Source organism: Theropithecus gelada, chromosome 2 (genome assembly GCF_003255815.1).
Source record: "Theropithecus gelada isolate Dixy chromosome 2, Tgel_1.0, whole genome shotgun sequence".
Classification (NCBI taxonomy): domain Eukaryota; kingdom Metazoa; phylum Chordata; class Mammalia; order Primates; family Cercopithecidae; genus Theropithecus; species Theropithecus gelada.
Window position 1 is genome coordinate 101,695,335 of NC_037669.1, and position 133,209 is coordinate 101,828,543.

Here is a 133,209-nt window from a genome sequence, read left to right on the forward strand (position 1 = left end):
AGGGAAGGATTGCAAAGGGGCACAAGAAACTATTGGAGGTAATGGGTATGTTCACTATCTTGATTGTAGTAACAATTTCATGGATGTACACATATGTCAAAATTTACCAAGTTGTACACTTTAAACATTACCCCATGTAAATTATGTCTCCATTTAAAAAAGAGTACTAATTACAATAGCTTTAATCCAAGCATCAGTGTTTCAGTTGTCTATGGAGATACAACAATCTATCCCAAAATTTAATGGGCTTTAAAAAATTACCTTCTAGGTCGGGCACAGTGGCTCACGCTTGTAATCCCAGCATTTTGGGAGGCCGAGGCTGATGGATCACCTGAGGTCAGGAGTTTGAGACTAGCCTGGCCAACATAGTGAAACCCCATCTCTACTAAAAATACCAAAAAATTAGCCAGACATGGTGGCGGGTGCCTGTAATCCCAGCTACTTGGAGGCTGAGGCAGGAGAATTGCTTGAATCTGGCAGACAGAGGTTGCAGTGAGCCAAGATCGCACCATTGCACTCCAGCCTGGGTGACACAGCGCGACTCTATCTAAAAACAAAAAACAAACAGAAAAAAACCCTTCTAATTTGGTCATAAGTTTGTGTGTTAGGAACCTGGGCAGGTTCAGCTGAGTGGTTCTTTTGCTGCATGTGGCATTAGCCAGGGTCATTCACTCAGCTGCATTCAGCTGTTGTTTAGGATGAGCTAGAACATCCAAGAATGCTTTACTCCCATCTTGGCATCTCATTGCTCTTTCACATGGACCATCTCTCTACCTATGGCAGTTCTGAGCTTCCTCACAGCATGGTGATCAGACTTTCTACATAATGTTTGACTTCCAAGAGAGTGCTTCAAAACATGAAGGGAGAATTCACCATGATAGGAAAGCCATTACACCTGCTACATGTTATTTTTTTATACTCATAAATCTAGTCACAGGTCACTGGAATACTGATAGAGAAAAGCCCAACATCTCTCTGTCTATGCTTGCCAGGAGAAACAGCCAAAACAGTAGGAAGATGATTTCTGCTTTAAACTGCTATTCAAATCTCATGCCAGCACATCTAATTGGTGGAATCTAAATTTAAATCCAGAACTCTATCTGCAAAGGAGTCTGGGAAATCTAGTTGCTAGCCTTCTGGCTTGGGTTCAGAAAGGTGCACTAGAAGGATGTTGAAGTTGAGGCTGAGTGTCCCATCCACTCAGCCTTAGAAGCATTAAACAGTTCAATTTTGCTTCTTAGTGTGATCCAACAGGTATAGACTAGGCACATGAGCCAGGAGGCAAATGGAGGGCCTCTCCCTGCTATCCACCCCCAGAGGCTTGACAACAACCATAGGAGAATGCATTTCTATTGGATATTTATCTGCCTGGGAGAAGCATCCCAGGTGGGGCCCTAAAAGGCATTACAGCTAATGTCTGCACCCTGGAAATGAATGAGAGCTATTCAGTAGAAACTTCCAAAAGAACAAACGGCAAGCCCTGTGTTCACCCTGTTCCCATGGAAAGGTCCATCAATAAGGATGTGGTCCCAAAGTTGGCCCAGGGCCCAAAGTTGGCCAACCTCCCTGGGAGTTGTGGCTGATTGGGCCCCCAACACTCCTTTCTCAGAATGGGAACCACAGGGATTCTGTTCTCCACAGCGCTCAGAAATTACAAGGCTGCCTCCATTTCACAGCTAAGTCCAGAGTAGCTCCACTCTTCCCCAGTGCACATTTAGGCGGACAGGTCCCCAGGCTCTCCCCAGGGACCCCAGCAACAGCCGCTGCCACTTACAGGCCCTGGGCAGGTCACTGCCGGTGCCCAGACCTGTCTCCCTTCATCAGAGCAGTGTGGGGGCTGGAATGGTTGACGTCTCCGCCCTGGCAGCCCGGATCTCCGTGCTGGTGAGAGTGGGAGGCAGCTCTTCTGTTCTCCTGTCAGCGTTCACTTGAGAAGCCTGCACTCCAGCCCCCTGCCTCTTATCTCTTTCAGAAGCCGATACACTTGCTGACAACAGGCAGCTTTTGTCAGCCACTGCCAGGTCTAAGCATTTTCTGGCCCGAAGCATTGACTTCCAGTTAAAAAAAAAAAAAAAAGAACCAAAGTCTCCTGAATTCTCTTGTCAGGTCTAACACCTTTGTTCATTCACTAATCTCAGGCAGCACGGGGTAGGCTAGGACACCCGGGACTCCTGTTAGCATTTGGCTGCAGAAGTGAAGGAGGTAGCCCCAGGCAGGGGAACCGCAGCAGGAGACGCTGAGTTGCTCCTTGTGTGCCTCCTTCATTCATTATGACTGCATTCTTGCTGAGTGGGGTGGGGCAACTGGAGGATTTCAGAATCCCACAATTTTGCCCCTAGAGATGGGGAAACTGAGGTCTGGGGCAGCCTCTCAGCTATCCTATGTAGTACTGGGACTTAAGTCAATGGTTCTGCTGACTCTGTATCCAACCCTCTTTCCAAATCCCTGATGTTTTTATTTTTAGAAATCTGGATGCTGGGGAAGGAACGGAACTGAGGGGGAGGCTCAGGAGTGCCCCCAGCGTGGGATCACTGGCTCCCTCGCTCATTGGCTCCCTCCCTCTTCTCTATCACCAAAGAGAGAGGGAAGAGTGCGTTAGGGAGAAAACGTCTGATCAACAAAACAAAACACAGTCTTTTGTTTCAAAGTCCAAACTCCTGTTTCTGGGCAACGAGAGCCCCTAGACCAGGCTTATGTACAGAGCAGCAGAGATGAAATACCTGAAATCCAGGGACTGTTCCAGAACGGCAGCTCTGATTACCATCTCTCTAAGAGCCAGAGATATCTCCTGTTTCTCCTCCACTCCACAGACACCCACACACTCACACATTCCTGAAGGAAGCACCACTTCCGCTCACAAAGGTAAAAATGCCTCCTTTCTTGTTTTTTTAAACCATTTATTTATTTATATTTTAATTTACATTCAGGGAAATTCATTCCTTTTGGTGTCCAGTTCTGTGAGTTTTGACAAATGCAGAGTCATGGAACCACCATCAAGGTCAAGATACAGAACACCCCATCACCCTAAAATGCTCCCTCCCTCACTCTGCCCCTCTGTCGTCAGCCTACACCTCCCTCCATCCCCAGCCCCCACGGCCACTGACGTTTTCTGTTCCTTTAATTTTACCTTCCCCAAAATGCCACATAAATGAATTCATAACATCTACAAAACCTTTTGAGGCTGGTTTCTTTCACCTAACACAACAAATTTAAGATGCATCCATGTTGTGTGTGTGTGTATCAATAAAAACACTTCTCAAATGTATAAAAATAAAACGCTGGTAGAAACCCAATGCCCAACCACAGTTCCCATCCAGTGAGAGTCTCCAGCTCTGAACACAGCTCACTAGCTCCTCTGTAACCAACATCACCCTCCCCTCCATCCTCAGCCCCATTCCTGTCCCTGTCTGCTTGCTCATTGCAGCATGCAGCTTGCCCAGAGCCTACCCACCTCCTTCTGAGCCTAGTTCGTGTGGTCACACTGGGTGCTCCACAATCCTCTTGGTGCTGCTTGGTCTAATCCAAGAGAGAAAATCGCAAATGCTGGCAGAGCCAGGCAGGTAATTTAATAAACATAATACAACACGGAATGGTGGGGATCAAAGAGACCCGGCGAGTGCATGTCACAGACAAAGATATTCACATTGCTATAAACTATTTGACACACTTTACCTACACACCAGTCTCTCTGCCCCCAAAAATACATCTGTGGGATGAATTCAGGCACCAGGATTCTGGATCTGCAGCCTCTAAATCTCTCACCCTGACCCTCTTACACAACTACACTACTGCCCTGATGTGAAATATGACAAAACAAAGGACAACCATCACACCTTTATGAAAGTGGCAGAACTCAGGGTGATCATATGTCCCCAGTGGAATGTAATGGAACATGGGGAAGCAGATCACCCCATGTGGACTTGAGAATATGCTTTGAATAGAATACGCTTTGAGCAGAGTCAGCTGCCAGAAAGGCCAGCTGAGTGAAAGGGATAATGCCCAGGAGACCCACCCCGGCCACAGCAGTCTGGTGCTTCTTACCCTACAAAGCTCAGACCCAGGAAGGCTGTGTGATGTACAGAATCAATGGTTGGCTCTTTTTCTTATGGCTTCCATATTGTGTGCACAAACAACACCCCCGACTCCACATATCCAACCAAGGGAAGAGAGCATGCTGCAGTGAGTTGCCCAGAGCCCCTCTTAGGATGGAGTTCCTCCATCTTGCTCCTCCTCCAGCTGCCAGGAGTGTGGCTGTAATCCTCTGTGCCCCTCTCTGGACATTGCCCTTGCCTCATGGGAGCTGCTCACCCAAGGTTATGGCCTCTGATCAGGAGCAGGCCACTGCCAATGACTGGTTGAAATGGAGGTAGACAAGCTTGCTCACACGACTCTGGCCTAACATTGGGACAACTCCAAGGGGTCATCCCGATTCCTGATCATCCCAGCTTCTAGGAGGCTTGGCTGAGGCTTTGGTTGCAACTGCATTAGAGTTCAACTTCCTCTGCCCAACCCTGCTTCTCTCACATCCTTACAAATATTGTTTCCAAGTGCACTCCCTAGAAACTTCCTGTGTGCAAATCTCCATTTTAGAGTCTGTTTTTAGGGTTTTTCGGGAACCCAATCGAAAGCAAAGGATGAATAGGCTTTAGATAGTATGACTGCCAAATTCAATCTGTAAAATATTTATTTTTAAAACATCTTCCCATATTATTTAATTTGCTCCTCTTAACAACTCAACTAGGTAAGTATAGAATTATCTCATTTTATATATGAGTAAAGTAAGACCCAGAAGCGTTGTGTGTTTAATACAAGGTCACATGGGTTATAAGTGAAGAAACCTATCTAGGCTTCTGGCCCTCCAAATCCTGCTCCCTAGTCACTACAATGGCCAGAGCTGATGGGTGAAGGACTGCATTTTGTAGCAAGGAGATGAGACAGGTGGACGCAGGAGCCGATGCCATGGACCATCATGCTTCACATAACCTGGGTTACTATGCACATTCCTACTCATCAGATTTTTATTTTCTCTCAACTTTCCAGCAGATGGCAGTCAAGTGTCTTGAGGAAGGGGCGACTCCTCCTCATTTGCAGATTTGCAAACTGGCATTATTTGAGTTACTGGGGCCACCGGTACAGGCAAGAGCATGTGTGTCTGACTTGGGCTGAGGCTACATGTAAGAGACAGCAGATGCTTCCCGCATGGGAATGGTCCCTCAGCTAAGAGCATTACCTTGTCCATTGTCTAGGTATAAAGGCAGGATCGGGTCACCAGCTCTTTGGCAGCAGGTCATGGCCTTGACCTTGAATACATTTATTTTTTCTCTGCCCCTTCTAAGATAGAGGGTCTCAACTGCTCAGGCCTTCAAAATAAAGCAAGAATGCTCATAACCCATGAGGGTAGTATCTGGTTACTACTTAAAACTACCTGGGGTAGAAACTGAAATGGAAGACTTTCTTCAAAATATAGTGGAAGATATCTATTGAAATGTCACTAAAATGACAGTGAAATAATTTTGTTTGTTTATTTGTTTGTTCTGAGACAGGGTCTCATTCTGTTACCCAGGCTGGAGTGCAGTGGTGCGATCTCGGCTCACTGCAACTTCTGCCTCCCAGATTCAAGTGATTGTCCTGCCTCAGCTTCCCGAGTAGCTGGGATTACAGGCATCTACCACCACATCCGGCTAATTTTTGTATTTTTAGTAGAGACGGGTTTCACCATGTTGGCCAGGTTGGTCTCGAACTCCTGACCTCAGGTGATCCGCCCGCCTCAGCATCCCAAAGTGCTGGGATTACAGGCATGAGCCACCGTCCCCAACCAACAGTGAAATCATTGTAAAAGGACAAAATGTACGGAAGAGGGGCCAACAGCGGATATGATGACAACTTCCTGGAAGTTTGAGCCGTAACTGCCAGTGTAGAGTGTGCCTGCAGAGGGAAAGCTGGCAAAAGAAAGCAAGGGGTAGCCACTCTCTTCAAAACCCTGGAAAGTTCTCAGGACTCCAGGCATTGGGTATCTTCAAAAATGGGGAGGAAGAGTGAGGTTAAAAACACGAGACCTGGTAAACAGTTTGTATTCAGAGCAATTGAGCTACCAGGCCCCTCCTCACCCAACACAATCTGGCTGCAGGCGGCAGAGAATCCTGTCTTATTTGTTTAAACAAAGAGTGAAAGAGATGGCTGGGCGCGGTGGCTCACGCCTGTAATCCCAGCACTTCAGGAGGTTGAGGCAGGCAGATCATGAGGTCAGGAGTTCGAGACCAGCCTGGCTAACATGGTGAAACCCTGTCTTTATTAAAAATCCAAAAATTAGCTGGGTGTGGTGACGTATGCTTGTAATTCCAGTTACTCAGGAGGCTGAGGCAGGAGAATCGCTTGAACCCTGGAGGTGGAGGTTGCAGTGAGCCAAGATCGCACCACTGCACTCCAGCCTGGGCAACAGAGCAAGACTCCATATCAAAAAAAAAAAAAAAAAAAGTGAAAGAGAAGTACAAAGGCATTAGTTCTATGGTTCACTGTTACCTGGGCCAATGTTTCTGCAAATCTCTCAGCCTTCCCTTCAAGGCTGAGAGAGGTTTTGTCAGCTCCAAGCATCACGTCCTCATTCAAGGTGGGGAGAATCAAGAAGAGGATGACAGTAGAGTCAGCAGCTCTTGTCCTCTTTTACCAGGAAAACAAATGCTCTCTCAGATGCTGCCCTTCCCCAGCAGAGGTTTGCTTCTGACCCTTGGCCCTCATCAAGTTACGTGGCCACCACTGGGTACTGGAAAAACTGGAAAGGCAAATATTCTTTGCCTCTTACAGCCTTCATGGGAGAGGCAGGCAAGGAGAAAGAGGGGTGGGGATGAATGTGGAGCAGGCAGAGTCTCTTGACAAGTGGGCAGTATAGATGGTAATGTTGGTGCCCAGTATCAGAGATGTTTTCTCTTGGGCTGGTCAGTGTCTCAATGTGAAATTTCCCAGCCCCCTGCCTAGTGGGAAGTGCACGTTAAGAGTCAGAGTTCCAGCACTCAGCAGAAGGAGGAAGCCAGGGTTCTCACTAGACTCCCTTACTTTCAGTAAGGCTCCTCGAGTCTGCCTCCACTGCGCCAGATGCCCCCCATCTAGAGCTCAGAGATAGCCATCTGTATGAGGGAGGACCAGCCTCTGCCGGGGAGCGCTGAGCAAGGCATTTCTGGGTCTGCTGGCCTTTGTGTGGCCTTTCCCCCAGGCCTCCTGTTCTCAGCCCCAACCTGCACCTCCACAGTCTAAGATGCCTCCTGGTCCTGACTGTTTATGGATCTGAGACCCCACTTGCTTCTTTGTCCACCTCCACTCCTGGAATTAGCAGAGTGAAGAAAACAGGAACACAAAACAGTTACTTACCTTCTTCAATCTCTCACGTTGAGGGGAATGGATTAATAAAGTGTCATGGATGCAGAATACAGAACATTCTGCAGCTATCACAGATACAACTCAAAAGCAGGGTGTTGAGGGAGAAACATAAGGAAAAGAAGGAAATCTAGAACAATACCCATTTATATAAATAAAAAGCACATACACACCAACGGCCATTAATCATAAAAAATGTGCTCAATTTCATTAGTCATCAGGGAAATGCCCATTAAACCCACTGAAGGGGATAAAATGAAAATGACAAAAGTATTAAGTGTTAAAGAATGCATACATTCACTGCTGGTGGAGTGAATATTGGTGGAACCACTATGGAAAACTGTCTGGCAACATCTGCTAAAAGTGAACAAACACTATCCTGTGACTCAGCAATTCCACTCCCAGATATGTACCTGACGGAAATGGGTACATATGTTCATCAAAATTTCTGTACTAGAATGTTCATAGGTGTGCTACTCACGAACCCCAAACTAGAAACTACCCAAATGCCCATCAGCAGTAGAATGGGTAAAGTCTTGTATATGCATACAATAGGATTCTGTACAGCAACAAGAATGAATGAACTACAACAAGCAGCAACATGTGACTCTCGTGAGCATAAAGCTGATCAAAAGAAGCCAGACACAAAAGAGCCTATTATACAACTCCACTTTAAATAAATATCAAAACCAGGCAAAACTAGCAAGGGGAATTTGATGTGACTGTAGTAGTTAACTCTGGGTGGGTGTAGTGGTGGTGATGGAAAGAGAGCACAAAGAGGTCTTCTGTGGTACTGATAACGTTTGGTTTCTGTGTTGTACTGGTCACACGGATGTGTTCAACAACAGAAAACCCTTTCAAGTGAACACTTAGGATTTGTGCACTTTTCCATTATGTAGGTTCAATAGAAGTAAAATATAAAAAGGAAAGCTTTGGGCTGTTAGAAGAGAAAACGCATATGCACAAACAACAATACTACCTGTTTTACAAGGATGTGCACATAAAGACCTACTTTAGCTCTTAGAGAGGTGCCTGTGTGGAGAAGGAGATGGAAGTGGAGTGATGATGGGGGAAGAAATAAAACAAAAACACAAGAGAGGAGTAACGATATGGTTAACCCAACTTTGAACCTGAGGCAAAGTAAAGGCAAACCTTGGGCGGAACTGAGGGGTGAATAAAGGAAATACTAGTTTTTAAAAACATTTATCTCTGACAGCCAATGACATGTTCCTCTTATTGCTTTAATTAAATAGGGTTAGCCAGGCACGGTGGCTCACGCCTGTAATCCCAGCACTTTGGGAGGCTGAGGTGGGCGAACCACGAGGTCAGGAGTTCGAGACCAGCCTGGCCAACATAGTGAAACCCCGTCTCTACTAAAAATACAAAAAATTAGCTGGGCATGGTGATAAGCACCTGTAATCCCAGAGACTCAGGAGGCTGAAGCAGGAGGATTGCTTGAACCTGGGAGGTGGAGGTTGCAGTGAGCCAAGATCACGCCACTGCATTTCGGCCCCGGAGACAGTGCAAGACTCCGTCTCATATAACAAAACAAAAAATTTAAATAGGGTCTGGCAAAGAGAAGGGAGTAGCCAAGATCTTGGCAAGGGCTCTTTGTAGGAAGTGCCTGTCTCCAGACACCTGTTGCCTTTCTCTGCACTCTGAGGCCTCTCTTGGACCACAAGGTGTGCTTTTATGGATGAAGTTCTACAGGGTCAGAGCTCTGGTTCCCCATCCCCTGGGTTTCTCTCCCCCTGTTTAAATTCAGGGTGCATATAGACTTACCAGGCTCAGCCCACCTCTCCTGCTGGCAACATCCAGTTGCCCAATACTAAACAGGAGACTGAAAACTCCACTTCTGCTACATATGGAAGGAGGAGAGGCAGGTCTCCAACCCTACCCCCAGCAGCTTCTATCCTAGCCTTGTCTCCTGCTTGACCCAATGTCAGTTTGCAAGTAGAATCTTCATTCTGAGGCCGAGAAGCCCGTGAGGGAAGTTCTTAGGGGAGGTAGGACCTTCCTGCTACTGTACTCTCCTGCCTGGTAGGTGTGACTCTGGGAAGGCGGTACCGCACGGGGGCTGAAACGTTGACATTGCCTGCACTTCCCCTTCTGGCCGATAGTGGGAGCTGCTAGCCAACCTGAGGCTCGTCAGGCGCTAAAGACTGGCAGCCGACCTGTGGTCCATCCGTCTGTACCCCAAACACCCCACTCAATTCAGGGCCGGAGAGGCCCGTGTCCTGAACTTTCCCGTAGACTGACTTTCTTACTGATCCGTTCCCGCAAGCAGAGCAGCCCCTCCGTATGTACCTAAGGTGTCCAACGAAGCCCCACACCCAGGTCGCAAACTGATACTGTCCCCCACCCACCTCGTTGCCCTCCCACCTCTCCAAGATCCCCATCATGGAGGAGCAGGTCCCAGCCTCTGGGCTCCCAAACCCAGCACCTCTGTGCCCACCCTGGCACCCATTTGGCTCTCTAAGAGCGGTTCTTGCTTCTGGGAGCCCTGAAAATGTGGCAGAAAAGTGTACCATCACTACCAATGACTGTAGTGATCTGTGGGCAAAAGCTGATGACCTGTTTTGTTTTGTTTGTGTTTTGTTTTTGTTGTTGTTGTTGTTGTTTTGAGAAGCAGCAAGATTTATTGTGAAGAGGGAAAGAACAAAGCTTCCACAGCGTGGAAGGGGACCCAAGAGGGTTGCCCTGATGGCCTGTTTTGTTTAAACAAGAAGTGTGTCCCCATAGGTCCTGGGCATGGGCGTGTGAGCAACTGTTTGTCAGCATATGTCTCCGTGTGTGTGTGCCTGTGACCATGTCTCTGAGTGAGAAACAGTTGGTGTGTGGGTATGTGACTCCAGGCACACATATACATACATATATGTGTGTATACATGTATATATGTGTGTGTGCGCTTGTGTGTGCGCGTGTGGGTGTCTCTGTGTTGGTTGCCTGCTTCCTTCTGGGTCTGGGTGTGTTTGGTTCTGTGAGCATGTGCGTCAGTGTGTTCAGGTAGGTGTGTACCGTTGTGCAGATTTCTGTGGCATCACTAAGTGTGTCTCCAGGAAAGTGTGGTTCGAGTGAGTGTGTGTGTCTCTGTGTCAGTGTGTCAGTGGATGTGTGTCTAAGTCATGTGGGTGTCTAAGTTTGTCAGAGTGTCTTCCTCAGTGTCAGTGTGTGTCAATGATGTGTCTGTCTGGGTCTGTGTGGGTGTGTGGGGGTGTGTATCTGTCTCAGGGTGCATGTGTGTGTCTGTGTCAGTGCAGGTATGCCTATGGCAGCGTGTGTCTGTCTCGGCATGAGTGTCAGTATACGCCCATGTCCACGTGGGTGGGTGGGTGTCTGATGTAGCCTTCCCAAGTCAGCAAGGTTGTGTGTGTGTGTGTGTGTGTGTGTGTGTGTGTGTGTACTCCGGCGTGTGCTGGTGTGTATGCCAGTGTTTGTTAATGTGTGCCTGTCCGCGTCCGCGTGGGTGGCCATCTGTGGCAAAGCGTCCCCGGGTCGGGGTGTGTGTACCCCCGCCTGTGTCTGTCTGTCCGCGGCCGCGTGGGCGGTTGTCTGTGGCTGTGCGCCCCCGGGTCAGTGTGGGAGTGTGCGCCCCGGCGGGAGCCGGTGTATCCCCCACCTCCGAGCGGGCGGAGCGCCACGTGCGGAGCCTCGGGCGCGTCGCTCTGGGGCGGAGCCAGCCCGGGGCCCCAAGCCCCAGGCCGAGCCCAGGCGGGGCCCGCCCCGACCCCGCCCCCGACCCCGCCCCCAACCCGAGCCCGCGCGCCGCCTGCCCAGCCCGGGAGCCCGAACGGAGCCGCGGAGCCGAGACGGCGGCGGCGCCCGTAGGATGCGGGGATCGCTCCCCCGGGGCCACTGAGCCTGCGCCCAGTGCCCCGAGCCCCGCGCCGAGCCGAGTCCGCGCCGAGCAGCAGCCGCCCACCCCGGGGCCGGGCCGGGGGACCAGCAGGTGAGCGAGCGCCCCCGCGCCCGGCAGCCCTGGCCCGGCCGGAGCCCCCTCCGCCTGCCGCCACCCAACTTTCCTCCCCGAGGGCCGAAGCCTCCAGCCCCAGCGTGCTCCTCCCCTGCCCGGGTCCACCCAGCCGCTCCCTCCCCGATCAGTGCCCCAGAGAAACGGAGGGGGAGAAGGGGCGCAGATCCGCCCGGCTGGAGGGGATCCCCGGGGGAGACGTCTCTAATCACCGTGCGCCCCCCTTCCCTTCCCTTTCCTTCCGGGTTTCCCGGTGCGCTGTCGAGGGCCGGGGGAGGGGGAGCTGCGGCCCCAGCTTCCCGGTCATCCCTGGCGCAGGCTCGGGGAGGGTCTGGGATTGGGACCCGGATTCCGGAGGCCGGAGACCCCAAGGTCAGAGCGGCGACTGGGCGCGCAGTGAATGTGGTTTCAGAGAGCGGGAGTTGCGGGGCTGACTGAGCAGGGCTGGATATGGGGGAGGAAGCCACGCACCCCCTTTTTCTGGGCCTAGGGGGAACCGTCCGCTGGGGCTGTCCTCTCTGTGGGACGAGATCTCTGCGCGCTTAGACCACATAGAGATCTCGGTGCCCTTTGACGCCCTAAAGGGGCCACATCTTCTCTATCTGATCTCTGTGCTTCTCGAAGGGGTAGAGATCTCTGTGCGCTGAGATTGGAGAGAGTTCTCTGCCCCCCTCTCTCTGAGCCGGACAGATCCACGCACCCTGATGGGAGGTGGCTCTTGACCTCTGTGTTATTTGATCGTCTTTGGTGGCGCCCTGGAAGAAAGTGGAGGTGTCAAGCCTTGTCCGAGACGCCAAGGGCTGGTGGGGGCCAGAGGTGTGGGGACTGTTAGTGGTGGTGATGAGGATGGGGGGAAATGATGTTGGGGACAAGTCGCTGGCTGTAGGCCTGACTTGCAAACACCTGTTGGAGAGCAGCGCACAGCCAGATCAGGACGCCATGGCTAAGATAGTGCAGGACTCACTCTTGTGCTCCTTAGTGCCTTCAGCCGAGTCCCGGGCCATGGGATCTATCTCCTCTTAATTAAGGTCCTGGGCCTATGTTCCATTCCCAGGCATCTGCTCACCTCCTGCTGAGACCCCAGGTGTGTCTCCCAGTGAGCCTAGGCAGTATCATCCCGACAGTCACACCACGTGACCGCCACCATGCCATGGCATCCGAAGCCCTCTCCCAAGTTCCCACCATCCTTCAGGATCTAGTGGGACCCTGAGCAGCAGAGGCCCCAGCTACTGGGGGCCCAGGCCCTTGCCACTGCCCTCAACTCCATTCGGTTAGAATTGGGCAGGTGCACATGAATTGATGGTAATGAGTGAGAGTTGGAATGAGGGTGGTCAGGCTGCTGTCGCAGGAGCATGGAGAGGGTGAAGTCAGGCGACAGACAGCCAGGGTGTGGAACACAGATTCTATGTTACAGTGTCCAACTCTGTGCTGAAAAGAGCCTCATTAAACTTTTAATCATGTCATCACCACCATATTGTACAAGTGGGGATACTGAGGCCCAGAGGAGCTCAAGGACTTATTCAAAGTCATCTAGAGAATCAGTGGATTGGGGGCACCACTCAGTGTGAAGATACCTTGAGATCCTAGAACTGAGCCAGGAGGATCTGGGCAGAAGGGGAACTGGCCCTGGGGTGCCAAGAGCCAGCATTCAGCCCAATGCGGCATGGGCAGCTGCTGGGCTCTAAGGTGCTCAGCCCCCTCTCTGTGTGTTGATCAAAGCTCCCCTGGAAAAATTCTAGGATTGACTCACTTAGCATGAAGATTGGGCTCGGAGGACTGGTGGGAAGCACCAAGACAGCTGGGGATGGGGGAACAGCGGAGGCTGGTGCCCAGGCAATCCAAAGAGAAGGGAGTCCTGAGGGCAGCCAGGGACAGTGCCAAATTGCAGTCTGTGTTCTGTTCAGAGGAGGCTGGCTTCTGCTCACTCTTGGGAAGGTTATTGGAAGGGTGTGCAGTGATAGAAGTGTGTCCCCAGAGCCCACTCACAGGAGAGGTGGTTACCTTTGACTGGGATAGTCAAGAGTCTTATTCTAACAAAAATAACCTTCCACACTGGGTTTTGAAGGGTGAATAGGAGTTTTCCAGGCAAAGACAATGTAGTCTAGCTGTTAGGACCAGTGTGTACAAAAGCACAGAAATGTGAAACAGCACAATTATTAGTTGAGTGATTCGTTGGGCCCCATGGTGTGAGGAAGAGAAGAGCGGAGTTAAAGCCAAGGTCACAGTCACGGGGGCCCTTGTGAGCTCTGCTCAGGAATTGGGAATTTATCCTCAGTAATGTTACTAAAAATAGCTAACATTCACTGAGTGCTTTCTGCAGGCCAGGCATGGCACTAAGCGCTTTATAAGGTTAATCTCACTGAATCCTTGCATCGACCCTAGAGATAGGGACCATCATAACGGCCATTTTGCAGATGGTGAAACTGGGGGTCCAGAAAGGTTAAATAGTTGCATACCATCACAGTTTCTAAGTAGCAGAACTTGGGTTTGAGCCCAAGTGTCAATATCTGCTGTGTACTCTACCACCTCCCCAGCTCAGACCACGGGTGCCATCTGAAGTCTTTCCATTGAAGGAGAGGTGACTGGCAGTTTACCACAGGTAATAGAACTTATGGTGTCCCATCTTCCTTCTCTGTCAAGTGACATGATGCTCTCCCATTCCCCACCTCCAATGTCTTACTAAGTGAGGTGTGCTGCCCCCTGGCGCACCATGAGAAGAAGAATGGGCAAGTTAAATTTGGGTTGGCAAACTTGATGAAGAGCAAAGGAGAAGTGACAGATGTTTCATGGTTCTGATTTGAACCTGGTGTACTTCCGGGAACAGATGCTGACATCCAGAAGGTAGTTGGAGGGAAGGGCCCAGGAAGGAAGTATGTTCAGGATGGAGATCTGGGCTGGAAATGGAAACTTGGAGTCTTCAGCAGAGGTTGGTCATTGGAGACATGGCACTGAATTAGATTGCCCAGCGAGAGTACAGACCTGGGGTTCTCAATCCTGGCGACATTAGCACTTGGAAAGCTTTAAATAAAAATACCTATGCTCAGGCTCTACCCCTAGACGTGCTAATTCATTTGGCCCTGGGATGGGGCCTGGGCATTAGGAGTTTTGAAAGCACTCAGGTGATTCTAACGTGGTGTAGAGAAGGAAGGGGGTTGAGTCAGGAGCCCAGAAACACTCCAACCATCAAAGCAGGAGAAGTCTGCAGAGAAGGCTGAGAAGGAGCAGCCAGAGAGGTAGGAGGAAAGCCAGGAGTAGGAGGTGCTGCAGAAGACAAGGAGAGTGCCCCGCTCGGGGGGGGAAGGGAAGTGCCCTGTTTCCTTCTGCTGAGAGACTGAAGGTGCATTCTCATAAGTTCATGAATAGATAGAAAAAGAATGAATAATTTAAAAAGAAGTGTCCATTAGATTGAGCCACGGTGAGGGTGCTGGTGACCTTGGTAGGAGAAACTCTACTCAGCGCCCGCAGAATGTATGCCCAGCACAGACAGGTTCTTGTTGAATGAATGAATGAGTGACTTGGTGGGAATGGAACCCAGTTTGGAGTGGGTTGAGAAGCGAGCTGGAGGTGAGGACGTGGAGACAGCATGTGTAGACAGCTCTTTCAAAGAGTTTGATGGTTGAAGAGGGAGGAGAGAGATAGAAGGGAGCTGGCGAGGGGTGGGATCAGGGAGGGCTGTCGGGAGAGCCTTGAGTGGACACTGTAGACATGCGTGTCCGTGCAGCACATCGCCATGCGGGAGGAAAGCCTTTCCCTCAGCCTCAGGTCTGTGAGTTAAGATTGTGCCAGTGAAGTGTGTAGTGGTTACTATTTGTTCATGGGGCAGTTGGGAAGGCCTGGGTAGGGGGAATAACTCTTTCTGTGAATCCCCGAGAGGGAGATTTTGATGGCAGGAACTGTGATTCCTGCTGTGGGTGACGGGCAAGAAGGGAAGGGAGCCCTTGCTCTGCAGAGAGAAGGGTGTTCCAGAAAGCCCTGTGTGGGGACAAGATGAGGTTGTCTAGGGCAGGTATCCAGGGTGATAGGATTAGGAGAAGGGAGCTGGAGGAAAAGCCCTGTGGCTAAATACATGAAGAAGGCAGAGAGAGGAAAAAGCAGGGCCAGTGGGTAGCCTGTGGACAGAGACTGGGCCCTGTGGGAAGCAGACCCACTACAGGGCTGGCCAGGGCTGCAGGGGAAGCCTGGGATGGGAGAGCCCCATGGCCTACTGCCAGCCCAGTCTGCCCTGATGCAGAGGTCTGAGGCAGAGTTCATGCCTTTGGGCCATGGAAGGTTCTAGAAGGTGGACAAGCTATAACAATTGCTCTCATGAAGTTTACATGCAAGTAGGGAGATAACATTAAACCAATCCATGCAGAAGATAATTTGAGATAGGCGCTAGTGCTATGAAGGAAATACAACAGGACAATGTGATGGAGAGACATGGGGGTGACTCTAGACTGGGTGGGCAGGGAAAGCCCCTTGAAGGAGGAGACTGAACTGAGACCTGAATAACATGAAAAGAACCAAGCCTGAGGAGATCTAGGGAAAGAATGTTACAGAGGGAACTGCAAGTGCAAAGGCCCTGAGACAGGGGCGAGCTCCGTGGGTTGGAGCAGAAGGAATGGGGTGGGGACGGAGAGGTTCTGTGCCTCTGTTTCTGAGCCGCCCCTTCAGACTGCCCATTCGGCTATACACAGCTTACACCACTTGCCTCAGGCTGGCAGCGGTTCCTAGGGATGAGACTATTTTTAGACACAACTCTCCTCTCCGTGGGCCTAGAACATACCGTGTCTTTTTAAGATGATCAATATGGAATGACGCTATTTATAGAGACCCCACATCAATTCTTGGAGCCTGGGACCCCCAGTGTGGGGAAAGTCCCAGGACCAGGCTTTGTGGAGGTAGGCACCACCCCTGGCACATCACTGGGGCCGTCTGACATCAATTCTTTAACACTTATCTTACCTTCTCCACCCTGCCTGCTGTCACCTGCCTTCCCTGAAGAACCACAGCCATGGGCTGGGGAGCTTGGTACCACAGCCTCCCCCTGCAACTTCATTTCCCCAAGGGGTACCTGGTGTGCCCCAGGCCCAACATAAAATTTAGTTGTGATTTTCGAAGCCAGAGTCTGATAGAACAGTTTCTCAACCTCTCTTGTCCATTCCTCACTCTGTTTACTATTCTGGAGGGGCAGAAAAGGACAGTGAAAATCCTTAGGACCTGCTAGGTTCGCCTCAGAGGGCCAGGGAGAGATCTGCCCAGGACAGGAAGAATGCAAGGTTGAACTTAGGGGCTGAGCTTCCCTGGTGGGAAGTCAGTGTGGCCCAGAGCAGCCAGGGGAAGCTGCCTGGAAGAGGTGGGACTGGAACCCCTCCACAGAGGATGCACAGAATTCGGAGAGGTGAGTGCTCAGATCATGTGGCTGGGCCTGTTGTTGAGAGAGAATGTCTATGCTCTGAGGCTTCAGTTCTTTCTCTCCTCTTCAGTTTCTTCTCCTGATTAAATCTCCTAGGGTGGCAGTGGAAAGTCATGTCCCCACAGAGCTATTAGCAGAGTGGAGGGATGGAGATGCTCTCAGCGTCCATGTGCACCCAGGAGGGTCCCTTGTCCACTCAGAACCCCCTGTCATCATCACCAAGGGCTTTCCCTGGCCTCCGAACAGCCCTGGGTGGCCGAGGCTGGTGCTGGCTGCCCCATAGGCTCAAGGTCACACGGGGATGTGGGCAGAGCTCAGACAGGACCTCACCCTTGCGCTTGCCCAGGGAGCCCCCGTGGTTTCTGGGAATGGATTTTGAACAGGAGAGAGGCTTCTCCTGGCACCAGGAGAATGGTAAATGCCGTTCTGGTGGGTATTGATTCCTCGAAGGCCTGTGCGAGGCAAGAGGCTGCTTTCAAAGAGATGGCAGAGCAGAGAGAGGTAATCTGGCTTCGGGCACCAAATCAGTTCCCAGGGTACTCAAGCCACATTAGCCATTCCCCTACACTCAGGCTAGGCTGGGAGGTACCCCAAATGATCTAAGATGGGGGAAAAAAATCAGACCATGGGTGGGACCAGCCCAGCCCAGCCCAATCAGTGCACCCTGCCTGGCCGTCAAAACCCCAGCCTCATCGACCTGGGCCAAGCGCAGGAAAGTGGCCCAGACAAGCCCCTCAGAGCCAAGGCGCCAGCCCTTGGTTGCCCAGCTCTGCTGCCTCTGGGCTTGCTCCTAGGAAGAACCCCAGCCCCGTGTTCATTCTCTACTGAGCCCAGGGCTCCAATCAAGGGACACCAGCGTGTGTGGAGTACAAGGAGACTGAGGGCCAGAGGCTACCCACCCCAGCCTCTGTTCCTCATGTTCTGCTCATAGACGTGATCGGAAGAAGACACAGAGCTCAGGCAGCCGTTTGCAGCGACAGCCCCACCACTGTGCTGGGTCAGATGCAGCACAGACTGCCAGTTCAATAAAGCGACAGCTAGTTGCCAACAAAACTGAAAACCCAAAGAAAGCCCCCACTTGCTTGCTGAGCCCAGGTGCCTATTAGATGTCTAATTGCTGAGCTTCTGTTTCAGGAAGTCTGAGGAAAAGAGAGAAAAAAATCTCCCTAAGGATCCCTGGAAGCCTACGGTCCCCAGAGATAGCTGGACTTCAGGTCCCTTCCAGTCCTCACCTTTTATGATCAAATTAAGGACATGTTCCCAGATGGGTGACTTGTATTCACAGTGCATTACACAGGGAGCTTAGCTCACACTCGCCAGCAAATAAAAAGTAAAAATCTCAAACATAGTGTTGAGCAAAAGCAGCCTGACACAAAAGAGCCCATAAGGTAGGATTCCATATGCATGAAGTGCTAGAACAGGCAAAACAAACCTAGGTGATAGAAATCAGAGCAGCTGACTGAAAGGAATAGTGGGAAACTTTCTGGGGTGAGGGGATGTTTACTGTCTTTTTGGAGTGGCACTTACACAGGTGTATGCGTTTGTCAAAACTCATCCAACTGTATACCCGAAGCATTTTCTTGTGTTTAAAGTATACCTCAGTATAAAAGAATATTAAGAAAAAAAGGTTGCACATTTGGCTATAATACATCATGGACACCTTTGTGGCATAAATTTAGTGTATTGGTTGATTGGCTTATTTCCCTCTGGACACTAAGAGACCCTAGAGGTGGGCCTCCCAGGTTTCCATCTCCCTTAGTGCACACAGTAGGTACCCCATAAATGCCTCAGTTGCCATGGCATCAATGCACAGTTCCTCTGTGAAGCTCTTTTTCAGCTCAAGTATTGAGAAAAATGAGTTGGAAGGAATTGAGCTAGAAAGAGACTTAGAATGCTGATTGCTGTCTCAGGCACCTGTGTGCCATGAGGGTGTTTCCTGGGCCACATGTGGGCACCTTTTGGCCTGATTATGTGTACCACGTGGCTGTACACAGAGATGGTCTGGCGTCTGGGGTGGGATGCCCTTGGTGACTGAGCTGGCTCTCCAGCTCTGGATCTCTGTGGTTTCAGGGTATTAGACCATCCAGGTCCCCACCCTGGAGACCCAGGGCCAGGGCAGTGCTGCCTTGGCTGACAGCGAAGTGCCACTCAGCATATTCTAGATCCCCTGTGGATGGACCTGGGCATGTGTAAAGGGACTGACAAAGAAGACTCGGGCCTGAGGGAGGGGGATGCCCTGTACCCTGTGGAGGGGGTACCTGAACGATCTGGGCCTTTTGCAGTTCCCCTGGCCTGACACTCAGACACTGAGGAACAGTCGAGGGGTTGAATAAGCTGCTGCCAAGCCCCCGACCCCCATCCTTACTGTGGGGAAGGGCTCTGAAGAAAAAATCAGGGCAGCCCGCCTTTCAGGGAAGAGAGTGGCTACCCCTAGGCCAGTTTGTCCTTGGGAGGTGGGCTAAATTCAGGGCTCAGGCTGAAGGGCCCACTCTTCCTCAGTTCTCACCTCTGGAGGAGACCTCATCTTAGGGACCCCCATTTCATTTCATCCCTGCCGGGGGAATCACTTCAGCAGAGCAACAGAGCTAAAGCGGGTAGGGTTTTCCTGTCAGCTGAATTAGCCTCGGTTTCAGCCTGGGTGTTGGAATAAATGAGATGCAAATGCATGTAAATGAGGGCATTCCCCGGCTTCAGGGTGGGTGTGTTCTCCTCCACCTCCGGGAGGGATGGGGATGATTCTGAAGGACTTAGCAAGATCGCTGGAGGCAGAGATTAAGAGTAGAGAAGGACAGGCTCCTCAGACTCCCAGCTCCCCCAGAACTGGGCTGCAGACTGGACAGGGTTAATGCCTATGCAGCCTCAAAGGAGCGGAGCCTGTGGGGAGCTGGTTAGCTGAGGCCCCGTGCAAGGATGGACCAATGTGCCTTTGATCTGGGAGCAAGGACCTGAAAGCACAGGCCACCAGCACCAGCTGGCACCCCTACCGAGCCTTTGTCCAAGCTGTTAGCCCGGGAGAGCCGAGACTGTGCAGATAATTGCCTGGGCGGGAGGGATGGTCTGAAACTTACTGTCGATCCCTCCTACTTACATCCCCCACCATCCCAACCTGTGGCTTGAGCCTCCACAACCACCCACAGCCACTGCCAGAAACCAGGATGGCCACTTTCTGGTCTGTGGAGGACAATGTTCTTTCAATTCTTCCCTACAGCCCCAGCCTCCCAGCTCCACCCCCACCCATCACTTATCTCCCCCAAAGACTAGCTTGAGGTTCAGCCCCAAAGCAGGTAGAAATCTTTTTTTTTTTTTTTTTTTTTGAGATGGAGTCTCGCTCTGTCACCCAAGCTGGAGTGCAGTGCAGTGGTGCAATCTTCGCTCACTGCAACCTCCGCCTGCCGGGTTCAAGCGATTCTCCTGCCTTAGCCTCCCGAATACCTGGGATTACAGGCACCTGTCACCACGCCCGGCTAATTTTTTGTATTTTTAGTAGAGACAGGATTTCACCATGTTGGCCAGGCTGGTCTCAAACTCCTGACCTCAGGTGATCCACCTGCCCTGGCCTCCCAAAGTGCTGGAATTACAGGTGTGAGCCACTGTGCCCGGCCTCAGGTAGAATTTTTTAAGGGCTTAGGGCCTGGTGGCTGGAACTTGATGTCAGTGCCATCCAATAGAAATATGAGTCACAAATGCAAGCCACATTTGCAATTTTAAATTTTCTAATAGCCATATTTTTAAACCAAAAAAAGTGAAATTAAACTTGAACACATTTTATTTAATCCAGTATAATACTATCAAATATTATCTGTTTAACCTGTAATCAGTATTAAAAATTATTAACGAAATAGTCAACATTCCTTATTGTACTAAGCCTGCAAAATGGATGTGACTTTACAATAGCACAACTCAGTCCACAGTAGCACTTGGTCGCCACATGCAGTGAATGAGTGGCTGCCCTGTTGTTGGATAGTGCTTGAGCTGGAGAGAAAAACTGCTAGGGAATTGGTTCTGCCAGGAAAACTGCTGACTCTTTGGGCATGGGCAGAAATCAGCTAGGTCTCCCTGGGAGCATCTGGGCTGCATAGAGGGAGAACCAGGCCCAGATGAGGCTGACAGGGCTGACTCTTAGCCTTGAAGTGGGGGTCACAGACCCAGTCCAGGCAGATGGGCGATAGGCAAGCCATGAGCCTTTATCCAACTCTCTGCACGCAGAGGTAGGAGGCAATGTGGTGCAATGGGTAGGCTTACAGGCCTGGCTTCAGACAGACTGAGACAACTTCATCCGTCCTAGAGTCAGATTTCCTGTCTGTAAAACGAGGCTAATAACCCCCGTCTTCCTAGGATTGTTGCAAGGATGAAGTAAGGTGATCCACCAACAGTACTAAGTGCAGTGCAGGGCACAGAATGAGCATGTGATGCTGCTGGGGCGGTCCTTAGTCCAGTGCCTGGGATTGGAAAAACTGAGGTCTAGAAAGGGCACTGAGTCACAACAGTGTGAGTGTGTATCCAGGCAATAGGAAGGTTAATCTCACACTCCCTCATTCTTTCATTCCTTCATTCACCAGTCCCTGCTTTGGGAGACCAGGACAAAAATCCAGGGGAGAGACAGGTATGCAAGTAAACTAATCCATCCTGTGCTGAGGTAGGGATGGGAATTCAAGTGTACTAGGAATACAGAGAGGAGGGAAAGAGCCCAGGCAGAGAGGGCTGGTGTGGGCAACAAGGAGGCCTTCTGAGGTGGATCTCTCGTAAGAATAATAATAACAACAATAACCACAGTCGCAACTAAATTCATTTGGCACTTTCTGTGTGCCAAGCATGTACAAATATCAATACATTTATGTTTCACAGCAGCCCTGTGAAATAGATATTATTATTAACCCCATTTTATGAATGGAAAAACTGAGGTAGAGAAACATCAATCAGTTCATCTGCCCAAAGACACAAGACAAATGCATGGCCAGGGCCCAGATTCACTGAGGTGAGCTGACTTCCAAGCACAGCCCCAACCACTTCCTTATCCCTAGGAACAGGAAATCTTCAAGAGGGTGAGGTAGGAGGCCAGAGGGGGAGGCAGAGGTGGATGCAAGGCCTGGTTCTGTGGCTCAGGGCATTTCCTCGTTGCCAATGTCAGCAAATCTGGGTGAATTTCCTTGCCAGCCACCACAGACTCTTTACTGATGACTCTTCCTCATCCCCCCATTATGCCTTGTTGATTTGGGATCCATCACTTTGGGAAGAAAAGTATTCTGTGTAGTCGTTTTTAGGACCGTGTACATAATGGGTGCTGATTAAATGTTCACTGAATCATTCAATTAATAAAATGAGTCTGTGAGGTGTTGATGGGTTGACATGTTCTCAAGGAAGAAATGCAGTTGCCTTACAAGCAGGGCTAGAAGTTCTGATGGGCGACTCCCGGCAAGGAAGCCTGGAGTGAGCGAGGTTCCTAGCTGTCGTCTCCCCATTTGGAGGCCCGTGGATGACTGGGGTGAAGTTACGACTTGTCAAGCTACATCTAGTCCCATTCTCCTGTCCCTGGTGTTGCCAGTCCAGGAGCACCCAGACTCGTCTTTGGAGGGTTTCCAGTCAGCCAGGGTAGAGAGCAGGGGCCCTGTGCTCGTTTGTGGAGTGTGATCAGAGTATGATCAGGGAGTCCTGACCTCCACCTTTGGGGAGTGAGCTCCTGTTTTGAGGGCATCCACACCCTTTTCCTGAGCCTCTTCTTTAGCACTGAGGGGCAGGCAGAAGGGGAGTGCCCTGTGGCCGGGCAAAGCTGCACTGTGTTCTGGGGTTGGTGAGACTGCAAACCCTAGGTGCTGGGTGCTCCAGCCCAAGGTCACCCCAGCTGCAGGGCAGGAGAGAGGAGCACAGAGTGGAGGAATCCCACAGAGATTTTCTAGGAAGCCTGGGAACCACTTCCACACAATGCTTTGCATAAATTTACGTGGCAAAGAATATTCTTTGCATGCTGTGTTCCAGAGGCTCCGATTCCAAGGAGACCAAAATGCCAGACGTGACTCAGGAGGTTGAAGTGTGCTTTCCTTTGGGATCAGGGAGGGGAGTGAATAGGGAGGGGCTGCAAGGAAAGGGAAGGCTCCCCAGGGTGACCAGCTACCCTGGTTTGTCCAGGACTGGGGGTGTCCCAAGGTGCAGAAATTTTACTGCCAAAATGAGGAAAGTCCCATGTAAACCGGGACAAGTAGTTCACCCCACATCCATCTCCCACCTCAAACAGTGCCTACAGCTGCACTCTACCTGCCTGGCTGTTGTGTCCATGTCATAGCAGTGGCACCATTGCTGATTGAGCACCAGCTGTGTGCCTTTGCATTCAGAAAACCCTCCTTCAGGAAAGCCAGTTGAGAAAACAGTGCAGGGGGGTCTAGTTTCTGGTGTGAACAGTGAATATTCTCCCTGTGCAGCATCTCTACCTTGAGGTGAATACACGTACTACAGGGCCTGTCAGTAACCAGCAGAGGCCAGGAAGGGGCCAGAGCTGGGTGAGGGGGCACACAGGAACGAATCAGTTTGGGTGAGTGGGCAGTCAGGAGAGGTGTCCTGGAGGAGGTGGACTGGAGAAGAGAGCAGGAGGTGACTCTGGCGTCACTCAGGGCACACAGAATGTTGGAGAATGTCTAAATCTAGGAGCAGGGGGCTGCATGTGTGGGATAGAAGGATAGAGGGAGGCACTGCCATGGTCCAAGCAGGGGCAAGGAGGCCTGTCCCAGGGCAGTGATGTTGGGTGAGGGTTGGAAGCTTGTGGCCAGTGCCAGAAGAAAGGGTGCCAGGAGGAGCCAGTCTGGAAAGGAAGATTCACAGTCTGCTCCCATCTTGTGCTCTCAGGAACCTTCCGGATGCAGGGAGGGATGCATCCAGTTCCAGAAGCTGATGAAGCTGGGGCAGGATGGAGTTGGGGGTGGGGCTCTAGAGTGAAGCCCAAAGGACAGGGAAGCCTGGCCCGGGAAGAGTGCATAGCCGGATGGAGCAGTCCCAGCCTGATGAGCTGCGGTAGGGCTGGTGCAGATGGCCAAGCTGATGCATATGGAGCAGCTGTCCTAGGGGGTGGAGAATCATGAGGTGCTGGCATCTAGGGGATGAGCGACTGTGGTCTTACAATCAAGCCAGGTCCAGCTTCCCCAAACGCTGGGGCTATGTGAGACCAAGACCAGGGGCCCCTGCTTACCTACTTTCCCCTGCAACCTTCCACAGCCAGGGGATGGGTTCTGAAATCTGCAGGCCTGACATCCTAGGCCTGAGAGGTGTGGCTGAACCTGAGCACAGAGCATCCTCAGACCACCCCTGAGCCCTCTTCACCCTGGCAGCACCGGAAACCCTGCAGCCAGGACTCAGCCAGGCTTGGCCACAGCAGGGCGTGGGCCCTGAGCTGCTAAAGGAAGGGCAGGGCTGGAGCCAGGTGCAGGTGGCTGGAGAACAAGGGAGAAAGCAGATCCCACCCACCCACCAGGAGCTGCCTGGGGGCCCCAGAGACAAAGGACACTCTTGGTAGGTTTACTTTGGAACATGAGGCTGCCCAGCTGCTACAGCAGAGAGCTTCATCTGGAATCTGGTTTCAGCAGCTCCCCTGGACAGACTATACCCCTCCCAGGCCAGGGACCCGAGGGGGTGGATGCTCTGCTGGAGGCCAGCCGGGATAGGATCTTCCTTAGGACCTAGGGTTTCTTCACCAGGCCTTGGATGGAGAAGATTGGAGAGGTTATGGAAGTGCTTGGACATAGGACATCTGCCTCTCTGGTCTTCGTCCATCCCACAGGGCCACTGCAAGACTCAGAACGGAATTTCTCAGGTCCAAAGGTGGGGCAGACTGGGGTCCCAATCCACACCCGGAAATGACACAAAGTCCAGGTAAGTCAGAGCCAGAGGCCAGGGTAGTGGCTGAAACCACTCACGATAAAGAGCGTTATAGAATCCCAGAAAGGACTTGGAGGCTCGCCTCATCCTTCTTTACAGATGAGAAGCTAAGGTGCAGAGGAGGGGACCCCATGGTCAGCATCTGAGCAAGGACCAAGCCAGGATCTTAACCTTCCTCTACCAGTTGAATGAAGCCCATCTCAGAAGCACATATTTTGAGACAAAAGAAAACACATAGGATTTAAAAGGAAACCACCTATATTGAAATACAGCTATCAGAACACAGAAACCAATTTTTGATAGATAGTATATGTCTTTATTCATGTTTTAAATAGTAAGATCTAGCAGCAAATCTAAGTGCTATAATTTTGAAGTCGTGATGAGTATTAATGTTATTTGAGAGGCCAGCAGCAACTGTAACACGACAGGGAAATATCTGCAGTTTCTTTTGGTCACAATTTCTGCTTTGTTGCCTACATTCACAACTGAAGGAAATGGTCAATTTGAATGAGAGGTTAATGAGAAGGAGATGTGATTTCTCCCCTAAATCTCTCCACCACCTCTTCACGGAGTTTGTTAAGAAGGGCCCCCTGAACTATTAATACATAGACAGGCAAAACTAATCTATGCCATTAGCAGCGAGGAGAGTGGTTCCCTGGGCAAAGGAGGGTGTTTAGTGACTGGAGGGCAGCCTAAGTCTGAGAGACTGGGAGCATTTTATCTCTTTTTCTGGGTGCTGGTTACCAGGTGTGTTCCGTTTGTGGAAATTCATCCATCTGTACACTTATGTGCACGTAACTGTGTGAATCCTTTGTTTAATACAAATTAAAAACACACCTTTACTGGAACAGACGTATGTGCAGGTGTCAGCTTGCACCCGCACAGGCGCACTCCCTCTCTCTCTCACACACAAACCCTTGCCAGTGTGTACCAGTGAGCCTTTGCAGATCCATGGGCGTGCATGTGTCCCCACAACCCTTGCAGGCATATGGACACAGATGGATACAGTGAGACAGAGAACACTATTTTTAGGAAGTCAGTCTAAGCAAAAGAGGTGGCTTCCCAATTTATGGAACTGATTGCTCATAGCGGGGAGGGTTGCCCTGTAAGAAGCTGCTGTCATCCAGACTTTTTTTTTTTATTTTTAAAATAAAAAGACGAATGAGTTTTATTGTTTCTGTAAAAATAATGCAAGCTCATTTTAAAGAATTCAAGCAGTGAAGACAAGTATAAAGAAAATAGTTTAAAATTAACCCAAATTTCCACAAGCTAAGAAAAAGAAGTCCTCACTCACATGCGTTGATGAGTGTTACGGATGTCTGTCTGTTCACGCAAAGATGGAAGGGAGACAGGGAAATGCTTTTATAGAGTGGAAACCTACTCCCTCACTTGCTATTTTTAACAAAGATGTTCCTTTAACTTTACTTGAATGAAACAAGAAAAAGACATAGAGTGGCTCTTCACGTGCGAGTCCTGGGACCTCTGTCCTGCCTCCCTTCACAAATTTCAATCCACACTTCCCCAGGGACCAGAGGCGCCCTTGTGAGGTCTGAGTGTGTTGTGTTCGCTCACCGTTTACCTGTCTCTTGGCCAGGTGCCTTCTTCACAGCAATCCAGGGCTCAGGGCTGCGGCCCCAAAGTCCAGGCCCTTTGGCGGCCATGTGCAGGGGTTGCTACGGCAGCAGCTCGTTGGGGTCATCATTGACGTGTTTTGCAGGAGTAAGATCAAGGCAAAGCTGACCCTCGCGAGGGAAAAGGATTTTGTTCTGGCAGAGATGTCCAACAGGTGTCCACCGTGCCCTCTTGAACGGGTGCCCACCATTCCCCGGTTTGGTGTGGTCATTAGCGATGCAGCCTGCCGGCTTGGTGTCACAGTCAGGAGCTGTTCTGACCACATCCTGTTTTGGTGGGGCAGTTGGGGCTGCATTCTTTTGCCTCGGTGTCATAGGCAGAGTGTGTTCACACCAGGTTCTGGATTGTTTGAGGCCACCAGGGGCCACATTCTCCCGGTTTGGCGTCACATGCATGTGCCGGCTGGATGTCCTTGCTGATGAGTGGTCACCGTTTTCCGGTTCTGCTGTCACTTGGGATCAGCATTCATTTGTTCTCATTTGGGAGGAGGGGAGCAAGGAGCAGTGTGAGGAGCCAGAGATACTCCATCAGCTCTTCCCTTTTTTTCTTTGTTTGCAATATGATTCAATTTATTGCTAGAATTTTATTTGGTTATTACAAAATCTGTAAGCATGTATGTATTTTTAAAAGGGATAGGGGAGATGGAAGGCAGAGTTACCTGAAGTTCAAGTTACCTAAAGTGCCAGGCTAATTTTAACCTTTCCAAGGAAGGGAAATAGCTCAGATGGGCAAGGGAGGCATTGCCCATTTTTTGAGCCAGATTGTTTCGGAAGGTTTCTGCACCCTGGGGATTTCCTTGGGAGCCTCTCCGCAGGGGCTCCACCACAGCTGTGTACACCAGGGTGCCAACATCTGGATGACAACTCCAAGCTGAGAAATGTCTCAAGTTATGACAGCTAAGAAACCAAAAGATGCAAGTGTTTCCTCTTGTGTGGAATGGGACAAAAAGAAGGTGCTTGGATGACACAGTCACTCTTGCCTGCTTGAATTCAGACATGCTTGTTAGGAGGGGAAAGAGGAGGTGACCCTGCTGCCTGTCCACATGTGTGCCCCGTAGCCTGGGGGGCTTTGGGTTTACCCACGCCAGTGTTGCCCAGGTGTGCCTGTGGAGTTGTTGGCATCCTGGGGTCTGGAGCCTCTCTGCAGATGGTGTCCCTCCCTCCATCAGCACAGCCACCCCCAGGAGGTCTGCCCACCCTGCCCTCTGTCCCTGGGCATAGCATCAGGCCCATTGTCTGTGTCTTCCAGCTTCCCCGCAGGCAACGTGAGGAGAGCCTGTGCCCAGAAGCAGGATGAGAAGATGGCAAACTTCCTATTACCTCGGGGCACCAGCAGCTTCCGCAGGTTCACACGGGAGTCCCTGGCAGCCATCGAGAAGCGCATGGCGGAGAAGCAAGCCCGCGGCTCAACCACTTTGCAGGAGAGCCGAGAGGGGCTGCCTGAGGAGGAGGCTCCCCGGCCCCAGCTGGACCTGCAGGCCTCCAAAAAGCTGCCAGATCTCTATGGCAATCCACCCCGAGAGCTCATCGGAGAGCCCCTGGAGGACCTGGACCCCTTCTATAGCACCCAAAAGGTGACTACCACCCACCTCCAGCCCTGCCTACCCTTCTGTGCAACTCCCTTGTCAATGGAGCAGAGAGGAAAGAGGGCCTGGCCTGCATATGGGGCTCTGTTTAGGGGGGCTCACCAGGCTTTGGGGGAATGAGTCACTGGGGATCTGTATTCCAACCACCTTAATTTTGGAATTCGGGAATAAAAGACAGGAATTATGCAGCCTGAGATGCTGGTTTGGTGTCATGAAGAAGAGAGGGTAGCCTCAGGGAAAACATGCCTCCTGTGACTACCTTCTTTGGGAATTACCTGTGGTTAGATTTTCACCCCTGAAGGACTCCTCCCCGTTGTGTGGTGTGTGTGTGAATTGGAGTCAAGCCCTGAGTTCTGGCCTGCGTTTGGGCCCTGCCTGAGTTTGGGCCACAAAGCATAGCACGTGGTCCCTTCTCCCTACTGGGGACAGCATGTAGTCCCCCCACCCACGAACTATGCATGGCTACACTGACTGGCTCAGGCCACAGCCACAGCAGCAGTTTCCTGAGCTTTGAGAGCTGGCAACGGGACCAGGAAGACCAGTGGAAAATCTAAGAGGGATGGAGAGGGCAGTGATCACTGGGGGATTTTTGGAGGAGGGTGGCGTGTGACATTCTGCCATTGTCCCTTCTGATCATAGGGAAGGGAAGTGGCTTTTGTCCACTAGGGCAGGGAGACTCAGGCTTCCTCCTAGCATGGCTCCGACCCAAGAGGTAACTGCCCCTGTCTGAATCCCCTGCCTGGCCTCCCTCCTCCAGATCTCAGGTCCGTTTGTGCCCCAGCCCTGCACCCTACCACATACAGAACTCCTGCAGAGGCTTGGTCTCCAAGCTGCCCACGCTTCTGGGCCTTACTTCCAGAGGAAGGTGGATTTGAATTTGGGGGAGGTCTTTTTCCCAGAAGGCTGAGTACAAGGAAGACAGTGGCCAGGCACAGTACTGCAGTCAGCACCAGGCTGAGGAAGCTCGTGGGGGTCAGACAGGGCTGGTGTGGCCAGTGCAAGAATGTGACTGCAAGGGTGTGTGACTGTGGTTTAAGACCAAGCGCCTGGGGATGAGCCTAGGGTGCATCTTTGGGTGTGCATGCGTGCATTGGATGTGTGAGTGGGTGTGTGTGTGAAGTAAAAGCCCACCCAGTCCACATAAACAGGTGGGGGAGGAGGCCTTGAACTTGGTCCTGCTCCCAAGCCCCCAACTGAACTTTCCCTTGGTACAAGTGACTCCAGTGAAGTCCAGGCAAGGTTGGGGCCACAGCTGGGGTCAGAGTGAGGCTGGAAGATGGGCTTAGTCAAGGTGGGCAGGCCTAGGTCATGGTTGGTGAGAGATGGAAGTAGGAATTGGGGTTGGGGTTAAGGCCACAGCTGGGAGTAAGTCAAGGTTATGGGGAGAGGATGAGTGGCAATTAGGCTGAAGTTAGCTGGGACAGGCAGGCTCCACGGCAGGTGGACCCGACTGAGGTTGAGGTCAAGACTGGGCTGGGCTTTTGGGGGCTGGTGGCAGCTGAGCATGTGAGGGGTCAGGGGCACCATCTCTTCTGGCCTTGGGTCTGGGAATGCTTGAACAGCGGCTCCAGGGATGATCCCGGCCTCTCACTTGCTGTTTCCACTTGCTGATCCCTGGCCACACTGCCAGCAGCCTCCCAAGGCAATGGAGGCACCACAGCAGAACTTTTGGTCCTAATCTATGTGGTCAGCTTATCTCTCCAGACCAGATTAGGTAGAACCTTGTCCCACCAGCTCATTCGGCAGGCCAGTGGACTCACTGCCTTGCCCATGGGTGGAGGTGAGGGAGGTCTCAGGGGAATGTCAGGTTGTGATATTCCCCTAGACCTCTGTGAGGCCACAGAGCTGTGACCACCACACACCGGGGCAGGTGGGGAGGCACCGCTGTCCTCAAGGGCTGCTTGGGCACCTGATGTGCACATGTCTCAGCATTCAGCTCTCATTGTCCGCTCCTGGGCCCCATTGTGCTGTGTAGAAAGGATCTTCCAGAAGCTCAGGGAGGGGTTGCATTGCTGTTCATGATCCCCTGGAGGGAGGCAGTAGGCTGTGTCCTGTGGGATGGGGCTGACATTTGTCCCAGACTCCAGGAGACAGGGTCCCAAGAAAAGCTCTCGGGGGACTGCTTCTGCATTTTCCTTTTCTCTTCTCCTCACCTGTAAGTCCTCCCTGCTGACCCAGCTCCCCTGTCACGTCCTCCCTCCCAGTGGGCCTGGTGGGGACCCCACACAGGCTGAGGAGGGGTCAGCTAAGGGAGAAGGGGAGGGAGGAGGCATCCCCAGGTCTGCTGAGCCTCTGCTGTGACAACAGCTGGGCAAGGACTGGAAAAGATCCCTTCTTTTTGTGACTATAATTTTGAAACTAAATCTCAACCAAACTGACATCCCCCTGAGACCTCCCTCACTTCCACCCGTGGGCAAGGCAGTGAGTCCACTGACCTGCCAAATGTGCTGGCAGCCACCCGTCCCCGTCTCCTCCCTCAGTCCCTCTCCTCCTCCTCCCACCCCACCCCTCAGCCACAGTCCAAGGGCTCTGAGCCAAAAGCTGCCCCCAAAAGCCTTTCTACACAAGGGCCTAATGCTACTGTCTGTCCCCAGACTTTCATCGTACTGAATAAAGGCAAGACCATCTTCCGGTTCAGTGCCACCAACGCCTTGTATGTCCTCAGTCCCTTCCACCCCATCCGGAGAGCGGCTGTGAAGATTCTGGTTCACTCATATCCTTTGCAGTTAATACCTGCTGAGTACCCCCTGGGGGCCCACACTGGGGATGTGCATGGGGTGCTGCCCCCAGCCCACCTGCATTCTAGTTTAGGAGAGTGGTGCTGATTCCCTGCTGGTCCTAAGACAAACACATGGTCGTGACCTGGGAGCTGGTTGGAAATGAAAAACCTCTGACCCTCCTCCAGACCTGCCAAGTCAGCATCTGCATTTGCATTTGATCCCCAGGGGATTCTTGGGCACGTGAAAGTTTGAGAAACCCTCTTCTGATTCTTCAGGAGAACATTCTAGAAGCTAAGCTACTGAGGATCCCAGAATAAATGGCATCTGTCAGGCTCTGATATTGGCTCCAAATGTCCCTTCCCACCATACCCCCTTGGGCCATCCTTCTCCCCACCCACTTGCAGGGACCTTCGAGCAGGTCACCAGAACTCAGCCAAGGAAAACTCATTTCCCAATAAAGAGGCCTCCAGTTTATTCACATGTGGGCATCTTTCGAGGGCGGCAACACTTGCTTTTTGATTAGGCGTTGACAAAATGTTTGCAGTTTCAGAGTATCACAGAGAACTCTGGTTAACATTAAATTATATAAACCACAGCTGAAAAAAGCTCCAGCCTGCAGAGGAGAGCCATTGGAGTGATGCAGCGTAATGAGGGACTTACTGGGCTTGGGCCTGAGAGGGGCGTCATTTGGGCAGCACACTGCATGGGGCGCCAGCACCTAATCACTCTGTTCTCTGGACTTCAGAGAAGGGGCCCCATAGATGGAGTCTTCCAGGAGGACAGTGCCAGCTGCAGAGTCAGAGGCATGAGTGTTTCACTGCGAGGGCCTGGGCAGGCCTCCCTTTGGCCAGTGGCAACCGGGGTGAGTGCACGCGTGCAGGTGGCCCTGCTGTTCATTTAAGTGATGCTGCTAGGCTCAGCAGTGCAACTGACTGTGGGTCTAGTGGGCTGGCCCCACAGAGCTCCTCAAGGTCCCCTTCAGCCCCCTCTCTGAATGGACTTCTTTGAGGCCAAGACAAAGACTTCACTCACTAACCTCCAGCCAAGGTAGGAGGCATCAGGATTACAGATACCTAATGAGGGACTAAGTAACTGGGACTGAGGCTAGCAGGTCAGGAGCTTTTCCTGTTGGGGCAGGGATGGGGGATGCTCCTCCTATGGCTCCACTTTCTTCCCACCTGTTCCCAGTGCCTGATCCTGACCCCAGGGGTTCATTGGAGGGGCATGCACAGCAAGTAGTGTCTGCATGCAGATGTGCAGTAAAATGCATGCTTGCTTCCAACCACTGTCTGCTCTCCTCCGGCCCACCCTTGCCTTCCTGGTGGGGTTCCTGAGACAACCCCACATGCAAACCATGGCTGTGGCATGAGCAAGGTGGGAGGCAGACTCTGTGGAGAGGGACCGTGTGTCGTGGGCAGCCTGCCATTCACAGCTGCATCTTATTCTGTGGGGCAAGTGTGGGCAAGTGTGTAGATTTCGTCTTGAGCCATCCTGAGTTTCCTGTAGGTGTCAGACTGTTTGCTGGACACGCTGGGGTATCGAGCCAAATAAGACCTGTCTGGGCCCTTGGCAATTTTATCATCCCCTAAAAGTAATAAGGCAGCATTGCAAATAGTTATCATTTCTGCCAGAGTGTGGTCACAGCCTGGTAAGAAGAACAGAGCAGCAGGAGGAGGAAAAGCCAGCTTTTCTTGCTCTGAGCCTGTCGCCGGCCTCACTCCAGGGGCGTGGCCTCTCTAAAAGCATCCTCCAGCTCTCACCTGGGGTTTCTCCTCCAGGTATCTAACCAACCCAGTACTGTTTGGCAGCCACAGAAGCCCTCAGGGATGTAGCAGAAGCTCCAGGGCTCCTGCAAGGGGCTGAGCTGGGTCTTGAGGGAAATAAAAGGTCAGGGAGGCAGGTGGGCAAGGGAGGGAGTGGGAGGCCCTCGAGTGCCCAGCCTGGCCAGAGTGTCCATTGAGCAATGGCTCTGAGGCTGTGAGGTGCTGCTTCCACCTGGAAAAACTGGCCCTGAGGGCTTGGAGCCAGCCTCCATCCCCCAGGACAGCTGCCCCAGGGAAGTGTCGAGCATCAGTGAGGACCTGTACTGGGTTCCCAGTGACTGCCTTGACACTGCTGCTGCCTGGGGATGGGAGCACATTGCTGGACCTCGACAGCGCCACTTGGTGGGCTCAGTGGGCACTGGGGGGAAGAAGAGGTCTAGATTTGTGGGGTTTGGGAGCAGCCCCTCTGCAACACTGTTGAGCCTTGACATTGAGTGTGGTGTGTGGACCAGTAGCATTAGCTTCACCAGGATGTTATAGGAGTGGCCAAATCTGGAGCCTCACCCCAGAACCTGTGTTTTAGCAAGGTCCCATGTGCATGCCACCCTAGGGCAGTTGCTTCCAAATGCCAGTCTGAGGGCCACCTCAGTCTCACCTGGGAAGTTTGTAAAAATGCAAATTTTTAGCTCTGGAAAGACCAGAATTACCAGTGTGAGGCCTAGAAATCTATAAGCACTCCATGAAGTTTTTTAAAATTTGAGGTATACTACTTCATATACCATAAAATTTATCTTTTTTTTCTTTTTTTGGGAGTGGGGTACGGAGTCTCACTCTGCCACCCAGGCTGGAGTGCAGTGGTGCAATCTCGGCTCACTGCAACCTCTGCCTCCCAGATTCAAGCGATTCCCTGCTTCAGCCTCCCGAGTAGCTGGCATTACAGGCACTCGCCACCACACCCAGCTGATTTTTGTATTTTTAGTGAAGATGGGGTTTCACCATCTTGGCTAGGCTGGTCTTGAACTCCTGTCCTCGTGATCCATCCGCCTTGGCCTCCCAAAGTGCTGGGATTACAGCCATGAGCCACCGCACCCAGCCAAAATTTACCATTTTTAAGTGCACAGTTCAGTGGTTTTTAGTATATTCATAAGGTTGTGCAACCATCACCACTATCTACTTCCAGAACATTTGCATCACCCCAAAAGAAATTCCATGCCCCTTATCAGTCACTATGCATTTCTAAAGAACATCAGATCTCATGTTTTGAATGGTGAACTTTTGCTCTGCTTAAATTTTTATACTCATTCAAACATCTACTAAGTTCTATATGTGCAAAGTTCTGTGCTACGCCCTTTGGGAAGGGTAAGTGGGGCAAAGACAAACTTAAAAGTGGACAGGAATGCAGCCTGGTGAGAAAACCTGCTCACTCATGACGATCCAGGAGCTCACAGACTACAGCAAGTGTGCGGTGATTCCACTTGGCTTTGTTCTTGGCTCCATGCTTGCAGTGTGTCTCTGGGAAGTTACCAAAAAGTAAATATGGGCATGTGGAATGATTTTTTGTATGTATTTTTGTTATAATCCTGCAGAATGTGTTTCTGCTGGGGTTAAATAAAAGAAACCAACTGAACTCCATATCCTACCGCAGTCACATTCAGAGAGGCCTCACACACACACCAAGAAGCATTTTGCCTTCCTGGTTGTACGGGATCTGTGCACAAAATCCTCCCACGTTCCTCTACCGGATTCAAATGGGCAATCAAACCACATGTCCGTGTGTGTATGTGTGTGCGCATGTTGATTTAATAGCACAAATACATGAAAACACCCCTCCACAGTTAATTACCTTTTCTTTGGGAGTTTTTTGTTGTTGTTGTTGTTGTTGTTTTAACTCCCTGGGATCTGAAGACTTAGGCAGCCCAAGTGTCAGGCATTCCCTACAACTCAGGCAGTCCTTGCTGGCATTTTAATCACGAGCCTCGGAGTGGGTGTTTGGGGACAATGACATGACAAGATTGAAGATGTTCAGCTGAGCATAGACCTGGAGAGCTGGCCTTTGCCTCAGCCCACACAAGGGACCAGCTCAATCATCAGCCTGAAATTACGAGGCAGTGCAAACAGGTGTGCCCCGGCCAGGAGTTCAGTTGACTCATCTCTCTGGTGTTGGCTACATGCTGGGCACCATGGGGGACCTGGGTATGCTTTAGGCAGAGTCATATGGACCGGGGGCTCAGTCTAGGAAGGAAGAGATCTCATACATGCAGAAGAAGGACTGACAATTGTGCAAGTGCTGTCCTCAAGGCCATGGGAACCAGGCAAGGATTTTGAGCAGTGAAGTGGCAGAGAGACAAGAGCTTGCTACATATCACCCTAAGCCATTGCTGTGTCTGAAAAAGATAAAACCCAGGTAGATAGCTCCTGTCATTGCCCACCATGGGACCCAGGCCCTGACTGGTGGGATTCAGAGGGCTGTGTGCCCTGGCTCTTCCCTGAGTCTGGGTGTTCAAGTTCTCACTCACCTCTGTCTGGGTCCAGCCAAGTCCTGTAGTACAAGGCAGCCTGTTCACACCACTGCTCCCTGCAGTGGGGCCTGTTCCCCACTCTAAGGAGAGCTGTGAGTGGTCCCCCTAGAGGGACTTGGCTCTATCGAGAGGAGTCCACCACCCAGCCTTCAGCCCACGCTGCTTCACCATGACCAACTGGGCTGACTGGTTGCCAGAGCAACCCTGGCCAGCCTTGGTGCTTATCTAAACGCCTCCTCCAGGAAGCCTTCCTGCCCAGCCCAGCCAGAGGCCTGTCTGGTTTTTTCATAACATCCCATGTCAGAGCGTTTTGGGGACATGGCTCCATTGCCCCCCTGGCTCCCACTCAGAGCCAGATACACATGCTCAGGTGGGATTTCCTCTTACAAATAACAAATAATTTCCTCCTTCCTGTACGGTAGTCTCCCCACATTCGACAGTGCTCTTCACCTCATTTGGTTTTCATACCGCCCCATGGGTGGCAGAGGCCAGGCATGGAATAGCTTACCTGCTTGGCACGTGAGGGCCAGAAGCAGCGTGACTCATGCAGGCCCTCCAGTCTGGAGGCAGGAGAGTGGACCAGGTGGCCTTGAATGTCATCTTGCAGAGGTGGTGCAGCATGGGGCCTCAGAGTGGGGCCCAGATCAGGAGAGCCAGGGTACGGGCTGGCTCAGCCATTGATCAGCTTGGTACCGGGAGTACTTTCCCAGGACTGCTGTAACAAATTACCACCAACGCAGTGGCTTAAAGCAACGCAAATTTATCATCTTACAACTTTGGAAGTCAGAGGTCCAAAATGGTTCTTGCTGGACTAAACTCAAGGTGTTGGCAGGGCTGCCCTCCTTTTGGAGGCTCTAGGGGAGAATGTGTTTCTGAGGCTTTTCCAGCCTCTGGAGGCTGCACCAGATTCTTGGTCTGTAGTCCCCTTTCATCATCAAGCCAGGAATGGCCGGTTGAGTTTCATGTCACAAAGCTCTGCCTCTCCCTCTTCCGCTTAAAAGGACCCCTGTGATTACACTGAGTCTACCTGGATAAGCCAGAATGATCTCCCCACCTCAGGATCCTTAATTTAGGGCCAGGAGCAGTGGCTGATACTTGTAATCTCAGCACTTTGGGTGGCCGAGGTGGGAGGATTGCTTGAGCCCAGGAGTTCAAGACCAGCGTAAGCAATGTGGTAAGACATTGTGTCTACAAAAAAAAAAAAAAAAAAAAAATTAAAAATTAGCTGGCTATGGTAGTGCGCATCTGTAGTCCTAGCTACTCAGGAGGCTGAGGCGGGAGGATCTCTTGAGCCTAAGAGTTCAAGGCTGTGGTAAGCTATGATAATACCATTGCACTCCAGCCCCAGTGACAGAGCTAGACCCTGTCTCGTGGAGGCCACGGGAGATCCTTAATTTAATGACGTCTGCACAGTCTCATTTTGTCCTACAAATTAGCATATTCACAGTTTCCGGGGATTCATCCATGGCTACCTTGGGGATGGTAGGGGCGTTATTCTGCCTACCACAGTGACCTTCAATTTAACCTCTTTGTGCCTCAGTCTTCTCATCACCTAAAACGGAAACAAAGTCTGCACCACATATTGTTGTTGGGAAAATTGAATTAGCTGATGGACACGGAGAGCAAATTCTGGTACCTAGGAAGGGCTCAATAAATATTCACTCTTGGTATCATTGCTTGCATATTTTAGGAGTCACCTGGACTCCTCAGTAGACGCTTAGCAGTAGATCCGTGGGGATGAATAAAGGCTGGTTGGGGGGCTTGTTAACCGTCCGCCCAGTGAGGAAAGCCTTGGCACATAGCCCGCGTGTGGGCAGTATGTGTTTGTGTGTGTGTGTGTGTGTGTGTGTGTAAGGGAGAAAGCGTACTGATACTGAGATGATTATCTGATCCTGCCTTGAAAGCTGGAGAGGGACATAAGCCTGGCCCTGGAGACCCTCACACAGACAGAGGACTGGGCAGATACCAAACTGATGGAGAGACCCCAGGGCCTGAAGTGATGCCTTCTGGTCAGGGAGAAATCAAGTCTTCCTGGAACCATGGCATTGGAGCCCAGCAGTCCTGTTGGCTCAGTCCTCGTTTGACTAAGGGAGATTCCCAAAGCCTAATTCCCTCTCGTCCCAGATGAGAAATTAGATAATTATAAACTGGAGGCTGGTTTGAGATGCTGATTTCCTGATTGCCTGACTCCCTAGAAGAGGACTGGCAGCACGGAGGGCATCTACCTGGTTAGATTCCTGAGAGGCCTTCCCACCGTCCCCAGCTGGGGCAGTCGGCACCGCAGCCTGGCCTGGTCTGTGGTCTGACTGCACCGGCTTCCCCGTCAGGTGAGGTGGAGCTATGCTAGGGAGGAAAGAGGCAGTCCCTGGAGCTCAATTACTGCAGCTCCTGGGCGGCCTGAGGGAATCACCAGTTTGGCAGCTGTGCACACGGGGCTGAGGCCAGGCGTGGTGTTGAGTGCTTGGGGGCTGGGGAGGGATTTGTGAGAGAAGCACAGTGTCCCTGCTCTAGGCCAGGCCCCAAGGGGTGATGAAGCCCACAGGAGGCCCAGAGTCTGCCCCTTTGTTCCTCTGCAGGCCTTGCAGAAGTGAGGCAGAGGTGGAGGAGGGTGGTCAGAGCTTTGTCTAGTCTGAAGCAGCAGCTAGGAATTGTAGCCACAGTCAGGGTCAGAGAAGGCCTGGGTAGTTCAGTTCAAGGCCAAGAGCCCACAAGTCGACCTGAAGCACAGCTCTGGCATTGGAAGCACTCCCTTGTGATGGGAGACAGACGGACATTGCTGTTCAGTGAGCCACCATGGCTAAAAGAGGGGTGCCCGAAGCCCGCAGGGCACAGAGGTAGCACTGTGTTACCAGAAAGGCAGGACAGGCTGCTGGGGAGTTGGGTGGGGTCCTGCTGAGGGGCTCCTGCAGGGTGAGAAGGAGATTCCCAGGTGGAGCAGAGGGCTAGCTTGAAGAGTAGGTACACAGGCAGGAAGCAGCCAGAGGAACGGTCCCCTGCCTCCCCAGGAGTAGCAGGCCCTGGCCAGGTGTGCAGTTGGTTGGCAGCAGAGCATTCTGAGAGAACTTCTAGAGAAAGCCTGGCCTGGGCTGCTCCCCTAGAAGTGGGGGAGGGAACTCAGAGCCCTGCCACTCTGGCCTTGCCCTCCCCTGAGGAGCAATTTATAAACGCCCATTTCTCTCCTATGTGACTGAGGACAGGGCCCCTCGCCTGACTGCGGTTAAAAGCCTTTGAGGTCTAGGGCCCACCTTTCCTGCCTTCCCTCCACACAAGACCCTACCAGCAGTGTGGTTTCAGGTCTCTGGTGCCTATTAGGTGTCATGGAGCAGGCCGGCGGCCAGCTGGCAGTGCCGGGGAAGGGACAGAGACCAGCCTGGGTGGAGGGGGGTTGGCATGGACTGGTCACAGCCCCAATGTGTCTCCTTGGAGACCCTGTTTATTGCTGTGGTAGCACTGTCCTGGCAGTGATGACTCCCAGGGGCAGGACCCCCCAGCGGTGGTGGCGTGGCCGGCCTGCACTGCTCGCTTTCCTTGACCCCACACACGCTCTTCAGCATGCTCATCATGTGCACCATCCTCACCAACTGCGTGTTCATGGCCCAGCACGACCCTCCACCCTGGACCAAGTATGTCGAGTAAGTAAATCTTCAGGGCCTCTTCTCCACGTGGCCCTCTCTCTTCCTTTCCATTCCATGCCATGGCTCCTGAAGCTGCCCCGGAAGGGGGCTGTGTCCAGGCCCAGGAACTTACCCGCGGTGGTGGGGCAGCCCTTGGCTCAGCTTCTACCCTCTTTTGCCTTTCCCAGTCCTGCCAACTTCTGGCATTAATTTGAGTCATGCCTTCTAGGGAGGAAGCTCTCCAGATTGGCAAAGCAGGGAGTTTCTCCCTGTTCTGCCTAAAGAGGAATGATGACATTGGAGAAGGCTCTGAAATAATAATAATTTATTGAGCATTTTGTACACGCCAGGCACTGTCATAAGAACAATAAGCATCATCTCCTTTAACCCTGATGGCCACCCAATGGGGGGGGCAGCCACCTTCCCCATTCCACAGATAAGACTAAGAATTAGAGAAATAGCTGGCCTAATGTCATGCAGCTAGGAAGTGGACAGCTAGGAGGTGCCCCAGGGCTATCCCCACTTCAGTAACACAGTCTGCTGCCTTTTTTCCCAAGTCCTGCCTCCTATAACCATTTGCACAGTTCCAGAAACTGCTTCTGGTCTTTTCTTCCCAAACAAAAGTACCTTGCCTGGAGGTTCTAAGCAGATTTGATAGGCGCTTACTGCATTTGCCTGCAGTTTTCAGGAGACCAGCAGAATGTTGGGGCAGCCTCTCTTCCCAAAGCAGCCTGCCTGGTGGTTCTCCACGTTCACATAGATCCTAGCAGTGCTCTCAGCTGGTACATGCAGCTGCTCTGAATCCTGGGATGCAGTCCTATCCCGCTTCAGCCCTGGGGGCCCCAGTCCTAGCATCCAGGCATTTTGGATTCTTCAGGCTGCCCTAGGCAGAGAGAACAGCACCCCAACTCCCACCAGCCCCATGCATTATAACATCACCCTTCAAGCCCAAGGTGGACAGCTGGACCCACCTACCCTGTAAGCAGTTGAGGATTGACTGGGCCCATTGCTAGCTGCTGAGGACCCACAAACAGGGGTGAGGGTCCATGTATATGTCCTATAGCACAGACCCTGTGGCCACTGTATGCCTGTTAGACGCACAGCCCCCCAGGGCTAGGGTAAGGAGATTGGGAGGAGGTCTTCCACCAAGACAACTGAGAGAGAACACAGAGAGTTCAGATGGACACATGGCAGTTACACGATAATATGAAATAAACAAATTGGACGATGGATTCATTAGCCAGATGTTTAGAGCAAAGCTCCATCCCCAACTCCAGCTCTACCATGGGGGCATTGCAGAGAGCCCGTTTGATGGCCCCTGTTGAAGGGAGCTGTGTGGGCTCGCACCATGTAGGGAACCTGGAGAACCTGGCCTGCTCAGGCCTCCCTGAGAAACCCCATCGGCCTCTCCTGCCCAGGTACACCTTCACCGCCATTTACACCTTTGAGTCTCTGGTCAAGATTCTGGCTCGAGGCTTCTGCCTGCATGCGTTCACCTTCCTTCGGGACCCATGGAACTGGCTGGACTTCAGTGTGATTGTCATGGCGTAAGTATCTCGTTTGCTATGCTGTGCTATGCCATGCAGGCCACACTAGGGTGGAATGTGCACACCCCAGGTCGCGGACCACCCCTCTCTTTCTGGCTTCCTCCCTGCAGTCCACATGCAGCTCTGTACACAGGCTGGAGGAAGGTAGGGTGGAGGCCCTCAGCTCATCCTGGTGGGGAGAGATGGCTCAGGCAGGCCTTGGTGGTCAGGCCTACTGGCTCACCTGGGGCTCCACAGCAGCTCTGGGCTCCAGGGACACCATTAAGATTCTGGTTTTGCATCCTCTGCCCTTTCCACCAAGAGAAAACAATATTTCAATCCCTGGCCCACTGCAAATGGTGACCTGGATTTCAAGATGATTAAGAATGAAATTGCAGTCAAGAGAAGGAGCCTGGAGAAGTGACTAAGCATCCCCAGGAACTCGCACCAGGCACACCAGCACATCAGCTTGCTCCATCCAGAGACTCAATGCTTGGCACATTTTAAAGCACCCGGCCACTGACACAATACAGTGGATCCTCACACCAGCCAGAGAAGTAGGGTACATGGGGATGGCTTAGCCCATTTTATGGGTGAGAAAACTGATGCCAAGAACACACAGGGAGCCTGCCAGAAAGTGCAAGTGACCCCAGGCCTGCCGCAGCCCAGGCCAAGGCCCCGCCTCTTTGCCTAGGAGAAACTCTTGCTGAGGGGTCAGTGTTGAGGCTGCACTCCACCGTGGAAGTGTCAGGGAACAGATGCTGGGTTCTGATGGGACATCTGCAGTAGTCGTGATCAGAGGCTCAGCCATCAAAGCCTTTTTGAAGGCTGAGTGCAGTGGCGCACGCCTGTAATTCCAGCACTTTGGGAGGCCGAGGTGAGCAGATTACTTGAGCTCAAGACTAGCCTGGGCAACATAGCAAGACCCCATGTCTATGAAAAACACAAGAATTAGCTGGGCATTGTGGCGCACACATGCAGTCTCAGCTACTCGGAAGGCTGAAGCGAGAGAGGATCACTTGAGCCTGTGAAGTCAAGGATGCAGTGAGCTGTGATCACATCACTGCACTCCAGCCTGGGCAACAGAGCAAGACTGTCTCAAGAAAAGAGAAAAAAGAAAAAAGCCTTTCTGAAGCAGAGGACCTAGTGTGTGCAGGGTTGAGCACTGCACCTCAGCAAGGAGCAGAGCTGGTAAGGCTCATACCCCCTGCCCTTGCAAACCCTCAGTTTCCCAACATGTGAAAGGATAGTGTTGGGTGCTGTGGTATCAGAAGCTCAGTTCAGCTCTCACTTTCTAGGATGCTTGGAATGCCTGAATCTACCTGTTGAAGACAGCCTTTAACCCCAGGCATGAGCAGCCCTGAGCTCAGCCATGCTGTCGGGGAGAGAGGACAAAGAGGGAAGCTATACCCTGGTGAATGGGGCACTTTCAAACTAGATGGAGAACCTGGTGGTGGGAAAATGCATCAGAATCTCTGTTTCTAGGTATACTATTTGTGAGCCAACTCTAGCCCTCCATTTTACAAGTGGGAAAACTGGCTCTGAGAGACAATATCACTTGCCCCAAACCCTATATGGATTTAGGCCTGGGTGGAGTTGAGCGAGCAAGGAAAGAGTGATGGGAGATGAAGTTGCAGAGTAGTGGGATGGAGGACAGATTGTGGTAAAAGCCAGGTGTGATGGGAGTCACTGGGGTGTAAGAACAGGCAGAGCTGTGACCTACTTTACATTCTGTAGAGACTTCCCCAGCTATGGTGTGGACCACAGACTGGAGAAGGTAGAGACAGACGGAGTAGTTAGGAGGCTATATCTTGGTAGCCAGGAGAGAGAAGATAGTGACTGGAACCAAGGACCAAGTGGAGAAGGGGAGCACCTGGTCAGATTCTGGACATATTTTGCAGGTAGGGCTGACGGGAGGCCCCCAAGGTGGTTTTTGGTTTGAGCAGCTGCTGGGTGGACGGTGTTCCCATTGGTTGAAATGGAAAATTGGAGAGAGCGGCACTGGCTGAAGTAGGAAGAGAATCAAAAATCCAGTTAGGGATGTATGACATTTGAAGGCACCCAGGGTGAGATATTGAGTAGGCAACTGGATACTCCAGTCTAGGGTTCAATAAAGAGGTCCAAGGTGGAGGTATAAATTTAGAAACCGTGGGGATACAGATGGTATTTAAAGCCAGGAGACCAGATGAGATCACCTAGGCATGAGTGTAACCTGTAGCCTGAATGTACTATGGGATGCTCCAACATCTGGAGGCCAAGAGAGAAGACTGGAGGGCAGAGGCAAATCAGAAGAGGGTAATGTCTAGGAAGGAATGTGATTCCAATGGAAACCTGCCACCAGGAGGTTGGGGAAGGTGATGACTAAGAATGGACTATTGGATTTCACAGTGGGAAGGTCACTGGTGCCCTTGACAAGAGGGATTCCAGTGGAGAAAAAGGATATGCACCTGGTTAAGGAGGGTTCGAGAGAGAGTGGGAGGAGAGGAGGTGTGGCAAGTAGAGACATCTATTTTGTGGGGATTGCTATAAAATGGGACCGAAAATGGTGTGGTAATCCGTGCGGAATGTGGGTCAATCAAGGGAGGGCTTTTAAAGAAGGGGGGTATCTTTGCAGGCTGGTGAAAATGATCCAGTAGAGAGGGGATGCCAGATGATGTAGATGAGCAAGGGGATTGCAGGAGCAAAGCCCTTGAGCTGGCCCAAGAGGTTGGGAATCCAGTGCCAAGAGGGAGCGTCAACCTGAAGAGCAGGGAAGGCAGAATTTCAGGTGGAGATGGAGGTAGATTGATAGAGTTGATGATGAAAGAGAAAGGAATTTCTCTTCTGATTGCTTCTGTTTTCTCAGTGAAGTAAGAAGCTGGATCATCAGCTGAGAACAGAGTGGGGAGGCACATCTGAGGTTTCAGAGAGAGGGAGAACTTTTCATGTCAGAGCCGAGGAGGTTGCACTGACTTGGGAATGGAGTAAGATTGCCAGGCTGGGCCCTGGGGTGCCCTGTGGGTGGGAAGCAGTAATCCACGGGGTCCTGAGGCTGAGTGTCACAGGAAGGAAGGTGGCTTCGGGCAGGAGAGGATATAGCGTCTGCCTGAGCCTTTCCTAGCTCCCCAGCCTGGAGCCTGGGCAAGACAGTGTCACCACAGAGGCAGCCCCAGATCCCAGGAAGTCATTGCCCTGGCCCAAGCTTTGGCTCAAGCTGTGTCTCTGGGAGATGCCCTGAGTGACCTCAGGCCCTTAAGCAGTCCTTCTGCCCTGTCTCCTGGGAGAATCCTGGTTTCATTCCCAAACCACTTCTTCCACTGGGAGTCACAAAGCAGGTGTGCCTTCCTCGCCAAAACCTGCTTGCCTTCGCTGTGTGCCAGGGCCAGGGCTGACAAGGCAGAACTCAGCCTCAGAAGCTCAGACACTCTCCATGTTTCCAAGCACCTCACAGAAATGGCACATCCACTTCCCAAAGGGCTGTGTGACCTATTGGCACATCAGCTGTTGGGCCCTTGGCTGGCCTGGCCTGGCAGCTTCGATTGACGGGGATTCTGGCTTGTGAAAACCAGTTAATTACTGCGTTTGAAATGCATTCTCTTAGAGATGCAATGGTTCAGTAACAAGGGACTCTAGGATAATCAAAGGAGACTTGAGTGAAGGGAAACATTCCATTCAGTGAAATCCTCCATCTGACCTCCATTACACAGATGGAGAAACTGAGGCTCAGAGAACCTCACACTTGTCCAAAGTTATAGACTGAATCAGAAGCAATGCTGAGACTAAAACCAAGTCTCTCAACTCCAAACCATGGGATGGATGGGAGAGGCATGCCGAGTCTGATGTTTCTGCTGGGGTGATCCTCCACCCCACTGATTTAGAGGCTGTGGGAGGGTCTGGGGCAGGGTGCTGGGAAGCCTGCCAGGCTCAGCTTGCAGCCCTCAAGCCAGAGCTCTTCCTGTGGCCCCACTCACAGAAGGGCATTACCTGCTAGTTAGCACAGCCTCCCACCTCCTGGGGTTGTTATGGAAACCAAACCTGGAGGGGAAGGGAGGAGGGCAGAGAGGAGGTTGGCAATTCCTGCAGTCACTAACGGCGTGGGCTTCACCATCTCAAGATAAGGGTGGGCAGGAAGAAGGCTTCCCTGCACTGGGGCTGGTGATGGGATAGGATTCTCACCCACCACCCTTTGCTCTTTCTGCCCCTGTCTGTTGTCCAGCTGTCTGCCCCTGGCCAGCAGCTTAGCCATCACTGAAGGAGCAGACTGGCTTGGAGGAGAGTTTTGCCAACCTGAGAGGGGGGCAATGCTCTGTCTCCTCACGTGACCCCACACTTGCCACCTCTGCAACTGGCCCTGTGTCATACCAAGCATTCCTCCTGCCCTGCCACACTCAGAGGACCCAAAAGAGGCCTCGGTGGGGATCTGGGTGGAATAAGAGAGGCAATAGCCCACCATGTCACCAACATGGTCCCAGACATTCCACACCCTTACCCTGCAAGTCCTCTTTTAAGACTTCCTCTAACTCATGATTGCTCTCCCAGACAGACACACGGCCACCAGCTGCACTCCTATTTCCAGCCACTCAGCTGGCTTTGCAAGCCTGCCAGGAGCACAGATATGGTCCTCCCTTATTCTGTCACTAAGCTGTCCTTGTCACCTTGGGACACCAGCTGCCTAGAAGGCAGACAATGAATGGAGGCCAAGCACTGTCTGTGCTGGGGACACTGTGCTGGGGGCAGGTTCCACCCCAGGACAGGCAAAGATAGGCAGAATCTAAGCTAGAGATAGGCAGAGTTTTCAATGGAGACACCAGGGGACAGACTGGGTCTGTAAGGGACAGGAGGGAAGCAAGGACGGTTGGTTCCCTCTCTGACCTGCACAGTATTCCACTCACTCCCTGTAATTAGAAGAGACAGCCTTGAAACCAGTATCCTGGGCAAGGGGAGCTGCTGTCCCCAGGCACAGTTGGTAGAACAGCAACCAAAAAAGGAGCCCAGAGCCTCCAGCAGGCCAGAGTTGTGGTTTCCATGGGATGGCAATGTCAGCAATATCCCAGGCTCAGCCAGAAAGTCCTGTGGCAGCACCATGTCTGGAGAGAGACCGAGAGAAGAATGTGGGACAGAGGCCTTAGGGTCTGAGCCATCATGGAGAACGGAATAGCTCTCAGAAGTTGAGAGGGACCTTGGATCAAATTAGCAGGTGTATGTGGACCGAAACAAGCACGGTGACTTCTGCTCCCCAGCAGACGATGGGACTGCATCTGACTGCCACACTGGAGAAAGATGTACATGCTGAAGTGAATACAGGAGATGGAATGGAAACCACACCACAGAAAGGGTCTGGTGTTGCCAGAGGAAAGCAAGCTTTGGGAATGTGTCTGCTGACATCATCTGTGTAGGGCTTTGTGAGTAAGGAAAGATCAGCGTGGTGCATAGGGCCATGTGAAGATGGAGGGGCTCCTCCAGTGGACGTAGAGAAATCTGCTGTCAACCCAGTGTCAGTTAGAGCTGGACCTATGGACCCTAGGGCATTAAGCCCCTTGACTCAGCTGGCCAAGTTCTTTCCTGTAGATATTCAAAGCCTGAAGGGGAATTGGGAAGCTGGGAGCAGACTGGAAGGGCCTGGAGGTCCAGACTGCCCAGCAGAGTGAGTCTGGCAACAGTGCCAGCCCACCCTTGCACTCACCCAGAGCCACAGGGCTGACGTCCTATGTCTGACATCACTCAGACACCTGCGTCAGACGCACTTGGTTAAACATCAGACATCCCGAGTCCAGTGTCTTTTGTTAAACACCAGACACCTTCGGTTAAATGTCACACACCCTGGATGCAAAGCCTTTGATTAAATGTCACAAGTCACTTGCCACTGTCCCGATGGCCTTGGTTACACACTGTCCATGGTCCTCGTGGTCATGTGGCCCATCTACTGCATGTTCTCATGCTCTGCTTGGGCAGGTCCCTGCCCGCCAGCGACCACCTTCTTTCTCCTGTCCCTGTGGAGGCCACAGATCAGCAACTGTCCAAGTTCCAGGAGGGGGCCCACAGCCGCTCACCCTGTTGAGCCTCGCTCGGACCCAAGTAGGACAGACCCCAGGAAGGGCATCTTGCCTCTGGAGGCCAGTCCTCCGGTGGAGACCCAGAGCCATCCCTGGAAGATACCAAGGGTCTGGGGGTGGGACCGGTAGACTTGTTGGGAAGGCACTCCACTGCCTTGGGGCCCCTCATCCTGCCCTTTTCTCTTCTTGGGTTGCTCCTTGCCTGTGAGTAGTTGAAGAACTCAGGCAACCTCTCTTCCCATCTTCCAGCGCCTCTGTCTTGGGAACTCTGTTTTTTCCAATGAGTATTCAGGCCACCTCCGCCTCGTGACTTCAGGGACTTCTGAGCCAGGCACAAGCTGATCAACAGATGGAGGTTCCACAGAAGATGTAGACCAAAACTAGGACCAGAAACGCACTTGCTTCCTGTATCACCTGACCTGAGCCTCTTGGAAAACAGGCTTCTCTCTTCACTCTGATGTGTCCCCAGCCCCAGACCCCACATGTGGCTTCATGTCATGGATCCCAGTGGTGTGGAGACAGTGGCAAAGTGGTTGCCTCCTAGCACCGGTTATCCATGGCACCATCACCAAGAGAGTCGCCGGGAAGCTTGCCGTGTGGACATCCTTACGGCACTGAAGCTGAAGTCCTGTGTTAGGAGGGTTGAAATCCAGAAGAAAACCTGAGGGAGGTCCTGGGCTATCCACAGCACTGCCCCCCACCCCCATGGGAGGGGGCCAAGGGAGAGGGCTGGTCGGGGAGGGCAGGCGGAGGTTCTGCTTTGTAATTCCCAATAACTGTGGTTTGATTCTGCAGGTATGTATCAGAAAATATAAAACTAGGCAATTTGTCGGCTCTTCGAACTTTCAGAGTCCTGAGAGCTCTAAAAACTATTTCAGTTATCCCAGGTAAGATGCCCAGGTTTGCCTCTCAGATCTCAGCTACAAGTGACTCTCTCTCTGTCTTCCCCACCCCCTTTCCTCCTCTGACTGTGTGTCTCCTATTGGCGTGTTGTCATTGTCTCGTGTGTGAATTTCCCTTGTTACAGATACACAACTGAATTTGTGGACCTGGGCAATGTCTCAGCCTTACGCACCTTCCGAGTCCTCCGGGCCCTGAAAACTATATCAGTCATTTCAGGTGAAAATCAGGTTAAACGCCAAGGCTGGAGGGATACGCCTGGGCCTTTCCAGCCACCTGGGAGCCAAGGCAACCCTCCAGAAGGCCCTTCAAATGTGCCTGTCACCAGAATACCTTTCCTAGGGCTCAGGTGCCAGGGGCTAGTGGCAGTGGACATGCCTGTCCCCCTGGAGCCTCAGAATGGGCTTCAGGCTGCCCACCGCAGCAAAGCCCACTCTCACAGACACCAGGGGGCACAGAGCACCCCACGGTGGGGCCCACGTTGAACCCAATTGTTTTCCAAGATAGTGGACTACTTTTCCAAACCACACTCAGCTATTTGAATAGCTAAAAGTTTTACATGAATTGCTTCAGCCTGGAATGTCAGCTTCTGATGAGGAAACCAAAAGAAATGCATTTGCGGGAACCCCCATACACACCTGGAATGAAAGAGGAAAACTCCAGCACGGTCTTTCATGACTGAGTGCCTCGGCCCGCCTTGTGCCCCGTCTGGTGATATAAGTAGGGCCAGAGCCCCAGCCCCATTTTGCGAAACAAAGTGTAATCTGTGGACAGGCATCATCGGGCCTTGGTGTCTAACAGCCCTCGCTGCATGGTGCGGTAGAGGTTTAGCAAACCATGCATGGTAGCCTCAGGAAGAAATTCTCCTTGACAGATGTTGGCAATTGCATCTGGGAAATCTCCTAGGCCCAGATGACCTCTCTAGAAATCATTCCACCCGTCCATTCAGGAAAACTCTGAAAAGACTTGTGATTTCTGAGCCTGCTTGTGCGATGTGCCGGTGCTGAAGCTGAGTTCCACCCAGGAGACATTCCTGTCCTAAGTTTGTATTCCCTCTCCCCAGACTCAAAGCTCCTCCTGTTTGGAGGAATTTGCTCTGGAGGGGCAGTGCCCAGAGGTTCGTTCCAGAAGTCTTTTCCAAAAGCAGCCACACTTAGAACTGGGGGAGGCACTTCTTTTAAAAACTCAGCTTGGCCGGGCGCGGTGGCTCACGCCTGTAATCCCAGCACTTTGAGTGGCCGAGGCGGGTGGATCACTTGAGGTCAGGAGTTCAAGACGATCCTGGCCAACATGGTGAAACCCCGTCTCTACTAAAAATAGAAAAAGTAGTTGGGCATGGTAGCGCACTCATGTAATCCCAGCTACTCAGGAGGCTGAGGCAGGAGAATCGCTTCAGCCCAGAAGGTGGAGGTTGCAGTGAGCCGAGATCACACCACTGCACTCCAGCCTGGGCAACCTAGTGAGACTCTGTCTCAAAAAAAAAAAAAAAAAGAAGAAGAAAAGAAGGTGGCTGGAAATAGGTTGCATGCCATCATTCTGGGGAGGTGTGAGAGCTGACAGGAGGATCGGTTGAACCAGATGGCTACATCCACTCCTGATGTGGAACCTGGTGGCTCCCAGGCCTATTGCCTGCTTTGAGCTATGTTGCCCCCAAGGAGTCAGAAGCACTGCTCTAAGCTCCAGTAAGGAATCTGGACTCCCCGTGGTAGGGCTAGTTATCTTGCCAGAGGAGTCCCCAGCTATGCTATGTTCACACTGAGCTTTCTAACCTCTAAACCCACTGTTCGTAAGGGCCGCATCTCCCCCAGGGCTCCTACAAGTGGCCCAGACCCCTGCCAAGGGCCAGTAGCAAGGGGACAGTCTGCTCCCGCTCAGTCCCACGGAGCCACCTGCATTGAGACAGACATCATGGGCCTTGGCATGCATAGACTCAAAAACCACATGGTCTCTCCTCTAGGGCCAGGGGACAGCCTCACAAGCACACAGCCCACCAAAGTAGACAAACACTGACCCCAGGACTTAAGGCGTATTCCTGGTGTGTTTTATAAGAAACATTTACAAAGGGAAATATTTCTCTGTCCTGGGGAAAAGGAGGAAGCCCACCAATCTCAGCCTAGCTCCATGGGACCTCTTCAAAGCTGCCAGCAACCTAGTGAGCCAGCAGGCTCTGAAAGTGGCCAATAGAAAAATGCTGTGGTTGGCATTATGGAAGGCTCTCGGGAGGAGGTGTCCTCTGATCTGAGTCTGAAATAGCCCTAGTCCTCTCTACACTCAAGTCGCTTTTCCATAAAATGAGAGTGAAATCAGAATTGGTGGTTTCCAAGGGCTCTTCCACCCAGCCTGTTAATTCAGTGGCAGGAGGATTTCCCACTTGATATACTGGGGCGCATCCCTTCCTGGGTCTTTTCAGAAAGAATCCTGCAATTCTGTTGCAACCATTCTTGCCAGAAGTGAAATCTATCATCAGTATGAGAAATGTTCAAAGGGGTGAGTTATCCTTGGCCACTATCTCCACAGACCAGGTCAGGGGGTACTTTGCTGGCCTTGAATGGGATACTTCAGGCCAAAGAGACTTTAGCCTAACAATTGAGGCACAGACCACTTTGAGTATTCAAGCTGCTGTCCATCAGTCTTCACTTCGTTCCCCTCGAGACATGCAGGTCTCCAGCCCAGTAAACCCACCAAAGGGTACAGGAAGCTCCGTTACAGATGAGGAGCACTGGACCATGAAGAGCTTGTGGATCCCACCACCACCACTACTCTGGGCCCAGACCTGTGAGGTCCACCCACTGCCCAGGCAGTTGCCAACATCTGCCAGGACGATTTCCACAAGGAAGGCTGAGTGCCTCTGAGCCCTGGGCAGGCAGCAGTGTCAGTGGCACCATGGGGAGGTCATCCTCTCCCCATCTTGTGTTTGCCCACCATGGCCTCCTTGCCTGTGGGTCACAGGCCCAGCAGCAGCAGGCACAGAAGCCACAGATGCTCCTAACACATTAACCAGCGGGACAGTGGATGGATGGAGCTTAATCTGAGATCTGGCCGCTTGGGACAGGGGCATGAGGGGCAGGGCCCTGCTGCTGGCAGAGGATCCCCCTCATTCCCTATGCTCTGCTTGCACTTGTCCTAGGACAGTCGCTAAGGGCCAGACTGGTGTCTACACATGCTTTTCTGTCATTCTGCTATGTGGTGCTGGCTTCTGCAGGGAGCTAGGCTGTGCAACTAACAGATCACAGCCTCTCAGCTATGGAGAATGGGATGGATGGGGGCGTGGGGAGGTCCTAGAGGGACAGGGTAAGTGGGAAGATGCAATGCAGGTCAGCCCTGTTTCTGAACCTTCCCTAAAGGTGGGCCTGAGCCAGCGCTAAGACATCACCTACCATGACCCTGCCAGACCCTCACCCAGAGCCCCCAGCACACACCCGACCACAGCCCCTAGCCCCTACCCGATGAGACCCTGGGCCCCTAGTTTCCTCCAAACAATCCACACTCCCTGTGCATCAAATAGAACCAACCCCAGCTGTGGGGCAGGGGGACCCCCAGCAGGAATGGCTCTATTTCTCCCCATCTCAGGATCAAGGCTGAGGCCCCTCCATTGCCTCCATCTCCTTTTCCATGGACTACATTAAAAGGGGTAGGTCTGGCACACCTTCAGACCAGCCAAAGGGGGTGATGCTCTGAGTATGTGTTTTCTCAAGAAAACAGCACTTTCCACGCCCCTGCCATATATTTGGCTGGTGGGCAGCAAGAAGGAGCAGGTTCCCTCTGAAACTACAAAGCCAGCCTAGACTCCTGCCCAGGGAAATCAAGACAGAATCTCAGCTGCTGAGGAAAGTGGGACTTGAGTCTCAAAGCCCAGGAGAAGCCTCCCTTATTCTGTCCCCACCTCTGGTTGCCTACTCAGGTCCCAACCCAGCTCAACTCAGGCCCAGCCCCCCACCAGTGGAGCACAGAGCTCGGTGCCCCTGGGTGACCCCGTGCTTGTTCTTGCCTTCCCCAGGGCTGAAGACCATTGTGGGGGCCCTGATTCAGTCTGTGAAGAAGCTGGCTGATGTGATGGTCCTCACGGTCTTCTGCCTCAGTGTCTTTGCCCTCATCGGCCTGCAGCTCTTCATGGGCAACCTAAGGCACAAGTGCGTGCGCAACTTCACAGCGCTCAACGGCACCAACGGCTCCGTGGAGGCCGATGGCTTGGTGTGGGAATCCCTGGACCTTTACCTCAGTGATCCAGGTGCGAACTCTCTCTGCAGCTGGGGAAGGCTTTGCGAGACCAGCAGGGCGGGGTCACCTCCCACACATGCGTCACCAGCGGGCAGGCCTCCAGGGTTGTTCGAGCCCTGTCTGATCCCCCAGAGACCCAGACAGAGGACAGATGGGGAGCAGACTTAGGGCCTGCCTTGTGACTTCCCAGGCTAGATGGGGAGGCGATGCTTGAGGAGTGGGAAGTACGGAGTTAGATGGAGGGCCAGCTGGGGGAAGAGCAGCTGCAGCATTTGGAGATGGGACTGACCCTAGAGTGTTGCAATGGCAAGGTGACCAGCCTGCCCACAGACTGTCAGCTTAGGAAAGGGCTGGACACGGAGCCGGAGTAGTTGATGAGGCTTCAGAGTGAAGCCCTACCTAGCTGGCATGGAGATCTCCCGGTTGACATCAGTGTTCCTTGCCAGGATGCTAATTCCATGTACGTGTACCCCAGAACCCTGCAAGGGAGTTGGAACAAGCCCAGTGATTGTGCCAAGTTGTGTGAGCCCCACTGTTTCACCGCCCTGTGGCTCACACTTCCATTCTCCAGGCTGAGGGCCAGCACCACTCTTGACGAGAGCCATTGGTCTGTTTCAGAGGTACATGCTGCTGCGAGGCCAGATTCCAGGCCACAGGACCCTGGGCCAGAATGACTCTGAGGGCCATTCTGAGGTTAGGGCCTCTTACATACACCAGCAGTCCACTTTGGAAAACGAAACATAGACACTCAGTGAGTAGTTCAGCAGTGGCCTCATAACAGCGGTTCTAAAACTTCCATGTGCACCCAAGTCACCTAGAAGGCTCTGGAAAACAGATTTCTGGGCCCCACCACCCCTAGAGTTTCTGAGTCAGTAGGTCTGGGTGGCAGTCGGGAAGTTGCATTTCTGAGCAGTTTCCAGTTGACACTGATGATGATGGTTCGAGGACCACGCTTTGACAACTGTCGCCTAAGACAAAGCCAGGTAATGGTGAGTGTTGGGGACTGATGACTGCCACAGAGAGGAGAGGACAAGACGGGCAGTCCTGTTTGGTGCAGCTCCATCCAGACAGACCACAGCATTAGCATGGTGACTATGGCAGGCATCACTTCTACCATTTTATGTGATGGAAGTGAGTACAGAATTGGGCAGTAGCCGGCCAAGGCCCCACAGTGACTCGGCAGCCAAGCTGGAACTCTGCCCAGACCCTTGCCTCCTGACCTTGGTGGGCCCCCTGAGTGGTTTCGGGTGGGGTGCAGAAGCTTCCTGTGGGGACAGCTGAGGCCCTGCCTAAGGCTTCCCGTGGCTTCTGAGAGCATGGGGACACTGGCAGCAGGATGTCTGCAGAGGAGCAGGAGGAAGGCCAGAGGCACAGCCAGAGTTGCCTGAAGCCTGGCCAGGCAGAGGGTAGGGGCAGGGAAGGGGCAGAGAAGAATGAAGACCACTAGTGAGGTCTCCACCTCCCCAAAACCCTGGATGCAAGGGAAAAACTTTTGGGCCAGCGTGCCCCTCACCAGCATGATGTTTCTCTTACAGAAAATTACCTGCTCAAGAACGGCACCTCAGACGTGTTGCTGTGTGGAAACAGCTCTGACGCTGGGTATGTGGCACCCACCGCCCCGGGTCTCTTTGTCCTGACAGGGGAGTCTCCTGGTGTTTTCTCAACTGATTCTATTTTCTATTTATGCCCTGACCCCAGGGACAGTGAGGCCTTCTTTTGTCTCCCTTCCCTGCCAGGACCCCTCCCCAGCTTCCCACCTTGCCCCCAGCACAGAGGAGACAGCTGCTGGAGAAAGGTCAGGGACAGAGCTGCAGGGAGAGCTAACGGAGCCCTGAAGGTGGGCTGGGACTGAGGGATAGCTCGGGATGCCTTTTACAGCCCCCCAACCAGCCCACCCCCAACTCCATTCCCTTCCAGAAGCTCCCCAGAACTGCTCCCTCCAGCTCCAGTCTTCCCTCCCTCGCTGCTGAGCTGTCCCTTGGAGTGAATGTGGTTTCCCCAGCAGCCTGGACTTTCCTTGAGATGCCCCAGTAGCCACGTGCAGCTTCCAGGGCCCTGTGCACACCAGGGTCTGGATCAGTGTGACAGTGCCATGGAGTGTTGGAGAAGGGGGTCACAGAGGGTCACCTCAAAGGGGAAGTACCAAGTTTGTTGCCTCCTTCCTGTCACCAAAGAGATTGTCTGAAAGGTCTTGGGACATTAACAACACACAGAGGTCCCTTGCTAAGTCCGTGTGTGTGTGTGTGTGTGTGTGTGTGTGTATCACACACACATACATGCACACATGACTCCAGACCAGCATTTCCTCTTTGGGAGAGAGGCTATCACCTCCAGCTCTGTGAACTGTGGATCTGCCTCACTGAACCAGTGACTGTGTGCACAGTTGTGCAAATGGGCTCCTGACATGGCCAAGCCCCAACCCATCCCCTCCAGAATCATTTCTCAACCCCATGGCCCTGCCTTTGCCCTGGGCTTATCCTATTCAGCTCAGCCGAGGCTCACTGCTCTCCCCAACCCTGCTCTGCCCCATGCCCGTGCTGTACTCAACTCCTCATGGGGTAGACGGGCAGAGGAAGAGACATGAGCCAGGCTTGCGTGCTTCCTCTCTGTGAGGAGAGGCAACTTAATAGTAGCTGGGGATGGTGTGCCATATGGGCAGAAGGGAGCTTGATTTAGGCCTAGCAGAGTACAGATAGGTAGAGTAAAGAGGAAGATAGTGTCCCAGTGGGAGGCACGCACAAACAAAGTCACAGAGGCAGGATCCAGCTGCGTGGCACTAGGTTTGTGAATCTCAGCTTCACAGAGCAGTGGGGTATACACTGGGTTGCCCAGGGCGGTAAGTCCAGCCCAGCAAGGGTCTCAAGGGCAGCAGACCCCTGACAGCATGGAACAAAGTCTCTGTGTGTGGCTGCAGGACATGTCCCGAGGGCTACCGGTGCCTAAAGGCAGGCGAGAACCCTGACCACGGCTACACCAGCTTCGATTCCTTTGCCTGGGCCTTTCTTGCACTCTTCCGCCTGATGACGCAGGACTGCTGGGAGCGCCTCTATCAGCAGGTGTGTGTGCCCACAGAGGGACAGCAACTGTGGGCTCAGGGTCCAGGCTACACAAGTGACTAGCCAGAAGCGGCCCCAGCAGCCTCCCCACTGGTGAGAGCTTTGGAGGGGACAGGGGACAAGGACCTTTGCTTCTGAGGGAGAAGGGACCCGCAAGCAAAGGAACTTTCTTTTTGCTGGTGATGAAGCACCAGTCCCTTCATATAGGATGCTGTCTGCTCTGTGAGTGGGACACTCTTTCTCCCTGTAGGATGGAATATTCTCCCTCTGTGGGCACAGCATGCCCTGAGTTGGGTAAGACATTCTGCCTCCCTCCTTGGGTGGGACACAGCCCCACTGTGTGCAGGTCATTCTCTGCAGGTCAGTACATGTCCCTCTCTATAGGTGGGACATCTCTACCCTCCTCCCTAGGCTATGGCTATTTGAATGCCTGGTACAACTAGACCAGGTGACTTGGAAATGCCATAACCCAGTAGGGGCCCCAGTGAGGGTGACCTCTGCCCCCTTGCTCCCCCAGACCCTCAGGTCTGCAGGGAAGATCTACATGATCTTCTTCATGCTTGTCATCTTCCTGGGGTCCTTCTACCTGGTGAACCTGATCCTGGCCGTGGTCGCCATGGCCTATGAGGAGCAAAACCAAGCCACCATCGCTGAGACCGAGGAGAAGGAAAAGCGCTTCCAGGAGGCCATGGAAATGCTCAAGAAAGAACACGAGGTGGGTGAGCAGTGCCACCAAGGAGCCTCTAAGCCCTCACCTGACTGTGGGTGCTTATAGGTGGGGTATATGCTAGGTAAAGCTGGTGCCTGCAGGCATGGTACATGCTGGGTAAAGCTGGTTCCTGTGGGCATGGTGCAGTCCCTGCTGGGTAAAGATATTTTCTGTGAATGTGGTATCTGCTGAGTAAAAATTTAGAACCTGCTGGGTTAAGACGTGCCTGTTAGTGAGGAGCCTACCAGGTAAAAGTGACATCTGCTGGGTAAGGTGGGTCCTATGAGTGGGGCTTGTGCTGGGTAAACTTGTTCCTATGGTCATCCTGTCTTCCAGATGAAAGTGGCGCCAGCTGGGTAAAAATGGTGCCTACTGGGTGGTAGCTCCTGGGTGAAGATGGTCTCGGTGAGCACAGTGCATGCTGGATAAGAGATCCGTGTGTCCATGCACATAGTTTATTCCGGTCAAGGGATGCCTTCTGGTGGGGTAGTGAAGAAGGTCCAATGTCAGAGAACAGAGCTATCTCAGAAAATAAGCACTGACAATGCTGCCCTAGCCATCCCCAGTCTCCCACATGGTGGAGCCTGGAGGCTGGCTATAGAGTGAGCTATTAGAAGCCAGGCTGTGGGCACCCACTTGTTCTTCTCACTGCCCCATGCCACATCTTCCAGTACACTTTTGGCCAGCTAAACCTTCTAGGAGAGCCTCTGCCCTCTGGTTCTGCCACTTCTCTGCTCATCCACACCTACCTCCCACCTGTTCCACACACTCCCCTCTTCCAAGACTGCCCACTTTAGCCACTCCTATTTTCCTTCCTGGATCTTGATCTTCCCCAAAATATTCTGGGTCCGTCTGAGTTTATCTCCATGATGTCCTCATTTTGGAGTAGGTGTGCAAGTCCACCTACTGATAGAGAAATCCAAGTCACTGAGAGTTGCCTGGCCTGCCTGAGCCTGAGGCTGCACAAAGTCTCAATGATGGAAACATCCCTTCCTCCACTCTTTTCCAGGCCCTCACCATCAGGGGTGTGGATACCGTGTCCCGTAGCTCCTTGGAGATGTCCCCTTTGGCCCCAGTAAACAGCCATGATAGAAGAAGCAAGAGGAGAAAACGGATGTCTTCAGGAACTGAGGAGTGTGGGGAGGACAGGCTCCCCAAGTCTGACTCCGAAGATGGTCCCAGAGCAATGGTAATCCCAGCTGTGGTTCTAGCTTTTCCAGGGCGGGTCAGGCATGAAAAGCCCATCATGCTAGGCCCCTGTACAGTCACAGCCCCCACGGTTGCTCCTCTCTGCCCTTCCTGTTTCCCATGGCCTTCCTTAGAGTAGGGGAGCTCTGGGCAGAGGGACAGGCTAGTTTTGGGTGTTGTGATATCCCCAACTTGAGGCCAATATCCCAGCACTGGAGCTGGGGCTGGGGGACGAGGCCCCATGGTATGGGTTGGTAGGAGTTCAAGGACATGCCCATAAGAGTGAGGGGCCATTCCGAGTGCCCCAGGTCCTGCTCAGACCGGGCCTGTCTGCAACACCAGGAGCCTTCCTGCCTCCTTCTCCCTTACCCAACCTGAGCTCTAACTCCAAGCCCAGTTAAGTTTTAGGCTCCCAGCTCCAGAGACATAGATTTGAGGGGAGTAGAGATCCCAGAAGATACAGGATTATCTCTAACCCCACATCCCCTTTTCCAAGTACCCCTGGCCCGACCCACCCAGTTCCTGTGTGGCAAAAAAAGCCCTCAATGCTCCGAGAAGTTTGGCTGAGGCCAATGGCACAAAAGACAGGCTGGGAGCACATGAAGAGCACATGTCATGGTCATGTCCCCTCTCCTCGTGCCCTTAGAATCATCTCAGCCTCACCCACGGCCTCAGCAGGACTTCTGTGAAGCCACGTTCCAGCCGAGGGAGCATTTTCACCTTTCGCCGGCGAGACCTGGGTTCCGAAACAGATTTTGCAGATGATGAAAACAGCACAGCGGGGGACAGCGAGAGCCACCACACATCACTGCTGGTGCCCTGGCCCCTGCGCCGGACCAGTGCCCAGGGACAGCCCGGTCCTGGAACTTCGACTCCTGGCCACGCCCTCAATGGCAAAAAGAACAGCACTGTGGACTGCAATGGAGTGGTCTCCTTACTGGGGGCAGGTGACCCAGAGGCCACATCCCCAGGAAGCCACCTCCTCCGCCCTGTGATGCTAGAGCACCCACCAGACACGGTGAGCCAGCCCCGAGATGCAGGCACCAGGGCAGTTCTGGTCTCTCAAACCGATCACCAGTGCCAAGTCCAAAAATACTCACCAAATATTTGTTGAGCACCTATTATGTGCTGGGCTCTAGGTGCATAAACTTACAAAAAAAATCTCTGCCCTCATAGAGCATCCATGCTAATGGGGACAGACAGACAAAAATCAAAGGAAAGCCAGGTGCGATGGGGCACGCCTGTAATCCCAGCACTTTGGGAGGCCGAGGTGGGGAGATCACGTGAGGTCAGGAGTTCAAGACCAGCCTGGCCAACATGGTAAAACCCCATCTCTACTAAAAATACAAAAATTAGCTGGGCGTGGAGGTGCATTCCTGTAATCCCAGCTACTTGGGAGGCTGAGACAGGAGAATCACTTGAACTCAGGAGGCAGAGGTTGCAGTGAGCTGAGATCATACCATTGCACTTCAGCCTGGGCAACAGAGTGAGACTCCATCTCAAAAAAAAAAAATCAAAAAAGAAAAAATGTCTATATTGTGTGTGATGGGGATAAAGAAGGATAATAGTTAAATATGTCACAGCTAGTAACGCTGCCATGACCATCATCTGGGGAAGCCTGTTCCGGGCACAAGGAACAGCAAGCGCGGAGGCCCAGAGGCAGAATCTGCCTGGCCTGTTGGAGGAGATGCCATGAGGTCAGTGTGGCTGGAACAGAGGGAGCGACGGCGAGAGAAGTTGCAGTGACTGTTCCAAAGGTGATAGGAAGGGACTGGCCAGATTGTGAAAGGCCAATCAGAACTTTGGTCACTTAGTCAATCCTATGACAGACTCATGGCTGCCCAATCAGCCATCAGGTGTCCTTGCGGACCCCGGGCCCCCAACACAATGACCAGAGCAGCCCACCCAGGAAAAAGCTGAACATCTGGCTCAGCCCCCAAGGCCTGCAGGGTGCACTTGGAGAGGAAGGTAGAACGGATGGGAGGCTTGACCAGGAAGGTGGAGGGTGGCCTGAAGATGCAGGGCTCCCAGCCGCATGGCTTATTTCATGCCACTCAGACTCTTGCTCAATCTGTGGAACATGGTACAGGTTAATTAATCTCTTTGTGCCTCAATTTCCTCATCTGTAAAGTGAAAATTATACGCCAGCAAGTCGTGGTGAGGACTGAAAGAGTGCAACTAGGTCCAGTGTTGAGACCCGGACTTGCCTGGTGTTGGAGTCATCAGTATTATCTGTTATCGGTATTAGTGAACAGGAAGGAGTGAGGTTCCTGGGGCACACTGCAGAATGCCCAGGGTCCCACACTCCTCTGGAGCACAGTGTGAAGGGAGGAAACTGGGCACCCCTGGGGGCAGACCACAGCTTTAGGTAAAGCTGGGGAGGCCCTGGCCCATCTGAAGGGTGGGGTGTCTAGCTTCCAGGAACACTAAACCAGGCAGGTTCAGCCCTGGAGCTTCAGCCTCATGGAATCAGGTCAGCAGCTGCGAGCGCTAATAGAATTTCCTAATCTCGTTAAGGAGAAAATCATCTCATTGTACTGCACATGTCGGGAGGAATCCAAGTTCAAGCACTTCATTACCAGGAATTCTGACTTCACCCATTCTCACTTCTGTGGGGCCCATTTGTAACCTTAAAGGGATTAGCAGGCCAAGACAGGGTCATTTGCAAAGTTAAAGGAATTATCGAACCAAGATGGAGACATTTGAAGAGTCAAAGAGATTAGCAGGCTGCAGGCCCTGGGAATGCCTTCTGTGCTTTCACTGGGTCCCCAGTGACACATTCCTGCCCAGTTCTAGTCTGAAAACAGAGCACAGTGTTGGGCACACTGTGGATGCCTAATCAACAAGGATGGGGAGGAAGGGCCAGCCCAGCAGACAGCTCACATTCAGTTTATCCAGATTGGGAGGTAGGGACTGAAGACTTACTTTGCCCTCTGCTTGTATGAGACTGCCTGGTTCCAAAAGTCTAGATGTAGGTGGGAGAAGCACACTGAATATCCATTCCTTTTCTCCCCCTGCATGTTAAATCTTCATCCTCATTTCCTGTGGCCACCTAGCAAGTTAGGAACAGAGCTGGAACTCTAACCCAAGCCTTCTGATTGATTCCCAAGAATTTATCCATCCATCTAATATTTATCTAGTGCCAGCCTGCCATGTGGAGTGCCAGGCAGTGTTGAGACTCCAGGGTTATATCAGCAAACAAAGAAGGCAAGATCACTGTCCTCTTGGAGTTTCTACCATATAGTTAGGAAGACAGTAAACTAATCAATATTTTCAGGTAGCAATAAGTCATGTGATAGCAAGTTGCTAAGGGGAGGGATGAGGATGAGGACTATTAGAATACTTGGGAAAGGCCTTCCCAAGGAGGTAACATTAAAATTGACAGGCAAATGATTTTAGGGAGCCAGCCCTAAAGATGCAGAGGAATAGCATTCAGGTAGAGGGAATAGCAAGTGCAAAGCCCCTGAGGAGGACACATCCAAGGGATGAGAGTGACTAACAGGGCCAGGTGTGGTGAAACATTAAAATGAGTTTCATGAGTTAGGATTTGGACTGTGCAGGACCTTCTAGACCATAGAAAAGTTTGGATATACTGTGTGAGTAAGATGGGGAGGAGTAGGATGGAAGGAGTTGTTGAACAGAGGAGTGACATTATCTGATTCACTTTTTAAAGGAATCCCTTTCTACTATGCAGAGAATAGAGGGACGAGAAGAAGAAAAGAAGCCAGTTAGGAGGTCGTTGTAGTGGTTTTGGGAAAGGGATGATGACCACCTGGACTAGGATAGTGTATTAGTCAGCTACTGTCATAACAACGCTGTGTAGCAAACTACCCCAGAAGTCAATATCTAGCAACAAGCCTTTATTCTCATGCTCACTCATCTGCAGGTTGACTACAGCGTGGCCCATGTAGGTTAGGCTTAGCTGGGAAGCCCTGCTCCAGACTGCACGCTGGCTGGGCTGGGCTCCATGATGTGGGTTAGGCTCAGGGCTGCTCCACGTCTTTGTTCTGAGGCCCAGGCTGAAAGGGTGACAGCTACCTGGGGAAGCTCTTTTCATGGAGAATTCCTGGAGCACAAGAGCAAGCTAAACAGCACTAGCCCAGTTGAGGTTTCTGTTCACAGCGTGTCCACTAACATTGTGTTGTCCAAAGAAAGCCATTCATGCCCAGGGCAGGGAAGTTTAATTCACCCTCAGTGGGAGGGGAAAGAGAGTGCATATGTGCCAAGTGATAACCAAACTATCATAGATGGCAAAGAAGGAGGGGAGAAGTTGGGAAAATTTAAAACTTGCTTGTGAGTTAAGCTGGCCAAATTCATGGTTGTGTTGGACCCAGGATAGTACCATTGCACCAGCCACCTCAGCCCTCTCAGGTGCCTCCACTTGAATACTTCCATGACTTGGAGTTCACTACCTCCCTAGGCAACATTTCAGAGCAGTCCTACCAATGGCCGGGATGTCCTTAACTTGAGCCCGGATCTATTTGGTACCCACCCTATGCCCTGCTTCTTCTACCCTGGGTAGTCTAGGCCCATCTTCCCTCTGCCCTGCGAAGATTACAGAGTCTTGCTATTGCATGCTAAACAGCTCAGCGCCTGGGCTGTGGTCATGCAGGGCCCTGCTGAAGTGAAGGCTTTATTGGCCCTCCTTGGTTCTGTGGGAGGCTCCAGGTAAGCCTAGAGAATGCCTGCCTGCCACCTCCCTTCACCAGGGCTGTTTCCAGGCCTGGGTTTTATACTGATAAAAATGGTGCATGCATGGTGAAAACAAACCCCACAGTGCAGAAGTACACAGTGCAGAAGTGAAAAGGGAACTTCTCCCTCTCTTTCCCCTCCCCCACAATCCCATTCCCCAGATATGTCCACTTTAATCATTTGGTATGCATTTTCCAGATCTTTTTCTTGTTTTTTCATCAAACTGTTTGCCTTGGAGATGTCCCCATGGGAGCATACAAAGAACTGCCTCATTCTCTTTGTTGTCTATCAGAGTTGGATTGTGTCTATAATTGATTTGAATATGGTTGCTATTGATTGGTTGTTTTGTTCTTATGGTATTAGGAACAGTGCTGCAATGAACATCATTTATGTGTATTTTTGATGCATATACGTAATTATTTATGAAGTTAGATTACCAGATGAGGACTTGGAGGGCCAATTTAAAATTTTCTTGGTAAATCCAGCCTAACTGCCCCTACAAAAGACACAGCCTCCCACCAGCCACGTGGAAGCATTGTACTTTATCCTTCTATTAGCATTATCTTAGAGCAAGTTAGATTTTTTTTTCAGCTTCTTTATGCTCTTGACGCTGGGAAGCTTGTGGTCAATTAAGACTCCCAGATCATTTTTGCATATACTAATGTGTATGACAGCATCAGGCTCAGGGAGGACCTGTGATATATGTAGCTTCCTGACCACACTCAGGAATCACTGCTGATGAGAGGCAGTGAAGAAGAAACGAGAATGAAGGAGACAGTGATTGGCAGGAGGGGTGGAGGGAGTTCTTAACTGGGAGGGAGTTGGGAACAGAGAAGCCCAGCATCCAGTGTCCCATCAAGACCTTCATCTTGATGGCATCCCCAGCCTGAGTCTGGACTGGCCACCCCAGCTCCAGCAGGACTAGAGCTAGAGGCAGGACCCCTTTCCCCAGGCTGACGCAAATCTCCTGATTGCACTCAGACCACACCATCGGAGGAGCCAGGCGGGCCCCAGATGCTGACCCCCCAGGTTCCATGTATAGATGGCTTCGAGGAGCCAGGAGCACGGCAGCGGGCTCTCAGCGCAGTCAGTGTCCTCACCAGCGCACTGGAAGGTCAGCACCCCCAGGTCATTTAAATACTCCCCACCTCTGCTGCAGGCACCCTTACCTTCATCCCAGCCTGATCCAGGCATCCCCCATTTGTCTTGGCCTGCTTTGGACATCCCCACACTGTCCCAGCCTTCTCTGTTCTGTGGAGCCTTGCCTGTCCTTCCATCTCTTCTCATCTGTGTCAGCTTGTTCTCTCCTGGGCATCACCATGTCTGTGTTTCTCCCAAACACTCCCACATCTGGCCTGTCCCAGATGCTTATCAGTCTCATTCCATCGTCTCCCAACCATAACCATGTCTGTCTAGGACCATCCTGTCCTGAGCACACCCGTATCTGTTCTAGCTATTCCCATATCTACTTCAGGCTATTCCAGGCATCCCACATCTTTCCCAGCCATTCCTGCCCTAGGCAACTCCACATCCCTTCCAGTCTGAATTTGGCACCCCCCATCCTGATCTTGTTCCCTCCTATCTCAGATGTATTCTCATCTTTTCCAGCCGGTCCTCGGCATCCCCTCTCCCATTTGTCCTGACACATCCCAGATGTCCACATCTGTCCCTACCCATTCTGTCCCAGGTGTCCTTGTGCCCGAACTTGCCTGTCCCCATTACTGTTTCATCATTTTCAGCCTGTCCTCCCCTGAGTGTCCCCAGGTCTATGTGGGACTGCTGTCTTAAGCAGTTGTACGTTTGTCCTAATAATCTCTCCTGTCCCCATTTTCCCTGCCTCCATCTTTGTTTCCTGTCCCTATGGCCCTCTTCTCTCATATTTCCAGACTAAGGAGCCAAGACACAAGCCACCCATTCCCTCGGCCTTCGCTGCCCCCACTGTCCCACTGTCGTGTGGCAGCCCTGTCATCTCCCAAAGCAAGTCATAAATCTTTTCTGGAAGGTATTCCAGATACATATGGCTCAGTCAACAGAATCAAACTAACTCACTGGCTGTCCCCTCAGAGTTAGAGGAGTCTCGCCGCAAGTGTCCACCATGCTGGAACCGCCTCGCCCAGCGCTACCTGATCTGGGAGTGCTGCCCACTGTGGATGTCCATCAAGCAGGGAGTGAAGTTGGTGGTCATGGACCCATTTACTGACCTCACCATCACTATGTGCATCGTGCTCAACACACTCTTCATGGCGCTGGAGCACTACAACATGACAAGTGAATTCGAGGAGATGCTGCAGGTCGGAAACCTGGTAAGAGCCACCTGCAGCTGGCTATAAAATGGGCATCCTGGCAGGAGGGAACCTCAGGCAGCTGGCACAGCCTTCATGGGTAAGGGAGAAGGGATCCTGCACACAGAAGGATCTTTTGAGGGTGGGAATCATCATAGAAGACATCTTGGAGGAGGGAGGGAATCTCAAGGTCGGCTTCTAAGGAGCTGAGAAATGTAGATTTGGAGTGGGAGGGTGGAGTGAAAAGTTTATGCAGATGTTCACAGTCTAGAAAACAAAAGCGAGCTGGGGGTAAACCTGAAATGTGTGGAGACTTGAGATTTTGTAATTTGTAGATGGAGGAGAGTGTGTGCAGGAGGTAGTTCTCTTATGGACCGAGCTTGCATCAGTGTTGTTGGATGGGGGAAATTGTGGATGAATGGTTGGATAGAAGGAGGGAAAGATGGAGGGATGGGTGGGTGGATGGATGGATGGATGGATGGATGGATGGATGGATGGATGGATGGGTGGATGGATAGCTGGGTGTAGTAAGTAAATCAGGCAGAGCCAGATTTGAATTCTGACTCAGCTCTTACTAACTAGCTGATCTCAAGCAATTTACTCAGTAATTGGCCCAATAAATATTTGTTGAATTCAATAAATGGGAAATTAGTATGACAATATCAACCTCATAGGAAGGTAATGAGGATTGAATAAGATAATATCTATAATCTGCTTGGCTCATAGATTGATAAGCAGTAAGCACTCAAAACAAATGATAGCTGTGCTATTGTTGTTGTTAGATTGCTCCTGGAAGTCAGAATGTCTGGGTTCTAATTCCGATTTTTTTTTTTCTTGATACTAAATCAAGTCCTGCCTCTTTATTATACGGATAGGGAAACCGAGGCCCAGAGACCGGAGGGATGACATGGCAGGGGCAGAGTTGGGCATCTCTCAACTCCCAGGACAGGTCCATATTGGATCAGTCCAGGTAAACAGAGTCAGCTCATCTTTAGAGGATCCCAGGGCAGAGTTGCCATGAGCCCACTGGCCTCAAAAAGGAGCTTCTGAGATCACCACTGAGGTTGGTGTGAGGATGGTAGGGGGACTTCTGGCCCCATTTGATCTAAGCTTGCTCTTACTGCAGACCCAGCCTGTCTCAGGCCCAGCTGTTCAAGTGACCCCCACAGGCAGGTAGGTCTCTCACACTGTGGAGTATGAGGATTTTCTTTTCTTCTTACTTTCCAAACCCAGGACTCTAGATAGTTCTCTGCAGGGCCTATTGAGATTTTTTTCACCAATTTGAGTCCACTTGCTGTAATTTTACTTTTCTTTCCTTCTATGTGCAAACAGAAGGGAAAGCTACATCTCAGTGGGTAGAAGTCTCATGGCACTGTTGGGAATGTTGGGTGGTCTTCAGATGGTAGTTATGCAGGGTTTCAGTTGAGTGTGGTTTATCAGGTTGTGACCATTGGGTTGGACTGAGCAGCAAGTTAGGTGTGATGAACAGCACTGGTGGCTTCACTGGGTCAGCAAGTTGTGGCTAAACTGCAGTTGTATTAAACTTGTCATTAAATTATAGATAACAGGCAGTGTAGTTGGGTTATAGCTATATTTTGTTCTGTTTGAATAGCTTTATTGCTAGTATGTAAGGTTTTGATTTTATTGCATTTAATATATTCTAGGTAGTTTAAATATTAAGTGTTAAGAAATAATACCATAAAAATAAGCATGAGTAAATAATCAGCTTGGAAAAAGCCTTTCTAAGCATGTGTCTGAAGACAAATTCCATAAAGGAGAAGATTGATAGATTTAACTAACTTTTTAGCCCATCACACAAATAAAGATAAAAGGCAAATGAAACTTCTGTTTCCAGCAATATTATGGACAAGAAAATCTGAAAAGTCTCCTATTAATAAACAATTTAAAATACAGCAAACAGTCTTTGAATTACGTAGCTAAGTGCATGAGAAAGTACAGTAGTTCCTCCTATCCACAATTCTGCTTTCCATGGTTTCAGTTACCCATGGTCACCCATGATGTGAAAATATTAAATAGAAAATTCCAGAAATAAACAATTTATTAGTTTTAAATGGCACACCGTTTTGAGTATTACAATGAAATCTCACACTGTCTTGCTCCATTCTGCTCGGGGACATGAATTGTCCCTTTGTTCAGCGTATCGTGCTCTATATGCAACCTACCCATTAGTCATTTACTAGCGATCTCTGTTATCAAATAGACTGTTGTGGTATCACAGTGTTTGTGTTCAAGTAACCCTTATTGTACTTAATTGTTATTCTCCAAAGCAGAAGAGTAATGATGCTGGCAATACAGATGTGCCAAAGAGAAGCCAAATATATAACAAAGAGAAGTTGTTCATCTCTTATTGTGCCCAATTTATAAATCAAACTTTATCAGAGGTATGTAGATTTACGAAAAGGCATAGTATATATAGGGTTCAGTAATATCCATGGTTTCAGGCACTCACTAGGAGCCTTGTTGGAATGTATTCCCCATAGATAAGAGGGGGCTACTGTAACGGAAACCCGAAGTGCCAAAAACAAAAAGAAGCTTAAAAACCATAGCAGTAAACTTGTGAAATGGCTCTGTAGCTGCCGTGGGTAGGGTGGGGAGGTGTTGATTTGCATAATCTGGAGGCTTGGATTTTAATGAGCATGTAGAGACAAGACACTCAACCTTGGGACAGTGTGAGTAGGGGTCGAAACTGAGTAGCCCCATAAGAATATGACCATACATTCAGAAAAATGGTGATCCAGAAAAAACCTACACACAAACCCTGGGAAATGATAAAGAAGCCCTGTCTTAGCCAGGGCTGGAAAGGAAAAAAGTAACCCCTGAAAGGCTGTGACTATGGATTTGGCCTCATACAGATTTGGGGTTCATATTTACACCTGAGTAGTCCTGGAACCTACATCTAAAAAATTAACATAGAAAGTGATCCTAGAATAATGTCTTGGGGCCCCTAAAAGGGAACAAAACTTCTCTGGAAGGACACACCTTTAGCCCAGGTCAAACTGGATTTCCCAAATTATAAAACACAGAAGGAAATATTCCACCATGAGGAAGAGTCAGCAGACACACACACGGACAGACACAATCAGGCTATCCCCTTTAAAATGTCACATAGTAGAATTGCTTGATAGAGATTATAAAAATGTTCATAATTGGCCAGGTGCGGTATTTCACACCTGTAATTCCAGCACTTTGGGAGGCCGAGGCGGGCAGATTGCTTGAGCTCAGGAATTCGAGACCAGCCTGGACAACATGGCAAGACCCTGTCTCTACTACAAATACACAAAAACAGCCAGGTATGGTGGTGTGCACCTGTGGTCCTAGCTACTTGGGAGGCTGAGGTGGGAGGATCACTTGGACCCCCCAGCGGGGCCGAGATTGCAGTGAGCTGAGATCATATCACTTCACTCCAGTCTTGGTGACAGGACAAGACTCTGCTCAAAAAAAAAAAAAAAAAAAAAAAAAAGTTCTTAATAACCAGAGACATAAAATAAGAGATTAAAAACATAAGAAAATAATACAGCTTTGAAAAGGAACCAAATAAAATCTCCATAAATGAAAAATATAGCCATTGAGATTAAAATTTCAATGTACACATCAAATAGTATATTAATACAGTTGGGGAGATAATTAAATGATTGCAAATTTAGATCTAATACAGTTGCCCAGAATGTAATATAGAGAGATGAAGAGAAGAAATAGAAGAAAGAAGGAAGAAAAACATATCTGACATTATTTTCCAGATTATGTTGTTGTCTATTTAAATCATTTTAGAAAATCTACAGAGAGGCTGTTAGAACTAATACAAGAGTTCAACAATATTAGTGGGTACAGCTTCAGTATTCCAAATAGTGTTCCTAGTCACCATCAACAATCAATTGGAGAAAATAAATTTTTAAAGTTATCACTTATGATCACAATAAAAACATGAGAAATTTAGCGATAAATATAACAAAAGATATGCAAATTTCATATGAAAAAATACGAAATTGCCAAAAAACATAAAAGAAGACATAAAAGTGGAGAGATGTGCCATTTTCATGAATGAAAGTATGACTATTGTAGAGATACAAATTCTTCCCAAATTAACCTGTAAGTTCAATGTAATTCCAGTCAAAATCTCAATGCTTTTTTTAATGGAACTTGACAAGATAATCCTAAAACTCATATGGAAAGTAAAGCAGATCAAGACAAATTAAGGACTAAGGTAGGGAATTTACCATAGTATGTTAAGATATCTTAGAAAGCTAAAAATATTATAGTATTGGTGCAGGGATGGAAAAAAAGATTGTGCTACAGAATTGAGAACACAGAAATAGAACAATCCATATTTGGTAACTTGATAAATAACAGAGATGGTATTATAAATCAGTAGGAAAAGGCTGAGTGTGGTGGCTCATGCCTGTAATCTCAGCACTTTGGGAGGCCAGCCGAGGTGAGCAGATCATCTGAGGTCAGGAGTTAGAGACCAGCCTGGCCAACATGGTGAAAGCATGTCTCTACTAAAAATACAAAAATTAGCTGGGTATGGTGGCATGCACCTGTAGTCCCAGCTACTCAGGAGGCTGAAGCAGGAGAATCACTTGAACCTGGGAGGTGGAGGTTGCAGTGAGCTGAGATCGCACCACTACACCCCAGACTGGGTGACAGAGTGAGACCTTTTCTCAAAAAATACAATACAATACAATACAATACAATACAATACAATACAATACAATACAATACAATAAATCAGTAGGAAAAGGATAGGACTGTTTAATAAATGATGCTGGGAGAATGGTTATCTGTGTGGAAGAAAATCAATTTAGATCCCTACCTCACATCATATTCATAAATTAGATGCAGGGGAATTGTACTTAACACCTAAATGTGACAAAGCAAAACTTTAAAGTTTTTAGAATAACAACAGGAGAAAAAGCTTTAAGATCTTGGGGTTGGGAAGGCCTTCAATAATCCAAAAAAGCTTACATCATGAAAGAAAAGATTGCTAAATTATAGATTGTTAAAATTTGTAATCTCTGTACAACAAGGGATATTACAAACTAAGTGAAATCACTACCACAAACTGGAAATTGATATTATAGTAAGTATTTAACTAGAAATATATGGAATCCAGGCAATATTGAAGATTTACACATCAATAGGAAAAGAGGGATAGTGATAAAATGATAAAAACACAACCACAACAATGGACAAAGGAAATGACAAACAAATCACAGAAGAGGTAATTCAGATGGTTATAAACAAATGAAGAGAAACAGAGGAATGGAAGTTAAAGCAACATTGAAATACTGTTTCTTGCCCTAACAGAGTAAAAACTAGGCTTCTGTGTGTTGACAAGGATGTGAAACAGTGGGAATTCACAGCTTGTAAGAGTGTGGATTTGGTACAACCATTTGGGGAGCAATTGAACAATATCTGCTAAATCACAGATATATACTGTATACCCTACTACTCAACAATTCCATATATATATATATATTCTTAAGAAAGTCTCACACATCTGTACAAGGAAACATGTATAAGAAAGTTCTTTACAGTATGTTTAGTCATAGGGGAAATTAGAATCAATATAAATGTCCATTAATTTTATAAAGTGGATAAATAAATTGTGGTGTACTCATACAATGAAATACTGTACACAATTAGAATGGATACATATACATGTGTCAATAAATCTCAAACACAGTGTTAAAAATAAAAGGAACTTGAAAGAGAATATATAAAGCATAGCTTATTTACATAAAGTTAAAAGAATACAAAAATACTATGTGTTGTTGTTATATACATTAAAAATGTAAAAATGTGTAGAAATGATAAACATCAAATTTGGGATAGTGATTACCTTGGAATGAATACAGTACTATGGGTGGCTCCTGGTTTATCTGTGATGGCATATGATAGGTAAGAATTCATAGTGGAAGCCATCATTTGAATTACTGGTTTAACTCCTTTATATCTCAGTTTCCCTATCTGTAAAATGAGGATGATAAACATTACATATCTCATAGGGTTACTGTGAGGGTTAAATGATTTAATATATGTAAAACACTAGAACAGTGCCTGGCATACATCAAATGCTATTTAAGTATTTGCTTTTTTTTTTTTTTTTTTTTGGTAAGGAAAAAGAAAACAAGATTTGAAACAAATATGGCAAGATGTTAACATTCATTAGAGTTTGGTGGTAGGTGCACAGGTAATCATCTTATTATCCTATACTTAAAAAGTATTTTAAAGTGTAAACAAATACAATAAAGGTAAATGACAAATCAGGAAAATTGTGACAATACAAATAGTACTAATAGACAAAAGGGTAATATCCTTAATATATAAAGTATGTTTATAAACCATACAAAAAAGCAAACACTTTAATAGAACAATTAAGAGCAAAGGATATGAACAGAAAATTTCACCAAATAAGAAACACAAAACAAAAAGAAATGTCCAATAAAACAAGAATGTCCTGTTGGATGAGAAAAGGTCATGGGAACGGAGTACCCAGTATTAGCATAGTTAAAGGGAAGCAGTTACTCACATGCAGCTCGTGGAATTGGCTAAAACCTCTCTCCGAGGATCATTTAGCACTATGTGTCAGAATCTCTGAAAAACACTCATTGACTACACAATTTCATCTCCAGAAATCTTTCCTAAGAAAATAATTAGACAAGTTGCTTTAAAACAAGCATGTAAAAGGATATTTATTGTGGCAATGTTTTTAATAGGGGAAAAGGAATGACTATCACAGGGAAATGGCTAAACCAGTTATAGCATATCTGTACAGTGGAATGTGCCACAAATGTAAAAAAAAAAAAGAAAGGAAGAGAGAGAGGGAGGGAGGGAGGCAGGAAAGAAAGAAGGAAGGAAGGAAAAGGAAGGAAGGAAGGAAAGAAGGAAGGAAGGAAGGAAGGAAGGAAGGAAGGAAGGAAGGAAGGAAGGAAAAATGATGCTATAGATTGTGTTTAATTGGCATGGAAGGATGTTCACAAGGTACTATGTTTTAGATACAGGTTTATAGTGCATGGAATATGGTCCCATTAAAGTCATATGCCAAGGTCAAAGAGAATTTGGGGTTCCCCATAAGTTCCCCCAATTCCTGGAAAGCGGCCATTTGCACTCATTGCTCAGTGAACCTCCTGCCAGGAGTTAGGGGAAGTGGGTCACCATGCTCAGAGCCTCCATCTGCCAGATCCCAGTGAGCCTATAAAACATGCAGAGTTGTTTATATCTGAAGGCAGCCCCTGCCTGGGTCTGGAGCTCTTGGCCACTCTCAGCAATCACAATAAATGCTGCTGACAGTAACAGTAATCACCCTCTCATGCAGAGTATCCACTTCACAGCCATTAGCTATAACTCCTAGAAACCTCCTATGGAGTTGTTATTATTATCCCCATTTTATATATGAGGACCCTCAAGGCTCAGAGAGCTGAAGAAACTGGCCCAAGATCACACAGAGGCAGCCCCTGCTCTGGAATCCGGGCCTGGCCACCATTCTCTGCATATCTTAAACCATCCAGCTTTGATCACATGGCCTTAGAAAGCCTGGCATGAGCCTGGGGAAGGAGGAGGTCTGTTACCAAAATGTATGTACTTCTCAAACTTAGCTACACATTAGAATCACCTGGGAAGTTTTTTTCTCTTTTTAATCCCCATAACTGGGTTCCACTCCAGTCCAATGTAAGTAGAATCTCTAGGATGCGACCCAGGCATCCATATTTTTAAAGCTCCCTACGTGATTACAGAGTGCACCAAGTTTGAGAGCTCGTGGTCAAAAACAGCACTTGAACTTTAAATCCCAGGAATCTGGTCAAAACATAGATTCTAAGTCAGCAGGTCTGGGGCCTTACAAGATTCTGCATTTCCAAAGAGCTTCCAGGTGATGCTGTAGGTCCCTGAAAAACCTTTTATCGTTTCCCCGAAGGGCACTCCCCAAGAGCCTCTCCTGTCTTTTTTTTTCCTGAGTCCTAGCTCCACCTGATCACTGCCATCTCGCCACCAAAACAGCTGGGAGCCTGGACAAAGTGAGGTGCAGGGCTTTTCCTGAGCTGCCTTCTCTAGAAATGAGTGTCGGCACTCATGGGTGTCAGACCCACCCTGGTGCACCCCGGCAGTGCTGGGGAAGATCAGAAGTGGGGGTCCAAGGGAGGCGCTACCCGGGCCCCACCTGTAGGGGCTCTCAGGGAAAGTGTGCAGGCTGTGCTGCTGAGTGAGGGCTCTAAGCACAGCTGTGTGTGTCTGAGGCTGGGCAGGGAAGGCTCCTGGATGTAAGCAGAGCAGCACAGGACAGGCAGGACGTGGCGCACGGAAGGTCAAAGGCTCAAACATTCGTTCATCTATTCAACAGATACTAGTGGACCACCTATGGGCTGGGCATCGTTCCAGGTACAGTAGGGAAAGGTCCCTGCCATCACACAGCCTATCTTCTAAACAGACGAGGCTCGATAAACAAATAGCTGTTAGATGGTGGTGTGAGGCAGAGGAAAATGAAGCAAGGATGGGAAATAAGGAATTTGGTGGGAGGGAGGCACATTTTAAGTTACCAGGACACCCATGGATCAGGTGGCTCTGAAGGGAGTGAGTTATGCGGCTGGGGAGAGGCATGACCCAGGGAAAGGGAGCAGCAAGTGCAAAGGCCCCGAGGAGGGGACAGCAAGGAACAGGCGTGGCTGGAACAGGAGAGCAACAGGCAATGGGGCGGGGGTTGGAAAATGTATGGAAACAGGTTTGGGTGCTGGGGAGAGAAGCAGGTCTCAAGGCTGTCTCTCTCTGTGTGAGGAATGCAAACTGAGGCTGGAGGATTTCAGGGTCCCTCCCTTTCCCAAGACCCGGCTGATGGAGGAGCAGTTCCCTCGGCACAAGCACTAAAGGGACCCCTGAAGTCAGGAGGGCTGGGCTGGTGGGTGGTGCCCTGTGTGGCAGTGCTGAGGAGCCCGCCCACCTGCCCTCCTGGTGCCTACCCCTGAGCCAACAGCATCCCGCTGCCCTCCAGCCCACCTCCACAGGGCCTCTTCTGAGCTGATGGGGAGAGGATGGCACTGGGGTGGCCAGCAAATGCCTCTCTTTCTAGCACAGAGCTCCGTCAGGGCAGGTGCCCAGAGCAGAGTGACCTCCCCACCTGATTGCCAACCCCGGTGAGGTGCCTCGGCAATGCCCGTCTCTGACCCCCACCTCCTCACAACTGCTGCAGGCCTGACACTGTTCTCAGGGGTCCTCTGGCCCTCTGGCTTTAGCCCTCCCCTCCAAAAGACCCTGAGTGCCTCCTCACTGCCCTCAGGACAGCCCCCCAGCTCCTCAGCATGGTCAAGAGGCCCTGCATACAGGACCCCGACTTCCTGCCATCCACACCGTCACAGAACATTCTCTCCTCAGTTGGCACACTGCAGGGCAGCTGGCACGGCTCTCTGATCCTCTGCACCTTGGGATCCTTGACCACAGGGTTCTGCCGGCCAAGGCTGGGCAGCTTGGGACTCGTAAGTCCAGGCAAAGTTCAGCCTCTGCCCACTCAGGAATGTTTCTGGAAGAGAAAGGAGGTTTCCCTAAATTCTGGAGAGCAGCACTGGGTTCCTCTCCTCATTCTCAAACCTAATAGCTACGTGACCCCAGACAAGTTACTTAACCTCTCAGTGCCTCAGTTTCCTTACCTGTAAGCTACAGGCAATGATACTTCCTAATGGGGTTGTTGGATGAATCAAAAGAAACCACATGTGCAGAGTGTTGTGACCAGCACTTGGCACGTAGCCCTCGGGAGGCAGTGGCTGCTGATTATCACAGTGGGCAGAGTCCAGTAGGTGGATGAGGAGGAAGGGCCTCCTGAGGAGCAGGAACAGCAAGGACAGAGACCCTGGGTCAGGGAGCCATGAGCGTCATGGTGATGTGTGGATTCGGCATGTGTCGGGTGAAAGCCCTTCTGTGGACACACAGATCAGAAGTCTAGCGCTAGGTCATGTCACTGTCCACCACAGGTGCCCCCTAGAGCCGTGAGTCTCTGTGGAGCCTGCAAAGGGCCCAGGCCATTCCCGACGGCCAAGCTGTGTGCCTGGTGTGCTTGGTGAGCAGCTGCAAGGGCTGGAGGAGCAGGCTGGAGAAGAGAGCTGTCCCCAAGGGCTGGGCCGTGGCCAAGCAAACCCCCACTGGGAGCCTGGGCGCAGTCAGAGCTGGCAGCCCTGGAGGGAGCCCCTGCCACAGCGAGAGTCAGGAGGCAGGTGCCCCTGCTGGCCAGGGGTCTTGCCATCCCGAACAATGCCTGCTCCCTCCTCAGGTCTTCACAGGGATTTTCACAGCAGAGATGACCTTCAAGATCATTGCCCTCGACCCCTACTACTACTTCCAACAGGGCTGGAACATCTTCGACAGCATCATCGTCATCCTTAGCCTCATGGAGCTGGGCCTGTCCCGCATGAGCAACTTGTCGGTGCTGCGCTCCTTCCGCCTGGTACCTGGCTGGACCCACCGCAAGCGGGGGTGGGCGGGGTGGGGGTGGAGGGCCGGGCACAACCCAATCTGAGGTCATCAGTTGGTCATCCCTACTTTGATCTGTCATGCCTTCACCCAACAGCCATTTGCTAGGTACCCCTGGATGCCTGGCCCGGTGCTGGTGATGGTGGGGTACAGAGGCAGGCAAGGCAGGAGACATTTCTCCAGAGGAGCAATTGTGGTGGCCATCCTGATGAATTGCAAAGCCCTTTGTGGTCCAATGTGACCCCTTTAGCCCTCACAGGATCCAGGAGTGGGGCTGGTATTACTACATTTCCATTTCACAGATGAGGAGACTCAGAGAGATGACACGAATTTCCCACAGCTACATGGCAGATAACAGAGGGAGCTGGGCTGCTAACTGCTCATCCGAGGTTCCGCCTGCTGGTTTCTGAATCAGCATCTTTAAAATATTAATGCACACACACATCACCTGGGGATCTTGTTAAAATGCATATGCTGATTCAGTGAGTCTCAGGTGATGTCAAAGCTGCTGGTCTGTGGACCACACTTGGAGCTTGAAATGCTTGAGAGGTCCAGACATGGGGCGGGAGGTGTAGTCAGGGAAGGCTTCCTGGAGGAAGTCCTGAGCACTGTGGGTTGCTGCACATACAGTGGATGGGTGTGGAGCGGCGGGGAGTGTGTAGGAAGGCAGGATGCTGGGGTCAGGAGGGAAAGCCAAGACTGTGGGTTCTAGTCCTGACTCCACTGCTATGAACCAAGGGACTTAGACCTAAGTTACTCCACCTGTGAGGGTTGGCAGCTTCTTCTGTCAAATGAGGTAATGCCAGTGCCAACCTCATGTGGTTATTGGGAGTTCTGACTGAGTTCATCCATTCTAAGCACAAGGCCTGGCACGCAGACATTCAGTAAGTGTTAAGCACCTTCCTCCCTTTCTCTGTGATGACTGAGAGGCAGAGGTGACTGGACGACTCAGAGATGGTTTGAGCTGCCCTAAAGGATACGTGATGAGGACAGGTATGAAAGAGCAAGGACACTCCCTGTTGAGAGAATGTAGTGGGCAGTTCCTGGAAGTGAGGCCAAGGCAGAGAGGAGGCTGGTGTGGGGACGAAGAGAAGGGCTGAGCTGGGGAGGTGAGGCTGGAGCTGTTGACCTGAGCGCCAGAGCAGTGCCCAGTGAAGCTGCCCTCAGGCTGTGGAGACAAACAGTAGTGGGTGCTCTGGGAAAAATGGGGGGAAAAATAGGTGTCAGTGCCCTCCAAGGACTCCCTGGACTTTCAGGCAGGAGCTAGAGAGAGTGAGGGTGCCCATGGGCAGCAGGAGCCAGAGACCCTCACAAGGTCCCCTGCTCTTCCTCCTTCCCCAGCTGCGGGTCTTCAAGCTGGCCAAATCGTGGCCCACCCTGAACACACTCATCAAGATCATCGGGAACTCAGTGGGGGCACTGGGGAACCTGACGCTGGTGCTAGCCATCATCGTGTTCATCTTTGCTGTGGTGGGCATGCAGCTCTTTGGCAAGAACTACTCAGAGCTGAGGGACAGCGACTCAGGCCTGCTGCCTCGCTGGCACATGATGGACTTCTTCCATGCCTTCCTCATCATCTTCCGCATCCTCTGTGGAGAGTGGATCGAGACCATGTGGGACTGCATGGAGGTGTCTGGGCAGTCATTGTGCCTGCTGGTCTTCTTGCTTGTTATGGTCATTGGCAACCTTGTGGTAAGTTGGCCAAGGGCCTCACACACACACACCATCCACTCATCTACACAGCTACCCACCCATCCAATTATCCATTTACTTACCCTTCTATCACTCCATCTACCCATCCATCCATCCATCTATTCATTTACCCACATTTCCATCTAACTACTCACTCATTTATTTCATCCACCCGCCATGCACTCACTTACTCATCCATCTATATACTTATCAACAAACCATCTATTCAATGTACCCATTTATTCTTGCACCTATATGCTCATACAGCTGTCTACCTATTGATCATCCACTTATCAATCACCCACCCACCAACAAACCCACCCATCCATCTATTCAGCACTCCAGCAATCAGAAGGATCAGCAGATCCTTCCCTAGTTACCAAGCCACCCATCCATTTATCCACTCATTCACCTTGTCATTCATCCATCAACCCCCTTTTGCTCATTCACTCATCCGTTCACTAATCTGCTTATCAGTCATCCATTCATCAACCCCCATTCACACACTTACGCATCCATATGCCCATTCATCTATCCACCCATCCATTCACTTACACAACCATCCATCCCTTCCTTCATCCATCACCCATCTGTCCACTCACCCAACCATTCACTCCTCTACTCATTCATCCACCCCCATCTCTGAACTCACCATTCACTCATTCACCAATTCCATCTATCTACTCATCTGTCTATCCAGTTGTCTACTTACTCACTCATTGACCCATCCATGTATTCACTCACTCTTCACCACATTTTTTTTTTGAGACTGAGTTTCACTCTTGTCGCCCAGGCTGGAGTGCAATGGCATCATCTCGGCTCACTACAACCTCTGTCTCCCAGGTTGAAGCGATTCTCCTGCCTCAGCCTCCCAAGTAGCTGGGATTACAGGCATGCACCACCATACCTGACTAATTTTTTGTATTTTTAGTAGAGATGGGGTTTCACCATGTTGGCCAGGCTGGTCTCAAACTCCTGACCTCAGGTGATCTGCCTACCTCGGCCTCCCAAAGTGCTGGGATTACACGTGTGAGCCACTGTGCCTGGCCTCTTCACTGCATTTTGCTCATTCATGCATTTACCCACTTACTTACCTATTATTCATTATTTACTCATTTTGTTTTCATTCATTTACTTATCTGTTCATCTACCCATTGTTTTACTGTCACACACTATCAATGAATTATCACATGGTTTTTCAATTTATCTTAAACATTTGCTAAGCCATTGTTGCATGGAAAACATTGTGCCACATGCTGTTGGGCATACAGAGGCAAATGAGGTCTAGTGCTAGCCCTGACATCACTCAGCAGCTTGAGAGATGACTGGGGAGGTGGAGAGTTCAAACAGGCCTGAAATAACTCTCAGACTGGTCAGAGTGATCAGAGCCATTAAGGAGGAGACCGTGGGTACTGTTCCCACTCAGCTAGGAAAATCAAGAAAAGCTTCCTGGAAGGGATTTTGGAGCTGATCTGATAAACAGGCAATGCTGAAGAGGGAAGGAGCAGGATGAGCAAAGCACAGGTGCAGACAGGTGGTGGTCCAGGTAAGGTGGGGCCCATAGGAGCTTTATATGTCATCCTGAGTAGTGTGGTAGGAGTCTCTGCTGTCCCATCATGAGGGGCCCACACCGTTGCTCCTGTGGGTACCTGTCTGTCCTTGGGCAGGTGCATCTTGTCTTGTGTCTTTACAATGTGGGGAATTCTGGAACTGAGAAAGGTCAAAATTTAAATACCAGAGAAGGTGCCTTAGGAAGAGGCAAGGTTGGGGTCAGTCTGGTTCAGGCAGCAATCAGTGTCCACTGTGGATGTGAAGCTACCTTCCTGGGTACACAGGTGGCCCACACATGCTCAAGCAGCATACCTGTGTTGTCTGGCTCCCACCCATAGCTGTATGTCTCTGTTGTGGGCAGTGCGGTCACATCAGCTCATAGAGAGGTTTTACATTCACTTTTTCAGCCTGCTGTGGGGCAAGTACTATCGGCTATAGATTCCAGAGTCTTCCCCCAAACCTGTCTGACTTCTTCTCCCATGTGCCTTATCCAGGCCAGGACAGGGCCAGCCAGTTTGGGATCATTCCCCCGCCGGCCCATGAGCCCAGAGGCCAAAGGAATGTGGAGCCCAGAGAGAGCGGAGCCAGGGCTCAGTGCACAATGCCACTAGAACCCTGCTCTTTGGCTAGCCCCCAGCCCCCGCTTATGTCCCCTCAAACTAGCTATCCCTTGGGGTGGACGGTTGCTTAGCCCATCCCAACCCCAGGGCCTGCCAGGCTGTCTATTCTAGGGAGAATGAGAGTTGCCAAGCACTCAGCCCAGGGCCACGCTGAGCCACCCCTCACACGGAGCCCTGCGATTTCCCAGCAGATCTGCCTGAGGATGAGAAAATTAGAGGCTGCTGGAGGAGGGAGCTAATGCCAGCCCACGCAGCCCCCTCCCCGGCCGCCTGAGGAATTGGGCCTCTGCTGGGCGTGGGAGGAAGCAAGATTGCCATTGAAATGGGAAGTGATGATCAGGCAGGGCTGGGAGCAGCAGCAGCACGATTGACGGGGAAAGCACTGGAAGAAGCTGAACTTCTGAAGCCAGCGACAAGGAGGGCCCTAGACTCCTGTGTGGGTGGGCACGGCTGCCTAGGTACCCACCCTCCGCCCCCCCACCCTACTCCCAGCCTAGGCCCAGGACTCCTGGAGGTTGGAGGATGCAGGGCCTGGTGTGAGTGAGGGCTGTGGGGGAAGGATCCAGTGGGCATTCTTCCTGGGAATAGAGGCGGCCATGCCTGGGTCCTTGTGGACAAAGGCCAGGGGCCAGGCCAGAGGTCGGTGTAGAGAGCAGCTCAGAATTGCATCACATGCTCTACCCCGTAGTAATGATAAAGAAGGCTGCCTGGTGTCAAAAGTGATCATCTCTCCGTAGAGAGAGTATGGGAGAGCCTACCTCTTCACCTTCCATACTGTCCGCATGAATATGTATTACTTTTAAGCCAAAGGCATGTTTCTGAGGCTGCTTTTGTCAGAATTCTCATTCCCAGCCTGCTGATAGGGATGAAGTCCCTGGTAGTGGCGTGTTTTAGAGGCTCTTGAGAAACCAGAACAGAGTCTCAGAGTGGATTTCCAAACAGAACTGTGCACCCATCCTCACACACCACGCTGCCATAAAGGCGCTGGGAGGGAGAAGACACCAAGCCCATGATGGCCTGGCGGCCTGGTGAGCCATGGGCCAGTCTGACCCATGCATGTGGGAATCAGCCCACCGCCATCTTAACTGACCCTCCATGAGACTGGGAAATGGACACAAGCCCAGCCCCTTGTCACACAGCAAAGGCCTTCTTTTTAAACAAAAGCTAAAGCTTCACTCTTGTAGGAGGGCTTAACGGCAAGCAATTCTCCAGAACCATCCAAAGGCAGAGGGTTATGCAACCCCTCGTAAGAAGTCTCAAGTCCCTAAGCCCTGATGATAGACCTCAATAAAATACTGCACCCTGTGGAACCTCCAACACTGCACCCTCCCCTGGCTCCCTGCAGCATAGCAGGCCTTGACCTTCACACAGTACCCTTCCTAGCCTAGACTACCCTTCCTAGCCTACCCTCACAGCCTAGATACGGTCAGCTCTCAGTGGCCTGACCCCATGGTTAGTCCAAGTGCCTGAGGGCTGTGTGTGCCTTCCTGACCTCTTTTCCAGTCATTGCACCTTTCTCTGCCCAGTCCCAGCATCCCTCACCTGGAAAGCGTGGCAGACCTGGGCCTCAGGTGGCATGTGCCCTACAGCAGCAGCCCCAGGCCTCTGAGCACCAAGCTGGCTTCAGTGGGGAACTCAGAGGCAGGTCACTGCTCCTCCTCTTTCCAACAAAGTCCCAAAGGCTCTGGGTGGCTTCTCAGTGGGATTCTGTCTTGTCCCTGGACTCACACTTCCCAGAAAGGAGACCTGTGCCCATCCTAACCCCACTGCCCCTCACTACTCGTAAGGCAGCAGGAAGAGGAAAAGGGAGAAGAAGGCTTGTGTGTAGAAGCCAGTGGTGCCAAGACAGGGCTCAGTGTGTGTGACTGGGCTAGCCCCTCACTTTGACACTGAATGCACGCATAGTTCTCCCATGAACCTGAGCCAGGACACAACATCCTCAATTCAGACTGTGTCTGAGCCCTTGGAAAGAAGAATTCGAGTTTGTATTTTCTTTTATAGCCAAACCTTCCATATTCAAGAAAATGAGGGGTTAGGATGAGGGCTCAGGGCCCTGGATTCGAGCCTCGGAGCTGTTTGTCACAGGCAGTCTTAAAGGTCTCTAGGCCTCAGTTTCCCCATCATAGAACTGGGACTGGATGGCTTGGCATGACGCAGTGCCTTGGTGAGCCTGACCCATTATCTCGACAGGTCCTGAATCTCTTCCTGGCCTTGCTGCTCAGCTCCTTCAGTGCAGACAACCTCACAGCCCCTGATGAGGACAGAGAGATGAACAACCTCCAGCTGGCCCTGGCCCGCATCCAGCGGGGCCTGCGCTTTGTCAAGCGGACCACCTGGGACTTCTGCTGTGGGCTCCTGCGGCAGCGGCCTCAAAAGCCCGCAGCCCTTGCCGCCCAGGGCCAGCTGCCCAGCTGCATTGCCACCCCCTACTCCCCACCACCCCCAGAGACAGAGAAGGTGCCTCCCACCCGCAAGGAAACACGGTTTGAGGAAGGCGAGCAGCCGGGTCAGGGCACCCCCAGGGATCCAGAGCCTGTGTGTGTGCCCATCGCTGTGGCCGAGTCAGACACAGATGACCAGGAAGAGGATGAGGAGAACAGCCTGGACACGGAGGAGGAGTCCAGCAAGCAGGTGGGCCCTCACCCCTGCATGTATATACAGGGCCCGGAGCTCTGCTGTCCGGGCCACCCAGCCTCGCTCAAAGCGGCTGCCTCTGCCAGACTGCCTTGGCAGTGGGTAGGGGTAGAAGGCAGGCCCTCCGCACAACAGCCAGCCTCTCAGAGCGGTGCTGAGACCAGCCCTCAACCCTCTCTTCCTAACTCAGTCCAGAAGCTGACCTGGGGAGGCACTGCTGTCCACCACTCACGCCCTGGCTGGGCATGGGGAGCTCATTGTACGACAGGGAGACTGAGGCATGGCAAGAGAGACTTGCTAGGTGTTCCTCATGAGTTTAGAACAGAGCCTGTAGCCCCCAGTCCCCACACTGACCATTGTCCCCCTCCAGGACTGGCAAGGTAGTGTCTTGGTGAAGGAGAAGTACAGTTTTCTGACCTCCAGACTGCCCGTTCCCCTCCTCCCACGGCCAGGGCTCATTCTGAGATTTAAAAATAAGCATCCCTAAGACTGAGGTGTCACGGACAGCACTATCTTATCTCCCAACCTGTTATTTTTAACACTGGGGACCAGAGTCTGCACAAAGCAGGCAGGGCCCACCCCTCCCCTCCCCTCCATTTTCCCTTGGCCTGAGCCAGGCTCAGATGGCTTCTCCTTAGGGCTTTAGGTCAAGCCCCCAGGAGTGTTCTCCCTGTTGAGTCCGGCCCATCTTGGCTGCTTCCTCTGGGCCTGCACTGGGTGGGCCTGGCTGTGGAGAGCAGCGGCTCCCCATGTGTGGAACTTGATCTAAGGCTCTGGGCTTGGTTTCACGTCCTCCAGGCTCCCTGTGGTCCCAGAGGCCACCCTTTCAGTCAGGTTGTGGGGCAGTGGCAATGTCTGCTCAGGGAGAGGGCGTGTTGGTGTTGCCAAGACCACAGTTTCCAATGATCTCCAGCACAGGAGGGGAATTCCAGCTGCCTCTGCTTTCCCTCCTCTGTTCCTTCTCTTGAGCCCGTCGACTCTGGCTCTCTGGGGGATGTGTGTGTGTTCTCATCTGAGAGTGCCACGGGGACTCATGAGGGAAGTCAATGTGCCCTTCCTACAGTGGCCAGCATTTGTGAGCTGGCCATCGCGGCCCAGCTGCACCCTTCCAGGGAGTCTGGGGAGGGGGAGTTACGCCAGGCTGGCCAGGGGCTTCGTCTGGCTCTAGGCCCTTTGCCTGAACCTACCAGGAACCTCCCACCTGCCTGCTCAGGCCCCCTGAGGGAGGGGTCTTCAGTGAGATGGAGGCCCCATGAAGAGAGCTGGAGGCAGTGAGCGAGATGCACGGGCAGGGTCTGAAACCCCCAGGGTCAGGGCCCTGGAGACCTTCTGGCTGGGTGTGTGGACTCAGCTCATAGGCTGGGGTCTTTTCAGCAGGAATCCCAGCCTGTGTCCGCTGGCCCAGAGGCCCCTCTGGATTCCAGGACCTGGAGCCAGGTGTCAGCGACTGCCTCCTCCGAGGCCGAGGCCAGTGTATCTCAGGCTGACTGGCAGCAGCAGCAGTGGAAAGTGGAACCCCAGGCCCCAGGGTGTGGTGAGGTAATGCATGCCTTTGTCCATGAAGCCGGCGGGGCACTGCTGCTTGGCTCAGAGCCAGGCTGTGAGAGGTGCACGCCTGCATTTGCTGTTGGGAGCCACAGCCACTGTCACAGGCAGCGTGGAAGACCAGTCTGCAGAGGGGAGAGTGGGCATCCCTCTCCTGACAGGGGAGAGATGGTGCAGGGCCCAAGGCCAAGGGGAAATTCGGGAAATTCTGGTCCCAAACTCTGATGCAGTACTAACCCACTACCTCCATGTGTTCACCTTCTCCACACACTCCATCCCTGTGTTTTGGTCCTGTTTGGCAAATGTTTGTCCTGTGAATCTCCTCATCCAAAGACTTCAGGAGGCTGGGCACAGTGGCTCGCACCTGTAATTTTAATACTTTGGGAGGCCAAGGCAGGTGGATCACTTGAGGTCAGGAGTTCAAGATCAGCCTGGCCAACATGATGAAACCCCGTCTCTGCTAAAAATACCAAAATTAGCTGGGCATGGTGGTGCACGCCTGGTAATCCCAGCTACTCAGGAAGCTGAGGCCTGAGAATCACTTGAACCCTGGAGGTGGAGTTTGCAGTGAGCCAAGATTGTACCACTGCACTCCCGCCTGGGTGACAGAGGGAGATCCTGTCTCAAAAACAAAAACAAAAACAAAAACAAAGAACAAAGAAGACTTCAGGGAGCTCTGAGAATGAGCACATTGCCCACCAGCAGCTTCTTATCTGCACCAAAGCAGAGGCCACAAGTGGGAGGCCCACCCAGCCTACCACTGCATTTTGATCTGGCCACAGAAAGGTTTTACTTTAAATTAGCTGCCACTATTTAAAAATTGGGAGCTTTTATGTAAAAATCTGCATTTCCGGCTTCTCTTGAAAAATCAGAAGACGTGCCACCCTGCCAGAGGCAAGTGAGAACCACCTCCTGGATGCTGGCTGGAGTTCTCTAGTTTGCCACAGAGCCACCTGCCTGACTGCATTTTGTTACCTGCCTGATTCTGTAAGCACTGGAGTTTGCAACCCCTGAGCAAGAGGCTGGTGGCATTGCTGACTAAGCCGCCCAGCCTCACTCACATCTAGCCCACAGAGGTGGAGGGCACATGTTCAGAATGCTTGGTGGCCACTGTCCTGCAGCCCGACCTCACTCAGTGCAGCACTTGTGCCTTTTCCTCTTTTGTGAGATGGGCCCATGTGAGTTTTGCAAGCATGGCCAGTTTTTGGAGCACAAGGGCCTACTAGAGTCATCTTCCTGACTGTGCAGATCACGGTTCTCCGCTTGATGGTCTGAGCCGTGAAGGCACGTGGGGACAGGAAGACACAGGAGAGAGGCAGAATGTCATGGGAGAGAAGAGGCTCTCACACGGATGCTAACCTTTGAATGAATTTTAAAAGTCTTCCTTCAAATCAATTCATGGGGCAGCCTATATGAGGGAGAGATAGGCTGGAGTTTTCCTGGGAAAGGGACTCCCTCGTCTCACCTGCAGTAGGACCTGAGAACATGTCCTCTCACATGACAGCCCCATGGACTTCAGACAGCTCCAGTGTTTGGAAAGAAAAAATAAGCATGCTGCTCTCCTCTGGCCTGCCTCTTTCATCCCCCAACTCCTTTCATCCCCTAACTGAGCTGGGAGGAGAGGGGAAGGAACCCTCAAAGCCACGGGGAACCACGAAAGGCTGAGCCCCATCTCTCTGGCCAAGGATCCACCTGCACTGAGCAGTAGGCTCTGTTTTCCCTCCAGAATCCATCCCTTTCCCATCACAGATCTCAAAAATGGAAAAGAAGCCCCTGAGGCATCAGCAGATTGATTCATCAAAGGAAAAGAAAAGAAAGAAGGCAGCCGTAGGAGCATAGCCATGCCTAGGAATTCAGACAAGCCCCTCTCTAAATGGAGCCTGGGCCTGAGCTGATGTGAGGTGGCGGCAGCCAAGGTGGGGGCTTTGGACCTGACCTGAAGGGAATGATGGATTTTCCCCCAACATACCCATCTTTACGTCCCGTTCCCTAGAAGCAGAGGGATCCCTGTGCAAATGAGTTGTTGAGGGTGTTCTCAGGAGAAACCCATGAGAAAGTAAGAGAAACGGGATGAGGCAAAGGAGGAAGCTACGGAAGGGCTTTCCAGCTGGAGTCAGCCTCATCCTGTCCCAAGTAGAGCTCTGGGGCATGAACTGCACCACAGCATTGTCCCAGCTCAAGGCTAGGGGCTGGCCTTCTGTATTCCTGTATCAGTGGCTGCTGGGCACTGGCCACCCCTCGGGACGGCAGCCCCCAGCTAAAGATGATTTTCTGGAGGAGGGCCAGCTGAGCAGCTAGTGTTCACAGTGGCTGGGAATGGGTGCACTAGTCTCATGCAATGGAATTGGGCAGGGTACCCACAGTGGCCCCTGTAACACCCCTCCACACCCACACCCACAAGTGACACACACGGACACTCACGAGGGCACACCTGCATGCACAATGCCTCTCTGAGGCCTCCCTATAATCAAGTTATTGAGGTCAAGGCAGCAGACTTACAAGGACAGGAAGTGGAGGGCTCCATCACCTTCCCAGTCTCCAGGCTCTGCCCAGCACACCAGAACCCACGGGAACTGGGCAAAACGTGTGGGTGGGGTTGCTGGCCTGTTCTCTGCAGTCTGACCTTGCTGCCTGTGTGTTGCCCGGGATCCGGGTTCTGACTTGTTCTGGATGTGGCATGCCTTTTTCCACTGTGCGTGCCATGCCACCACAATGTGTCCATGTCCCACCGTGTGTCCATGTTGCTACCCCATGTCCGTTTTGCTCCCAGCTAGATGCAGTCCCCATCCCCAGTGGCTTCCCAGACCCCTTTCACAGCCCCCACACCCTAACCCCAGACTCCAGCAGACCAGAATCACAGACCCGGGAGCTCCCAGGTCCAGCCTTGGCCCAGCCCTGACCGGCCAAAGGTGGCTCTGTGGCAGGTCCCAGGGTGCGTCATGAAGATGCTGCCTCCCTTCAGGGAGCCCCAAGCTCCTTCAGACTCTGGGCTCGAGGCCAAAGGCTGCTACTCAGCCCACACTCACACCCTTTCCCACCCTGCCCCACACCCCTGTCCACAGACCCAAGAGGACAGTGGCTCCGAGGGCAGCACAGCAGACATGACCAACACCGCTGAGCTCCTGGAGCAGATCCCTGACCTGGGCCAGGATGTCAAGGATCCAGAGGACTGCTTCACCGAAGGTAACGGCCCGGGCAACCCTCTGCCCCAGTCTCAGTTCCACCCAGAGGGGACAGGAGGACCAGCAGCTCTTCGGAGCCCAGGGCCACGTGGCACCAACACCCTGCCTTAGATATCTGCCTACCTCCTCCATTCCTCTGCTACCCTGGGGGTTCCTCCATCTGCCTGACGTGTCTGCCTACGGAGTGCTGGGCTGGACAGCTGCACCAAGGACTGGAAACACTGTGTTTGTGGTGTGTTAGCATCACTGTGTGCCCCACAGCAGCAGGGTCTGGGTCTAATTCGCTCCTGTACCACCAGGCCCTGGCACAGTGCCTGACACATAGTAGGCCCTCTGTAAATCCTTGAGGCAGGTATGACACATGTGGCCATGCTGACTGGCATCTATAGTTTTTATGGATTGGTGGTATATTTGGAGGGTAACTGGGGACAAAATGAGAGCTTGGCTGGGCGTGGTGGCTCACGCTTGTAATCCCCACTATGGGAGGCCAAGGCGGATGGATGACCAGAGGTCAGGAGTTCAAAACCAGCCTGGCCAACATGGTGAAACCCCATCTCTACTAAAAAAACAAAAAATTAGTTGGGCGTGGTGGCAGGCACCTGCAATTCCAGCTACTCGGGAGGCTGAGGCAGGAGAATCGCTTGAACCCAGGAGGCGGAGGTTGCAGTGAGCCAAAATTGTACCATTGCACTCCAGCCTGGGCAACAAGAGTGAAACATCTCAAAAAAAGAGAGAGAGAAAAAAAAATGAGAGCTTGCCCTCCATGTGACACATCCATGGGGGGCTCTCATTTAGGGGTCTGCCCTTCCCAAGGCTCAGAAACTACAAACATGGAGAAGGCCCAGGGAATGCCCAGGAGTTCCTATCATTTCCGCAGGGGGACAGTTTTCCAGATGAGCAGCAGACAAGCTGGAACCTATCCCAGCCCAGCCTTGTCCCTGCCCAGGCCTGCCAGGCTATTCACCCACTCACTGGGTGCTCAGTCCATCCATCCTCCTCACAAGGTGTCTGCAGAGTGTGCAGCCCCCATGGGTGGTGCCCACGGCCCTCGCTCACACGGTCCTGCTCACCATATTGCCCTGTTCGCCACCCCCACCATCATAGCTCTTTCTGTCAGTCATCTCTTCAACCATTCAACCTTCTGCCATTAGACGTGGGCATTCACAGGTCCTGAGCTGGGCCTGACCCTCACCCTCTCCCATAGGCTGTGTCCGGCGCTGTCCCTGCTGTGCGGTGGACACCTCGCAGGCCCCAGGGAAGGTCTGGTGGCGGTTGCGCAAGACCTGCTACCACATCGTGGAGCACAGCTGGTTCGAGACATTCATCATCTTCATGATCCTGCTCAGCAGTGGAGCGCTGGTACCCTCCTGGGGATGCAGGGCTGGGGCAGGGATGGCTGGAGGAGGAGGGGAGGGCAGGGAAAGGAGGTCTCCAGCTGGAAAGTCAGATCAGAAACTGGGGCAGAGCCTCTGCTGAAAATGTGCTCCCCAGCCCCCGAGAGCAGGGAACAGCTCACAAACTCTCAACACCCACGGCACATATGGAAGCCAGAGCAGGAAGGGCTCGCAGAGGGCATGTGTCCAGGCCTTCGTCTTTGTTCCACAAAAGGGAAATGATTTGCCCCAGATCACCAGCCTCCTACACCAGAGCTCTGGTGACACACCCACCTGCACACAGCATCAGTGTTCGGTCAAGCTGTCACAGTGCAGTTAACCACGCTGGCTCATAGTACAGTGCTGGCTCCACTGAGCCCATGTCTTCAGGCTGGAGGCTGCGCCCTGTAGTTCACACATGGTGACGTTTAATCCCCATGACAACTCTTTGTAGAAACATTAAGTAACTTGCTCAAGGTCCCACCACTCAGGAACCACAGATCTGGTATTTGAACCCAAGCAGTCAGATTCCAGAGTCCTTTCTCTTGACCTCTCATTTGTTCGGTCAGTCTTCTAAGCTCTCTTTGTATCTAGTTCTGTGTATTCAGCCATGTGGGAGCCACAGGAGGAGGCCTCAGCCCTGGCCTCAGAAACACCCAGTCAGGGTGATGGGAGGTCAGAGAAGGTGGAGCAATCAGGGTAGTCTCCCTGGAGGGAGCAGATAGAGCTGGACTGTGGAGAGCAGGGAGGTGTTGAAGCCAGGAGGAGCAGTGAGGCCCTCCAGGGTTGCCCCATCTGGCTCCCAGGCACGACGCTCTAATCTCTCAGAGCATTTCCAGGAAGAGATGGAAGAGCCCTGAAGGGGGTTCTGAAAGATGCTGGTGAAGCAGGGAGAGGGGTGATTAAGAAGGCAGAAGACAGCCAGGCACGGTAGCTCACACCTGTAATCCCAGCACTTTGGGAGGCCGAGGGATCACCTGAGGTCAGGAGTTCGAGACCAGCCTGGCCAACATGGCAAAACCCCATCTCTACTAAAAATACAACAATTAGCCAAGTGTGGTGGCGGGTGCCTGTAATCCCAGCTACTGGGGAGACTGAGGCATGAGAATCACTTGAACTCAGGAGGCAGAGGTTGCAGTGAGCCGAGGTCATGCCACTGTACTCCAGCCTGGGGGACACAGTGAGACTCAGTCTAAAAGAAAAAAAGAGAGACATGGAAACTTTGGTGGACCAGGGGAAGTAAGAGCCTGTGGAAACTTTGCTGGACCAGGGAAAGCCTGTATTGCTGGGGAGGTGAGAACCCCATAGATGAGCAACTAACAGAATGCTTTAGACCACAGAGTGAGAGAAAGGGCACTTTGATCCAAAGCTATGTGCCTCCATTCCATGCTGCCTCCTCCTGTGGGGTTAGGCCATGGGGAGGCACTGTGGCTGTCACTTGGAAACCTCTGGGCCTCCCACCCGACCCCGTGCTGCCCCGCCCCTGTTCCAGAATGGGCCTGGAGCCATGACTTGCAGCCTGCCTGCTGTTTTACCATTGGCAGCTAGAGCCAAATCTCTGTAGGCTTCAGAGAAAGATGGTTTGACAATATGTTAACGAGTTTTGTTTTTAAACAGCCACAAACAAGGGCAGCCAGAGCCATTTCGTCTGGGCTGTGGAGGGAAAGCTCAGCTTGGCATAAGTGAGGAGGAGTTTTGGCAAGCATCTGGTGAATCTAATCAGGGTAGACAGCCAAGCTCTGTTGTTAAAAAACCACGTCAATGATATATTGAGAAAAAGAGAAATCTGAGTGTGTTATTTAAAGTTGTAAACTTGTTTAACAGAAAGCAAACTATATCCTTTCCAAATTGCTGAGGGATTTTTTTTTAAAGGAAAAACAGAGATCTCACAGCAAAAGATGGAGGAAAAAAGAAGCAACAAGAAAACATAAAATCAGAAAACAAAATAGTATAATAGAGGCAAGATCAAACGTGTTTTAATAATAAATGTAACTGGATAAAATTCGTCTTTTAAAAGGAAAGGACTCAGAATGGATCAAAAAAAATCTTCAGCCATGTGCTCTCAAATGACAAACCTAAAACAATGTGACTCAGAAATATTAAAAGTCACCAGGCATGGTGGCTCACGCCTGTAATTTCAGCACTTTGGGAGGCTAAGGCAGGAGGGTGACTTGAGCCCAGGAGTTCAAGACTAGCCTGAGCAACATAGTAAGACCCCACCTCTACAAAAAGATTTTTAAAAATTAGCCGGGCATGGTGGCATATGCCTGTGGTCCCAGCTACTCAGGAGGCTGAGGGGAGAGGATCGCTTGAGCCTGAGAGGTCAAGGCTGCAGTGAGCCCTGTTCACACCAATGCCTTCCAGCCTGGGTGACTGAGCAAGACCTTGTCTAAAATATATATATATATACACATACACACAAATATATATATATAACATATATGTGTATATATGTTATATATATAGTGAACTAATAAAGTAGATCAGGCAAATGCAAATAATGACAACAAATTCAGGGTGCTTTTTGTTTATTGAATTCAAGGTTAAAAGCTTGAGATGAGACACAGAGGGTCCAACCTATAATGAAAATATAACTATTGGCTGGGTGCAGTGGCTCATGCCTGTAATCCTAACACTTTGGGAGGCTGAGACAGGAGGACCGCTTGAGGCCAGGAATTCAAGACCAGCCTAGGCAACATAGTGAGACCCCCATCTCTACAAAAAAGAAAAATTAGCCAGGCATGATGGCACATGTCTGCAGTCCCAGTTTCTCAGGAGACTGAGGTGGGAGGATTGATTGAGCCCAGGAGGTGAAAGCTGTAGTGAGCCATGAACATGCCACTGCATTCCAACCTGGGTGACAGAGCAAAACCCTGTCTCAAAAAAAGAAAAAAAAATGTGTGTGTATGTGTGTGTATAAAATACATACATATTTACACACATAAATATAATATATAAATATCTATAAAAGAATATGGATTTATACAAAATATATAAATATAGATTATACAAAATATATAAATATATGTAGAAATATATAAATATATAAAATATATTTGTGTATTAAATATGTAACTATAATCTATATAAATACGTTCATATAATATATGAATATATCTTTATAAAAATATATATAATTATACATATAATTATATATACATATCTATATAATTATATACAATTATATAAACCTATATAAATATAAGTATATATTATAATATATAATCATATATACCTATATAAGTTCATATATATTATTATATGTATAGCTATTATGTATACATTTGCCTGGGATTTCATAGCACTTCAATATACAAAGCCAAAACCACTGGAGAAAAAAACAGGAAAAAGTGACAACAGTGCACTAGTACTGGGAAACACTGCCATATTTCTATTAGTTCTCGACATTCCAGTGGAAAGAACAAGACAATCAGAGATCTAAACACATATATATTTATATATAATAAATTTGACATAACATCATAATAATGAAGACAATAGCTAACTCTTAAATAGCACTCGCTATATTCCAGATACTGTTTTAAGCATTTTATAAGCATTAATTCATTTAATTCTCACAATAACCCTATAAGATAGGTACTATTATTAATCCTATTTTACAGATATGTAAAGTACTAGAAATGGAAAAAATAGGAGGATAAAAACAAACACCTGACCAGGCTTGGTGGCTCATGCCTGTAATCCCATCACGAGGTCAGGAGATCTAGACCGTCCTGGCTAACACGGTGAAACCCTGTCTCTACTAAAAATACAAAAAATTAGCCGGGCTCGGGGGCGGGCGCCTGTAGCCCCAGCTGCTCGGGAGGCTGAGGCAGGAGAATGGCGTGAACCCGGGAGGCGGAGCTTGGAGGCTGAGGCAGGAGAATGGCGTGAACCCGGGAGGCGGAACTTGCAGGGAGCCGAGATCGCGCTACTGCACTCCACCAGTGCACTCCAGCTTGGGCGACAGAGCGAGACTCCGTCCCCCCCTCCCAAAAAAAAAAGCAGCTAAAATGTAAAACCTTGGATCAAACAGAAAATAGTTTGGTGGTAGTTTAAGGGGGTTCAATTGATTGATTAACTAATTAACAAAAGAAGGCCATTCATGCACCAAAGGTGATAGTGTGCTGGAAATCAAAGATTGAGATTCCATTAATTCTGTCCACGTGAGATCTGGAAAAATAAGAAAAGTGTAGAGGTAGAGAAAAAGCTGGGACTGGTAGAAAAAAACTAGAAAATAACAGTATTGAGAATACTGCATGTAGAATACAGCCAAAGTTGTAATAAAAGGAAAATTCATTACTTAAATATTTTTATTATTAAATAGAAAGAACATAAATTATTTAACTCAAGAAATTAAAAATTTAACAAAATAATCTTAAAGAAACCTAGGCAAGTAATTAATAAAATAAAAACATGTTTTCTTTGCCCCATATGATCTGCAGTAATAAAAACATATATTAATGAATTAGAAAATAAATAGTAAAATTGACATGAAATTCCAAAGCTGATTCCTTGAAAATGTAAAGCAACCAAATTGATAACCACTAGCTCATCGAATTTCTCACATCTCCAAAAACAGATTCTTTCACATTCTCAAGGAAGAAAATAATTCCAATGCTATTTAAAGTACTCTAGTGCATGAAAAAAGAAAGTCTAGAAATTGTTTTTTGTGTGTGTTTGTGTGTTTGTTTTTGAGATGGAGTTTTGCTCTTGTTGTTGCCCAGGCTGGAGTACAGTGGCATGATCTCAGCTCAACGCAACTTCTGCCTCCCGGGTTCAAGCCATTTGCCTGCCTCAGCCTCCTGAGTAGCTGGGATTACAGACGTGCGCCACCACGCCTGGCTAATTTTGCGTTTTTAGTAGAGATGGGGTTTCTCCATGTTTGTCAGGCTGTTTTCGAACTCCCGACCTCAGGTGATCCGCCCACCTCGGCCTCCCAAAGCGCTGGGATTACAGATGTGAGCCACCGCGCTCGGCCTAGAAATTGTTTTTTTAAAAGCTAAATAATGCTGATTTTTAAAACCTCACATATACCAAAAGAAAAACCTAGGCCAGTTTTCATGCTTCATACTCCATACTTCTGATTGTGATGCAAAAATCTTAAACAAAATACATGCAGATACGATCTAGAAATATATTTAAAAGATTAGGCCGGGCGCGGTGGCTCACGCCTGTAATCCCAGCACTTTGGGAGGCTGAGGCGGGCGGATCACAAGGTCAGGAGATCGAGACCACGGTGAAACCCCGTCTCTACTAAAAATACAAAAAATTAACCGGGCGTGGTGGTGGGCACCTGTAGTCCCATCTACTCAGGAGGCTGAGGCAGGAGAATGGCATAAACCCGGGAGGCAGAGCTTGCAGTGAGCCGAGATGGCGCCACTGCACTCCAGCCTGGGCCACAGAGAGAGACTCCCTCTCAAAAAAAAAAAAGATTGAGTACATCATATGACAAATGTATCATATCCTAAAATGTGAAAATAGTACCATATTAGGAAAACTATATTAATAGGACAAAGATGAAAAGCCATATAATTATTTCAATGAATGCTTGATTTTCAAAACTCTGGTAAGAATAGAAATAAAATATATTTTATTCTACTGAATCCAAAGAACAAAAAAAAAGAAATAAAATGTGTTTTCTCAATTTAGTAAAAAACTGACTCTGAAATTAACTTATATCATAATTAGTAGTAAAACCACTTGAAATGTTTTCATTAAAGTGAAGAATAAGAAAAGGATGATTTAACTACCTTTTTAGCTATTGCTCATTATTTAATAATAGTATTGAATTATAGCCAGTGTAATTAATTAAGAAAATTGAACACATGATATAAAAGTTGGGTAATAAAATAATTGAAGTTAATCCAGTCAAGTATAAAAGCAAGAGTTAAAAATGATAGAAATATATCATTATTTATAGATAATAAGATTGCCTAGAAAAGAATTTAAACCTATTTTAAAAACATTATATAGCCAGTTATGAAATAAATATGCAAAGAATTGTTGCTATTGTTGTTGTTTTATCCTAAGAGAAACCATTTAGTCACAAGTAACATCTCTCAAATATTTCTTACATGCCAAGCACTGCAAGCATAAAATAACTGGGAATAAATCATCCTGGCTAACACAGTGAAACCCCGTCTCTACTAAAAAATACAAAAAAAAACTTAGCCGGGCGAGGTGGCAGGCGCCTGTAGTCCCAGCTACTCGGGAGGCTGAGGCAGGAGAATGGCGTGAACCCGGGAGGCGGAGCTTGCAGTGAGCTGAGATCCGGCCACTGCACTCCAGCCTGGGTGACAGAGCGAGACTCCGTCTCAAAAAAAAAAAATAATAATAATAATAAATGTATAAGAGATGCATAAAGAAAACTGTAAAACTTTGCCAAGCAGTGTAAAACAGAACAAATAGATAAACATACCTTCATCTTGGGTAGGAAGACTTCATATTAGTTCCTAAAGTAATTAGTAGATTCAATGCAATAACAAGTTTGCAACATTTCTGAGGAAATCTGACAAAACATTGGTAAAGTTTATCCTGAAAATCATTTAAATGTCCAGGGAAATTCATGTGATACTAATTCAGGAATAGACAGAGAACAGTAGAACCACATAAAGAGATCTGAAGTAGATTTAAGTAAATAGAGAAATGTACTATATGATAAAGTTGACTTTTAATCAGTGGATTTTAAGTGGATTATTTAATAAAGTGTTGGGGCATTTGATGAGCCACATTCTGAAAAAAAGTATTAAATGGATATTTACTCCCTAGCAAACTATATTTAATGTTTTTAATTATAATGTAAAACAATGAAACCACAAAAATTGTTTTCAGAAGCTCAGTTTTTCCTAGCCTCGGAATAGGGCTTTCTAAATGCAGCACCAAAAATTTTACTAAATGAAAATTATAATAAATGATATGATAATATTAAACAATATAATAATTGAAAATGAAGTACCTAGAACTTCAGTATGGTAAACAAAAGCAAGTGAGATTTACAGGCAGGTTGGTGCCACAACCCAGGCTTGTGTTACCAAACAAAGAGTTAATGTTCCCAAATAAACCAGACACCCAAGTACAAAATAGGCAAAGGATATGAAGAGGTAATTCCCCCAAAAAACACAGCAAATATCCAAAGAAAATATGTCAGCATCACTCCTAATAAAATAAATGAAAATGTAACGAAATACAAGTTTCTTTCATGAGGCTGGGAAAAGTGAAAAAGGAGAAGTGACAGCAATGTCGGTGGGGCGGTGGAGAACAGCCCCCTTCCTGGCCCAGAGATGGAGTGTCAATTGGTGTTGCCTTCAGAGAGGTCCATTCCCAGACTGTACCAAAAGCGCACCTTTCGCCTGGCAACCCAATTTATCCTCAACAATCCCCTGTCCATGCAACTTTATTTCTACTAGAGATAAACTGTAAATAACCGAAATGTGCGTTATTAATAAGGTTATTGGCTAAATAAATAGCAGTGTATGCAAATAATGAAACATGCAGCCCTTTAAAATAGTGATAGATATTATTGTATGTATTCATATTATTGAGTGGATAAATGTTCACAACATATTGTTTGATGGAGAAAGTAATTTCAAGGCAAATATTTAGTGTGTCTCATAAAATTGTGGTGATTGTGTGTGCACACACGTACACACTGTCAAAAATAATACTCACCTAAATGTTAGCAGTGGTTACTTTGGTGTCATGAAATTAGAGATGCCTTTTACTTTCTTTTTTATCATTTCCATATTATTTAATTTTTATAAAGATGCACCCATTTTTATACTCACACAAAAAAAATCTTGAACAACTCCCAAAATCCATTTTGGGAGCTGAATTATCCTGTTGTGCCGTCTACAGTGAACCAGTGAGCCATATGTATGCCTTGGCAGTGCCAACAGCACTGGTCTCTTGGGTCACTGTCGCTCACAGAGGCCCTGAAGTCGGATAGGGAGGCCCAGGAGTGGGAGGTGGAGGCAGCTCCCCCAGAGCCCTAGTGACGTGTTCAGTTGCCTAGACAGGAACCTCAGAGCACACTCTGGACAGAGACAGAAACAGGAACAAATCAGTAGGCTGGAGGTAGAAGCCATCTGGGAGCCACTGGAATTTCTCTGTCAGCTCAGGAATTTGAGTTGAGGCAGAAATGAGGAAGTGGAGAAAGACTTACAACTCCTAGGATTTTGGAAACTGACTCTTAGAGCCTGAGAACTGCAGATTTGACTTTATCTACACCTGTGGTTCCTAAACATCATATCTACAAATGACTTTTACTCTTAATTTCTTTAAAATTCAGCTTTACATCAACTCTCATTGGTTTTTGCTTATTTAAATAAATGTTTTGTAAAGTGAAACTTAATCATTATTATTAATTGGAAACCAATATTTTTCCCACGAAAAGTAAGTAACCGTATAAACAAAGCTAAAGCAAAATGGAGTGAAAACAAAAAATATTTTATGTTGTTTCCAACAGAAAGCTGTGAGCTGAGCCTGCATACCCTCTCTCCTTGTTAAAATGGCAAGTTTGAGAAAGGCCTAGCCCAAAACTCAGACTTGATCTTCATTGCGCAGGGAGAGGGGATCACACCATTCATTTGCCTTACTATCCATCTACCATGTAAGGCCATCTGATGGCCTGCCAGTGGCACAGGCCCCGCTTGGAGGGCATTCTCATCTAGTCCAACACTGCCCAGGAGGAACCCTGTCCACAGCATTCCTCACCCCTTCCCTGCTCTCCTGGGCAGCAGGAGGTATTGTCAGAAACAGTGCCTAGGCCAGGTGTGGTGGCTCACGCCTATAAACCCAACACTTTGGGAGGCCAAGGTGGGTGGATCACGAGGTCAGGAGCTCAAGACCAGCCTGACCAACATGGTGAAACCCCTTCCCTACTAAAAATACAAAAAATTAGCTGGGTGTGGTGGTGGGCATCTGTAATCCCAGCTACTCAGGAGACTGAAGCAGGAGAATCGCTTGAACCCAGGAGGCAGAGGTTGCAGTAAGCCAAGATTGCACCACTGCACTCCAGCCTGGGCAAAAGAGCAAGACTCCGTCTCAAAAAAAAAAAAAGAAAAAAGAAATGAAACAGTGTCTGGTGCAGGGTGGAATCGGCAGTGGTCCAGACTTCATGTCCGCCTTGTCCGGCCTTGTCTGCAGGCCTTCGAGGACATCTACCTGGAGGAGCGGAAGACCATCAAGGTTCTGCTTGAGTATGCCGACAAGATGTTCACCTATGTCTTCGTGCTGGAGATGCTGCTTAAGTGGGTGGCCTACGGCTTCAAGAAGTACTTCACCAATGCCTGGTGCTGGCTCGACTTCCTAATCGTGGATGTGAGTGTGGGCACCCGAAGGGAACAGGAAGGGGAACCCCATTGCCGGTGTGGGAGAAGGAGGTGAGGCAGAGGGCCCGGTGGGAGCCAGCAGGCTGAAGGGGAGGCACGAGGCAGTGCTGCAGCGCAGACAGAGAGGAAGGAGGATGTGAGTCTGAGACTCAGGCCTTGTCCTCAGGTTCCCAGGCTCAGAGGAAGACAAGAAATAGGAGACAGGGTCCTGCCTCTAGAGCCCCCAATTTGGAGCCACAGCAGGCAGAGACCTAGGCCCCTGCTTCTAGGGGAGATCGTTCGAGAGTAGTCAAGGTAGGGGTGTGAGCCAGGGCAGGGGCTGGGGGCTCAGGGTCCAGAAAGGGAAGTGAGCAGACAAGCTTGTGCTCTAGCACACACCACAGCAGACTGTAAGTGTCCATCGGGCCCACTAGACAGATGGCCAGTTCAGAGCCTCCATGCACACACGAGGGGGACAGTTCAGAGCCTCCATGCACACATGCCAGGGGGAGAAGGCTGCTGAAGGGATGCTGGGCAGGCAGGGGAGAGCTTCCAGCTCAGGGGGAAGGTACTGGCTGGGGAGGATGAGAGAGGGGTGGAGTCACCCCAGAGGAGGAGGAAGCCGTGAACACTGGCTCGGGGGCTCTGGGTTGCTGCCCTAGACGATCAGGTAGCTGTGAGGGCTGCCTGCCCAGGCTGTGTCCAAGGAGGGCCTGGGGCAGGAGGTCAGCGTGGCTTCTGAACACCCGGTTGGCAGATGGAGTGTGAAGCCCCTGCCCCACAGCTACCCAGGCCCCAAGACACTGCTGGGTGCCAGGCAGCATGAATGCAGGGTTACAGGGAAAGTAACCAAGCAGGGAGAAACAGGTCGGTGCAGGGCAGCTCTGGGTCTGCACTCACTGAGGACAAAGAAAGAGAAGGCAAAGGGTGCAGGCAGAGGGACCTCTCTGGGGATCAAACAAAACAGAATGGGGGGTCAGGATCTGCAGACTGAAAAGGGCTTTCCAGAAGGCTTTGTGGATGGCTTCCGGCCTTAACATCGAGCTCTGCACACCAGCAGGAGCTATCCTTCCTGTGCTTACAGGACAGGCTCAGGCCTGTGCGGTCTCCATACCCCACTCAGAGGCTCAGTCCCCAATAAGCCTGGCCAGAGTCCAGGTTGAGGCTACCAAGGCTGGATGGGAAGTCAAAGTGTGGGTGGCCGTGGTGGCAGAGGCACCTTGGGCTAGAGGGATGCGCAGAAATGCAGATCCAGGTCCTTGGACCTGCAGTTCAGGCCTCTTCCTATCACCCCAGGTGGCCAAGAGGATGCTGATGCTGGGGTGAGGGTGTGCTGTGGGTGGAAGAGGGGCGAGGAGAGCTCTAGACACACCGGGCTGCCTGGCCCAGCCCTCAGAGCCTCCCTGAGATGAAGGAGAGGCCCCTGAGGACTCCCCATTGAGGGAACATGGGAGGGCCTGGGATCCTGGCCACTCAGCCCTGAGGCTCCCTGACCCGCTGTTCCTGAAGCATCTTGGGCAGTTGGGTCTGCTGAGGGTCTCCCGCAAGGCAGGCCAGAGGGAGTCTGCACAGACATCTGCAGAAGCCCATCCACCAGCCGCTGGCCACCTTGGGGAGCTCAGAGCCAAGGCAGGGGAAAGGGAACTGGCAGTGCTTCCCTGCTCAGGCCCAAGAGAGGAGAAGAAGCCTGTGGAGAAGGCAACCAAGGCTCACAGCAGGGAGGGGCCTTGCCCAAGGCTGAGCAGAAGGAAGTGGGTATGGAATGCAGCTTTCCTGACACTGGCCACACTGCTGTGCCTCTACCCCATCCACATGCTTCACGGGAAAGTTTGTCTCCCATGACAGAGTCTAGGGAAGGATATTTCCAAGAAGAATTCTGCATTATTTTTCAGTAAATGCTGTTGGGTCTCTTCTGTGTGCAAGCATGGTTATGGTGCTGGGGATCTTAGGGAACAAAACAAGAACGCTTCCCCACATGGAGGAAGGTGGCTGCAAACAATCAGCATAATCAACAAGCCACTTTTACATTATGTGGAAAAGTGGTATCTATCATGGAGCAAAGAGAACTCGGGAAGGGAAGTGGGTGGGGTGGAGGGGAAGGTGCAGGTTACCACGTTAAATAGGATGATCAGGGTAGGCCCACTTTGGTAACATTTGAGCGGGTTTGAAGTTGGGGTTAGCCAGGCCAGTGTCTGGCAGACGTTCCAAGCAGAGGTTGGAAGAGCAGTGCAAGGACAGTGTGTCGGGAGCACGCCTGGCATACTGGGGGAAATGCAGGGAGGCTAGAGCCACTAAGCAGAAGGAAGTGCAGGAGATGAGGCCAGATTGCAGGGAATGCAGCCAGATTGCCACCTTTGAAAAAATATGGGCTTTGATTTAGAATGAAATGACGGTAGCGGGGCAGAATTGGAAGGCTCTGAACAGAAGAGTGCCGTGAACTGACTGATTTTCTTTAGGGCTCACTAGGTCATGGAGGCAGGGTAGACAGGAATGAGTAGAAGCAGAGAGAAGAGTTAGGAGGCTCAGGCCATGATCCAGGGAGAGACAATGGAGGCTGGGCCAGGAGGGTGGCAGTAGAAGTGGTGAGAAATATTTGGACTTCAGATGTATTTTGAAGGCAGAGCCAACAGGAAATCCTGACGGGTTAGACACAGGGTGTCAGAGATAGAGAGGAGGCAGGGAGGACGCCAAGGATCGTGGCCTGCACAGCTGGAGGGATGGAGTTGCCGTCACCTGAGACGGGAGGCCATCACAGGGGCAGATGGGGCAAGCTTTGCAAAGAACAGACCGCAAGGCAGCCTGTTAGGAACTGGGCAGACGGACCAGCTGGACCTGGCACTCTGGAGGTCCTGCCCTCAAGGAGAGGTCCCTGAGAGATGCCCCCCGACTCTCCAGGATCGAGGGCCCATAGCCCAGCATCCTTGAGGGGTGAGTGCGGGCAACACCGAAATCAGTCTGGCGTGTCTTCCTCCCCTCGGCCTCTTTGCTCAGCTCCCTCCGACCTGGTGCTGCCAAGCCTGGGAGGAGGCTGTGGGAGTCAAGCCCCTGCCCCCAGCCTCTCCGAACCCCAGGCTGGCCTGAGCACCAGGGCAGTGTGAATAGTGACTACCGGGGAGGTCAGGCAGGAGGCCATTTTTGGCCTGTAATCACAGGTCAGCGGTGAAGTAAGAAGGGAGTGGATACCCACGGAGCTTTAGAAGGACAAAATCCACAGAGTGGAAGTGCCCTGGGAGGGGTGGGCCAGCGGGAACAGAGAGCTGAGGCTCCTGGTGCCACCAAGTCCCCACCTTTGCTTTCCTCCTTTGAAGATGTTGAAATGCTGCACAGTCTGGCCTTGGGGAAATGCCCCGCAATTGTCTATTTGCTCCTACTCAACCCAGGACTGTCTCTCCTTCCTCAAAAAAGGCTTCTTTGGTGAAGAAGGAGATTGGTCCAAGAATTGGAATTGAAGGAAAGAATGTGGAGACCAAAAGCCTAGGCTTTGTGTCCCTGCTCCGCCACACCAGCGAAGTGGCTTTGGAATTCAGTTTTCCCATCTGTAGAACAGAGGTGACACATCGCAACATCGCAGGGTTAGTGGGGTTATTACAGAGTATGTATGTGACGTGCACATAGCAGCCTCTCAGTAAAGGCCCAGAAGCCAGGACACTCTTGGGCTCGCCCCAGCTTGGGCTCTGGGAAGCCTGGCCCAGTGCAGAGCTGGCCTGTGATGACAGTCCACCCCAGGACTAATAAAGAGTGGACATGGGAGGCCTGTGGCTCTCTGGCACCCAGTGCCATCTTAGCAGGGCCAGGAGCCCTACTGTCTGTCCCCAACAGTGGGGAGCTGTTCCCATCCTCCCCATTTCTACTTTGTCTCCCCCAGGTCTCTCTGGTCAGCCTGGTGGCCAACACCCTGGGCTTTGCCGAGATGGGCCCCATCAAGTCACTGCGGACGCTGCGTGCACTCCGCCCCCTGAGAGCTCTGTCACGATTTGAGGGCATGAGGGTAAGAGAGGCGGCTGCCTTCCCACCAGGGAGTGGGAGGCAGTCCCACGGAGGGACCCCCAGCCTCAGCTTGCTGACCTGCAGGCCCAGCGCACTGCTACCCAGGGCCCCTCCCTGTGTTTCTGATGTCCTGTGGCCACGGAGACTGTGGCTGAGGCTGACTTGGTAGGAGCATGGCCCAGAACTTCCAAGAGAGGCACAACTGGACATGGAGGCACCCTGAGGGTAGGCAGCTGTGAGAACCCACCTCCAGGGCTCACCCTCCAGCCCTGTGAGCTCCTGTGAGGGCTGGGAAAGCACTGGACAAAGGAGAGGAAGCAAGATTTGCTGGGCACAGGGATCTCAGCTGTACCCCAGGCCACTGGCACCAGGGCCCCTGTGCTTCTGCTGTCCTGTGGGGCTGCATCTCTGTGTGCCCACTCGGTGTGCCCCTCTGCATGCCCTGCCTCCTGGCAGACACAGGCTGCCAGCCCTCTGTGATGGGCAGTGGGGCTGTGGTCGGGAGGGTGAGGGAAGAGGCATAGAGCAAGCTGCATTCCCAGCATCAGACAGAGGCTGTACAGGAAATGACCACATGCTTAGTGATCTCCTGTGCACCATTTTCCTAGTGCAGATCCCTAAGCATTTTTCAAGTCACCACATTTTACCAAAGAATAAGAGCAGATAAGTCAGATTTGAAAGCCCACCAAGAAAAACATCAGCCGTGATATATAGCAAGAAAACAAATACACATGTGTGTGTTTGTGTGTACTTGTGTGGGGTATTTTTTTTTAACAAAACATACACAGTTCTGTGTGGCTTCAGAAGACATGTTTGTTTGTCTCTCACTGACCCAGCAGGCACCACACACAGCTCAGGTTGATGGCTTTGAACCTTGCCCATGCCCCCAATCCATGGAGACACACATAGCTCATTCCTGGTGTGAAACCATCCACAAAATATTATTCAGAGTTAAATATCTCTTTGGGAGCAAGGACATTTGATTCCAGAGGGACGCAAGGAGACACTAGTGCCAGGGATGCCTCTGCGGTGGCCGTTGGCCACAGAGCCAGCCAAGGGCAAACTCCCAGGGCTTCCCCGCCTCACTCTACACCCAGATGTTCGGTGCCCTAAGAGCTTGTTTCCCACCCTGTTCCAGGGTTCAGCGTGCCTTCTGGGGACCAGCATCCCCCAACCTGGCATCTGGGCCACACCACACGGTCCACACCAGCTTCACCTCTAGTCTGTGTGGCACTCGTGTCCCTGGTGCATGGACAGCTGGGGACTTGGTCCATGAGTGGGGTGGAGGGTCCCAAATGCCTCTACTAGGGAATCTTCTACAGGGTGCTCTGAGTTTAGATGCAGAACATGAGGCTGTGGCTCCATGGGATCTGAGAGCCCCTCACTGGGGAGCGGGTATCACAGGGAGTGCCCATGCCACCTGCTCTCTGGCTCTGCTCTTATGGGAGCACTGGAGAACTGCCACAACACCCTCTAGACACTGCACTGAGGTCCCCTGGGTTACTTCAGGGGAGAACACCCATCCATCCCAATAGCAACAACCTAAAATAAACCGGAATTTAGCTCCAAAAATGTAAGGACTCTTGGGATTGTTAGGAAACCCAGTCTTGGGGACATGTTTTGAGAGGTCTTTCCCATCAAGTTGCTGGCATCCTCAACCAGCACACACCATGGTGAAAATCAGGTTTTAAAGATCACAGATTCAGGGCAGGGCCAAGAAGGGAAAGCAGATGTTCTGAAGCCACACCAGACTCTAGTGTGCACTCCCCTCACTCCCCACCAGGGCTTCCAGCCATGGAGCTGGCCTCTCCCATGAGTGTGGGATTTGCACACCCACCTGCACAGCCCCCTGCAGCCAGGGAGTTCATTCTTTCGTGGGGGAGGGTCTTGAAAAGGGCATGCGCTTTGGGCCCCCCCAGGAACTGAGCCACTTCTCTGTCCACTTGAGGTGGTGGTCAATGCCCTGGTGGGCGCCATCCCGTCCATCATGAACGTCCTCCTCGTCTGCCTCATCTTCTGGCTCATCTTCAGCATCATGGGCGTGAACCTCTTCGCGGGGAAGTTTGGGAGGTGCATCAACCAGACAGAGGGAGACTTGCCTTTGAACTACACCATCGTGAACAACAAGAGCCAGTGTGAGTCCCTGAACATGACCGGAGAATTATACTGGACCAAGGTGAAAGTCAACTTTGACAACGTGGGGGCCGGGTACCTGGCCCTTCTGCAGGTGGTAAGTCCTGGAGAGAAGGGACTTCCTTCCTCCCAATAGCTGTCAAGCAGCCATGATGTGGGCAGGAGTGGGGCAGTGGGGCCATGCTAGATCTTCACAGGAGGATCATAGTGCCCAAAGGAGACTCAGGACTCTCCAGGGATTTGGCTCCTTGGAAAATCCCCAGACTTTCAGTTCTAGAACCAATACCACATTCTCCAAATTGCAGAGTATAGGGATGGCTCCGTGGTGCTATAGAACCAACTCCCCAGCCAGTAGTCAAGTTGACCTCTTCAGGCTATCAGTTAGGCAGTGTGATGGCACAGGTTAAAAAATGAAAGACCATAGACTACTCAGGAACTGAACTGTTAGCAAAGTTGTGACTGTGGCCATCCTCTGTTATAAAAGATAGTGTTAGCTCTTGTGTTATTTAAAAGAACATATTTCCATCTTTGATGTGCAATGTTTAAGCACACACAATCCTTCTAGGGTTTTCATTGATTTTGTGAGTACGATGGCTTCCGTGATTATAGCACATTCCATAAAATTAACCTACCATTAGCCTTGACTAATGCAGCAGAACCACAGTGCAAAAAGCTACAACTTGCTTGTCTTGCTATTCCAATCTTAAGCCCAGACACCTGTCTCTGGTTCCCAAAGCAGAGGAAAACTCAGCAGACTCTTACCTGGAAACTTGAGGCATCCACTCACACCTCCACCCATCCCTTAAGCCCCAGTGGTAGTCCCACAAAGACTCACCTGCACTGCCTACTGGAGAACGGTAGATTAGTGCCAAACCCAAGGAGCTGTCTATTCCTGCAACTGTCCCTCAGAATGTTGGAACTTTGGAATAAAAGGCCTCGTTTTGTAGACTAAGAACTGCTCACCTTTCCAGACACAGCCGCTCGGTGTTTGGGAAGAATTCAGTCATAAGTATCTCATACCCTTGGGTGGTCCCCAGCAGTTTCCAAAGTATTTCCGGGCCTATCTTTATAGGCAAGGGCCTGTTGGTACAGGGAGCTGGAGTAGCTTGCCTAATATGGGCGACCTCAGCTTCCCCTTCTGCCTTACCTGCCTCATAAGAATTCTTAGACACAGGAAGTTTGTGTTACTGAGCTTGTGCTTAGAAAGGAGGCTTGGGGACTGGCCACAGTGGCTCACACTTGTAATCCCAGCACATTGGGAGTCTGAGGTTGGTGGATCATTTGAGGTCAGGAGTTCAAGACCAGCCTGGCCAACATGGTGAAACCCCCGTCTCTACTAAAAACACAAAAATTAGCTGGGCATGGTGGTGTATGCCTGTAATCCCAGCTACTCAGGAGGCTGAGGCAGGAGAATCACTTGAACCCGGGAGGCAGAGATTGCAGTGAGCTGAGATCACACCATTGTACTCCAGCCTGTTTGACAGAGTGAGACTCTGTCTCAAAAAATAAAAAAGAGGCTTGGGGCAGGACAGGACTGGATTTGGCCAAAAACACAAATGAGACTTCACTGGGGAGTCAGTCTCACCACCAAGCATGTCTCTTGGGCTCTTTCTGCATAGCAGCCCAGACTAGGGCTGGTGCCACCAGCACCAGGGCCCTCTCTGGTTCATCCCCCCTCTTTGCTCCCTTGGTGTAGTGTGCTGGAGCCAGCTTGTGCCAGCTCACAAGAGCTCATCGTTACATTTTCAGAAATTTTGCAAGCTGTTTATTAAACATAGCCATTAAAAAAAATTAATTCTATAAACTTACAAAATTAACTAAATGATATTAAAGCAAAGGTAATAAACACTCAAGATTCATCATTACTTTTTAGTGTTATCATCTATGCTTTTGAGGTTTTTTACATCTAGTTTGTCTGTATAGTGGGAGTACCATAATGCTAAGCTCCTGTGCATCTCTTCTCAACTCCATTGAGTAACTTCACATTGGTAACCTGAAATCAACCATGGTGGGAATATTTACACAAGAGAAATTGGCAAACCAACAATCAGGGTTTTTTCTTTTCTTCTGGGAAGTCAGCTGTTAACTATTTACCAACACACCGTTGACAAAAGAACCCCCTTAAGTACAAGGGAAGGTTGAGATTCTTCGGGAACTTCCCTTGAAAGTCCATGGAGCAGAAGCCACATGGTTCTCTGAGACATAGGACAAGAGGGACCAGGTCAGCCCTGGAGTCTAGAACACAGAGTCTAAGCTCCACCTCTGTCTCCCTGACAGAATCGCTGGCAGGATTCTGTGATGTTTTAGAAATGGAAATGAGTGTGGATCTGAAGGACAGACCTCCTGCAAGCCCCCTCAGACTCTTGGCCTCAATCAAGAAGCTTATTCCCTGCTGCATGGCCTTCTTGGGGCATCCGCTCAGTTGCTTCCCCTCCACCCCTAGCCCTAAACAAGGTCTTTCTCTGACCACCTGGGCATTTGGATGCTGCTGAAGGGGTGAGGTGGGGTGGCTTGCTTTTCATAAGAAGCTTGCTTCTGGCTTCATCCGTCCAGACCAGAGCCCTAAGTAACTCAAGCGAGGTGCAGAATTAAATGATTGTCCTAATCTTGTCTTTTCCTCCCAGGCAACATTTAAAGGCTGGATGGACATTATGTATGCAGCTGTGGACTCCAGGGGGGTAGGTTGCCACAGTGGCCCCTTCCACCAAGTCAGGCACCTGAGGCTTCCGGTTGCTTGGCCACCAGGGAATCAGTGTCTGCATCTGAAAGCCCAGCCCACAAGGGCAAGGTCTCGTGTCACTCTGGAGTACAACCTCTCTGGAATGCCCAAGCCTGGCTCTGGGGCAAGGTTGCTTGGTCTCCTAAAAAGTCCCAAAATTCTCAAATGTCTTTAATTAAACTCATTGTAGTTTACTGACTTTTACCCCCAGGAGGATGGGGTGGAAGCAACAGAGATGCAAATCAAGCTTCTTCTTTGTCCAGCACCCCACCCGGTCACACTGACAGTTCAGTGAAGACTGAAAGAGGTCCCCATGTACTCCAGCCTCCCACTGACCCAGGGCCAGAGCCAGGCACTGATACTCTGCCAGCCCTGAGCCCAGCATGTCTGCTGTCCTCACCTGCCACCATCCACTCCTCTCACCTCTATCCCCATCCACCTCTGGACACAGACTCACATAACTGGGCCAGTGACCTTCCTCTAGATACATCCTCTCTCCCACAGAATAGATGCCCCTAGCCAGCCCTCCGCCTCCACCCCCCACCCCTCCCCATGTGACCCCCGAGACCCCAGCCTGTCTGATCTCCCTGTGTGATTTCTCCCTCACAGTATGAAGAGCAGCCCCAGTGGGAATACAACCTCTACATGTACATCTATTTTGTCATTTTCATCATCTTCGGGTCTTTCTTCACCCTGAACCTCTTTATCGGTGTCATCATTGACAACTTCAACCAACAGAAGAAAAAGATATGTAGAGCACCAGCTCCCCGCTGGGCTGGGCAGGGCAGGGCTGGGTGCCAGGGGATTGAGGGGCCATTCGGGCTCCGGGCCCCATCTCACCTTCCCTGCTGGGGATGGTTCTCTTCTTGCTGCTGCTGGAATGAGGTGGGGAGAAGGGTGTGTCCAGGGATGTAACATGTCTAGGCCTGTAAGAACATAAGAAGGGGCTTTGGTGGGAGGCCCCATGTCTGCCCTAATCCACCTGAGAGATGAGACTCCTGGGAGAAGCTGGTGTGAGAGCTGCATCTGTTCACCTGGTCCATGATCAGAGGTCATGGGTAAGGCCTTTGCAGAGGCCCTGGGTCTTCCCAGAGCTTCATCAGAGCGGCTATAACTGGGTTGTAGACAAACTAAGTGAACAGAGAGAACCTGAAGGCTGGTTGAGCTAGGAGGGGGAAAGGGCAGGGGGTGGATAGTGGATTTGCAGGTCATAAAGCCAGAGAGATCTCAAGGTGAAAAGGGACAGGGCTCCTGGATAAACAGATTTGGGGAAGAATCTGTGGTGCAAAATAGGAACATATTTTGTCCAGGAGAGGAAGCCAGGAGGTGGTTGACCCTAGCATCCTCATCAAGGAGGCAAGATCCTGGTGCCCTCCATGCTGGGGCCTCTGAGAACCCCAGAATGAGGTTGGTGCCTTCTCTCTGCACTTAGGGGGCCAGGACATCTTCATGACAGAGGAGCAGAAGAAGTACTACAATGCCATGAAGAAGCTGGGCTCCAAGAAGCCCCAGAAGCCCATCCCACGGCCCTTGGTGAGCTAAGCTCCTGGTTCTGGGGGAGTGGGGAGGATCTTCTGGGGTCCCTGGGAAGCTTTCATGCCACGCGGCCAGCCATCAGGGCCGCCTCACAGTCTTTCAGCCCAGCCTGAGGGACGCTATCAGATGTCTGAGCATGAAGGGAGGTCCCAGCCTCATACAGATAGGGAGGAAGGTATGAGAAGGATGTAGCATCCCGGGACACTCTCCTCCCACAGGAACCCTCTGTCTCTGAGCAGGTCTCCTCCTTCCCCTCAAGGATGCAGGCTTTCCTTGGGAAAAGCAGGGCAGCCTTCACAGCCCCACCCCACCCCGCTCAGAGCCTCATCCTTGGACCCCCAGAACAGTCAGGGAGCCGGATTCCTGAGTTAGCTGGTGGGGAGAGGCAAGAGCTCTGGAGAGTGGGGTCCTCTCAAAGACTGACTCCCTTGGCCCAATCAAGCCATTATCCAAAAAAAAGTGTGTGTGTGTGTGTGTGTGTGTGTGTTTGTTTATAATCTTTTCTAAGTGGGAGAACAGAAAAAAAAAATGTATATATATATATATGTGTGTGTGTGTGTGTGTGTGTGTGTAGAGATATATATGTATATATATATAATCTTATTTCTTTCCCCAAATAATCTGGGCTGATTTACAATTAAAGACACATGTAAATATGGTTAGTACAATAAATAAAATAAATTACATTAAAAAGTAGAGAAAATATATTAATCTAAGCACTGACATAATTACTAGGGTTGAAGTTGAAATTTACCCTTGAGCCTTCAGACTGTGGCAACTGAAAGGGAAGCACAGTGAACAGTATGCTAAGGATGCTCAGGGCAGGAAAAATCTCTCCCTGAAGATCCGTCATGGAAGTCCTCATGGAAGATGGAGCCTTGGAGCTGGGCCTTGAAGCCCAGGAAGCATTTCAGCAGGAGAGCCAATGGCTTTAACCTCCAGGAGTTTTTCCTCTGCACTCTCTGTGGCAGTGTGGCAGGGGTTTTGGGCTCACTAGAGGGTAGAGTGGGAGGGTGGGTGGCCTGGGATGAGAGGCAGAAACAGGCATTTGCCAGCCTCCCAAGGGCCCTGCTGAGCGCTTTCCATTTGTCTCTCCTTTCAGAACAAGTACCAGGGCTTCATATTCGACATTGTGACCAAGCAGGCCTTTGATGTCACCATCATGTTTCTGATCTGCTTGAATATGGTGACCATGATGGTGGAGACAGATGACCAAAGTCCTGAGAAAATCAACATCTTGGCCAAGATCAACCTGCTCTTTGTGGCCATCTTCACAGGCGAGTGTATTGTCAAGCTGGCTGCCCTGCGCCACTATTACTTCACCAACAGCTGGAATATCTTCGACTTCGTGGTTGTCATCCTCTCCATCGTGGGTGGGTATACAAGTCAGCTGGACAGAAGCCCTCCCCAGCCAGGCCTCTTGTCTGGCCCCTGAGTCTCTGCTGAATGCCACGTACAACCCTAGGTTCTTTCATTCTTTTTTCAGTGCATTTCTCACCCCCCTCCCCACACACACCTCTCCAGAGAGAACTTATCTGGAAGGGTCCACTTGGGTCAAGGAGACCAACCTGGCAGAGGACCCAGCACTCCCTCCTGGCCCCACCCTCCAGAGGACCTGGGAACACAGTTCTCTAACTGCTTAGATAGCTTCAAGGATGAGTCTGGGAATGGGAGTGGGTGCTGTGGAGGCTAGTTCTGCCCGCACTTAGGTTGAAGGAGAAGGAAGCTCACTAAGGATGAGGTGGGTCCCCAAGGATAGGGGGTAGGTGGCCCTCCAGAGTAGAAGTTATCCCTGAAGATGGAAAATTCTGGAGCTAACCGCCAAGGTGTATGCCAGACTCTTTCAGACATACCTGCCTCATGCAATTCACCCAGTCAATTCAGCACTAAAGGAGGGAGATTGTACAGCTAGGGAGAAGCAGAGACCCAATCCTGACCCATGTCTGTTTGACCTCAGAGCTCAGATCTTTTTTTTTATATAACAGCTTTACTGAGACATAATTCACATACCATAAAATTCATGGTTAACTTAAAAGTCACTTTAAAGTATACATTTCAGTGTTTTTTAGTATATGCACAGAGCTTTGCAACCATCACCACTATCTAATTTTAGAATATTTTCCTTTCCCCAAAGGAAACTCTACCCATTTAATAGTCACTCCCCATTCATTTCCCCTCTCCCTCAGCCCCTGAAAGCCTCTTATCTAAAATTTTGAGGGACCACCAAACTGTTTTTCAATTTGGCTGCACCTTTTTACATTCTTACTGTCAATGTATGAGGATTCCGATTATTTTGCCCTCACCAACACTTGTTATTGCCTGCATTCTTTTTATGGGAGCCCTCCTAGTGGGTGTGAAGTGATATCTCCTTGAGGTTTTGATTTGCAAAACCAAATGACTGATGACTAACGATGCAGGACATCTTTCCATGTGCGTGTTGGTCATTTATATATCTTCCTTGGAGAAATCTCTATTCAGATCCTTAGCTCATTTTTTAATTGGGTTATTTCTCTTTTTAGTGTTGAGTTGTAAGAGTTCTTTACATATTCTGGATCATAGTCTCTTATCAGATATATGACTTGCAAATATTTTCTCCGAGTCTGTGGGTTTTTTCATTTCCTCGTGGTGTCTATTAAAGGACAAAAGTTTTAAATGTTAATCAAGTCCAGTTTACTTACATTTTTTCTTTTGTCACTTGTGCTCAGAGCCCAAACTCTTAACTCCACCCCCATGGGGCTCTGCCTTACAGTGACTGTAACTTTCATCTTTCTGCCATATACAACCTCTGCCACTGGTAAATGTAAAGGATAATGCAGGGGCTAAGGCAGGCACTGCTGTGGCTATAGTGATGGGCAGATGGAAGCACAGAGTAGGGTCAGGAATCTCTGGGGGGTCTCAAGCAGGGTGAGGGTGAGAGCGTGCCTCATGGGACTGGAGAGGAACTTTAGAGAATGCAGGATGTGAGCAACAGGAATGGAACCATTGAGGGACAGTCTCAGAGGCTTTGGAAGGTGCAGCATGTACTTTAGGATCATCTCCTGGCCCGGTGTTTGGGCAGTACCAGAGAGGAGTGGTTAAGAGATGAACTTGGAGCCTGAATGTCTGAGTCAAATCCCAGCTTCTCACTCACTAGGTGGCAACTTGGGTAAGTTACCTCACCTCTGTTTCCTCTTCTGGAAGATGAGAATGATGGCATCTGCTCACTTCCTAGGACAACGGGAAGGACTAAATGAAATGATGGCTATAAAGTGCTTGGCCCATTGCTCCACTGACCGTAAACCCTGGACACATGTCAGTCAGTGACATTTTTATATAAGGAGTCTGGAAAGGGCACTTGGGCCATATAAGACAAGTTTATTTCACTCTTTATTCTGTCATTTATATCCATGCCCCTTAAAACTCCAAACCCAGGTAGTCACTGGAGACCCAGGGGTAGTGAAGCCCTCAAAGGTGGCAGAGTTAGGAGGGTGATAAGAACCATCACAGAGAGGCTGAGAGAAGACACTGGCCATGGTGTGGCATCAGGGAGCACTGATTTCTGGGCCAGTGTTTCATGCCCTTCGATGGGCACATAAATCATCCGGGTGTATTAAGATGCAGCGGGCTGCGGTGGAACTGAGATTCTGCATTTCTGATAAGCACCCAGGAGATCCCAAGGCTGCTGGTCCTCACACCACACTTTGAATAGCAAGGAACTAAAAGGCCTGAGTGCTAGTCCAAGCTGGGCGGGCAGGATGCTAAGCAGAGCCCCTCTGGCCTGAGAACCCAAGATACAGAAGATGGGCCTAGGACAGCTCTATTGTGCAGGTACACACTGAAGATTAAGGAATGAGGGGGCTGAGAAGGAACCCTGCAAAGGACCCATTTTTCTGGGTGACAGATGCAGACCTGGAGACTCAGACAGGCAGGAGCAGGCAGAGTCCTAGCATGCCCAGTGGACGCAATCCTCCTGGAAGGGCCACCTCTCCTTGGCTCCTTGCCTTACAGAGACTCCCCCACCCCTGCACAGTGATGCTGGCTAGAGGACCGAGGTGCCACCAGTAGCCACAGTCTCTGTTGTTTCCCACAGGCACTGTGCTCTCGGACATCATCCAGAAGTACTTCTTCTCCCCAACGCTCTTCCGAGTCATCCGCCTGGCCCGAATCGGCCGCATCCTCAGACTTATCCGAGGGGCCAAGGGGATCCGCACACTGCTCTTTGCCCTCATGATGTCCCTGCCTGCACTCTTCAACATCGGGCTGCTGCTCTTCCTCGTCATGTTCATCTACTCCATCTTTGGCATGGCCAACTTCGCTTATGTCAAGTGGGAGGCTGGCATCGACGACATGTTCAACTTCCAGACCTTCGCCAACAGCATGCTCTGCCTCTTCCAGATCACCACGTCAGCCGGCTGGGATGGCCTCCTCAGCCCCATCCTCAACACCGGGCCCCCCTACTGTGACCCCACTCTGCCAAACAGCAATGGCTCTAGGGGGGACTGTGGGAGCCCAGCTGTGGGCATCCTCTTCTTCACCACCTACATCATCATCTCCTTCCTCATCGTGGTCAACATGTACATTGCCATCATCCTGGAGAACTTCAGCGTGGCCACGGAGGAGAGCACCGAGCCCCTGAGTGAGGACGACTTCGACATGTTCTATGAGATCTGGGAGAAGTTTGACCCAGAGGCCACTCAGTTTATTGAGTATTCGGTCCTGTCTGACTTTGCCGATGCCTTGTCTGAGCCACTCCGTATCGCCAAGCCCAACCAGATGAGCCTCATCAACATGGACCTGCCCATGGTGAGTGGGGACCGCATCCATTGCATGGACATCCTCTTTGCCTTTACCAAAAGGGTTCTGGGGGAGTCTGGGGAGATGGACGCCCTGAAGATCCAGATGGAGGAGAAGTTCATGGCAGCCAACCCATCCAAGATCTCCTATGAGCCCATCACCACCACACTCCGGCGCAAGCACGAGGAGGTGTCAGCCATGGTTATCCAGAGGGCCTTCCGCAGGCACCTGCTGCAACGCTCTGTGAAGCATGCCTCCTTCCTCTTCCGTCAGCAGACGGGCAGCAGCCTCTCCGAAGAGGATGCCCCTGAGCGAGAGGGCCTCATCGCCTATGTGATGAATGAGAACTTCTCCCGGCCCCTTGGCCCACCCTCCAGCTCCTCCATCTCCTCCACTTCCTTCCCACCCTCCTATGACAGTGTCACTAGAGCCACCAGCGATAACATCCAGGTGCCGGGTTCTGACTACAGCCACAGCGAAGATGTCGCCGACTTCCCCCCGTCTCCGGACAGGGACCGTGAGTCCATCGTGTGAGCCTCGGCCTGGACACATCATGTGAGCTGGCCAGGACACACCAAAAAGCAGCCTTTTGCACCGCGGCAAACCCAAATGCAGTCAGTCACAAACAGCCTGGGGCCTTCCTGGCTTTGGGAGTAAGAAATGGGCCTCAGCCCCGTGGATCAACCAGGCAGAGTTCTGTGGTGCTGCGTGGACAGCCGGAGCAGTTGGCCTGTGCCTGGAGGCCTCAGACAGACCTGTGACCTGGTCTGGTCAGGCAATGCCCTGGGGCTCTGGACAGCAACTTCATCCCAGCTGCTGAGACGAAATAGAAAATTGAGACTGTATATGTTGTGAATGGGCTTTCATAAATTTATTATATTTGATATTTTTTTACTTGAGCAAAGAGCTAAAGATTTTTCCATGGACATGGGCAGCAATTCACGCTGTCTCTTCTTAACCCTGAACAAGAGCGTCTGTGGAGCAGCCAGAACTCTGTTCTCAAAGCAGAAGTGGAATCCAGTGTGGCTCCCACAGGTCTTCATTGCCCAGGGGTCGAATGAGGTCCCCCTCCCACGTGACCTGAGATGCTGGGAGGGCTGAACCCCCCACTCACACAAGCACACACACACAGTCCTCACACATGGAGGCCAGACACAGGCCATGGGACCCAGACTCCCACTCTAAGGGAGACAGGCCTTTCCCTGCCGGCCCCCCAAGGATGGGGCTCTTGTCCATGGGGCTCACTCTGGCTTTCTGTTGTCTCCAAGGTCCCATTTTCCCCCTGCGTTTTCACGCAGGTCATATTGTCAGTCCTACAAAAATAAAAGGCTTCCAGAGGAGAGTGGCCTGGGTCCCAGGGCTGGCCCTAGGCACTGATAGTTGCCTTTTCTTCCCCTCCCATAAGAGTATTAACCATAAAACCAAAGGGCACAAGGGTGCCAGCCCCACTCACAGCCTGGCATACAGCTTGTCCTTGCTCCTGGAACCTGGCAGGCCCTGCCCAACAGGCCAAGGGAAGAGAAGGCTGAGCCATGTGGGTTTGGGGCTAAGAAGTTCACCAGCCCTGAGCCATGGTGGCCCCTCAGCCTACCTGAAGAGAGAAAATTGGCCATCTCCCAGGGTTCTCTGGACCATGTGCGGAGGAGTTTTCTGTGTGGTCCCCAGCTCCCCTCCAGACACAGAGACATGGGAGTGGGGAGGGGAGCTTGGCCCTGTGCCCTCTGCAGGGAAAGGGATGGTCAGGCCCAGTTCTCGTGCCCTGAGAGGGGAATGAACCATGGCTCCTCTGAGAGAGGGGGCACTGTGGTCAGGCCCAGCCTCTCTGGCTCAGCCCGGGATCCTGATGGCACCCACACACAGGACCTATTTGGGACAAGGTCCAGGTGGTCCTATAGGTCTTGTGAAAAGGCTTTTCAGGGAAAAATATTTTACTAGTCCAATCACCCCTAGGACCTCTTCAGCTGCTGACAATCCTATTTAGCATATGCAAATCTTTTAACATAAAGAACTGTCACCCTGGGGTGACAGGGTCAACTGGTGGAGCCTGAGCAGGCAGGGGCTTGGCTGCCCCATTCCAGCTCTCCCACAGAGCCCCTCCATCAGGCGCATGCCTCCCAGGCCACCTCAGTCTCACCTGCCCGGTCTGGGCTGGCTGCTCCTAACCTACCTCGCCGAGCTGTCGGAGGGCTGGACATTTGTGGCAGTGCTGAAGGGGGGCATTGCCGGCGAGTAAAGTATTATGTTTCTTCTTGTCACCCCAGTTCCCTTGGTGGCAACCCCAGACCCGACCCATGCCCCCGACAGATCTAGTTCTCTTCTCCTGTGTTCCCTTTGAGTCCAGTGTGGGGCATGGTTTAACTGTCCCAGCGACGTTTCTCCAAGTGGAAATCCTATTTTTGTAGATCTCTGTGCTTTGCTCTCAAGGTTTGGAGAGGTGTGTGCCCCTGCTGGGTGCTCACCGCCCGCTGCACAGGCAAGAATGCGGTTGGGAGGCAGGCCAGGCTGCCAGCCCAGCTGGCCGGAAGGAGACTGTGGTTTTATGTGTGTGGACAGCCCGTGAGCCTTGAGACAGGTGCCTGGGGCTGGCTGCAGACGGTGTGGCTGGGGGCAGGGGTGAGCCGGACCCAACCCTTAGCTTTTAGCCTGGCTGTCACTTTTTTGATTTCCAGAACTGCACGATGATCAGCAGGAGGGGAAAAGAGAGTAGGAAAAAGGAGGGAAAGACAGACATCAAGTGCCAGATATTGTCTGAATTAATAGAGCACTTCTCACCAAACTTCATGTATAAATAAAATACATATTTTTAAAACAAACCAATAAATGGCTTACATGACCTGGTCTAGGCTCTGTCCTTATGCTGAGATTTGACAGGAGTGGTAGCAGAGGCCCGAGGGCCTGGGAGATGGCCTCATCCCGAGCAAGTCTGGGGAACTTGCTGAGAGAGCATAACACTGACCATCATAACCATGGTTTAAGCCTACAGTTCTGTGGCAGTAAGCACATGCATACTGTGGTACCACAATCACCACCGTCCATGTCAGGAACGTTTGTGTCAGCCCAAATTACAACCCTGCACCCATTAAACACTAACTCCCCACTCCTCCCTTCCCCCAGCCCGGGGAACTGCCATTCTGCTTTCCATCCCTACAAATTCGACTACCCTAAGTGCCTTATATAAGTGGAATCATACAATATTTGATGAATTCGACTATCCTAAGTGCCTTATATAAGTGGACTCATGCAATATTTGTCCTGTTGTGACTGGCTTATTTCACTTACCATAATGTTTTCAAGGTTCATCCAGGTTACAATATATTTCCTTCTTTTTTAGGATTTTTGTTTTCAGAATTTTCAGAATTTTTTCTTAATTTTTTTCATAAATTTTCAGAATTTACATCCTTTTTAAGGCTGAATAAGATTCCATTGTATGTATTTTGCTTACCCTCTCACCCACTGAGGGACACTTGTGTTGCTTCCACATTTTAGTTATTGTAAATAATGTTGCTGTGAACATGAGTGCACAACTATCTGAGACCTTGCCTTCATTTCTTTCAGGTAGGTACCCAGAAGTGGAATTGCTGTTTCATATGGCAATTTTATTTTTAATTTTTTAAGGAACTGCCATACTGTCTCCCACAGCACAAGGGCTCCAGTTTGTCGACATCCTCATCAACTCTTGTTATTTTCTGTTTTGTTCAAAGAGCAGTCATCCTAATCTGTCTGAGATGGTATCTCATTGTAGTTTGTTTGTTTGTTTTTTATTTTTTGAGATGGAGTCCCACTCTGTCACCCAGGCAGGAGGGCAATGACATGATCTCAGCTCACTGCAACCTCCACCTCCCGGGTTCAAGTGATTCTCCTGCCTCAGCTTCCCGATTAGCTGGAACTACAGGCACCAGCCACCACCAGCTAATTTTTGTGTTTTTAGTAGAGATGGGGGTTTCACCATGTTGGCCAGGCTGGTCTCGAACTCCTGACCTCAGGTGATCCACCCGCCTTGGCCTCCCAAAGTGCTGGAATTACAGGCATGAGCCACTGTGCCCAACCTCATTGTAGTTTTGATCTGCATTTCCCTAATGATCAGTTATGCTGAATATATTTTCATGTGCTTATTGGTCATTTGTATTTCTTCTTTGGAGAAATGTCTATTCAGGTCCTTTGAATGTGGTTGTTTTCTTTGTCACTGTTGACTTTTAGAAGTTCTCTATATATTCTGGATATTAATTCTTTATCAGATATATGATTTGCATATATTTTTCCCCATTCTGTGGGCTGTCTTTTTACTCTGTTGATACTGTCTTTGGATGCACAAAACTTTAATTTTCATGAATTCCATTGTCTATTTTTTCTTTGTTGCCTGTGCCTCTTCCCATCTTATTGACTGTTTTTTCAGCCTCCCTTGGCAGAACATCCTCTGGTGTCTAATGTTCAAGTTCTTTAGGCCCTGTGCTCTATCCTAGAAAGACTGGAAAACACATTCTTTTCCCTTCCCATGGCTTTGAAGAGTCTTGATCTTTTCCTGAGGCCAGGTCTCTCCCTGGAGCCCCAGGCCAGCAGATTCAGCTGCTTACTTTGGACATCTCCAGAGCTTTCAGGCCCAGCCCAGCCAACTCTGAGCTCCTCTGCCTTACCCTGAGCCTATCTGTGAAGGTGCTCCTACAAATCCATCCTCAGCCACATGCAGCCCTCACCTCTCACCCCTCACCTGGTCCAAGCCCCGTTGGCTCCACCTCCTTCGTGTCTTTCAAATCCCACCTTTTGGCTCCATCTTATTGTCCCTTCCTTGGGTGAGGCCAGCATCTCACCTCATGGAGGCCACCAGGGAAGCTCCTTCCTCTAACCTCATCCATTCCAAACTCTTCTCCACTCAGCTACCAGAGTGATATAATTACCCCCTGGATAAGACTGCACAGTGGCTTTCTGTTGCCTTAGGATCAAGGCAACCCCCTCAGAGGTCCCCCCAGCCCTGCCAACCTCTAACTGCATCTCTTCCAACCCCTCAAAGGCTCCAGACTCTTCCTCCTCCCAGCCTTGCCAGAACACTCTTCTCCTTTCCACTTGGCCTTCAGGCCTCCCTGCGTGTCCCTTCCTCTGGGAACCTCCCCTGACACAGCCCGGCCCCTCCCCACAATGTGCCCACTCTCGATGCTTCCCTGCCACAGCCCTCCACGCTCTGTGCAAACCCTGCAAAGCCATTGTGTGAACAAACACGATCCCGGATGTAATAGAACCCAGGCTTGGTCTCTATCCCTTCCTGTCCCTTTCAGCTTTATTCAGTGGTGATCATCTTCCCTGACCCTGGGGAAAACCTGGGCAGATCCTGTAGCTTTGCAGCTCAGTCTTAGGTTATTTTACCTAATATAGTCAGTTTGTGTTGTAAATACAGACTCAGCCAGGCCAAGAGAGCATTTGATCCCATGACTTGTCAGAGACAGCGTGGCTGGTGGCTTCTCCTCCCCAGGCCAGGCAGATGGTTAGGGATGCTGTCACACAAGGCATGTTTGTGGGATCTCTCTTCTGGGTGCCCCCTTATGATCTCTTCCTTTGCCCATGGGAACCATGAGCCTAGCCCTTCCTGGCAAGGCCCCTTGTCCCTCCAGGTGGCCCTGTCATAGTGGTGCACACTGGCTCTCTCTCCATCTGCCCACCTCTGGCCCACAAGAAACACTTGGAGCACTTGCCCACCTACTCTGGGTGGTGGCCATGCCCTGACAGCAGTGCCTTCTGCAGCCAGCCCCAGCACTGCTGGCCCACAACCCTTCCTCTGGGTTCTCAGGGCAGGAGTCAGGCCACACTCGTTCATCCAGTTGAGCTTTCTTGGATCCTGCAGGGCCAGTTCTCTGTGTCTCCAACACCTCAAAGCTCTCTGAGAAGCTCTGGAGGCCCCTTGGCCTGCCCGGAGTTAGAAGGTGGTGTGTACCTGCCACAAGCCTTGCCAGAACCTCCTGCAAAGCAAGGCTCGGGTCCTGGAAACAGCACAGCAGCAGCTCTCTCCGAAGAAACTGGCTCCCAGGGTCCCGCAGCTCTCCACTCTCTCAGACCCCTTTTTATATCCTTGATGTGCCCAGGGGCCCAAGTGGGTGGCACCATTTATTTCCCTTGCAAACCAACTTCATAGGAGAGGCATGTGGTTCAGTGCCCTGAAACCTCCGATATTGGTTCCTTGGTCCAAACCGGGACAGGGATAGTCCATTCACCACTGGGTTAACCATCTTTCTCCAGCCACACAAGAACTTTTTCAAATGGCAGACTGTGTCCAGTTTTTTGGGTTTTTTTGTTTTTTAAAGAATATCAGAATTTAAAATAGCGGTGTATCTCACGTGGTAAGAGTGAGTGTTGTTTGGCGAAACTGTTGATTCAGCTCTATATAAAAGTTGGGTGAGTGCCCATGTGTGTGTCCTGGTGAGTGACAGAGAATAAACTTTTTACTAGGAATCTCAGTGAAAAGAACTTAAAAGCAGCACAAGAACAGAGTCTATGTCTGCTTTACTCAGCACTGCATCCTGGGACTAGCTCAGTGGCTGGCACATGGTGGTAACTCAATGACTATTGCGTGTGTGAGGAGAGGAGGGAAGCTGGAGACTACGACCCCACCGTGAGGCTGTGGGGGAGTCAGGTCTTTCTCACAAGCTCCAGGGATCCTAACTACCGCCTTGGTCTGGGCCAGTGGGAAGTTTCCTGCATTGTTCTTGAAACCAAGGCTTGGAGCCCGGGCTTCTCAGCCCCTTGGGTGGGGTCTTCCCTGGCTGCCTGAGGTGGGCCCTCACCTGGCCTGGGATGTGGGCGGGTTCACCTGGAAGGAGGAGTGAGTGAGGCTGGGACGTGGCTGAGGCCGGGAAAGGAGGCCTGTGCTTGCAGCAAGGCTGCAGCTGCCACTGGGTCACTCTGGGGTGAGGCTGGGGTCCAGGCAGCGGGTGGCTCTGTGAGTGATGGATGCAGCTCCTGTGTCAGCGGGAAAGCATGCAGCCCAGAGATCTCAGCCCTTGGCAGGGAGAGAGATGCTCCTGGACAGACGTCAGCTCTCACCCTGGGGGCCACGGCAGTGTTGGCAGCTTCCCTACCTCCGTGCCAGGAGCTCCTCTGACATCAGCCCTGATGGCCACGAGACTCAAAGCCCAGGAGGTTGGGAGGGGCCAGGGAGACAGAAGCCCAGGCACTCCTACAGGCAGAGACAGCAACTGGGGACAGTAACTGAGAGCGAGGCAAGGGTGTGGTGGCAAAGATGCCAAACAGCAGCCACTGATGGGCTCAGGGAAACAGCAGGGACTACTGTCTCCTGACCCTGGCTGCTTCTGAGACTCTGTGTGTGCTGGCATGGTGCCTTTGCACCCTACCATTGCTCTAAGCACACTGTTACTGTGCAGCCCACCTGTGAGTCTAAGGGCTGTGCAAGGCCAGGCCAGACCTGTTTGTTCATAACACAGTCTTCAACCCCTGCCCCAGCACCTGGCACAGATAAGGAGCTGGGAATATTTGCAGAAGAAAAACTGATTGATCAGCCAATTCACTCTCTGCTGAGTTCCCCTGGACCTGCTCCTCTGTTTGAACCCTTCTTGTCCCCTCAAGTTTCCTGCCCCTTTTCTCACCAGCAGTCCCACCTTTCACTCTGTTTTTCTGGAAGGAGGTCAAACACAGGACCATTTGAAATTCTCTCCAGATGGAGAAACACATGTGGATTCACCATGCACTTGTGCACACACAAGGCACAGAGGCTGTAGTCAGTCTGTCAGGGATGAGGAGGGGCACAGGGAGATCCCTGAAATCCCAGGAATGAATGTCAGGCTTCCTGTCCCAAACCTCCTTGGGCCAGGGCCCTCAGGACTTTCCCAGGGACAGAGGCAGGCAGACAGGCCAGAGAACAATCAAGCAGAGAGGAAGGGTGAGGAACTTAGTTCAGAAATGATACTTAAAGGCTGGCAGTTGCCAGGTTCCATCTGAGGGCATCCCAGAGGGACCCCAGGGTCCCTTCAGGAAGCACCACCCTCATGGGGCGTATCCCAAGCCAGCCTGAGTGGCAGGGGTCAGGGCCAGGCCAGCCTGAGCCCAGCATATGTAATGGCCATCCTGACAAGCACTTCCTCCCATGCCAGCTCACGGAGCTGGCATCCCCGGGCAGCTGCCAGGCACCTGCTGCCGGAGAGAAAAACCCCATCATCCCGGCCTTTGTGGACAGACAGGCCGGCTCGGATTCCAGAAAGGCGTGCAAGGTCAGAGTGGAGCCCTCTTCCCCGGATGTGGGCTGAGCAGCCAGCAGTATATCCTGTCCTCCCGCCTGCCCTACTCCGTGCTGGCCTCTGTGTGAGGCAGAGCATCAGGGAGTGTGCACTGGGATCTTGGTGCAACTGGCCAGGGGGCCGAGCTTGCCTCCAGTATTTGTCCTGGGAGCTGTCTCCCCTTGGGGCCCATGTCTGCCACTCATCCTCCCAGGCATCACTCCCTCCGTGGCAGAACCAGGCCACTTCTGTACGGAAGACTGTAGGACTTGTGGCAAGGAAGGCAGAGGGCAGGGAGGGCTTGCCCAAGAGCCCTCCCTGTTTAAGAGAAGCCAGTTTAAGAGAGATAATTGGGGCTCCTGTATCCTGTATCAATCTGTCACATTTATAGCCATCACTCCAGACAGGAGACGAGGAAATGACAAAAGCCAATAAGGCCAATAAATAAAGGGTAATGGAATAATCAGTATGTGCAGCCTATTCCCTGAGCCCCAGAGCCAGGAGCAGGGCTCAGCCCCTCCCTTCGGTCTCTGTCTCAGCTTCACCCACAGGCCCCAGGAGACAGTTAAAACCACTCAACAGCCCCCACGGGGGTGCCCCGCTGGATTTCCAGCTGCTCAGGCCAAAACCTTTGACATCATCCTTGCCTCCTCTCTTTTTCTCACACCCCACATCCAATCCGGCCGAAAATCCTGTTGGCTCTGCCTTCGAAATATATCCCAGGTTCAACCCCTTCTCAACTTCTCCACTGCCACTGCGTTCGTCTGCACCGCCATCATCTCTCTCCTGGATTCTTGCAGCGGCCTCCTCACTGGTCCTTGTCCTCAACTGCTCTCAACACGGCAGCCAGCATGGTCCTATTAAAATCAAGTCAGATCATGCTCACCGAGAGCCCTCCAGCAGCCTCATCTCACCCAGAGGAAAAGCCTTTCCACAGCCCTCACCCAGACCTGATCCATCCCTTGCCCATTTGCCTGGCTGAGCCCCGCTATGGCCAGCCTCTTGCTCCACTTCAGCGACACCAACTCCTTACGGGTTCCTGAGCAGGCCGAGCATGTCCTGGCCTGGCACTGAAGCACTGGCTGTTCCCTCCCACCTGGAATGCTCTTCCCCCAGGGATCAGCCCTAGCTCCCCTGCTTTCTCTTCCAAGTCTTAGAGGTCACTTTTGCAGTAAGGCCGACCATGACCATCCTATTTTCTTTGCTTTCCCAGCCCATTGTTTTTATTTTTTAATCAGTTTTAAGAAAGTATAACTTATATACAATAAAAGGCACCCTTCTTAAATGCACAGTTTGATGAGTTTCGACAAATGTTTAAGCAGTACAGCTGCCACCATAATTAAGATATGGAACATTTCCATCACATCAAGAAGTTGTCTCATCTCCTTCATGGTCAGTCTGCTATTCCTGCCAATCACTGATCGATTTTCTGTTCCTATAGATTTGCCTTTTCTGGAGAGTTCATATAAGTGGAGTAATTTTCATATGTAGCCTTGTGTGCCTGGCTGTTTTCACTTAGCATAATGCATTAGAGATCCATCCATGTCATTGTCTGTACCAGTTGTTCCTTTTTATTGTTGAATAGTATTCCATTATATGGGCATACCACAGTTTGTTTTCCATTCAGTAGTTGAGGGACATGTGAGTTGTTTACCATTTTTTGCTATTGTGAATAAAGCTGCCGTGAACATTTGTATATAGATGTTTTTGTGGGCTTATGTGTTTTGGGCGTTTTTTTGTTTGTTTGTTTGAGACAGTCTCTGTCACTCAGACTAGAGTGCATTGGCACAACCTCCGCTCACTGCAACCTCATCTTCCCAGGCTCAAGCAATCCCCCCACCTCAGCCTCCCAAGTAGCTGGGACTACAGACATGAACCAACATGCCCAGATAATTTTTTTGTATTTCTGGTAGAGACAGGGTTTTACCATGTTGCGCAGGCTGGTCTCAAACTCCTAAGCCCAAGTGATCTGTCTGCCTCAGACTCCCAGGCATGCTGGGATTACAGGTGTGAGGCACCACACCTGGCTGTTTTTATCTCTTGGGTAAATACCTAGGAATTGAATTTCAGAGTTATATAAGTAGTGTATGTTTAACTTTATATGAAATTGTCAAAATGTTTTCCAAAGCATTTGTTTGCTTTTCATTCAGCAATGAGAGTTCCAGTTGCTATATATCCATGCCAGCATTTAGTATTACCAGCCTTATCTTTCCTTTAACTTTAGCCATTTGAGTGTATCTTGTAATTTTAATTTGGATTTCCCTGATGACTAATGATGTTGAGCATGTCTTTCTCTTCTTCAAGAGACAGGGTCTCACTCTGTCACCCAGGCTGGAGTGCAGTGGCACAATCATAGCTCACTGTAACTTTGAACTCCCAGACTCAAGCGATCCTCCCACCTGAGGCTCCTGAGTAGCTGGGACTACAGGCATGAGCTATTTTTTTAAAAAATTTCTGTAGAGATGGGGGGTCTTGCTATGTTGCCCAAGCTGGTCTCAAACTCCTGGGCTCAAGCAGTCCTGCCTAGGCCTCCCAAAGTGCACGGATTACAGGCAGGGGCCACCGTGCCCATAATGTGAGCATCTTTCCATGTGCTTATTGGCTATTCCTCTATCTTCTTTGGTGAAATGTCTGCCACTGTTTTAAAGAGCTCTCAACAATGCTTATATGCTTACATCATCATTGGAAGGAGCAAGCCTCCCTGTGTGTGATAAACTCCCACTGCTCTGACACGGGCTTTCTGTGTGATCTGGGGAAACTGACCTCACTGTTCCGGTCTCTGTTCCCTTGTCTGTAAAATGGGGAAAATAACAACAGCTGCTTCCCAGGGTAGTGTGAGGACTATGAAAATTAAGATTTGGTAAAGAATTTACAATGATCCCTGAAATACAGTAAGCACTTAATAAATGTCTAGTATGATGACAGTGATGATGATTACTAACCCCTATGTGACCTGTTCATGTCAATCCTATTTCCCTCTTAAAGCCTGATGTTTTCATCTATAAATGGTTGTGGGAGAGGGTGGGGGCTGGACAATCTCTAAGTCCTGTCCACAGTAGCATCCCTGAGTTCTAGAATAGCTCTGTTTATGGACACACCCTTACAGGTCCCTTTCCCCTCCCAGGGCACGCCCAGCAGCCACCCACCTACGGGACTCTAGAGTTACACACACAAGGCAACAGGAAGCTCACCTCAAACTATTGCCCTCCAGAAATGGCCTAGGGCCCAGCTCCTTAATCACCCACAAGAAGAAACCATGAGAAACTGAAAGGATCAGGGGGAGATGGCTAAGTCAGAGGCAGAGCTGGGAAGGGCAGGTGACACCAAGCAAGACCAATAGACAGTGGGAAGCTGGGGAGAGCAGTGTGGCCTTACAGGGCCGCATCTCCTGCCCCGAAGTGGCTCCGCATGCTCTCCCACTCCAGTCCTCTACCTCCCACTAGGCAGCTCCACAAGTCTGCAGGCCGAGGCCTCCAGCTGCCCTGCCTGCATCCCTCCCTGACTCAGGGGGAAAGGTGGGCCCCCCAGGGAAGCGTCTCAAGTCCTTGAGCCCCTCCCTTGGGGGCAGTGGGGTAGGGAGGAGGACAGGAATGTTGGGAAATCAATGCACACAGATCTGGGGCTGGTGCCAGGGTGCCACAGGGAGCGAGGAGGAGGTGATGAGAGAAGGGCACAGCACAGCAGCTCAGCAGGGCCCAGGCCGCAGGCAGGGCAGGAGGAGCGGCGGGGATGTGACTGGGGGAGCGGAGGGGGCTGGGAGGCTGAGAGCAAGGGGTTATAGAGTTTTGAGGCCAGAGATTTCTGAAAGACCAGATCAGGGAGAAGAGGAGTTCCCGAACAGCCAGGGTGCAGGAGGGGTGAGGAAGATGAGAGCAAGGAGCAAGGGCGCCGTTGCGCCCAAGGAGCAAGGGAGAAGAACTTCTGGTCCTCCCAGCCTCCCAGGCCTTCACTTCCACTAAACATACTCTTCACACTCATTGTCACCTCCTTGATCATGGGCAGCCCTACCCAGCCTTCCCAGCTACCAGCCCCCGCCAGGACTCTCTTGGCACCTCAGCCACCCAATGTTCTCCTCCCTTCCAGGCCAGCCTCCACCTCCATGCGGCCCTCACCACCCACCTGCTGCAAGGCCCCCAGCACAGAGCCCCCCTAAGCCAATTTCTCTGCTCCCACACCCCAGCTGAAACCCACCCAGCCCCAAGCATAGGCTCACTATAAAGCCATGCATCTGCCCCCTGCCAGCCCTACCTGCCACCTTCTCTCTCCTGTGGACACTCTCACATTTGAAGAATCAATGAATACTGAGCAGCGGGGCCAAACGAGAGGCTCCAGAACCAGAGGGTCCCCTTCCTCACTCACTCACTCCCACCAAGTGAGATCAGCCCTCATAGGGACCAGCTGGGAAACCAAGGCATCTGTCCACTCTTTGTTTAGTAACCACATATTGAGCATCTTATAGATAAAACCAGACAAGGTCCCTGTCCTCAGGTAGCTCACAGTCAAGTTAGGAAAACAGGTATTCACCTCCAATCCACAAAGAAGGCTGTTTATAGTTACAAAACTATATGGCGGGGTAGGGGAGTACAAAGTGCAATGAGGGAGAATAACCAGTCAGGTGATCTCTATAGGGAGAGATGAGCGTGGCTTGGACCAGGATGGGGATAGTAGAGAATGAGAAACCTGGGAGCTATTTTGGATGCAAATTTGGTAGAGTGCTCAGAAGTGGGAGAGGAGGTATCTCTGGTCTCTGGCTAGGACAGCCGTGAAAGTGCCACAAGAGGCTTCCTCAGATCACCTCCCAGGCAGCCCCTCAGGCCTCCTACACCTGCCCCACAGAGCCCTTGGCAAGCAGAATGGATGGCCATTTGGGGACCTATTCTAAGAATGAATCCCAGGTCCCATCCACCCAGATCCTGCCTCCTACAGCTACCACTGGGAACCAAGCTGTAAAAAAGAGCAAGTTCCCAACACCTGTTGAGGCAGCGCCCGTACATCGCTGGTGATGGTGAAGACACTGGCATCTCTGGTATCTGTGAATGCAGCTGTTTGAACTGTCCCTTGGGCACAGAGCACAAAGGTGGCCTCAATCCACTTTTAATTTTTTCTGTTAACCAATCAGGAATTTACATGACACATCCAGTCCCTCCCTTAAGGAATTTTTACTTTGTTTTTTTTTGTTTTGTTTTGTTTTTGTTTTTTTTTTAATAGAGATTGGGGGTCTGACCAGCACTGCCACATCACTATTGAGGACACTCATAGCATCCTCACAGGGACAGTATCACTCCTCAAAGTCAACTGGAGCCCAGGGGCTCCCCACTATGACTCATATCTAGGTGGCAGTCCCTGGCCAGGAACACAGGTACAATGTCAGCATGGCAGAGTCTCCAGAGCTCCCAGCAGTTAGCCTCACGCCATGCTAAGGACAGCCTTACCCCAGGAAACACACGTGGGTCCTTGTTGTAAGCCCCGGTCACCACCCTAGACTCACGTGTTCCTCATATTAATCTCATTTGAGAAGCCCCATGGCCCAACGCCTTTATTGTGGCCACCTCACTCCATCTCAACAAATTCCCTTCACTTTAAATCCCAGGAGCAGCAGTTGGATAGTGTTTTCTTCCCTCACAGAGGTTCTGGGCTCCCTGTGTCAACTGATGCACTTCCTCCAGGGAACAGCTTCGCATACCAGAGATCTCAGGGAGAGGAGGCTTTGGATCTAGTCTCAAAACAATAAACTAACTCCAAGTGGGGGACCAAGACTACTCATTCTTCACCCTATGTTTGCATAACTAAGAAAGCTATTTAAGTGGCTTTCACTAAACTCCAGTTATTTCATTTATGAAATATTTTCAGTTATGTCCCTGTGACTTGTGGACACAGAGAGTGGACTTCACCAGGCACGTAAATCCTCCTCATTGGTCCCCAGAGCCTTGAAGAGGCTTATTTGGAGAACAGACCTCCCACAGCACCCCATCCCAGCCTCCACACAGGCTCTGCTCTGAGTGCTTTTCAGGCAGGGAAAAGGAACACGTCCAGGTGGAAATCTTCCAAATGTGTCTTCCCCAATCACCTTGTCACCGGATTGTTCTCAGCAAAAATTTTCTCATAAATTATCTTTGCCTTTGGCTGTTCACACACAAAGGTCGCATAGTTGTCTGCCTCTGGTATCACACGTGTAGCTGTAGAAATGGTTTCAGAGGTTCCCACAGCTGGAATCTCCAGAGGAATTTTGATCAAGAAAAGGGAAATTAGGTCATGATGAAGAAAGAAAGGGAGGAAAAGATAAGGTGGGGAAGACCTGGAGAGCTAGAGGAGGAGAGGGGAATCTCTACCTAGGTCATCTGGCTCCTTTCCCCCTTTCCATCCCTAAGCCACACTTTCTTCAGTGGCACCCTCACCGTCGCATCCAAATGAATGGATAATAAAAAAGGCCAACTGGAAGCAATAACACACCAGTATGAATGAGCACCCACAGCACCCAAATCTTGGTTTCTAAATATCATTCTCCATTAAAAGGAACCAGGGCTTCTTGGTGAAATGGCTGATTCAGGGCTAGAGCCAGGAAAACACCAGAAAACCTGGAACATCTTACTGTACCAGAAAGCAAAAAAGTGCTCAAAGACAGATAAGGATAAATGTCAAAAGACACAGGAGCCAGTATGAATGGGCCCACTAGTAAGTTTAGAAGTAATGATGGTGTAAAAATTATTAGTGGGCAAAAACTAGTGGGTAGAAGTTTGATGAGGAATACAGTCTCAAAGTATCTCCCCACAATTACTTAATAATTAGAAAGAGAACATAGTAATTCTACAGGAGGGAGAACAGACACCACTTAAACTAAGTGATCAAAGATGATATCACTAACAAATGGAAAAATTGACATAGTGTGCCTCCTGATGTAAGACTCTGAGACAGACACACCTTCAGTAATCATCCTCAAACATATCACCTGAAAGTCATAATGAGGACACATCCAACAGGATTCAAGCAACATTATTCTTCAAATAACTGGCCTGCACTTTTCAAAATTGTCAAATTCAAGAAACACAAAGAAAGGCTGAGGAACTCTCCCAGATTAAAGGAGGCGAAAGAGACATGAAAACTGAATACAATGAGTGGCCCTGGAACATTAAAAAGAAATAGAAATAGGCTGGGCTTGGTGGCTCATGCCTGTAATCCCGGCACTTTGGGAGGCTGAAGTGGGTGAATCATCTGAGGCCAGGAGTTCAAGACCAGCCTGGCCAACATGGTGAAACTACATCTCTACTAAAAATATAAAAATTAGCTGGTTGTTGTGGTGCATGCCTGTAATCCCAGCTACTTGGGAGGCTGAGGCAGGAGAATCACTTGAACCCAGGAGGCAGAGGTTGCAGTGAACCAGGATCACGCTACTGCACTCCAGCCTGGGCAACAGTGAGACTCTGACAAAAAAGAAGGTAGGAAGGAAGGAAGGAAGGAAGGAAGGAAGGAAGGAAGGAAGGAAGGAAGGAAGGAAGGAAGGAAGGAAGGAAGGAAGGAAGGAAGGAAGGAAGGAAGGAAGGAAAGAGAGAGAGAGAGAAAGAAAGAAGATATGATGAGACAACTGATGAAATGTACATATGGACTGTGGATTCGATAACAGTATTAATCAATGTTAGATTTTCTGATTTTGAACTGCACTATGGTTTTGTAAGAGAATATCCTTGTCCTTACCAACACACACAAGTATTTAGGGCAAAAAAGGCATGATGTATTCAACTTATTCTCACGTGATTCCAAAAAAATATGTGCGTGCATGTGCGTATGTGTATATATACTATATATAGTAGATATGTAATATAGAGTACATCATAAACACATACATATATATGAGGGAAGAGAGAATAAAATAAATGTGCAAAATATAAACAATTGCTGAATCTGCATAAAGGGCATATGGGAATTTCTTGCAACTTTTCTGTATCTAAGTTTGAAATTATATTAAAATAAAATTTACAAAAATATTACTAATGGCCATTGATTACATTGTATCCGATATGGTTTAAAACACTTTATGTATTTTAGCTCATTTGGTACTTAAAACAGTTCCACAAGGTATGTGGTATTATCTATCATCCATGTCATCATCTTCATTTTACAGATAGGGAAACCAAGGCACTGGGCAGTTACACTACTTGCTCTAGCTCCCCCACCTGGTTCAGATGGCAGAGCTGAGATGTGACCCCAGGCTAATCGGCCTGGGTCAAGTCTGTGCTCTCAGGATGCTCTGATGCCTCCTAAGCTATGCAGAGGCTGAGAATGGAACCCATAGACAGGAATGCACACAGGGGAGGACAGGCACACCCTTCCCCACAGACACACACACAGTAGGGCTGCCTGGAAAGGTATGGTTACAGCCTGCTAATCAAAATAGTCTTCAGATCTGAACACAGACGAGAGCCTTTTAGAGCATGGAAGGAAGTTCAGAGTTCAGTGTCATAGAGCTTGGGGGCTGGACACCTGGGCCAAGACCCTCCACCCTGAAGGGTTTCCTGTAGCCTCTGGCTTGGTCCTATTTGTCTTCTCCTTCCCCTTCCCTAGAGCTCCAAGTTTCTGTCTCTCTTTCTCTAAGACTCTTCTGCTCCCTCCACCCCATCCCAATGAACCCAGAAATAAGAAGTTTCTGGCATGGCCTTCTGGTGAACAGTAGCCTTAGAGGAAAGAGGTAGGCCCAGACAGAGAAATGGCCCAAAAGCCAGGGAGTTGGAGGGGGAAGACTGGAAGCTGATGGTCACAGTGATAGAGGAGATGGGGTAAGGAGAGGAGACAAGAGGATCAACCATTCAAGTTTGCCCAGGGATAAGCAGCACTGTGTGTGTCAGGACCCAGCATCAGCAGTCACTGCAGGAACAGGTCTGATGGGGGTGGGAAGTGGTCATCCTCCTTGGCACTTCGCCAGAAAGGACTGAGGGAGATCTGTCTCCTACCATCTCTGAGAAGGCTGAGGCCACATGGAGCAGAAAGAAATCTCCAAGCCAGGGGCTGTCAGGAAGGGTGCCTGGTTGCTAGGGCCTGTCTAGTCTGACAGGGCAATGGGGGTTGGGGGAAAAAGATGCTGACATCTGAATTCAGAAGTGGAGTGGACCCCCACCATCACCCTCCCTGCCGAAGGGCCTGTCACATGGCGGCCGTGGCTCACACCTGCTTATCAGTGCTGGGGTGTGGAGAGGGTGTCGCAGACGGGAGATATGGCTGGGACAGGGCTGTCCACACCGGCCCTGCTCTACCTCCCTCATTCACACCTCCTCAGAGGCCCTCGGCCCACTTTGCCCCTGCGGCCTCCAGCCTGCCCCACTGTGCCTCTTCTGCAAACCACCCCAGCAGCCTGCCTTGCTCCAAGGATTGCTTTGCCCTGGACAATTAAGAGACACCAAAGAGGAGGGACGCTGGACACTGTCTAGCCCCAACCCCTCACTTTACAGATAGAGGAACTGGAGAGTGAGGAGCAGCCACTTATCTAAAATCCTATCGCAAGTACACCAAGGAGCCAGAACTAGAAGACAGGCTCTCACCCCAGACCAGAACATGAAAGAGTCTGAGTTTCAGCGGGGGCACCCCCGAGAGCAGGGTTCCAAGGGTCATAGTGAAGGAGGACTGAGGGGCACATTGATCCCTGAGGAGGGCATCTGTTCATATTTTAGCCTCATGCAGGGAGAGAGAGCACAATCACATCATCATATCATCGTGAGCTCCACCTGCCTTGGGTGAGACCCCCCAGGGCAGGGCTCTTCCATCTCTGCTTTCAGACAAGCGCTCTTCCATCTGAGTGGTGATGGCTGGCAAGGGGTCAAAGGCTGTCTCTGAAGTAGTGGGCAGAGTAGGGGCACAGAGCACATCAATCAAGAGGCTAGTGTGAGAAGCCAGGGTCCCTTCATGGTTGTGGTGAGGGAACCCGAACATCATCCCATCTGGTGGTCTAAGAAGGAGCCAGTTGGGCCCTAGTTGCACCAAGGCCTCAAAGGTGCTAGGGAGACTCAGCAAACTTAAGGCCACTGCATGCCATTGTTCCCACCCCTTCAGCCTCGGAGGACATTTGGGTAGATCTTTCTGTCCGGGCATCACAAGAGGTAGGACATTTCATCCTGTGCCTGTGGAGTAACTGGGGCTGAAGGAGGGAGAGGATGGGAATAATTCTGAGATCCTGGTTGGGGGTAGGTAAGGGGGTGGTGCTTCACACCAGCACACAACTGGAAGACCTAATTTTAGCTCTGCTTCTCCTAGGGTCAAACACACAAAAGCCCTTGCTCAGCGCACTCTGACTGCCACCTCCACGCTTCCATCTTCACACCAGGGTGACTGCTTCAGACCAGAGACCAGACTGCAGAGCCTAACATAGGGTGCCCGGGGAAAGTGCCCTGGGAGTTAAGGCATGCGTTCAGCAATGCTCAGTACCCAGGTGTTATTCAAGACACAGGCTTGCCCACAGCCACAGAGCAGGACCCAGGTCCCCACCCTTCTGTGTCCCCACACCCCCCACCCCAAGTAAATGAACACATTAGCACTCAAGCAGGATAAGCTCCACCTTTCTGACTTGCTACGTAACTCCAAAACATTTCTTGAACACACAGTTTGCAAAACCCCGCAGGAACCTCAGAAAAGAATCAATTCCATTATGTGCCTGCCTCTAAAGAGTTAGCAGGGCACTGTAGGGCTAAAATGGGTAAATGCACAAATGACCGAATTAGAAAGCAAATGAAAATAACTACACAACAACTTTGAGGGACAAGGAGTTGAGGGCAAACATTAGATCGGAAGCTGGAAAATCTTGGTAAATTCCTAGTTTGTTTCTTTGTTTGTGAAATGGGATGAAACGTGCCGATTCAAATGGTGGACTGCATAAATTCTGACTGGAAAGCGCTTTGCAAACTGTAAAGCATGGATATGCTCAAAGGGCTGGTAGCAACACATCACAGTCTTAGGATTTGGGAAGAGATTAAACCGCTTCCACCACCATAGGTTAACACCATACTGAGGTCTGGCTCTGTCCTTCACTCTCTCAGATCAGGATGACCTTTATTAGTCACCAATAATCATTCTCAAGAATTCACAGTAACTGGCTACTATTTATTAAGAGCTTACCAAACTGCATATGTTATCTTATTCAATCCTCAACCAATCCTGCAGGTCTTTCTCAACCTACTTGCAGATGAGGAACCTGATACAGAAGGATGAAGTCAGTTGTCCTCAACTGCCCCGCACTGGTAAGTGGAAAAATGATTATGTGGGACCCCAAGTCTCCCCAGCAGCCTCCCCCCTCACTGCTGGTGTCCAAAGCATTGGCCCAGCCATGCCATGTGGACCCAGAGATGCAGCAGGCACTCTCCCTGTCCCAGAGTGACTCACAGGCAAATTGTGATGGAGACCTATTTCTCCGTAGTGCAATCAATTCAGTGTTTTTCTTTCTAAAGAAACAGAAATGGGTTGAGTGACTTGGCTCAAGTCCATAATCCTAGCACTTAGGGAGGCCAAAGTGAGAGGATTGCTTGAGGCCAGGAGTTCAAGACCAGCCTGGGCAACATGGTGAGAACTCATCTCCAGAAAAAAATTTTTTTTAAATTAGCCAGGCATGCTGGTACATGCCTGTAGTCCTAGGTACTCAGAAGGCTGAGGCAGGAGGATTGCTTGAGCCCAGGAGTTCAAGGTTAGAGTGAACTGCAATCGCACCACTGCACTCCAGCCTGGGTGAGAAAGTGAGATGCTGTTTCTATAAATAAATAAACAAACAGAAATGAACTTAATAGAAAATATCAGAGCACATTATCACATGAAACTTGCTGGGTATGTGAAGCAGGTTGCCATGTAAAGTGAATTTTTTATCAGAGGGATTTTCCATGGCTCTGTCTTGTTCAATGTTTTTAACAAACACATTGAAGGCTTGTTTATCCAATCTGCTATCTCAAAGCTCGGATGCATAGCTAACATGTCAGATGGCCAAATCAGGATCATCAAGAATGTGAACTCACTTGAAGATGGGTAGAAACTGTAACAAGATGAAATCTTAACAGTTGGCCACACATCAAATCTCACATTTTCATCCAAAAATTGGCTATGTAAGTTCATAATGGGAAAGTGATTTGACAGCAGATTGATCATGTGAAAACGACTTGAGGCAGTTAGTTGGACCGAGTTCCACAGGAAGCAATGGTATATAGTGTGAAAAGTGGAGCGTCCTTGAGAAGAGTGGTCAATCCCCTGGACTCAGTTCAGCACTGCTCTCACTGCACCCTGAATGCTTTGCTCAGATGTGGCTGCCACATCATGACGGCATATAAAATCATGACGGTGAAGGGTCTCAAATTCATGAGCACCTGAGCATGACATGAGATGCCACATGTCTTTATAAGCTGCATATCTCGAAAGGACTGTCAGATGAAAGGAGGTGTCAGTCAGTTTTGTGTGGCCTGGAATGGCAGTTTGGGCCTGTCATTGATGGGTAGGAATCACAAGGGAAGGTTTCAACTTCATCTTATGAAGACCTACTACAAAGAAAATTGCATAGCTGGTAGCTGCAGACCCAAAGGGATAGGAGAACATAACTCCCTTAGAGGTATTTGGAAGCTCAAAGACCACTTATCTGACAAAGGACTCCTGTATTGGGAGAGGGTGGAGGTGTAGTAGGGGGCCAGTCTAGCTCCAAACCCTGGTTGATCAGCAGAATCACCAGTGTTGCTTGTTTAGAAAATACAAATTCCAGGCCGGGCGCAGTGGCTCATGCCTGTAATCCCAGCACTTTGGGAGGCCAAGGTGGGCAGATCACTTGAGGGCAGTTCAAGACCAGCTTGGCCAACATGGTGAAATCCCATCTCTACTAAAAATATATAAATTAGGCAGGTGTGGTGGCACTCGCCTATAGTTCCAGCTACTCAGGAGGCTGAGACAGGAGAATCGCTTGAGCCCAGGTAGCACAAGTGGCAGCATGCTGAGATCACGCCACTGCACTCCAGCCTGGCTGACAGAGCGAGACTCTCCCAAAAAAAAGAAAAGAAAATACTGATTCTAGCCTCACATCAAATCTACAGAATTAAAACCTCAAGAAAAGTTAGAGAATCTATTTTTTGAGGCAGATTATTCTAGATTGAGACTAGTTATAACAATATGAGCTTCAACTGAAACCTATATTTAGGGGAAAAAATGTATAAATGACATTTTGGAATGCCTGGGCCAGTTTTAATAGGAATTGTTTATTAGATGATATTGAATTCTGATAATGTTCTTAGATGTGATATTTTAGAATTATAGGGGAATGTCCTTATTCTTAGGTAATACAAGCTGAAGTATTAAAAAGGTAAGTGTCATGTCTATAATTTACCATTAACAAAACAGCAAATTGCTTTTAATAATTTGGAAAAAAGGGAAAGCAAACAAGACAAAATTTGGGGGAGGGGCAATCATCTTTCAAAAGTTGAACTCTTCTTTCAACTTTTCTGTGGGTTTGAAATTTCTCAAAGTTTGGGGGAACATTAAGCTGTGAGGCTATTCTGGTGTGAGCTAAACATGAGACCCACTGGACAAGATAACCTCTGCTATTTCATCCAGCCTGCGTGCCTGGTGCCTGATGTCTGAGGCTGAGTTCTCTGTGGCTTACAGAGCCACACTGGGGTGTGGTAAATTCCATACTGGCTGGGGTGGTGCCACAGCTGAGACTAAGTCTTGCAGTGACACTAGGCCACAGTGACCCCTAGAAGTACTTGGCGCACTCAGAGGCAGTCCACCCCTTGCCACATTTGGCATGTTCAGGAGTAGGAAAGAGAAGCCCATGGGCACCCCCACTGTCCTGAATTGCATGGGGCCCGTGTCAATGCAGTCCATCTTGCTTGGCCCTAATGACCTGAGGTTTGCTCCCTGAAGGTGGGGCTAGACTAGAAAAAGGAATACCAGATCCCTGATAGACAATCTCCAAGAATGATGACACCCAGGAAAGCATGCCAGATGGAGGCTAGGCCTGGAGACAAGCAGGAGCAGGAGTTTCATGCCTGATGTGAGCCCAGCCGTGACCAAATCCACCAGAATGAACTATAGTGAGGATACAGGAGGCACATGGAGGTGTGCCAGGATGGGGAAGGACACACGGGGTGAAGGTATGAAGGGGCAGGCAGGGAACAAACAGCACCCTGGGCACAGGGTTAGGTTCAGGGATGGGCTGCTAATGGGAAGTTTGCGATTCATGGAGGTGATATCAATGACACTTATGTACTCACGAGGATGAGGCCGGGGACACAGGTAGGTGACATGGTAACACTCAGAGTCATTCCAAGTATAGAACTCAGCCTAGAACTCTAATCAAAGGTCTGAAGGAAAGACAGTTTTCCGTTGCTTAAAGGTCAAGGTGCAAGGGGCAGAAATATTCACAGGTATATAATTAAGGGCTGACATCCATTCTCCTAACCTTTGCAATTTGTTGTATTGCTACACACAACAATATTGGT

The 133,209-nt window shown here is 50.5% G+C and overlaps 1 protein-coding gene across 10 annotated transcripts; it reads left to right on the forward strand.

Annotated features, from left to right (window-relative positions):
* Positions 1-11,180: 11,180 nt before the first annotated feature.
* On the forward strand, positions 11,181-113,388 carry SCN5A (sodium voltage-gated channel alpha subunit 5). 10 transcript variants are annotated; one of them, XM_025375229.1, is made up of 28 exons: positions 11,181-11,317; positions 27,474-27,798; positions 30,405-30,523; positions 38,355-38,444; positions 39,845-39,973; positions 46,780-46,871; positions 50,882-51,112; positions 52,638-52,701; positions 54,017-54,158; positions 54,676-54,873; positions 55,877-56,056; positions 56,702-57,073; positions 61,729-61,861; positions 62,812-63,050; positions 73,300-73,473; positions 74,841-75,191; positions 79,553-79,993; positions 81,374-81,535; positions 84,604-84,724; positions 85,928-86,082; positions 95,244-95,417; positions 99,273-99,395; positions 101,343-101,624; positions 104,152-104,205; positions 104,856-104,993; positions 105,675-105,779; positions 106,885-107,059; positions 109,852-113,388. In XM_025375229.1, exons 2-28 carry the CDS (start codon positions 27,526-27,528, stop codon positions 111,087-111,089), a joined length of 5,955 nt encoding a protein of 1,984 aa, XP_025231014.1. In that variant the 5' UTR covers positions 11,181-11,317; positions 27,474-27,525; the 3' UTR covers positions 111,090-113,388. The 10 variants fall into 10 exon arrangements, with proteins under 10 accessions (XP_025231014.1, XP_025231013.1, XP_025231017.1 ...); XM_025375224.1 differs by having other exon boundaries at positions 11,182-11,317; positions 81,371-81,535; positions 106,885-107,155; XM_025375222.1 differs by lacking the exon at positions 46,780-46,871 and adding an exon at positions 47,012-47,103 and having other exon boundaries at positions 11,182-11,317; positions 81,371-81,535; positions 106,885-107,155.
* Positions 113,389-133,209: the final 19,821 nt, after the last annotated feature.

Excerpts from the sequence above, each read along its gene's own strand:
- SCN5A (XM_025375224.1), top strand. The coding sequence starts at position 27,526 with ATGGCAAACTTCCTATTACCTCGGGGCACCAGCAGCTTCCGCAGGTTC. Across the intron at positions 46,872-50,881 it reads AACTATTTCAGTTATCCCAG|GGCTGAAGACCATTGTGGGG; the intron begins GTAAGATGCCCA and ends TGCCTTCCCCAG. Across the intron at positions 105,780-106,884 it reads AGCCCATCCCACGGCCCTTG|AACAAGTACCAGGGCTTCAT; the intron begins GTGAGCTAAGCT and ends CTCTCCTTTCAG.